Source organism: Ascaphus truei (genome assembly GCF_040206685.1).
Source record: "Ascaphus truei isolate aAscTru1 chromosome 13 unlocalized genomic scaffold, aAscTru1.hap1 SUPER_13_unloc_4, whole genome shotgun sequence".
Lineage (NCBI taxonomy): Eukaryota > Metazoa > Chordata > Amphibia > Anura > Ascaphidae > Ascaphus > Ascaphus truei.
The window spans coordinates 665,334-809,512 of NW_027453848.1; the positions used below are offsets into that span (position 1 = coordinate 665,334).

Sequence of the window (144,179 nt, forward strand, 5' to 3'; positions counted from 1 at the left end):
CTGCTGTGTTGTGTGTGTGTGTGTGTGTGTGTGTGTGTGTATAGAGCTGCTGTGTTGTGTGTGTGTGTGTGTGTATAGAGCTGCTGTGTTGTGTGTGTGTGTGTGTGTGTGTGTATGTGTGTATAGAGCTGCTGTGTTGTGTGTGTGTGTGTGTGTGTGTGTATAGAGCTGCTGTGTTGTGTGTGTGTGTGTGTGTGGCCCGTCACTCCGCCTCAGGCCAATGAGAGGTGTGCGGGGGCGGGGGGCGGCCCAAGTGACCAATGAGATTTCCCCTAGGGACACCGGACATCCAGGCAGGCATACAGTGCTTTCACTAATATAGTATATAAATATATATATATATATATACATATATACAGTGTTCGACAAACCTATACATTTGCACGCCCCGGGCGAGTGGATTTAACATCGTGGCGAGCTCCTATTGGCCCAAGCAACACACGTGTCGGTACTAGGTGGCGAGTAGATTTTTTTGTTCGGCGAGTAGATTTTTGGGTGATTGTCGACCACTATATATATATATAATCAAAAAATAAATAGATGATACGCTTCTGTGGCTAACGAAATGCTTTTATTTGTGCGACCTTTCAAGATAAACTGATCTCTTCTTCCGCGATGTTACAATGAATGAAGCAAGCAAAGGGTATGCTTCAAAACAGTGTCTCTTGGAATGTTATCTGTGCTTGTCCTCCCCCGGTGGGGATGTGATTCATGGCTAGAGGTGTTAAATGGTTCCTGAAAGTTAGTGATGTAAGAGTGTGTGTGTGTGTGTGTGTATCTGTGTGAATATAAATGAATGGAGAGCCCACAGTGTATACAGTGCTTTACAAAAGGTGTGTGTGGAGTGGGAGTTAATATAAATGGTGTGGGTAGGTGTGGAAATGTGAGAGATTGTAGCATAACTAGAAGTGTGTGTAGATACTATGCGGTCCCTATTGGTGTATAGGGATGGAAAAACAAGGAGTATTGGTATGTTTAAGAGACAGCTGTGTGTACATACATATAGCACAGTATGTGCAGACATGGCCTTTGCGCTCATGGGAAGAGAGTTCACTTGTGTCAGTAATGACTCATATAATTTCGATCTCTGTTTAGGCCACCGTTAAGTATCCAGAACAGTTGCATAAATTTGTATTCATGCAACCGTCTACCTTTCGGTGTTTTAAGATTACCTTTGAGTATGGCAACCCTCAGATCGTTCATCTTATGGCCAGAGTCAGAGAAATGTTCGCCGACAGGACCGTCTCTTGTTCCGCGTGTGATGCTGTGGCGATGCAGGTTCATTCTCTTGTTAGCCCCTGCCCTGTCTCCCCTATGTAGTAGCAGCCCCCTGGGCATTTCATGCACATGATGAGGTACACGACATTGCTGGAGGAACAGGTGAACCTTCCTCTGATTTTGTATTCCCGATTCCTGTGTGGTATTTGTATTGTGTCCGCTGTGTAGAGCATTGCGCAGGTTTTGCATCTTGCGTCCTGGCATGGTTTTGTCCCGCATTCAGTGGTACTGCTGAATACTTTACTCCTCACCAAAATATTCTTGAGATTATGGGGTTGTCTGTATGATAATAAGGGTGCTTCAGGGAAGACCTGTTGCAGTCTTGTATCTTCCTGTAGGATGGGTTGTAGTTCCCTGGCGATCTTGCGTAGGGCTCCTAGGTGTGGGTTATATGTGACCACCAAAGGTACCCTGTCGCTTGTCTCCTTATGTTTGTATTAAAGGAGATCACTTCTTGGTATTTTGGTCACAGACCCCCAAACAATTTAAATCTGCACACACAAACCCATGTAAACTCAACCCCAGACCCACCTCACCATATATATTTGTCTTAAGGAGTGCTACTGGGTATGTGACATTGTACAGTATAAACACAAGGAAGAGAAGCCCAATGCAACATGATCCTCCGCCGACTTAAATTTAACATGTCAAAAACAGAACTCCTTATATTTCATGCCAAACCTGGCCCTACTACCACCTTCCCCATTACTGTTGGAAGTACTACTATACATCCAATAGCCCAAGCACGCTGCCCTGGGGGTCACAGACTCCTCTCTCACATTCAAAAGGTAGCTAAACCTGTCGTTTTTTCCTCCGCAATATTACAAAGATACGCCCTTCCACTGTTGCTCGACAGCTAAAACTCTGACACAGACCCTCATTCTCTACCATCTCAAATACTGGAACCTTCTGCTGTCCGGTATTACTGCCTCTCACCTGTCTCCCCTACAATCTATCCTAAACGCTGCCAGAATCACTCTACTCTTTCCTAAATCTGTCTCAGCATCTCCCCTGCTGAAATCCCTCTCCTGGCTTCCTATCAAATCCCGTATCTCACACTCAATTCTCCTCCTCACTTTTAAAGCTTTACACTCTTCTGCCCCTCCTTACAGCTCAGCTCTAATTTCTCGCTATGCACCATCCCGACTCTTGCGATCCGCCCAATGATGTCTTCTATCTACCCCTTTTGTATCTAAAGCCCTCTCTCGCCTTAAACCTTTCTCACTGACTGCCCCTCACCTCTGGAATGCCCTTCCCCTCAATACCCGACTAGCACCTTCTCTATCCACCTTTAAGACCCACATTCTAACACATCTGCTTAAAGAAGCATGTGAGTAGCTCCGAGGCTGATACTATAGACCGCATACAAAAAGCTTGGCCCATTGCAGACGCACTTACCAGAACGCCGTCCTACTGTCTCTGTATGTTCTACCTACCAATTAGATTGTAAGCTCTTCAGAGCAGGGACTCCTTTTCCTAAATGTTACTTTTATGTCTGAAGCACTTATTCCCATGATCTGTTATTTGTATTATTTATATGATTGTCACGTGTATTACTGCGGTGAAGCGCTTTCTACATAAATGGCGCTATATAAATAAAGACATACAGTACATACATACATACAACATACAACATGACAAAGCATATAGTTAAATATTTATCTGTTTCTCTCTCATAAGTGGGGTCCGACTTACTTATCTTTCTCTCTCTCTCTCTCTCTCTCTCTCTCTCTCTCTCTCTCTCTCTCTCTCTCTCTCTCTCTCTCTCTCTCTCTCTCTTATCATCAAGAGGGTAATCTAAAGTTAATTTGCAGAATTTCAATAACCCTTGGCATTTGTAAATAGTTTCTTTAGTAAATAAAGAGTTCAATTGAAAATAGATACATTTTATTGAAGAGTTTTAAATATATTCTTAGTAAAATATGTTACAAACTGACTTATAAATATAAATCTTATTTACAGATAGTCACAGAGCTTGGCATCAGTTACAGATTAGTCAGGGTTTTTTTTTTTTTTTTTGGGGCCTAAGTAGCTCATGGGAGAATGAAGTCTGGATGGTGGGTATCCGTAACGTTTAGAGATGTTATGATCCTTCTGCCTCTGAACAAAGCACTGTAGCCTCCCCTTGGAGGTATGTTGACAGGCTTACTCCCTCTCCAGTTGTGATTTCCTTTTCATAGCCTCTCTCTCCTCTCTCTGTTCTGGTGGAATAGGTATGGAAACCTCAAGCTCTTGGAGAGGCTGTTGACAGAAGGATGGAGTGAAGTTGTCCACTCTGCTGGGTACATTGATAGGAAGCTGCAGGTTAGAAAGCTGGTGCTTCTGGTTGAAAGGAGCTTGAATGGGGATAGTGGTTTGGCTGACCTTTTTAATGCATGTCACTGCAGCTTTCCGTTCTATGGATATCACTGGGAAGTGTTTGGGATTCTCTATAACTGAAGCTTTGTTTTCCCCACGTTGTTTGATTTCACTGGTTTTAATGCCAGGAGCTGGAATGGGGATAGTGGTTTGGCTCACCTTTTCAATGCATCTTACTGCAGCTTCCTGTTCTATGGATATCACTGGGAAGTGTTTGGGATTCTCTATAACTGAAGCTTTGTTTTCCCCATGTTGTTTGATTTCACTGGTTTTAATGTCAGGTCTTGTGTACTCATGTATTTTAAATAGCCTAGGCCTGGCATTAATACCGACTCCTTTAATTCCAGAAATACTGTCCTGTTTTTTGGCCATGAACCTTTTAATCGCATCAGTAAGAGACCACTGAACATGAGAAGCAGAAGTCTGGCTTTGGCGTCCTTGCATTGGTCCAAGCTTATTTCCAAGTGTAATGGATTCTGCGGGTGCCCCTGGACCTGTGGGACCTGCTTTTTTACCCAATGGGTGAAATACTTGAACAGAGTTAATCATTTGGAGGCTGAGGTTCCTGTGATGGGCTTTCACCTTTCCTTGTTCAGAAGGTTCCAATGACTTCTTGCCCTTCCCAAGGACTTCTGATTTCACTCCAGGCTGATTAGCACTTTTTCTTTTGAGAGCTTTGGGGTTATTATCAGTACCACAAGCCAGCGCTTGCTCAAAACTGAAAACGCTGGTCTGGTTCTTTGTTTTCTTCACTAGCTGCTTGATATTGCTGTTCTGTTTACGTTTGATCCCCATCTCTTGAGGTGTCTTCCGCTCAGGACTATGAGTAACTGCAGGAGACTTTGCATCTTTACATTTGATCCCCATTTCCTGAGGTGTCTTCCGCTCAGGACTATGAGTAACTGCAGGTGTTTTTGCATATTTACGTTTGATCCCGATCTCCTGAGGTGTCTTCCGCTCAGGACAATGAGTAACTGCAGGAGTCTTTTCATTTTTAAGTTTGATCCCCATCTCCTGAGGTGTCTTCCGCTCAGGACTATGAGTAACTGCAGGAGTTTTTGCATATTTACGTTTGATCCCCATCTCCTGAGGTGTCTTCCGCTCAGGACTATGAGTAACTGCAGGAGTCTTTGCATCTTTACGTTTGATCCCTATCTCCTGAGTTTTCTTCAGTTTAGGATTAATATGAGTAACAGCAGGTGTCTTTGCATCCATTGTACCTTCACGGCTTTGCTGCATCTTTTCAGATACCTTATTGGAAATGTGGGCACCTGTGAGACAAACACGTTTCATCTTTTTTAACAGAACAGCCTCGTCACCAGATTGTGGGCCATGGGGTGACTTCCCTGGTATAGGAGCAGAAGAATGATTTACTGGCTTTGACATTGGTTTTACCTTCTTTTGCAGTGCAGTTTGAGGGACTTGATCCTTTGCAGCTGAAGAAAGGATCTTTTTCTTCTTTGTTTCCACTGTGGAGCACTTTGGTACCCCCTCAGACTTTGACGGACACTCAGTCTTCACTGAACTCAGCACGTTATTACGAACCTTCTGAGCCATATGTGAGGGGGGCCTTCACCTCTGAAGATCTCTTCGCCATATCTTTTAACCCACCCCTTTTCCACACTGGCACACATAACTCTTTGTTGCTTTGCACTTCAGTATGTAACTTTGGAAGGTGGCTCAGCTTCCGAGCTGGTTGAGTTGGGTACATTAGAGGTGGTTCACTTTTTTCATTAGCAGCAAGCTGAACTGCTCCTTGTGTAATTAAACTGGCCTGGGAAATATGTTGGGCTCCAAGCGAGGTCTGACACACTGTAACAAAATCAAAAAGGAGAAATAATCAATTATCATAAATACCAACACATTGTACATAATAACACAAAGGAAGAAAAGCAAACACATGCTTAATCCCTTCAGTATTGGCGAGGACTACATACTGTAGAGTTCTATATATTTGTAACACTACAGTGGCGAATGACCGTAATTAAAGATCTTTATAACAGGTAATGGTATCGGTCAAGGAGAAGATTTTGAACAATGATTAGTAAAGATTCTCCATATCTCACCTTGTAAGGTCTGCATTCCTCTAAGGGGTATGAATGGTGGCTGCTGAAGTTGTGCATACTGGGTGGCCATTATACAAGGCCCTATTGTAGCACGTTTTTCCAAATGTGTGTTGGGACGGAAAGTAACAGGCTGCGTTGTGGCTTCTCCCCTAACCTGTCCTGCAAATCCTGTGTATCCTCCTGTAGCAGTGTGGTAGAATCCTCCGTTCATGTCCGATACACGAGGGTAAGCGCGTGTTGCCTGTGGGATCTGCTGTAGATACATTGGTGTTCCTGCAGACCCTTGTTGCAAAATCATGCCTTGGGCCCCATGTCTGTAGACTTCTGTATTCCTCCCTACTGGGTGGAAGCTGTTGCTCCATGAAGGGTAAGCAGTGGTGACTGCAGGAGCACTGCAGGTCGGTGGAGGGTTCACAGCAGAGGAATTTAAAAACTGATCTGTAAGGAAGAAAGGTAAAAGTGAAGGGCCAGAAAAGCACAATCAAGGCACATTTCTTTAACACACGGGGACTCAACTCCAGTCATCAAACCCCCCACAATAGGTCAACTTTTCAGGATATTCCAGCTTTAGCACAGGTGGCCCAATCACTCAATCAGCCTCTGATTGAGTCACCTGTGCTGAAGCAGGGACTGATTGAGCGAGCTGTGCTGAAGCAGGGACGGATTGAGCCACCTCCGCTGAAGCTGGGATATCCTGAAAGCCTGACATTGGGGGGTTAGGACTGCTTTAACAGACCTGCTAAAAGATATTCTTGATATCAAATACATATGAAATACATAGAGATGCTCACTTGGCTTGGTATTTTTATTTTGCCTTTAAAATATTTGGGGTTTTGGTTCTGGTTTTGAATAAAGTTTTTGGTGGTCTTTGTTTTGTTATGAATAGCAAGCACTAACAGGGATAATGGCTTGCTGGGAAAACACATTTATTTGATTATCAATGTTACATACCACTACTCTGATCAATAGTGGTCAGAAGTTTCAATATTTAAATACATTTTTAAGCAAGCTCCATGATTGCCTTCTATAGCATTGCTATGTATTGAAACACCAGAGCACCCGTACATTTTAGCTCAATATATGGGGTTTAATCTATAAATATATATATAGATATATATTTATACATATACATATACATATATGATGTGTTGGGATGTAACACAGACAGAAAACTATTTCTAGGTAGTTTTCAACACAAAGTGGCAACTGGCATATAAAACTTGTGCAGTCCATCACCTGCTTTCATGTCCACCTATGAACACAATGACAAATATAGATGTACCATAGCTTTCGGAACTGGATCTTTAAAAATAAAAATAAAAACATAAAAATTGCCTGTTCCTACTGTAGTATTTTGTGGTAATATTATGGTGTGGTATTCTGAGACGTCTGGTATATTGAGGTATCTGGAGGAGCACTCAGGTCAGCTATATCTGTAAATCAAGTGGCAGATTCTGCCCTCGTTTTGTGGCTTTGTCTTTTTTGGGGCCTTTGTATTACTGTAGAGTAGTGGTTTCCAACCTTTTTTTGGTTAAGGAACCATATGTGAAATTCTGAGGGACCCCAACCCTCTCTAACAACGAGTCTAAGATGAGATGCATTGTAATATACCCCAACCCTATCTAATAGTGCGTCTGAGATCAGATGAAGTGTGAGGAACCCCAATCCTCTCTAATAGCGCTTCTGAGATCAGATGCATTGTAAGGAGCCCCAACCCTCTCCAATAGCGCGTTTGAGATAAGATGCATTGTACTGTAAATTCTTCTGTATTAAGTACAATTTTAAAATGACCTAAAAATTACAGCGAACCCTTTAGGGATGCCCGGGGAATCCTAGGGTTCCTAGGATCCGTGGTTGAAAAACACTGCTGTAGACAATAATTTAAGGATATGGCTGAAAGTAGTCGAACATTACACCCCACGGTGTAGAATTGGTCCAATAGTTATTGACCTAAACTTAGGGCAAGGAAAAAGCATGCCTTATACATAACTAATCCTACTGTATACACTAAGGTTCCTGTGTCTTTTTTTACTATCCCATAGATCCCATAGACGTTTGCGGCTTTGACATTTATGTATACAGTACATGTGTTCTTTTCTATACATTACTGTTCAAATCATTTAAGATTTTGAATTACAAGCCAGATATAAAAGTAAATACAATAAAACAAATATGTGTGTATGTATCTATAATAAATCAGTTTTGACATTTATAAAAAAAAATATTATCCAATTAAGGCCAGGTACCTAACCCCCCTGGGAGTTGTCTACCTCCGTCCCTCCCCCCCCGCCCCCCACCCCATCCGTCTTCTTTCTCCCATCCATTGATAGGAGTCATGTTATCTGTTCTGTACCCCATAAAACATTGTGAAAGTAAACAGTTTAGAAATATAGATATTATCCATTTCTTTTTGGGTATGTAAAGGTCACGTTGCTTCCTACCTGCCATGATACAGAGTTAAGGTGGAGATAATTAGTCTCTCCGTACAGCGCCACTCTTTTCCTATCTCTGAGATGTCCACAAAACTAACGGTTTCCTTCGGGAACTAATTCAAGTCACGCACAAACAAGTTTACATTTGTGTATTTATCTCAGTCTCTAAGGCGATTCCATGATGTCATTACAGAACACTGCTGCTGGCATCTCCTAGGAGGCTCAATGATACTGTCTCGTGATGTCATAATAGAGAAATCAGCTACTGTTGACATTTAATTTCAAGTGGTTGAGAAGTGGTTAACTTGAGTAGCAGTCATAAAAATCACAGCTACTGTGATACATTGTATTACATACATTGGGTGACACAAGTACACATATGGACAGTGCCACTGACAGCAGTGGGATCAACATACTGTATCACTGGGTTCAAATGCATTGACTTCATGGCAAGATAAAGTATCACAGATTATAATGAGATGTATCACAGTCTGCGTCTCTGCCCCAGCATGCACCTTGGGGAGAGTCAGTAGGAGGAGTTGGGGAGGAGTTACATGGCACACAAATTATAATGAGATGTATCACAGTCTGCGTCTCTGCCCCAGCTTGCACCTTGGGGAGAGTCAGTAGAAGGAGTTGGGGGGAGTTACATGGTGCACAGATTATAATCAGATGTATCACATTCTGCGTCTCTGCCCCAATTTGCACCTTGGGGAGAGTGAGTAGGATGAGTTGGGGGCAGTTACATGGTGCACAGATTAAAATGAGATGCGTCACAAGTTGCATTTCTCTGATACTTTATTTTAACCTTTTATTTGCCCAAAACAATCCTCCATATCTGAAGTGCCATAAGTCTAACATACCGCGTCAGAAGTAAGAAACTGTTCTTACAGTATATATGCTGCGGCTCTGCTCCAAAAAATAGAGCCATGCGTCTAAACACAACTACTCTATGTTGCTGCATAGACCTTTTTATGTCTAATTCCAGCACTGGGGAAGTGTTCAACTCCATTCAAGGGCAGTCTAAACTAAACTACTACTTTGGTACAGCACTGCACTTTGCTTTAATGCTTCAGACATACACATTATGGGCTTTGAATGGGTCCCCCTGCTTATTTGTGGGGAGATAGAGATGAGTCTTTTACAATGAGAGTGCTACTGGATCTATGTTCTATATACAGTGACACCTCGCAGCCTTAATTACAATTTATTTTGGGATGTTTTTTGTCAGTACACTAAAACCTCCTCTTGGATAGACACAGGGGGATATTCTAGTAGCTGGGAGTTGTGCAAAAGCGTGCAGAAAGAGCCTTATCCGATTGGATTTCTAGAACAGCGGTGCGCAAACTGGGGGGCGCGACCCCCACGGGGGGCGCAAGACTGCCGTCTGGGGGGCGTGGGGTTTACAGAGGCCCCGCGCGCTTCCCGAAGGCACTTAAATTAAGTGCCGGGGGAGCTGCAGGGCCTCTGTAAACCTTCACTTACCTAGGCTCCGGCGGCTTCCTTCCTGCGTCGCCATGGCAACGCGGCATCAAAATGACGCTGTGAGGTCATGTGACGTCACGTTACTAGGGCAACGTGACGTCATGACGCCGGAGCGCAGGTGAATGGGGGTTCTGCTTTAGATATTGTGAAGCGGGGGCATCCAGACACTGATTAAGGGGTGCAGGAAACTAGTCATTCACACCTGGCTTTTATTTCTAGATCGACATTTACACAGACACACACACACACACGTAACAAGGGCTAATTGTAGTATAATGTAATACAATAAATATATTTGTCATTTAAATGGATTTTATTCATATGTTTTATTTTAAAGCGGGGTTGGGGGCGGGGTTGGGGGCGGGGTTGGGGGCGGGACTAGGTGGCGAGTAGAATTTTTGGTTGGACGAGTAGATTTTTGGGTGATTTGTCGAACACTGTATATATTTATATAGATATTAGTATGTACCATTGACTTTTATACACCAAGTGCAATCCATTTCTGTGCGCTAAACAGCATTTTGGGGCTGGGCGCAGATGGAGAAATTTGAACTTAGTACACGAGTGCAATTGCAGTTTGACATGCGCCGAAACCCTCCACCCCTCCCCCCGCTCAGTTTGCGATGCTTAGTATATTGGCCTCAGTAGGTCTCTCCCTTCCACTTCAAAGTAACGTATTGACAACCAAAGGGGACCTGCTACAGTAGTTTTTTGGTGATTTCATCAGTACCACTTGGCAAATAGTATATTGGAGATTCAAAAAAAGAGAAAGCGCTCGTTAAAGTAACACATTCTTTGATATTTTTAATCGAAAACAATGATATTCTTCCAGTGTATTAGTCAAGCACCTTACAGTTCACAAATACACACTAGAGAGGGTTGGGGTTCCTTACAATGCATTGATCAAATACATTGTAAGGAGCCCCAACCCTCTCTAACAGCGCGTCTGAAATCTGCATTGTAAGGAATCCCAACTTTCTCTAATAGCGCGTCTGAGATCAGATGCATTCAAAGGAGCCCCAACCCTCTCTAATAGCGCGTCTGAGATCAGATGCATTGTAAGGAACCCCAACCCTCTCTAATTGTGACCCTTGCACTCACCACAAACAAGGCGGACCCCCGGTACTGAGGTGGGAAAGTAGAAACTGCGCACCCACAGCAGTGGAGGCACGCCTGGATTGTCAGCGTAGCCGGGTCGGGGTTGGAGAGAGAGGGTAGTCCAGATACTTGCCGCGGTCATGGGGAGGAGCCAGTAACGGTAGATGTCCGTTGTGCCGAGGTCGAGGGTTGGAGCTGGTGGGTTAAAAGAATGTCCTATATCCGTGGTCAGGGATGGAGAGATGCAGGTAGTCGAGGGCAAGCTGGGGTCGTTATACAGAGAGCGTCGAAGAGTCTAGCCGTGTCGGTACACATGAGGTCAAACTGAAAGCAAGAGAGGCAAGGCACAAGGCAAGGCAAAGCAGGAATGTAGGAACACAAGGCTACTATGGTCTATGCTCAGCAATGTGTAACTGAGCAAGCAGAGATTAAATAGGAGGACTGGAGCAATGAAAGTGAGAGGCGGAACGGAGGTGTGGCCCCCGCGGGAGCTGTGATTGGACGCAGAGCGCAGGAGACAGGTGGGCATTGTTACGGGTGTTGTGTCGCAGCTGGGGAGTGGTGCACGATCGTCCCGTGAGCGCGCCGCGCGTGAGTGACACGTGACACGAACGGGGGGTGGGACCAAGCTCCATAGAGATGTTTGAAAACCTCTGTGTGCGCGCGCTTTTGTTGCCGGTCATTTGATTAGATGAGTTATTAAAAGCAAATTGTGTAGTTACTGTACCCTCTCTCCAGTTCATTTATTTTTTCGTTCCGGTTGTGCATCGCACATTTTTCACTTTGTACTATCTACCTAGCGAACAACACACCAAAAGGTGCCCTGCAGCAACCCACAGGAGCAGGATTGAACTGATGCACCCTTTGATAACCGTGAGTCTCCACTTTGTTATTATTGAGGATAGAGTCTATGATATTGGCCGACTAGCAAGTCTACAGTTATTGATTTAAAAAGTTAAGTAGGTGCCATTCCATGTGAACATTTACAGCTGATTTGTGATAGCTCAATAACAGAGCAGAACCAGCTAGGCGCCATCTTTTCTACATGTATATACTGTAAACCCCTAGACTGATCATTTACACCATTTATAAGTGGAGTTGGTAAGGATACCTTTCTATTTATGAGACAAAGGCTTGGACATTACTGTAGTGTTTTTGATTTAAACAAACAGGGCCCAAAATCTACTGTTGGGATTGTTTTTTGGAGCCCCAGATTTGGTCTTTGGACTTGTTTTTGTCATAGTTTATAGACTGCTTGCTCACTGGATTGATTGTACTTAATATGTCATACCAAAATATTACACAACATATGAATTTATAGTCACAAATACATTTTGCGAGAGTGTACGCAACAGCTCTACTCTGGGGGCCATGATGTTCAGTTTTAAATGTCACATCTTCTTTAATATACACTAATGCAACATAGAGCGCTCCCAGATGGTATCGAATTGGTCTAACTGCATCAATACGAGGCTCCCAACGTGTTTCACAAACTCTCTTTAGTGTTAAATTGGGTAAGGATTTTAAAAGAATGATTTATCTGTTGGTGGACCTGGGGAAGAAATTATACAACGGTTGAATTAAGCCCAAAAATTAAATGGCACCTATATTGGGTTTGGCAGTGTTGTTAACCACTAGGTTCAAATAATGAGAACTACATGGTACATAAAACGCACGTGGGTTCATGTTCAACATGTCTTTGAACTCCATTATGCTTTCCCCGCATATTTGCAGCATTGTCATAGCTTTGGCCCTGCATATTTTCTACATTTATATTGAGATCCAATAGTTCCTTTATTATCCAATCACTTAAGATGATGTCATTTCTGCCAAAAAATAAAATGGAAGCCATCACATGGTACATCCACCAATTAGATTGGTGGATATATCATTTGTCAGTCAAATGTGATGTCACAGGCCTTATATAAGGTCTGTCATGTCTTATTTGACCCTAAGAAGCCGTCCGATCAATATCTCCCGGACCTGTGTAGAATAAAAAACTACTCACCCGGGCCTACTCTTCAAGCAACTGAGGATCATGGACCCACCCTCCCCACGGCTTTCTTTCACTCCCCCCATGTCTTTCCTTCACCCCCCCTCCCCATGTCTCTTTCATCCCCCCATGTCTCTCTATCGCCTCCCTCCTCATGTCTCTCTATCGCCTCCCTCCTCATGTCTCTTTCACCCCTCTGCCCATGTCTCTTTTTCACCCCCCACCCCATGGCTCTCTTTCACCCCCCTCTCTATGTCTCTTGCACCCCCTCCCCGTGTTTCTCTATCATCCCCCCCCTCCAAATGTCTCTCTATCACCCCCCCTCTAAATGTCTCTCGATCACCTCCCCATGTCTCTTTCACCCTCCCCTCCCAATGTCTCTTCACCCCTGCTCCCATGTCTCTTCACCCCTGCTCCCCATGTCTCTTTACCCCTGTTCCCATGTCTCTTCACCGCCGCTCCCCATGACTCTTTCACCCACTCCCCATGTCTCTTTCACCCACTCCCCATGTCTCTTTCACCCCTCCCCATGTCTCTCTTTTAAACCCATTCCCATGTCTCTATATCACCCCCCTACCTATGTCTCTCTTTCACCCTCCTCCCCTCGCCATGTCTCTTTAACCCCCCTCCCCTCACCATGTCTCTCCTTCACCCCCCTCCCCTCGCCATGACTCTCACCCCTCCACCTTCCTTCCACATGTCATAAACTCACACACACACTCACACTTAACAATTCTTGGTATATCTATAGAGGGTATTACTGTGCATCTGTATTATTTTTTAGTATAATGCTACTAGTAGTAGTACTTTTTTTTTAAACAACTCTGAATTAAAATTTTAATGTATCATAATGTAACAATCATTTTTTGTTTCTATAGCAACCATTTACAAAGTCACATCCCCTTCCTCTTTTGAAACAGGCTCTGGCAACCCCTCCCCCTTTTTTGAACACTGCCCTCTCCCTAGCTGTGCAAAACTCAATTGTATCCAGTGACTGCCTGGTCACATGATCACCCCAGAGAACTTTGCATTTTTGGTCCTCTTCTGCTGCACTGGCAACCATTTAGTCAACCCCCGAGCCGAATCTTCACCGATCAATCGCAACTTAGCTAATTACTTATCAATGTGTGGATTGTATTGATGCACATATCAAAAGGGATTTTTTTTTTTTAAACGACAGCTTGGACTGCTGCTTTAAAGGTGGGCAGAGTAAGTTTGGAAACGGGGAGGAGTCACAGACCTCCAAACAATTTAAATCTGCACACACAAACCCATGTAAACTCAACCCCAGACCCACCTCACCATATATATTTGTCTTAAGGAGTGCTACTGGGTATGTGACATTGTACAGTATAAACACAAGGAAGAGAAGCCCAATGCAACATGATCCTCCGCCGACTTAAATTTAACATGTCAAAAACAGAACTCCTTATATTTCATGCCAAACCTGGCCCTACTACCACCTTCCACATTACTGTTGGAAGAACTACTATACATGCAGTAGCCCAAGCACGCTGCCCTGGGGGTCACAGACTCCTCTCTCACATTCAAAAGGTAGCTAAACCTGTCGTTTTTTCTTCCGCAAGATACGCCCTTCCACTGTTGCTCGACAGCTAAAACTCTGACACAGACCCTCATTCTCTACCATCTCAAATACTGGAACCTTCTGCAGTCCGGTCTTACTGCCTCTCACCTGTCTCCCCTACAATCTATCCTAAACGCTGCTGCCAGAATCACTCTACTCTTTCCTAAATCTGTCTCAGCGTCTCCCCTGCTGAAATCCCTCTCCTGGCTTCCTATCAAATCCCGTATCTCACACTCAATTCTCCTCCTCACTTTTAAAGCTTTACACTCTTCTGCCCCTACTTACAGCTCAGCTCTAATTTCTCGCTATGCACCATCCCGACTCTTGCGATCCGCCCAATGATGTCTTCTATCTACCCCTTTTGTATCTAAAGCCCTCTCTCGCCTTAAACCTTTCTCACTGACTGCCCCTCACCTCTGGAATGCCTTCCCCTCAATACCCGACTAGCACCCTCTCTATCCACCTTTAAGACCCACATTCTAACACATCTGCTTTGAGAAGCATGTGAGTAGCTCCGTGACTGATACTATAGACCGCATACAAAAAGCTTGGCCCATTGCAGACGCACTTACCAGAACGCCCTTCTACTGTCTCTGTATGTTCTACCTACCAATTAGATTGTAAGCACTTCGGAGCAGGGACTCCTTTTCCTAAATGTTACTTTTATGCCTGAAGCACTTATTCCCATGATCTGTTATTTGTATTATTTATATGATTGTCACGTGTATTACTGCGGTGAAGCGCTTTCTACATAAATGGCGCTATATAAATAAAGACATACAGTACATACATACATACAACATCCAACATGACAAAGCATATAGTTAAATATTTATCTGTTTCTCTCTCATATGTGGGGTCTGACTTACTTATCTCTCTCTCTCTCTCTCTCTCTCTCTCTCTCTCTCTCTCTCTCTCTCTCTCTCTCTCTCTCTCTCTCTCTCTCCCTCTCCCTCTCCCTCTCTCTCCCTCTCTCTCTCTCTCTCTCTCTCTCTCGTATCATCAAGAGGGTAATCTAAAGTTAATTTGCAGAATTTCAATAACCCTTGGCATTTGTAAATAATTTCTTTAGTAAATAAAGAGTTCAATTAAAAATAGATACATTTTATTGAAGAGTTTTAAATATATTCTTAGTAAAATATGTTACAAACTGACTTATAAATATAAATCTTATTTACAGATAGTCACAGAGCTTGGCATCAGTTACAGATTAGTCAGGGGTTTTTTTTTTTTTTTTTTTTTTGTGTTTTAGGGCCTAAGTAGCTCATGGGGGAAATAAGTCTGGATGGTGGGTATCCGTAACATTTAGAGATGTTATGATCCTCCTGCCTCTGAACAAAGCACTGTAGCCTCCCCTTGGAGGTATGTTGACAGGCTTACTCCCTCTCCAGTTGTGATTTCCTTTTCATAGCCTCTCTCTCCTCTCTCTGTTCTGGTGGAATAGGTATGGAAACCTCAAGCTCTTGGAGAGGCTGTTGACAGAAGGATGGAGTGAAGTTGTCCACTCTACTGGGTACATTGATAGGAAGCTGCAGGTTAGAAAGCTGGTGCTTCTGGTTGAAAGGAGCTTGAATGGGGATAGTGGTTTGGCTGACCTTTTTAATGCATGTCACTGCAGATTTCCGTTCTATGGATATCACTGGGAAGTGTTTGGGATTCTCTATAACTGAAGCTTTGTTTTCCCCACGTTGTTTGATTTCACTGGTTTTAATGCCAGGAGCTGGAATGGGGATAGTGGTTTGGCTGACCTTTTCAATGCATCTTACTGCAGCTTCCTGTTCTATGGATATCACTGGGAAGTGTTTGGGATTCTCTATAACTGAAGCTTTGTTTTCCCCATGTTGTTTGATTTCACTGGTTTTAATGTCAGGTCTTGTGTACTCATGTATTTTAAATAGCCTAGGCCTGGCATTAATACCGACTCCTTTAATTCCAGAAATACTGTCCTGTTTTTTCGCCATGAACCTTTTAATCGCATCAGTAAGAGACCACTGAACATGAGAAGCAGAAGTCTGGCTTTGGCTTCCTTGCATTGGTCCAAGCTTATTTCCAAGTGTAATGGATCCTGCGGGTGCCCCTGACCTGTGGGACCTGCTTTTTTACCCAATGGGTGAAATACTTGAACAGAGTTAATCATTTGGAGGCTGAGGTTGCGGTGATGGGCTTTCACCTTTCCTTGTTCAGAAGGTTCCAATGACTTCTTGCCCTTCCCAAGGACTTCTGAATTCACTCCAGGCTGATTAGCACTTTTTCTTTTGAGAGCTTTGGGGTTATTATCAGTACCACAAGCCAGCGCTTGCTCAAAACTGAAAACGCTGGTCTGGTTCTTTGTTTTCTTCACTAGCTGCTTGATATTGCTGTTCTGTTTACGTTTGATCCCCATCTCTTGAGGTGTCTTTCGCTCAGGACTATGAGTAACTGCAGGAGACTTTGCATCTTTACATTTGATCCCCATCTCCTGAGGTGTCTTCCGCTCAGGACTATGAGTAACTGCAGGTGTTTTTGCATATTTACGTTTGATCCCGATCTCCTGAGGTGTCTTCCGCTCAGGACAATGAGTAACTGCAGGAGTCTTTGCATTTTTAAGTTTGATCCCCATCTCCTGAGGTGTCTTCCGCTCAGGACTATGAGTAACTGCAGGAGACTTTGCATCTTTACATTTGATCCCCATCTCCTGAGGTGTCTTCCGCTCAGGACAATGAGTAACTGCAGGAGTCTTTGCATTTTTAAGTTTGATCCCCATCTCCTGAGGTGTCTTCCGCTCAGGACTATGAGTAACTGCAGGAGACTTTGCATCTTTACATTTGATCCCCATCTCCTGAGGTGTCTTCCGCTCAGGACTATGAATAACTTCAGGAGTTTTTGCATATTTACGTTTGATCCCGATCTCCTGAGGTGTCTTGCCGCTCAGGACTATGAGTAACTGCAGGAGTCTTTGCATCTTTACGTTTGATCCCTATCTCCTTAGTTTTCTTCAGTTTAGGATTAATATGAGTAACAGCAGGTGTCTTTGCATCCATTGTACCTTCGCGGCTTTGCTGCATCTTTTCAGATACCTTATTGTAAATGTGGGCACCTGAGAGACAAACACATTTCATCTTTTTTAACAGAACAGCCTCGTCACCAGATAGTGGACCATGGGGTGACTTCCCTGGTATAGGAGCAGAAGAATGATTTACTGGCTTTGACATTGGTTTTACCTTCTTTTGCAGTGCAGTTTGAGGGACTTGATCCTTTGCAGCTGAAGAAAGGATCTTTTTCTTCTTTGTTTCCACTGTGGAGCACTTTGGTACTCCCTCAGACTTTGACGGACACTCAGTCTTCACTGAACTCAGCACGTTATTACGAACCTTCTGAGCAATATGTGAGGGGGCCTTCACCTCTGAAGATCTCTTCTTCATATCTTTTAACCCACCCCTTTTCCACACTGGCACACATAACTCTTTGTTGCTTTGCACATCAATATGTAACTTTGAGAGGTGGCTCAGCTTCCGAGCTGGTTGAGTTGGGTACATTAGAAGCGGTTCACTTTTTTCATTAGCAGCAAGCTGAACTGCTCCTTGTGTAATTAAACTGGCCTGGGAAATATGTTGGGCTCCAAGCGAAGTCTGACCCACTGTAACAAAATCAAAAAGGAGAAATAATCAATTATCATAAATACCAACACATTGTACATAATAACACAAAGGAAGAAAAGCAAACACATGCTTAATCCCTTCAGTATTGGCGAGGACTACATACTGTAGAGTTCTATATATTTGTAACACTACAGTGGCGAATGACCGTAATTAAAGATCTTTATAACAGGTAATGGTATCGGTCAAGGAGAAGATTTTGAACAATGATTAGTAAAGATTCTCCATATCTCACCTTGTAAGGTCTGCAACACAATGCAGTGGGGAAAGGGAATTAAGCTAATTACACATGGAACTCAGTGCAAAGAACTACTGTACACAATGCAAAATTATGAGAGATATCCATGTTTTATCACAATAATGATGGTGGAGTGATGAAGACGAAGAGAAGTAGGTTTAATTGGTGGGGATATCATTAGTGATAAAGAGGGCAGATTATGATAAAAGGCCAACAAGAGTTTCACAAGTCCCTGTGTGTTATTTGTCAATGGGAAAACCAATACACTACAGTAGATACTCAGTTTTGCATATTATCAATTTATGTAACAAAGCAGCATTCAACTTAAGGAACATCCACAAACGTTTAGCTGCAATAGCAACAACTGGGGGAAATGCTATGATTTGGGCATCTAGATCTCTCCTTTTTTGCCCCTTGTGCTCCCCCAACTGAACCTGGTTTGCCTTACCCACCTGACACTCCTCCTACTTTTACGTTTTCGGCTATCCTGGTTGCTTGGGGATCAGGGGCTGCCGAATAATGAGCCAGTGGATAGGACGGTCTTGGGCTTTTCCCCCTGGGGGAGGTTATTGGCTGCCCAGTGGGTGTCTGTAAGAAGGAGCCAATCTGTGCTGTGTTGCCACCAGTTGGAGCATATTGGCCAGGAACTGGGTGGTATGTCCTATCCTGAACGTGCATTCCTCTAAGGGGTATGAATGGTGGCTGCTGAAGTTGTGCATACTGGGTGGCCATTATACAAGGCCCTATTGTAGCACGTCTTTCCAAATGTGTGTTGGGACGGAAAGTAACAGGCTGCGTTGTGGCTTCTCCCCTAACCTGTCCTACAAATCCTGTGTATCCTCCTGTAGCAGTGTGGTAGAATCCTCTGTTCATGTCCGATACACGAGGGTAAGCGCGTGTTGCCTGTGGGATCTGCTGTAGATACATTGGTGTTCCTGCAGACCCTTGTTGCAAAATCATGCCTTGGGCCCCATGTCTGTAGAATTCTGTATTCCTCCCTACTGGGTGGAAGCTGTTGCTCCATGAAGGGAAAGCAGTGGTGACTGCAGGAGCACTGCAGGTCGGTGGAGGGTTCACAGCAGAGGAATTTAAAAACTGATCTGTAAGGAAGAAAGGTAAATGTGAAGGGCCTGAAAAGCACATTCAAGGCACATTTCTTTAACACATGGGGACTCAACTCCAGTCATCAAGCCCCCCCCCCCCCCCCCCCAACAGATTAACTTTTCAGGATATTCCAGCATTAGCACAGGTGGCACAATCACTCAATCAGCCTCTGATTGAGTCACCTGTGCTGAAGCAGGGACTGATTGATCGCTGTCTCAAGGACTATAAGCGCGGCCTAATGCAGCCAATCAGAAGGAGGTGTCAGGAGCCTGGGGGTTGGACCAAAGAGAGGAGGAAACGGCATGGAGCGGTAAGAGGGTGTGTGTGTCTCAAGCGCATCGCACCTTTCACCATTGTGTCCAGTATTTTTGGAGAAGCCACCTGGCAACCCTACATGGGGGCCACAAGGCACTCAGGATTTGAGGTTAGCATTATACTAAGCCCCTTTAGCTTAGAAAATACAAGTCTTTATATGTATAGACAGTTATCCTCCGACCACAAGAAGCCAAAACCTGCAGAATTATTGTGTAAAGCATAAGGCTGCGCTTATAGTGCGGGTGACGGCGACAGCGCGTCAAAACAAATGCATTGCAGCCATCGCGTGCGCTTATAGTAAGCGCGACGGCGGCAGTATAAGCGCGGCCTAACAAGTTACATCAGGTAAAGGGGGGAGGTGCTTTTAGTAACAGAGCTGCAGGATCCTCTTACACAGGAGTTGGAAAAAGAAAACCTCAGAGCACATTGGTTTGCCGTTGAATACTAATAACAGTAACACAGTGAGGGGATGTGGGCCTAGCTTTCCCATAGACCTATGTGTTTCCTGCCCCCAGCTGCTCTGTGTGCTCCTCAGCAGGAACAATACACTGGCACAGCTCTAAGCCCGCCCCATCCCATACCCGCTCTTCCAATTGGACGGTGCCTGCTGTGTTCTTGATTGACAGCTGCTTTATCACATGTACAATCAGGACCCCCTCCCCAAAGCATCATGGGAAGTGTAGTTCAACCCCCTCGGTGTCGTGGCGTCAACAACTTGAGCTCAGGATGTGGGCCTATCCCAGTCAGTGGGAAGAGCAGCAGCTACATGTAAATATCCTGGCTACACATGCAGGGTGTCAGCAGGAGTTACACACAGGCCTCCAGCTGCACCTATTTGGTAGGCTCTGTTTGTCTGTTTTATGTCCTGTATCTACTGATAAACTGGTTATAGGGAATTATTATCCCTCCTATTGTGTGTGTGCAAATATTATTAATAATATGATCTTTGCATATAGCAAATTACATGTTATTCACAGCCTCCAACTGCACCTGTTTTTTTATGTCCTGTACCTATTACATTAATTTTTACCCATTTAGCAGGTACTGTACCTGTTGTGTCCTGGTCCTATTAAATACTTATTTACCTATTTTATCTATCTAGCAGGTACTGTACCTGTCATGTCCTGGTCCTATTAAATACTTATTTACCTATTTTATCTATCTAGCAGGTACTGTACCTGTCATGTTACATGTTATTAAATTCATCTTTACCCATTTAGTGGTGGATTTAATAACACTTCTATTGTGTGTATTTAAGAATATACAAATAAATACATAGATATGTATATTTTATTGCTTGTATGATCTTTGCATGTAAGTAAATGGTTCATGTTATTGAGCTTCCTTCGGTGGGGTCACTTTCCTGCCAGCTCCTCTCCCCCACAGCGAGATACTGCAGCAAATAAAGTTACCTCTTCTGTATGCGCCAAATGTTGGCGGGTCTGTAATCATGTCTGTCAGAGTCCGAGGCCGTGAGTTTGGTAATGCCAATACATTGCATTTTTAAAGGGAAAGTTTCCACTTGAAAGAGGGAAACTCCACTGAAGTATAAGTAAAGTCAATGAGTGGGACTCATATGTTTATTGTTATTATTATTGTTATATTGTGTGTGTGCGCGTGTGTGTGTGTGTGTGTGTGTGTGTATGCGCGCGCATATATATATATATATACTGTAAATGCAAAGTAAATAAAGAATAACTCAGTGTACCTTAACAGGTTTTCATTTTATAAAAATTAACTCTGCAAAGTACAACCTGCCTTAACTGTAACAAATGCATTGCTGTGTCTCTGTTGGGGACTTTCTTATATTTTACAAATATAAGAAATGCAAGTTATCATTACTGTTATTTGATTTCTAGAATGGGCCTTGGATCTAGTCAAAACTGATAGAAATTAATCAATATAAATGAAAGCCATGATATAACCTCCCTTGTCAACTGATCTTCTGTGGGTTTCACTTATTTGGAGTTGGTCTTATAGACGTCAGTAGAGTCTCACTGACACATCATCACTTTTCTATTAAAATGCCATTTTTGTGGGAACCAGAATACACACATCTCACTGATTTCAGTGCTTGGAGGTTGACAACTCAGAGTGATTCTGTGCTGCTAACCTGAGCTCATGACATGACATTTCAATCCTGGCCTTATAATCAACTCAAATCTAAATGCAGGTTGGCTATCACTGAGCTACACCATCTGGGCAAAATGGTCATTCAGAAAAAGGAATCTCTTTCGTTACGCAGAGATAACATGGAAATAACAGTGATTTCCCTCAAAGGACAAACCTATTGCACGGCATAATTAGTACAAAGGTATATATAGGCTCTCCTTTGGTGAAATTTAGATTTCCCAGAAAAATGATAATTGTCACAATCGCCAAAACATTAAGTGAGCTATCGGTGCCTGACTTGCCCTCGGTGATATATTATATTCGCAGGAGGCTGTGAGGGGGGACTCTTTGAAGGAATAAAATTGCCATAATTCTACCTTTCCCAGGTTTCAACTGGAAAAGATAAGATACTCATCACCCCTTTGCTATCTGCTGACTGAGTCTTTGATGCCATAAGGGAAGGTAAGTTCTACGTTGTGTACCTCACTGTTTTTAAAAAATAATAATATCCTGCAATATAATTTAGTATCGAAAAGAAGAAATTAGAAAAATGTGAAACCTTCACGGTGCTGTATCGTATAAAAATAGAAAAAGTATATACAGTTGTAAGGGATTGTACTTACAAACACTGTACAAAGATGCACCTATCTACAACAACGTGAGTCTCCACCTAGGGGTAGTCTTATGGAGACTGAATGGTATCCTGTTGAGTGGAGCACCCTCGGGCTGCAGGTGGAGGTCTTGGAAACCAGCAGCATGAAGGACAGTTGGCCAGATAGCTGATGGAAGTCCACACTGTGGAACGCAGCGTAGGCACTTAATATATGATGTTGAAGGGGGGAGGGGAAGTGACACCAGTGACATCTCACCTGGTCTACTGTATTGGGCGAGTGTCCTAAGAGAGTACTCTGTGCCTCTGCCTCTTAATTGGAAGAAGGTTCCTTCGGTCTATAGTAGCGCTACAGTATCTCCATGTTCCCCCCTTGTCTACCCTCTGAGATGAACCAGGGTTCTTATATCCGAGTGTATTTATGACATTTCTTTCTTAAGAAGGCTGTGAGTTTTTCCATTAAGGAAACATGCCAGATCCTGCGTATCACAATATCTACTGAACGCTTTGCTTTTTCCAGAAAGCAGCTATGCAGCATCTATGGCTGAGAGAATATGGGTAAAAAAAATCTGGCGTAGGCCCTTGGGACATCTGGAACTGGTCTACCCAGCTGGGACATCCAGAGACTACTTTTTCTATTTTTATCAAATACTGCACCACGGAGGTTAAACTTTTCAAACTTTTTTCTTTTAGATGTTTCTTCGTTATTGAGGTACAACCAAGCCTTAAATGCACGAAGCAGCACCTATGGACATTATTGGGGCTTTTCTATGTGAAAATATTGGGTTATTCTTATAGATCACTTATTGGATACAATAATCTAATTCTGACTCATACACATTTCTTATACTCATTCACATTTGAGATTTGAATATATATATATATATATAGATATATATAGTTTTTGTGATAATTAGTGTTGATCACATATATTGATCACGTTTATTCACAATTTTGTTGTGCATTCACATTTAAGGCTAGTTTATTTTATATTATCTATGTAATTTTGAGTGTAATATAATTTAGTAGCAAAGGGCTTAATGGTTCAATCGGCCTCTGATACTGTACACCACTTATGCTGTGAAAATATCACTATGGTATAGTGGGTTGCATTTTATCGGCTGTGAACTAATAATATTGCATTTTATTGACTAAATGTTTATTACATGACTTCTAAGAAAAGGAAAGAAAAACAAAATTCTTACTATTTATTGATGCTTAAAATGTCAGAGTATTTTGTAGTGAATACGCATCTAACCCCATTACATCCTGATTGTTCCATGATGTGGTGTCAAACGCATTCTCTTACTGTTAACACAATCACGCACTCTCTTCTTCCTCCTCTCTAAACCAGCCCCTCTTTTTTCTCTCTCTCATCTTCCATCCCCCTTTTAAAACTTGGACTACATATGCTCATGTGTTAAAGCCAAGGAGCGCTGCGTGTCTCCCATTGGTTGAAGCTCCCCCCATGGCTTTCTTTCATCCCCCCCCTCCCCATGTCTCTCTTTCATCCCCCCCCTCCCCATGTCTCTCTTTCATCCCCCCCATGTCTCTCTATCGCCTCCCTCCCCATGTCTCTCTTTCACCCCTCTCCCCATGTCTCTCTTTCACCCCACTCCCTTTTGTGTTAAATTGGGTAAGGATTTTAAAAGAATGATCTACCTGTTAGTGGACCTGGGGAAGAAATTATACAACGGTTGAATTAAGCCAAAAAATTAAATGGCACCTATATTGGGTTTGGCCACGTTGTTAACCACCGGGTTCAAATAATGAGAACTACATGGTACATAAAACGCACATGGATTCATGTTCAACATGTCTTTGAACTCCATTATGCTTTCCCCGCATATTTGCAGCATTGTCATAGCTTTGGCCCTGCATATTTTCTACATTTATATTGAGATCCAATAGTTCTTTTATTATCCGATCACTTAAGATGATGTCATTTCAGCCAAAAAAAAAAAATGGAAGCCATCACATGGTACATCCACCAATCAGATTGGTGGATGTATCATTTGCCGGTCAAATGTGACGTCACAGGCCTTGTATAAAGTCTGTCACGTCGTATTTGACCCTAAGAAGCCGTCCGATCAACATCTCCCAGACCTGTGAAGAAGAAAAAAAGAACTACCCACCCTCCCCGTTACTTTCTTTCACTCCCCCCATGGCTTTCTTTCATCCCCCCTCCTCATGTCTCTCTTTCACCCCTCTACCCATGTCTCTCACCCCGCTCCCAATGGCTCTCTTTCATCCCCCTCTCTATGTCTCTTGCACCCCCTCCCGTGTTTCTCTATCACCCCCCCTCCACATGTCTCTTTATCACCTCCCCTCTCCATGTCTCTCCGCCCCCCCCATGTCGCTTATTTACCCCCCATGCCTCTTTCACCCCATTCCCTCCCCATGTCTCTCACCCCCTCCCCATGTCTCTCTTTCACCTCCCTTTCCCTCCCCATGTCTCTCTTTCACCCCCCCATTTTCCATGCCTCTTTCACCCTCCCCATGTCTGTTTCAACCCCCCTCCCCATGTCTCTTCACCCCCGGCTCCCCATATCTCTTCACCCCCCCTCCCCATGTCTCTTTCACTCCCTCCCCATGTCTCTTTCACTCCCTACCCATGTCTCTTTCACCCCCCATCCTTAAGACTCTCTTTCACCCCCTCGCCATGTCTCTTTTTCACCCCCTCCACATGTCTCTTTCACCCCCATCCCCTCGCCATGTCTCTTCTTCAACCCACCTCCCCTCGCCATTTCTCTCACCCCTCCACCTTCCCTCCACATGTCATACACACACACACACACACACACACACACACACACACACACACACACACACACACACACACACACACACACACACACACACACACTACACCCAGTCAGAGAATGAGCTGTGCAGCATAACGCCACCTAATGGCTGGAGGAGAAATTGCAGTGGCAGACCCTACTTTTCTCTCTGCTCCTGGTAAAATCGGGACATACTGTAGCAGAAAATAGTCATCGGTCACCCTATGTCAGTGCCACATTGGTCTGCAGCTATTTCCTCTCTGTCATTGACCAGGTGATTCTGTCTGGGTAACGACAGAGACTGTTGATGCTTCCTGTGCCGAAGTCCATCTGTTGTTTCAACACCGTGCAAGCAGGAAATGCAGTAGCTCCGCAGCATAGCCACAGCTCTGACATTCTGTCATATTGCTAAGGCATCAGAAGCTGTATTGGCCTCTTCTTTAATACTCTGCATTCACAGAGTAGCACGTCTACCGGGCGTCTTGCTGCTGAGCCAGAAGGGCTAATATATCGCTTACAATGTCCTTGCAACTGTAGATACAGCCACAACTTAAAAAGCAAAAATGAGATTTACAGTAGTGAAGGTGACCGTCGTAGCTTCTCCCGGCATTGCTGCGGTTAGTTCATGACTTCCGAATGGGACCACGTACAGCGACGTATAAGTCTGGCTACATCTGTATGTAGGAATGACAACGAGAGCCTTAAAAAAGATACTCTTTGAACATGAGACTGTAGGAGGAATGTCCTCCAAACCAAGTGCATCAAAGTGTGAGATCTGATAGTCATAAGTGAATAAGCAAGCTTAAGCGGACCCTGGGATAGGTAAGTAAGCACAAACAACTAGGAGTGTCTTGATTGCAGAGCTCATTAACAGGTTAACTGCTGCCAATGGTGTAACCAAAACCTAATCTGAACTAACCGGTGTATATGAACATCAGTGTGAACAGCAGGTCTCTATCAGGCAGCAACCTTAGAGCAAGATATGAATATCCAGTGATATAATGATGTAGTTCTTACTCACATGGGTGTTGTTTGAATGCCGTCCCAGAGGCGTGCATCCAGCTGGTATACAATGCAGACAGGAATCCTCGTGGAAAAAGTGAAGCACAGCCGGTCCAAGAAGAAAACAATCCGGGGCTAAGTGAATGAATTAAAAATATTCTTTATTGGGGGTGCACAGCATGGTGGCGCAGGGGATATGCCTCTGTATCCAGATACTCTTTGAGGAAGCGCTATCTCAGCGCGAAACATGTCAGAGGCATATCCCCTGCGCCACCATGCTGTGCACCCCCAATAAAGAATATTTTTAATTCATTCGCTTAGCCCCGGATTGTTTTCTTCTTGGACCGGCTGTGCTTCACTTTTTCCACAAGGATTTCTGTCTACTCTTTGAACATGTGGGAAACATACAGAATGCTAGTCAGGACCAGATCCAATGGGTATTGAATGTTATGGGAAGTAAAAGATCAAAATGGTTATTGAAATGGCTAGCGGGGGGCAGCTTGGAAAACTCCTTACTAAGAATAGAATGTCGGAGCTGGATATCTTCTTGCCGCCTGTTCTAATAAAGTCTTACACCAGAAATTATAGCATGATAAACTGTTTTATTTGCAGATTGCAAGCACACAATGTTTCGGGGATCTCCCATCGTCAGATGCAACACAGTTTATCATGCTATAATGTCTGGTGTAAGACTTTCTTAGAATAGGGAAGCAAGAAGATATCCAGCACCAGTTTAACTGTGTCAGAAGTGGGATCCCAGACACTCTTGCCTGCACCTTACAAATAAAAAGGAAATCCACCACAATGATCTAATAGGAGTGCAGTAAGATCATAAACCTTTATCCTGACTGTGAAGAATAGGATGTCAGTTAATTTTATTGATGGACATGGTCACCGCTAATAAATATAACAATTCTTGGTATATCTATAGAGGGTATTACTGTGCATCTATTTTTTTTTTTTTTAGTATAATGCTACTAGTAATAGTACTTTTTTTTTAAACAACTCTGTATTAAAATTTTAATGTATCATAATGTAACAATCATTTTTTGTTTCTATAGCAACCATTTACAAAGTCACATCCCCTTCCTATTCTGAAACAGGCTCTGGCACCCCCCCCCCTTTTTTTTTGAGCCCTGCCCTCTCCCTAGCTGTGCAAAACTCAATTGTATCCAATGACTGCCTGGTCACATGATCTTCCCCAGAGAACTTTGCATCTTTGGTCCTCTTCTGCTGCACTGGCAACCATTTAGTGAACCCCCGAGCCGAATCTTCACCGATCGATCGCAAGCTTAGCTAATTACATATCAATGTGTGGTTTGTATTGATGCACATATTAAAGGGATGTTTTTTTTTTTTTTTTAAAACGACAGCTTGGACTGCTGCTTTAAAGGTGGGCAGAGTAAGTTTGGAAACACACAAACCCCCTGTAAACTCAAATCCAAACCCACCTCACCATATATATTTGTCTTAAGGAGTGCTACTGGGTATGTGACATTGTACAGTATAAACAAAAGAAAGAGAAGCCCAATGCAACATGATCCTCCGCCGACTTAAATTTAACATGTCAAAAACAGAACTCCTTATATTTCATGCCAAACCTGGCGCTACTACCTCCTTCCACATTACTGTTGGAAGTACTACTATACATCCAGTAGCCCAAGCACGCTGCCTAGGGGTCACAGACTCCTCTCTCACATTCTCCTCTCACATTCAAAAGGTAGCTAAACCTGTCGTTTTTTCCTCCGCAATATTACAAAGATACGACCTTCCACTGTTGCTCAACAGCTAAAACTCTGACACAGACCCTCATTCTCTAACATCTCGATTACTGGAACCTTCTGCTGTCCGGTCTTACTGCCTCTCACCTGTCTCCCCTACAATCTATCCTAAACGCTGCTGCCAGAATCACTCTACTCTTTCCTAAATCTGTCTCAGCGTCTCCCCTGCTGAAATCACTCTCCTGGCTTCCTATCAAATCCTGTATCTCACACACAATTCTCCTCCTCACTTTTAAAGCTTTACACTCTTCTGCCCCTCCTTACAGCTCAGCTCTAATTTCTCGCTATGCACCATCCCGACTCTTGCGATCCGCCAAGGATGTCTTCTATTTACCCCTTTTGTATCTAAAACCCTCTCTCGCCTGAAAACTTTCTCACTGACTGCCCCTCACCTCTGGAATGCCCTTCCCCTCAATACCCGACTAGCACCCTATCTATCCACCTTTAAGACCCACATTATAACACATCTGCTTAAAGAAGCATGTGAGTAGCTCCGTGACTGATACTATAGACCGCATACATAAAGCTTGGCCCCTTGCAGACGCACTTACCAGAACGCCCTCCTACTGTCTCTGTATGTTCCACCTACCAATTAAATTGTAAGCTCTTCGGAGCAGGGACTCCTTTTCCTAAATGTTACTTTTATGTCTGAAGCACTTATTCCCATGATCTGTTATTTGTATTATTTATATGATTGTCACGTGTATTACTGCAGTGAAGCGCTATCTACATAAATGGCGCTATATAAATAAAGACATACTGTACGTACATCCAACATGACAAAGTATATAGTTAAATATTTATTTGTTTCTCTCTCATAATTGGGGTCCGACTTACCTTACCTTACCTCTCTCTCGCTCTCTCTCTCTCGCTCTCGCTCTCGCTCTCTCTCGCTCTCTCTCTCATCATCAAGAGGGTAATCTAAAGTTAATTTGCAGAATTTCAATAACCCTCGGAGTTCAAATAAAAATAGATACATTTTATTGAAGAGTTTAAAATATATTCTTAGTAAAATATGTTACAAACTGACTTATAAATATAAATCTTATTTACAGATATTCATAGAGCTTGGCATCAGTTACAGATTTGTCAGTGTTTTTTTTTTTAGGGCTTAGGTATCTCATGGGGGAATGAAGCCTGGATGGTGGGTATCCGTAACGTTTAGAGATGTTATGATCCTTCTGCCTCTGAACAAAGCACTGTAGCCTCCCCTTGGAGGTATGTTGACAGGCTTACTCCCTCTCCAGTTGTCCTTTCCTTTTCATAGCCTCTCTCTCCTCTCTCTGTCCTGGTAGAATAGGTATGGAGACCTCAAGCTCTTGGAGAGGCTGTTGACAGAAGGATGGAGTGGAGTTGTCCACTCTACTGGGTACATTGATAGGAAGCTGCAGGTTAGAAAGCTGGTGCTGCTGGTTAGAAAGCTGGTGCTGCTGGTTGAAAGGAGCTGGAATGGGGATAGTGGTTTGGCTGACCTTTTTAATGCATGTCACTGCAGCTTTCCGTTTTATGGATATCACTGGGAAGTGTTTGGGATTCTCTATAACTGAAGCTTTGTCTTCCCCACTTTGTTTGATTTCACTGGTTTTAATGCCAGGAGCTGGAATAGGGATAGTGGTTTGGCTGAACTTTTCAATGCATCTTACTGCAGCTTCCTGTTCCATGGATATCACTGGGAAGTGTTTGGGATTCTCTATAATTGAAGCTTTGTTTTCCCCACGTTGTTTGATTTCACTGGTTTTAATGCCAGGAGCTGGAATGGGGATAGTGGTTTGGCTGACCTTTTCAATGCATCTTACTGCAGCTTTGGATATCACTGGGAAGTGTTTGAGATTCTCTATAACTGAAGCTTTGTTTTTCCCACGTTGTTTGATTTCACTGGTTTTAATGTCAGGTCTTGTGTACTCATGTATTTTAAATAGCCTAGGCCTGGCATTAATACCGACTCCTTCAATTCCAGAAATACAGCTCTGTTTTTTGACCATCCACATTTTAATCCCATCAGTAGGAGGCCACTGAACATGAGAAGCAGAAGTCTGGCTTTGGCTTCCTTGCATTGGTCCAAGCTTATTTCCAAGTGTAATGGATCCTGCGGGTGCCCCTGGACCTGTGGGACCTGCTTTTTTACCCAATGGGTGAAATAATTGAACAGATTTAATCATTAGGAGGCTTAGGTTGCTGGGATGGGCTTTCAACTTTCCTTGTTCAGAAGGTTCCAATGACTTCTTGCCCTTCCCAAGGACTTCTGAATTCACTCCAGGCTGATTAGCACTTTTACTTTTGAGAGCTTTGGGGTTATTATCAGTACCACAAGCCAGCGCTTGCTTAAAACTAAAAAAGCTGGTCTTCACTACCTGCTTGCTATTGCTGTTCTGTTTACGTTTGATCCCCATCTCCTGAGGTGTCTTCCGCTCAGGACTATGAGTAACTGCAGGAGTCTTTGCATTTTTACGTTTAATCCCGATCTCCTGAGTTTTCTTCAGTTTAGGATTAATATGAGTAACAGCAGGTGTCTTTGCATCCATTGAACCTTCATGGCTTTGCAGCATCTTTTCAGATACCTTATTGGAAATGTGGGCACCTGAGAGACACACATGTTTCATCTATTTTTTTTTTTTTTTAACTTGTATTTTTTATTTTTGTGAAAATACAGCATATATACATTTTATTTCCAGTACTGTGACATGCATTATTCATATCTCTTATGTATAACAGCTGAGCGCAAACATTGTCATCAAAACATAGTTATAAGTATTGACATAATCTTAAATAATAAATAATCATAAAGTAAAGTTAGGTGGGGGGGGGGGAGGGGAAGAGGGTGGGAGGGGGAGGGAGGACGGGATGCCGCGACTCTGCTCATCGCCTCCGAGACCGATGTCTAGTTTAATTTGTTGCTGCTGGGTGGGCTACTCCATCACCGGAGAACGCATCTAGCTACTATTAAAGCAAAACGGTGGAACTCTCCACCCCAGGGATGTCTGTCTGGGCCAGCCAAGGCGTCCAGACTTTTAGGAAATTTTCGCCAGTGTCATTGACTAAACTTGTCAATTTTTCCATCTGGCATATGAACCAAATTTTGTTCCGAATTTTGGGGATAACAGGAATTTCACTTTGTTTCCATAATGCTGCGATCTCGCACCGCACGGCTGTAGCAAAATGAGCTATTAGTTTAAGAGTTGCCTTTGAGAAGCCCTGTCGTGCTCTTCCCAAAAGGAAGAGCCCGGGGTCAAATGGGATGTCGAGGCCTAAAAGCCTCTGAAGCCAATTGATGATTTTTTTCCATAGTGGACTCAGCCGGGGGCAGGACCACAGCATATGTAACAGATCAGCGGGTTCTCCACACTGTCTAGGACAGAGCGGAGAACTACCGTGTACAAATTTGGATATTCTAAGCGGGGTGAGGTACCACCTCATTAGGACCTTATATGCGTTCTCCTTTAATGTTGTGCAAATCGAGCTCTTAGCAGCTGTTGTTGCTATTTGTGTCCACTCGTCTAAATCTAGGGTCTCCCCTAAGTCTGTTTCCCATTTTAGCATGTAGCCTAGTTTATGGGTGACTTTAATTCCAGAACCGATCACTTCTCTATACATCTGCGATGTGAGTCCCTTCGTATTAGTCTCATTCAGACAGAGCTTTTCGAAAGTTGTCAATGGTGGATATGGGGTTGAGTTGTTGTAAAAGGCTCTGATCTGGAGGTATCTATAGAATTCTGATTGTGGGATATTTTTCTCTTCTCTAATTTGTGCAAATGATATGAGTTTGTTGTCCACCACCAGATCTTGTAATCTCATAATATTATGCTGTTTCCAAATTTGAAAGTTAGCGCTAGGCATACCCGGAGCAAAGTGTGGGTTACCCCATAGGGTTGTCATCAGGGATTTTTTGGACGTAAGTCCGCATCGAAATTTGGTAACATCCCAGATTGCTAATGAGTTGGTCATTGAGGATAGCGGCTGAAGTATAGCGGATTTTCTTGCTATTTTTGGAGTCCATAATAGGTTGCTTAGTTCCAATGGGGAACAGGCTTTGCTTTCCAATGCGACCCATCGCTTCAAATCAGGGTTTGTTTGCCATTGGGAGAGTTGACATAATTGGGCCGCTCGATAGTATGATATTAAGCAAGGTACTGCTAAGCCCCCTTCTGTTGGGTGTTTCATTAGGGTCTGACTATTTATTCTAGGCTTTTTGCCTCCCCAAATAAATGTAAAAATGGCGGATTGTAGATCTCTAATTTCCTTCAAATTTAACGGTACTGGGAGGGTTTGGAATAAGTATAAGATGCGTGGGAGAACATTCATTTTTATGCTATATATTTTTCCTATCCAAGAGATATTGAATTTCGCCCACCTTCTTATATCCTCCTTCAGTGCTTTAATTAATTTGGGATAGTTTGCTTTATAAATTGATTTATATTCACTTGTAATAAATACCCCTAAGTATTTAATTGCCTTAGGTTGCCAGCGAAAGTTGAAGTTTAAAGAGATCAGTTTTTCTTCTGGTTTTGGAATGGTAACGTTCAGGGCTTCTGACTTTGACTGGTTTATTTTAAATCCTGAAATTTTGTTGAACTTATCTAATAGGCTGAAGAGGTTAGGGAGGGAGGTGAGTGGTTTAGACAAGACCATTAGCACATCGTCAGCATAGAGGGCTATTTTGTGGGATTGATTATCTAATTTGAGACCGGAAATATCCGGATTCTCTCTCACATGTGCCGCTAACGGTTCCATGCACATGGCAAAGAGTAAGGGCGAGAGGGGGCAACCCTGTCTCGTGCCACTCTTGATCTTAAATATGTCCGAGGGGTAGCCTTGGTGCATCACTTTGGCTGTCGGACCAGAGTACAGCGCCATAATAGCTGATATTAATTTATTCTCGAAACCAAATGCTCCAAGTGTAGCTTTTAAGTATGCCCAGTCGATCCTATCAAAGGCCTTTTCTGCATCTAGACTTAACACCATAATTTTTACTTTTTGCGATTTGGCTACTTCTAGCAGATCAACGATTCGACGGATATTATCTCCCGCTTGTCTATCTTTAATGAATCCGACTTGATCTGGGTGTATTAGTCTAGGTAGGATCTGACTTAATCTATTGGCAATCAATTTAGCATAGATTTTAATGTCCGTGTTGATAAGCGAGATAGGTCTATAACTTTTACAATCTAATGGGTCTTTGCCAGATTTATGAATTACGGAGATTGACGCTTGGAGCATGTTTTCGGGGAAGGGTTGTCCTGCCAAAACCGCGTTGAACATTTTGAGCAGGTATGGGGCCAAAATTTTGCTGAATTTTTTATAATAGAGGCCCGAGAAGCCATCTGGACCCGGGGCCTTCGAGGTCTTAAGGTTGTCTATAACTAGATCTAGCTCTTCTATGGTAAAGTCGAGACTCAGTCGCCCTCTCTCCTCAACCGTCAGCTTTGGTAGTTTTGAACTCGAGAGAAATGACTCACGAGATCGTTCGGTATTTTGGTTATGTACTATTTTATCCCCATTATATAGTTTCTCATAGAATGACTTGAATTCTTCAACAATTACAGATGGATTGCCAGAGATAGAGCCCGAGGATCTTTTAATGGCTTGTATACTATAATTAGGGGGTCTGTCTCTCAGTTTGTTGGCGAGCATAGTATCTGGCTTATTTGCTTTATCGAAAAATTTCCTCTTTGACCAATTCAGGGACATATCAGCCTGGGATGTTAATAGAAGATTTATTTCTATTTTGGCATCTCTTATTGGTTTGAGTAGGTTGGGGTTATTGGATTGTTTATGTTTGTCTTCTAGGGTTTTCAATTTAGGTTGTAGTAAATTTAACTTGTATTCACGTTCTCTCTTTTTTCTAGACGCTATACTAATAAGTGTGCCCCTGAGCGTGGCTTTATGAGCCTCCCATAGGGATAGATAGGAGTCTACTGAACCATCGTTCAGTTGGAAAAATTGCTCTATTTCGTTGGCCACTAATTGAGCGGTGAAAGGGTTCTTTAATAGGGCTTCATTAAGTTTCCAGTTTGCTCTAGGTCTGTCCAGAATTAGCTGGGTGCACCGTAGCTCTATAGGCGCATGATCTGACCATGAAATATCATGGATCCCTGTATGGGAGATCTGCGGGACCAGTCTGCTAGAGATAAAGAAGTAATCGATTCTGCTATAAGTTGAATGCGGGTGGGAGAAGAAGGTATAATCCCTGTCGTGGGGGTGTTGTTCCCGCCATATGTCTAGCAGTTGGTTTTTTGCTAGACCCCTACGTAGGGCCTTTGGGATAGCCTTTGGGTAACGCTGAGTTTGATGTGACCTATCGAGCTTGGGATTTAGAGCTAGGTTAAAGTCTCCTGCTACAATTATGGGACCCTTGGCAGTTGTATGTAGTTTGTTGAAAAAGGTCGTGAAGAATTGTGGCTCTTGGATATTGGGGGCATACAGTGTTGCCAATGTTAGTGGTTGATTATTTAGGGTGCCTATTAGGATTAGGTATCTGCCTTCCTTATCTTTGAGGGTTTTCTCTAGATGGAAAGGGCATTTATTGTGAAAGATGATGGCTACTCCTCGTTTTTTTGTAGTAGACGAGGAGGTATAGAATTGTCGGAAGTGTTTGTCCAGGTATTTTGGAGTGTTCTTAGAGCTAAAGTGTGTTTCCTGGATTAGGATAATGTCCGCCTGCTTTCTTTGATAGTCAGTACAAGCTACCTTTCTCTTGCTTGGGCTATTGAGGCCTTTTACATTGTGAGATAATATAGTCAGCCCCATGGTAAGATGTATTGGAGGGCTAGTGTAAGTGGGATCTGTGTGTTATACAGAGTGGTGGGGTGTGGTACCTGTACATCCAGTGTCTTTGGAGCGAGTGTGTTGCAGAGGCGGTCATTGATTTCGGACAGATGTCGCGGCATTCCGGTGGGGAGGGGAGGGGGAGGAAAGGAGACAAAAAACATTAGTAACATAAACAACAGTGGAGAACCAATAAGGGTCAAAGACTCTTGTGGATCTCTTGCCTTTGGGAGGGCAAATTGCCAGCAATTATCTGCACAGCCTGTGCAGTTGCCCCTGGAGTTTGGGGCATGCTCCTCCCAGAGGACTTTGTGGCTTGTCCTATAATAAGCTAGGACATGCCATGTCGGCTTCATGACGATAGCCAGGGAAGGGAGAAGACTCCCCCTCGACTTTTGTGGATGAAAATACAACTAGCGTGAACTTTGCATAACAACAATTTTTTTTTTTTTTTTTTTTTCCCCATTATTTTTATTTTATTTTTTATATGGGGATAAGGTAACCCAGAGACCAGCCAGGCGGACGCTATGGTGGATGTCTGCATTAAGGGGACAGCTACCTGTCAGGAGAGTAGTTCCTCATAGGGAGGGATTTATACTAGGGGGGTCTCAGCTGTGGGATCAGTGCTCTTACGATGCTAAGAAGGGCATTGATAATGTGGAGATCACTAGTTAGCACCTCTAGCTCACAGTCCCTCCCTTGCTTGTCTTCCCCAGGTATCGCACAATATATATATAATACAGGCGGCAGGGGGGGGGAGGGGGCGAACCATGACTCTCTTTCTATATAGTGGCGGTCATGCCCCGTGTCCCGTCGCCCCCACCCCACCCAACCCCCTCCGATAAACACTGACCCACCCCCCCCATCACATTGGGTGTTCTGTGCCACTATGCCCATGGGTGTGCACATTCCCCCCAGGACTAACGGGAAGTCCTTTGTGATGACGCCTCCATGACGCCGCAGGATCAGCTGTCCACACCGAGGGGTGAGTTGGGCGTGGATATGGGGGGAGAAGCGGCCGCCAGATGCGTCAACCGCATATATCGGGACTCTTTAGTGTGCCCCCTGTAGGGAGTGGGGGGCGCCCCCGTCATCTGTGTCTCCCTCTTCTGCAGTGCTGCATGGACCCTTCAAGATGGCTGCTGGCCGCCTCCGAGTGCAGAGCGCTTCCGCGGGGGTAGCAAGATGGCCGCCGTCTCAAACCAAACTTTTGAAGGTCCCAACTTTATGGACAACGTGGATGGACAAACGAGCAGTCCAGTGGTCGTGCCGCTTTAAGGCTCAACTGGTTGTTGCCGGACCTCAGTTAAGGGCCATATCCCGTGACTTGCTGCGTTGGCGAGTCACTCGGTTCCAGCCCGGCTCCGGGGAGGCTGTTTCTGCGACTTGCAGGTGCGTAATTTGTTCCTTGAGGCCCAGCTTCACTAGAAAGCGGTCTTGGTCTTCAGGGGAGCGTAGTATGTGTGCGGCTCCATTCTTTAGGACCTGGAGACCGAAGGGGAATACCCACCGGTACCTGATCCCCTTGTCTCGGAGGAGTCTGGTGACCGGGCCAATGGCTTTGCGCTTAAGCAGGGTAGTCGGTGAGAGGTCCTGGAAAATCAGGAGTTTGATCCCCTCAAACTCCACGGATCCCTTTGCGCGTGCGATTTGGCAGACTGCTTCTTTAATTCTAAAAAAGTGTAGCCTTGCGATGATGTCTCTCGGGGGATCGTTTGGCTGGGGCTTGGACCTGAGGGCCCTGTGACATCTGTCAAGATGGAGATCCGCTTCAGGCCTGTCGGGGAACAGGCTTGTCAGCCATTTTGTGAGGAACTCCTCCGGATCAGCGATCTCCTCAGGGACTCCTCTCACCCTGATGTTGTTGCGCCGATCGCGGTTTTCGGCATCTTCTTGTTTAAGCGCAAGTTCATTTATTTGTGCCTGCAAGTTTGTGGTCACTTTTTCAGTTTTGCGGACCGCTTTGATCGTTGAATCTAGCCGCGTCTCTACTTCGTCGGTTCTGGCGCCAATTCCGGCAATGTCTCTGCGAAGATCAGAGAGTTCAGAGTGTAAGTGAGATTTTAGTTCATCACAGAACTCTCTCATGATCCTGCGTGTCATAGCTTCCGTGGACCGGAGTTCTGATTGTTCCATAGGCGGATCATCCTCAGAATCAGAAGTGACATGCGGTGGTGAGGGTCCCATTCTGTGGGTGCGGGCCGGATCAGTTTTATTAAAGTAGGTAGTGAGAACTGCCTTGGTTTTGCCCGATTTTGTTTTGGCTTGCATCTCTGTATGCTCCTATCGTGATTTAATCCCGTTTTGTGGTGTTCACGCTAGTTTTAGTGCACTTTAAATGCTTCTAGTCTGGCGAGGGGGAAGGAGCTCTTCACTCACGCATCCATTCCCTTAGCCTTCGCGCATGCGCCTTCATTTCTTTATTTTTTAATCGTAGGTAGCCAAGCATTGGGGAGCTCCAACGTCAGGGGAGGTTTTTCTGCACAGTGGCTGTATATATATATATTTTTTCCTTTTTTTTTTATTGTGAAGATTAGGGCTGGGGAGAGAGTGTGTTGGAATACAACTCAGAGCCCTGTTTTTCAGCTTTTCTGTGGTGCATATGCTTGTGTGTTACTCAGGCTGGTTAGTTTTTGTGTTTTGGTGTTTTTTATTTATTTATGTGCCTGGGGGGAGATATACCTTTAAATCCAACCTGCGGCGGCCATCTTGGATTTCGCCGACACGCAGGCTGGAACGCAGAGATCCAGGCAGCTCCGATCCTGCTGTAGCAGCTGTAGCAGCTGTTCTCAGCCCCCCTCCGCACCACAACAGTGCAGGCAGATCGATGGCAGCACAGGGAGGCCGGGGGGAATAGCAGGAAGGCGCGCTGGTCAGATTTTCTGCCGGCCGGGAGAGGTAAGGGCTGCGTGCAGCTACAGAGCCATGGCGGCCATGTTAATTAGCCTCCAGTCGCACCCGAGCCCTCCGCCACCCCCGCAGACCCCACAGGTAGTCTCAGACCCCAGTAGGGACGGCAGGAGGCGGGGGGGGGGGAGCGCAGGACCACGGAGCAGGAAGGCGCGTTCTGACGGACCGCTGGCCGGGGGAAGGTATGACCGGTACTCAGCTCTCTCTCCCTCACAGAGCAATGGCAGCCATTTTGGGTGCCATGTCCCGCTACTCCCTCACTTCTTCCTCCAGAGCGCGCAGGGGGAGATATGCTCAGGCGGGGGACAGGCTGCAGCACTCGTGAGGAAGGGCGATCAGGCCCCGGGGGACTGAGGCTCAGGTGTGGGTACAGCTCGCAGCACCCGTGAGCCCCCTAGGTGGAATGGCGCCGAGTGACAGGGGTGTGTAGCGCTCGGGAATAGGGAGACAGGCTTGGCAGTTGACAGCTCTGCTACAGCCGAGACCCGTGGGAGGAGGGGTGTCCAGGAAGAGAGATTTTCCTAATTTGGGTTGGCAGGAGTGGGAGGCAGACCAGGTTCCAATTTAATTGTTTAAAGGGGGGTTGGGGGGACAGATCTGCGAGTCAGCTCGCCTGTGTATTCTCCAGGGTCTCAAGAGGAGAGGGCAGAATCCAACTCACGTTTTTTCAGCTCTGTTCTTATACTTTTCTGTTCTGTGATAAAGTCAAATATGTTGTATTTTGCATCTGTGTGTGAGTGCCTGATTTTATGGTTTTATTGAGTGCCTGTTTATCCGTTTGATACTGCAGGGCCTCGTGTCTCTTCGGCCTACAGTAGGTTTACATGCAGCCACACCATCTAGGCCCCATAAGTGGGTAATTTCCCCAAATATAGTCCGATTTGATCAAGTCTCAGTTTGTGGTGATCCCCAGCTCTACTACACTCTAAATCTGTGTCTTTTTTGGTAATTAGAGCGACGATGCCCTGTGATGGATAAAGCTTGTGGTTTTGCTATCCAGGAGCTTAAGCACTACACGTCCATCTTGCCTGAGCTCCAAGCCACGCCCCCATGTTTCATCTATTTTAACAGAACAGCCTCGTCACCAGATTGTGGGCCATGGGGTGACTTCCCTGGTATAGGAGCAGAAGAATGATTTACTGGCTTTGACATTGGTTTTACCTTCTTTTGCAGTGCAGTTTGAGGGACTTGATCCTTTGCAGCTGAAGAAAGGATCTTTTTCTTCTTTGTTTCCACTGTGGAGCACTTTGGTACCCCCTCAGACTTTGACGGACACTTAGTCTTCACTGAACTCAGCACGTTATTACGAATCTTCTGAGCCATATGTGAGGAGGCCTTCACCTCTGAAGATCTCTTCTCCATATCTTTTAACCCACCCCTTTTCCACACTGGCACACATAACTCTTTGTTGCTTTGCACTTCAGTATGTAACTTTGGGAGGTGGCTCAGCTTCCGAGCTGGTTGAGTTGGGTACATTAGAGGTGGTTCACTTTTTTCATTAGCAGCAAGCTGAACTGCTCCTTGTGTAATTAAACTGGCCTGGGAAATATGTTGGGCTCCAAGTGAGGTCTGACACACTGTAACAAAATCAAAAAGGAGAAATAATCAATTATCATAAATACCAACACATTGTACATAATAACACAAAGAAAGAAAAGCAAACACATGCTTAATCCCTTCAGTATTGGCGAGGACTACATACTGTAGAATTCTATATCTTTGTAACACTACAGTGGCGAATGACCGTAATTAAAGATCTTTATAACAGGTAATGGTATCAGTGAAGGAGAAGATTTTGAACAATGATTAGTAAAGATTCTCCATATCTCACCTTGTAAGGTCTGCATTCCTCTAAGGGGTATGAATGGTGGCTGCTGAAGTTGTGCATACTGGGTGGTCATTATACAAGGCCCTATTGTAGCACGTCTTTCCAACTGTTTGTTGGGACGGAAAGTAACAGGCTGCGTTGTGGCTTCTCCCCTAACCTGTCCTGCAAATCCTGCGTATCCTCCTGTAGCAGTGTGGTAGAATCCTCCGTTCATGTCCGATACACGAGGGTAAGCGCGTGTTGCCTGTGGGATCTGCTGTAAATATATTGGTGTTCCTGCAGACCCTTGTTGCAAAGTGATGCCTTGGGCCCCATGACTGTAGACTTCAGTATTCCTCCCTACTGGGTGGGAGCTGTTGCTCCATGAAGGGTAAGCATTGGTAACTGCAGGAGCACTGCAGGTCGGTGGAGGGTTCACAGCAGAGGCATTTAAAAACTGATCTGTAAGGAAGAAAGGTAAAAGTAAAGGGCGTGAAAAGCACAATCAAGGCACATTTCTTTAACACACGGGTACTCAACCTGTTGGGGGGGCTTGAAAACTGGAGTTAACTTTTCAGGATATTCCAGCTTTAGCACAGGTGGCACAATCACTCAATCAGCCTCTGATTGAGTCACCTGTGCTGAAGCAGGGACTGATTGAGCCAGCTGTGCTGAAGCAGGGACTGATTGAGCCACCTGCGCTGAAGCTGACTTTGGGGGGTTAGGACTGTTTTAACAGACCTGTGAAAAGATATTCTTGATATCAAATACATATGAAATACATAGAGATGCTCACTTGGCTTGGTATTTTTATTTTGCCTTTAAAATATTTGGGGTTTTGGTTCTGGTTTTGAATAAAGTTTTTGGGGGTCTTTGTTTTGTTATGAATAGCCAGCACTAACAGGGAAAATGGCTTGCTGGGAAACACATTTATTTGATTATCAATGTTACAGACCGCTACTCTGATCAATAGTGGTCAGAAGCTTCAATATTTTAAATACATTTTTAAGCAAGCTCCATCCACAGTAAAGCATAAAGCAGCTGTAAATATTCCTGTATATTCATTTGCATGTCTTAGACAGGTCTGCAACCCTGTCTTTCACCCTTATCACCCAGCACACAGCACTTCCACTGCAGCAAGGGATTCTGGGAAATGACATGCAAATGAGCACACAGTGCCACCTTTTATCTCAAGCTCACATTACATGAGCAACCCATAGCCAATGCATGCTGCTTTAGACACAGCTTTTAAGCAAGGGCTTGGGAGATGCAAAGCCAGTAAACCCACTCACAGCATATATATATATATATATATACACATTAATGATGTGCTGGGATGTAACACAGACAGAAAACTATTTCTAGGTAGCTTTCGACACCAAGTGGCAACTGCCATATATAACTTGTGCAGTCCATCACCTGCTTTCATGTCCACCTCTGAACACAATGACAATTGTAGATTTACCATAGCTTTCGGAACTGGATCTTTAAAAATAAAAAAATAAAAATTGCCTGTTCCTACTGTGGTAGTTTGTGGTAATATTATGGTGTGGTATTCTGAGACATGTCTGGTATATTGAGGTATCTGGAGGAGCACTCAGGTCAGCTATATCTGTAAATCAAATGGAAGATTCTGCCCTCGTTTTGTGGCTTTGTTTTTTTGGGGGCCTTTGTATAACTGTAGAGTAGTGGTTTCCAACCTTTTTTTGGTTAAGGAACCCAATGTGAAATTCTGTGGGACCCCAACCCTCTCTAACAGCGAGTCTAAGATGAGATGCATTGTAATATATCCCAACCCTATCTAATAGCGTGTCTGAGATCAGATGAAGTGTGAGGAACCCCAACCCTCTCTAATAGCGCTTCTAAGATCTGATGCATTGTACTGTAAATTCTTCTGTATTAAGTACAATTTTAAAATGACCTGAAATTACAGCGAACTCTTTAGGGATGCCCGGGGAATCCTAGGGTTCCTAGGAACCTTGGTTGAAAAACACTGCTGTAGACAATAATTTAAGGATATGGCTGAAAGTAGTCGAACATTACACCCCACGGTGTAGAATTGGTCCAATAGTTATTGACCTAAACTTAGGGCAAGGAAAAAGCATGCCTTATACATAACTAATCCTACTGTATACACTAAGGTTCCTGTGTCTTTTTTTACTATCCCATAGATCCCATAGACGTTTGCCGCTTTGACATTTATGTACTGTATACAGTACATGTGTTCTTTTCTATACATTACTGTTCAAATCATTTAAGATTTTGAATTACAAGCCAGATATAAAAATAAATACAATAAAACAAATGTGTGTATGTATCTATAAGAAATCAGTTTTGACATTTATAAAAAAAATATTATCCAATAAAGGCCACGTACCTAACCCCCCCCCTGTGTGTTGTCTACCGCCCCCCCCCCCCCCCACCCGTCTTCTTTCTCCCATCCATTGATAGGAGTCATATTATCTGTTCTGTACCCCATAAAACATTGTGCAAGTAAACAATTCAAAAATATAGATATTATCCATTTCTTTTTTGGTACAGTATTTAAAGGTCATGTTGCTTCCTACCTGCCATGATACAGAGTTAAGGTGGAGATAATTAGTCTCTCCGTACAGCACCACACTTTTCCTATCTCTGAGATGTCCACGAAACTACCGGTTTCCTTTGGGAACTAATTCAAGTCACGCACAAACAAGTTTACATTTGTGTATTTATCTCAGTCTCTAAGGCGATTCCATGATGTCATTACAGAACACGGCTGCTGGCATCTCCTAGGAGGCTCAATGATGCTGTCTCGTGATGTCATAATAGAGAAATCAGTTACTTTGACATTTAATTTCAAGGGGTTGAGAAGTGGTTAACTAGAGTAGCAGTCATAAAAATCACAGCTACTGTGATACATTGTATTACGTACATTGGGTGACACAAGTACACATATGGACAGTGCCACTGACAGCAGTGGGATCAACATACAGGTACTGTATCACTGGGTTCAAATGCATTGACTTCATGGCAAGATAAAGTATCATCCCCTTATGTATGTCACATGTAAAATGCTGAGAAGTTACTGTGTATGTCCTACTAAGGCCAGGCTCAGTATTTCTCCTTTTTAAACACATTTGAAGCTCTCTCTCTCTGGGGTCTATGTATCAAGGCAATTTTGGAGCAAAACCCTGCACTTACTGTATTTACTGTATCTAAGCCTTTTGTTCCAAATTGTGCCCCATCTTCCTCAGCTTGTACATTGGGGAGAGTCAGTAGGAGGAGTTGGGGAGAAGTTACATGGTGCACAGATTATAATGAGATGTATCACAGTCTGCGTCTGTCCCAGCATGCACCTTGGGGAGAGTGAGTAGGAGGAGTTGGGGGGGAGTTACATGGTGCACAGATTATAATGAGATGTATCACATTCTGCGTCTGTCCCAGCATGCACCTTGGGGAGAGTCAGTAGGAGGAGTTGGGGGGGAGTTACATGGTGCACAGATTATAATGAGATGTATCACAGTCTGCGTCTCTGCCCCAGCATGCACCTTGGGGAGAGTCAGTAGGAGGAGTTGGGGGGGAGTAACATGGTGCACAGATTATAAGGAGATGTATCACATTCTGCATCTGTCCCAGCTTGCACCTTGGGGAGAGTCAGTAGGAGGAGTTGGGGGGGAGTTACATGGTGCACAGATTATAATGAGATGTATCACAGTCTGCGTCTCTGTCCCAGCATGCACCTTGGGGAGAGTCAGTAGGAGGAGTCGGGGGGGGAGTTACATGGTGCACAGATTATAATGAGATGTATCACAGTCTGCGTCTCTGTCCCAGCATGCACCTTGGGGAGAGTCAGTCGGAGGAGTTGGGGAGGAGTTACATGGTGCACAGATTATAAGGAGATGTATCACATTGTGCGTCTGTCCCAGCATGCACCTTGGGGAGAGACAGTAGGAGGAGTTGGGGGAGTTACATGGTGCACAGATTCTTTTGAGATGTATCACAACTTGCATTTCTCTGATACTTTTTTTTTTTTTACTTTTTATTTGCCCCCAAAAAATCCTCCATATCTGAAGTACCATAAGTCTAACATACCGCGTCAGAAGTAAGAAACTGTTCTTACAGTATATATGCTGCGGCTCTGCTCCAAAAAATAGAGCCATGCGTCTAAACACAATTACTCTATGTTGCTGCATAGACCCTTTATGTCCTAATTCCAGCACTGGGGAAGTGTTCAACTCCATTCAAGGGCAGTCTAAACTAAACTACTACTTTGGTACAGCACTGCACTTTGCTTTAATGCTTCAGACATACGCATTATGGGTATTGAATGGGTCCCCCTGCTTATTTGTGGGGGGGTAGAGATAAGAGTCTTTTACAATGAGAGTGCTACTGGATGTATATTCTATATACAGTGACACCTCGCGGCCTTAATTACAATTTATTTTTGGGATGTTTTTTGTCAGTACACTAAAACCTCCTCTTGGATAGACACAGGGATTTTCTAGTAGCTGTGAGTTGTGCAAAAGCGTGCAGAAAGAGCCTTATCCGATTGGATTTCTAGGTTTTGCTCTTCTGTAAGTCCTTCTCGCATGTCCAAACCAAGTGGGCCGAGAGAGACCCATATCTCAACAAAACCCATATGAGTTTTATGAAGTATATATTTTTTGTTATATCCCCATTCTCTCTCTCCCACCCCTCCCCCATTCCCTCTCCCACCCCTCCCCATTCTTTCTCTCTCCTATCCCCCTCCTCATCTGCTTTCCTCCCCTCCTTATCCTCTCTCCTACCACATCATCTCTCCCCATCCTATCTCCCCCTCATCTTCCCCCTTCTTATCCTCTCACTCCCCACTCCTCATCCTCTCTCCCCCTCCTCATCCTCTCCCCTTCCTCCTCATACTCTCCCCTTCATTATCCTTTCTCTCCCTTTTCATTCTCTCATTCCCCCCTGTTTATCCTACCTCCACCCTCCTCATCCTCTTCCCCTCCTAATCCTCTCCCTCTCCTCATCGTCTCCCCCCCTCTTCCCCCCTCCTCTCCCCCACCTCTCTCCCTCCTCATCCTCTCTGCTTCCTGCCCAGCCTCTCAACCCCTTCTCCGCCACTGCTCCTCCTCCCCATCTCACCCATCCTCACATCTTTCCATGCCTCCTCATCATCTCACTCCCCCCTCCTCATCCTCTCACTACACTGCTCCTCATGCTCTCACTCCCACCACTCCTCATCCTTATCCTCTCACTACACCCTCCCTCATCCTCACTACACCCCTCCTCATCCTTTCACTCCCCCACCTCATCCTCAAACTCACCCCCACCTCATCCTCTCAATCCCTCTCCTCATCCTCTTACTCCTTCTCCGTCTCCTCTCACTCCTCCATCCTCATCATCTTGCTTCTCCCCCTCCTCATCCTCTCACTCCCCCCTCCTCCTGCTCTCACTCCCCCTCCTCATCATCTCGCTTCTCCCCATCCTCATCCTCCTCTCACTCCCTCCTCATTCTCTCACCCACCCCTCCTCATCCTCTCCCACCCTCCTCATCCTCTCACCCCCTCCTCATCCTCTCACTCCCTCCTCATCCTCTCATTCCCCCTGCTCTCACTCCCCCCTCTCCCCTTCACACTCCCCCTCCTTATCCTCTCACTCCCCCCTCCTCATCCTCTCACTCCCCCCTCCTCATCCTTTCACTCCGTCCCTGCCGGCAATTAATGTATGTACTTACAGCACAAAAACCAGGAGAATAACAGTGAAAACCAGAAATTCAGACGCCGGGGCCCCCAAGGATGCCAAGGAGAACGATATCTCGAAAGAGAACCCCGATGGTAACAGTTTGTTTCCCGAAAGGTGAGCTGACACGAGTGAGTGTAGGGGAGGAAAGCAAGCAAATGGCGGGCTCCGACTCAGAGTGAAAGATTCACAAGCAGACCCGCGAGTAGAGCGGAGGCTTCGGACCAAGACTGGGTCACAAGAAAGGACATGAAAGTGTTCTGCTCGGAGATGAAGACCTTTTTTCAGAAAGAGTTCTGGGAACTCAGGAAAGATATTGACAGTTTAGGTGACAGAACCAACACACTGGAAAATAAAGTGGATGCAAATACTGTACTAGAGCCATCCAGAAAAATGAGAAATCCACGGCCCAACTCTATAAAAGGATTGCGGACATAAATGACAGGCAGGAAGACTCAGAAAACCGCGACCAGCGAAATAATATCCACCTGCGGGGTGTCCCGGAGTCGGTGTCAGATCCAGAGGAATTTACCTCCAACTGGCTGTTGCATATGCTACCAGACAAGACTGAAATAGAGCTACAATTTGACAGATGTCACCAAGCGTTGCGATCCAAACCGCAACATGGAGACTCGCCGAGGGACATAATCATAAGGCTACACTACTTTAAAATAAAGGAAAACATATGTCAAATCGCCAGAGCGGCTAAGTCCCTGGAATTCGAGGGAGTGAAACTCCAGGTGTTTCAGGACCTTGCCCCGGCAACCCTGTCAAAGAGGAGAGCCCTGTCATCAATTACCAAAGCCCTATGCGATAATGGGATCCGGTATAGATAGCTGTTCCCATTTGGATTAATGGTGTTAAAAAATGTTCACTCTGAAACATGTGGAGGGGAGAGCTGAGTTTCTGAAAAAAACAGGCCTACCTGTCTCTTCCTCGGGTCCTGAACAGCAGCTCCCAGCCGAGGATCCAGCTCCGGAGGCGTCATGGAAGCGTATGGAGCTGCAGAGGAGCAAACACAGTGCTTAAGTGTTTCTCCGGTGTCAATCATCCCCAAGTTAGGACTTAAAGGAGCCATCCCCGGCTCTGAGTTTCATACGATTTGTGCGGTGTGTAGTTGGTCCCTCTGGTGGAAGGGGAAGGTGAATCACGACCATCTTGATTCTTCCTGGAGGAGTGAGATAAAGAAGAAGTCCCCTGGTGGCGGGAAGATGCATCACGGCCATCTTGGTATCAGCAGAAGGAGAGATGAGTGACGAGGACCCCTGGTGGCGTGAAGGTGCATGTCGGCCATGTAAGCTCAGGATGAGGGTACGGCTGGGAGAGACCCCAGGTGGTAGAAGAGGGCACTGAGTCCGGCTGGACTCCATTATCTCGCCGACGGGGGCTCAGACGGGAGCAGGAGGCCCACGGGTGGAGAACAGTGGAGAACCGTAGGATCCGACTGGGACATGGCTGCCCTAAAATTTAATAATTATCCAACTCATAAGGGGGGGGGGAGAGGGGGGCCTTGCCGCTAGAGAATAAATGAAGAGAGGGAAGGAGGAGCGGGGAGACTGGGGTCGAAGATCAGGCCAGAGATCAGGGGAAAGGGAGCAGGGGTTTAGAAGACTGGGGGATGTGGATGGTCACATGGAAGCTAATCTACTCGCTGGAGAAAGGGTGGGGGAGAAAGGCTGGGGGTAGACTAGGACGGTGAAGGGATAGAAGCATCCTCTCGGTAGGGTAGGAGAGGGAGGAGTTCAGCCAAGCAGGGCCAAGCAAAAGCGCTGAAACTCCAGCCCTGCTGAGGAGCTAAGGGGTGACGAGGGAAGAAGGAGTAGTCTAGAGAAGGGACAGGGAAGTAGAGAAAAAAGGGATAGTCTTATAAGTGCAGGCGGGTTAGGGACTTAGATATGAGGGCAAGAATTAGGGTGGACCTCCATGTTTTCTATGGTCCAGATGATTAATCTCTCTCTCCACGTACCTGCAGTAGATGTCCATGGGGGGCCGACGGGGAGATGCTCGGCTGCAATGTATAGGGGGGAGTATAACGAGAGTGCGGTCGCTATGTACCTTCGCTGAACTGGGTATGTGGACACCTCTAAAGCTGAAAAGGTCCTGCGAAGAAGAAAAGCCCCATACCGGAGATAAGGATGATGGTGGAGGTTGGGTGGGGGGAAAGGGGAGGGGGGAGGGTGTCAGGGTGGGCGGCCATAATAAACAAGGGACTCATGCGGAGGGGAGAGGTTATTAAGGGACTGTGGCCTAGAAGGAAATAGGTTTGAAGTTCAGCCAAAGCAAAATATAACTTGTTTAAGAGGGAGGGAGCCTTCAGGGGATTGGGCATCAGAGCGGGGGGAGGGTTGACCGCACTGGACTCTGCCGCAGAGCTGAAGATCACACAGAGCACGAGGGGTTCGGGTGACTAGAAGTCCGGGATGGTTGCTAGGATTCGTTCGTGTTCACTGTAAATAGGTTATGACTTGTACCCACACTGGTTTATTCATGTATATAGTTTGTATGAAGAAGGTCAATAAAATTATTAGATGGAAGGTGCCGGTATAGGGACCACCTTGGTCGATTGCCTGCGTCTCGGGTTGTGAGAGGAGTGTGTCACCTTCTTGCACAGACAAGTCCCTCGGGAACCCAACTAGAAAAAAGAAGATTTGGGTACCTGATCCGGATCTTCATGGCAGATGGCATCGGATGCTGTTGGAGGGCTTCAAGGTGCGTGAGCTTCCTGTTACCCCGGGAGTCGGAGGGCCACCGCTTCTATTGGTAAGTAATATATTCAATGTTTGTAAATGTCTCTTTTTACAGGTTTATTCATTGGATGTGTGTTTTGATTTTTTGGGGAGGCACATTGACTGATAATATATTAATCTGTACCTCTTTAGGGTACAGGTTAATACATTATTATGCCAATATTTGGGGGGCATTTCTCACTTGGTATTGCTGTGGGTTTTTTTTCATTTCATTGTATTATGTGGATGTGATTGTTTGTTTGTTCATGCTTAATGCTACTAAGAGGTTTGTGATTTGTGTTCATTTGTAGTTAATGTTATATTATGTTAGTTAATGCGTTTTATGGTTAGTTAAGATATTGTTAGAATTTCTTTCTTTGTATTTTACTGTTTAAATTCATTAATGTTGTAGTAATTAATTGTTTGGATTGGTTAGTGTTACTATTCATGTTGAGTTGATTTAGGAATTAATTGGTTTGATTGGTTAATGGTTTAATGAATTCATTGTTGATGTTGTTATTGCTTGTATTGATTGGATTAGCTGGCTACTGTTTATATTTAGTGAAGTGTGTTTTTTTGGAGTTTAGTTAGGTTTTATTATTGTGTGTCTAGTGTATTAATGTATTGTAATTAGGGTGCCCATTGAGTGCTATAGAGGCTTATCATGCCCATATTATTATTATATGGGTATGATGTACCACTATACTACTCAATGGCTATAGGGTGGGTATAGTCAGTCAGGGGTGGGTGCTTAGGCTTCATGGATGGGTGAAGGGGGTATTAGCCTTAAGGATGGGTGTCTAGACCTTGCGGGTGGGTAGCGGTTGGGTTAACCCCTTTATTGCTTAGCGATAGTAACAGCTAAGGTAGTGAAGGGGTTAATTCCCCCCGCAACCCCCCTGCAACTCCCCCGCAAGGCCTAAACAGCCACTAAGGGCCAAATTCCCCCTTCACCCACCCTCGCTAGCCACAGTATTGTATTGTAATGTATGTCTTTACAGAAAGCCTGGCACGGTTGTTTAACCCCTTCATTACCTTAGCGGTTAGCCGCTAAGGTAATGAAGTTGTTGTACATGCATTTTTCCTGCCTCGGATGCATGCCGGGGGGGTCCGGAGCTGCTATTAATGGCTATCAGCTTCGGAGACCCCCGGCATCAATCCGAGGCAGGAAAAGGGCCTGATTTTTTGTAAGTCCCGACACATCGCAGCTCATCAAGCCCATCTCCCCACCAATTTACCTAAAGTTTGAGGTGAATTGGATTTGGGGAGAAGAACGCCTTTTAGGGCTGCGATGGGCTGCGATAGGCCGCGACAGCCGACTCGCGGGTATCTGAATCGCGCGAGTTTATGATCCTTCAGAATATGGTCGATAAGCGGCTGATCGCCGCTCAATTGGCGAATTTCTGTTGGTGATAAAATTTTGCATCGATACAGGCCGTTATCGAGCAGTTATCGAGGCTTTCTGAATACGAGTAGCCATTTTGGTCGATAAGTGCTCGATAAGTGCCTTATCGAGGCTTTCTGAATGAGGCTCTAAATGTTTATTACATGACTTCTAAGAAAAAGAAAGGAAAACAGAATTCTTACTATTTATTGATGCTTAAAATGTCAGAGTATTTTGTAGTGAATACGCATCTAACCCCATTGCATCCTGATTGTTCCATGATGTGGTGTCAAACGCATTCTCTTACTGTTAACACAATCACGCACTCCTCTCTACCCCTTTCTCTCTCCCCCAGCCCCTCTTTTTTTCTCTCTCTCATCTTCCATCCCCCTTTTAAAACTTGGACTGCATATGCTCATGTGTTAAAGCCAAGGAGCGCTGCGTGTCTTCCATTGGTTGAAGCTCGGCACTTTCGGCTAATTACCACAGTCTGAAGATCAATTACTTATTTGATAGATGATGAGCATGTTATAGAAAATGTATCACTAATTGTACTTTACGTGGATATTAATCTCTGAACACCGTGTTTTAATGGTAAGATGATCTGTGCAAATATTAAATTGAACATCTTTATGGGTCCTTGAAATGAGGTGCTCACTTGCTTGTAAGCTTCTGTAGACTGTTTCCACAAGGAGATACACGAGAGATACAAAGAGAGAAACAAGTGTACCTATTGGCTAGTTCCGTCCATTCCGTAGCACTTTTCAGCTGCAAGTAAATTCATGTACAGTAGCGGCAGCTTTTATTCTTACATTTGCCGGCGGATCTACTCCAGCTGGCGTGTTTCTCCGCGCACCCCCCTCCACCCCCGCGCATTTCTAACCCCCTTCCCGACCCCGAACCCGGCTCCTGCTCTGCCCCTCTGCTTCCCCGCACCCCGCTTACCTCACTTTACACTCCAGGGGTGTCGGGGAAGCCGGGGAAGACGGGCGTGTCACGTGACAGTGACGTCACAGTGATGCCGCGACAAGCAGCGTCACCACGTTTCCCGCACGCATCCTGCCGTGCGGGAAATGTGAGAATAAAAGCTGCCGCTGCTGTATATCAGCATTAATACCGGTTTGTGACAGTCAATTGAGGAGAAATTATATAGTCCAAAGATGGGAAAACGGTGCACAGCGTGTTGAGGAAAAAATGCAGTACAGAACATCAAGGAATTTAATTAAAGACCTATTTATTAGGGAATGAAATGGGGAACATCAAGGTGAGTGGGTATAGAATCTACTCTGATGCGTTTCGAGCGTTCCTGCCCTTTGTCAAAGAGTAGGAACACCCGAAACGCGTCTGTTTTTCCATCTTTGGACTATATCACTACTGTTTCTGCTGCTGGATGAACGCCCTAGAGCCTAGAAGTTCAACTATCCAGTGAGTGTGTGAAAGCGTACAAATAATATCAATAAGTCTAAGGGTTCAGAATATCATAGTGAGTTTATTTAGAACCAAGTTACATAGAAGAGAGAGAGAATTCAAAATTAACTTTCTCCTCCCCTCACACTGTAGTGAATAATACAAAAAACCTTCCTCGAGCTCAAATACATGCGTCGCAAGCTAACTAACCTTTACCCTACATATTTCCCCGGAATTTGGGGCCTTGTAGCCTCCTGACTTAAGGAGTGAACCTTTCTCAGCCATGTGTGTGGCTCAATTAGAGGCTCAGTCAATGACCTGACCTGCCGCCGGTGGCCCTTGAGGACTGGAGTTGGCCACTCCTGAACTGGACTAATCTAGGATAAAGTAGCAATAATTTGAAAGCTGAGCTTTAAAATGGATCCTAGCAATATTCATAAGTGACTGAACTTTGTAAGAGGAAAGCAGGGGGTGACCCTTCTGTTGAATCCTTTCAGGACTTTAGCAATCCTTTTCATATAAAATTGGTGGCTTTAAAAAAAAACGTTAGTAGGCTTGTAGCAGAGACATAGTATTTATAATTATCAGTAGATATATTATTTATAAAAATGTTTTACCAGGAAGTAATACATTGAGAGTTACCTCTCGTTTTCAAGTATGTCCTGGACACAGAGTAATAACAATACATGGTTACATTCAATGAACAGAGTTATACAGTCAATTCACAGACATTTCATGGACAGATAGAGTTGGAAAAAGGGATAAAACAAAGGGCTGGTGAGTTTCAGATTGAAATAGAGAAGTTTTAACATCAGCAAATAGCTCACACCCTTTGCCTGCCCTTCGCCTGCCCCAAAGGCTGTCCGGCTTTGGTGCGACGTAGATGTACACTGTAAATGTAATATATGCCAGTTGTTGTAATATTGTCACATAATATTATAATATATTATGGACAAGGATCACTGCAGTCCAAATAATCTTCCTGTGCCTCAGGCACCTAAAATCAGATTGTAAGCTCTATGGAGCAGGGACACGGGATTCAATGTAATGCATGTCCTGTATAATATATTACAATGGGCAGAACATAGCACAATGTCCAATAGTTTTACATTTATACATTTAATTTTAGTTGGATGATGGATTTTCTAATACATAGATAATTTATTAATGTATATGTAATTAAATGAAGAAATTTTCAGTATTATTACAGACTGGGAAGACCCTGAGGGAGAATAGAACTCGTCACAGAATTGACCCTCCTGAATTTTCCCAACTTTCAGAATTTTCACCTGGTCCCTTCCATCTTGTTCTCCTTATTCTACACAGTGACCCTGATGGGCAATATCACTATCCTCACCCATTATCAGCCTGGACTGATACCTTCACGAGCCCATGTACAGTATTTGCTCCTGTGAAACTCCACCTTTATGGAAATGTGATACACCTCGTCAGTGTTCCCAAGATGCTCTGGAACCTCATGACCAAGCCAACGGCAATCTCTTTCTTCAGCTACATGGCTCAAATGTACTTCTCCTTTTCGTTGGATTCCACTGAGCGTTTCCTCCTGGCTGGCATGGCTTACGATCATTCCCTTGCCATTTGTAAGCCATTACTTTACACAGCTACGTATAATGACCAACAGGACGTGTCACATGCTGGCCATGCTCTGCTGGGTTTCTATGGTGTATACTCACCACTTATTCTACATCTCAGTTGACGTTTTGTGGTCCTAACTCTATTGACCACAAACTCTGCAATGTGGCTGCAGTGTTAAAACTGTCTTGGTCCTCTACCCATGTAGTTGATGCCATATATTACATGTCCACGTCTGTCATCTTACCAGCAACCTTTCTTCTCACTATGGTGTCCTATGTTTGCAACATTGTAACCATTTTGTGGATCTCCTCGCTCACAGACTGTCGGAAAGCCTTCTCCACATGTGTGTGTAACCTCACAGTGGTCGGCATATTCTATCTAGGGGACGGTTATATTTATATATGTCTGGCCACAGTCTAAGTACTCATTTGACATTGACAAAGTTGTGTCTATATTCTACTGTGTGGTGACCCCCTTGTTGAATCCCATTATATACAGTCTGAGAAATAAGGAGGGAAAAGATCTAATTGATAATGCAATTTTTGCATAGTGGTCTTACCGCTCTGTCAATTAGGATGATTGTAACAACTGCTAAAAAATATTATAGTGGTGATGCAGAATTGCATATTTGCCATTGGCCAGGTAATTACTGTATACCTCTCCTGCAGCTCTTTGTCAGTGAGTAGATGGCAGTGGAAAATAGTGCCAAAGAGCATTATTACAGAAGAAAATGGAATTAAGGCACTGACTGTATATCCCCAAAATAATGGAAATCGTGTGAATTCATTCAATTTATGGTCCTCGGTCTTTTATGAAATCCACTGTGCATAACATACGGTAACAAGTTCACAGATTTGAACATTTAGGCATAAAACTGACATTGTAAAAGTAATTTAGAAAACTTCTAAAGACTAAACCAAGTGGGAGCAGAAAGGAAGGAGCAGATAAGATAATAGTACAGGCTGAAAAAAAACTTAAATGCATGCTTGCTAATGCAAGAAGCCTGACAGATAAAATGTGGGAGCTTGAATTAATAGCTACAAGGGAGCAGTATGATAATCCCTGTCTGTCCATGTCTTCCTCGCTCTGCATACAGTAGTTCCTGTTTCCCTGTGTGCTGACCTATGCTGTGCTCCCTCTGTGTCCCTGCTGTATCCTGCTCCTGTGTTTCTCCTTTGGATTTCCCTGGCTTTGACCCTGCTTACTCTGGACTATTCTGCTCTGTGTATCCCTTTGAACCTTGCTACGCTCTCGACCACGCTGCTCTCTGGAACCCTTGGACCTGGCTTTGTACGCCGACGACTCTACCCTCTGGAACCCTTGGACATTGGCACATGGACACGACTGTCCCTACGCATACTACTAAAGACGTTGCAAATATCACTAACTACTCTTTCAACAGGCCCAGCAACGCTATACCACACTCCGGGCTTGCTCCCACTGCTGAGGGTGTGTGGTGTAATACCTTTCCCACCTCAGTACTGGGGTCTTGCCAGGTCTTCGGGCATACAGGCGTGACACCGTCACAGGACGTGACGTAGGCAGATGCGGAAGCTTTCCAGTGACTGAATACACTGGCGTCCTCTACGAGTCACCAGCAGTTCTCTCCAACTAATTGTCTCTAATGCCAAAATGTGAGTGCATTACCTATATGCTATTTTTGTGCAATATATACCCTTATCATACCACACTATTGTGCGCTCTCTCCTTTCTTTCTCCACATTCCTTGGGAGGTATACTGAGTACTTTACGATTCCATCACACGTCAAGCTTACCAGACCAACAGTTATAAGGCTTCTATAACCAGAGGGCTTCCAATAAAGGGCTCCCATCAGAGAGAGATGGATCTCTGATACGTGTGATATATCTGAATCAATTTGTGAGTGACACTAACACAGAGACTATTTTATATTTCACTTATTAATACCATCTGAACTATTATACTATTTTTTCTATTTTTCACAAATTATCTCGAGAACCACAGCGCTCCTCCTACCTGTAAGACAACGCAAGACTACATTGGACCTGGACAGTCCTTTAAAGTGTGTAGAGCTGCTGTATTCATTTGTATTGTATTTCACATTTAATATTTTACTGATCACGTTTTTTGGTGAAGGTTATTTATTCACTATATTTATATATATACTTATTTGGTTTTTAGGTTCACTGTTATTGGTTATTTTTTACCACTAATTCACTTCAGTTATTTCATAGTTAGAAGCGCCCGGTTCTATCTTTTTGTTCTCTCATTACATAATAATCTATTACTATTGCATCTTGTTGCTAAGGGAAAGCATGTCTACAATATTGATCTCCCCATAATTCTATTCATATCAGTGTGTTTGAAAACAGTCCAGAGGAAGCCCGCATATTACGTAAACCTATACACATTTATTGGCAGAGAATAAATGCTCACTACACTTGAATATCTGTACTAATTACACAAAAATGAGACACACCAAACAAAGCGGGTTCTGTAAATCACAACACAGGTGGTATAGGTGGTATTGACCAGTGGTTTTAAGCCTTCTTTTGGTTAAGGAACCTTATAATTATATTGTGAAATTCTGAGGAACCCTAACCCTCTCTAATAGTACGTCTGAGATCAGATGCATTGTAAGGAACCCCAACCCTCTCTAATACTGTAGCGCGTCTGAGATTAGATGCTTTGTAAGGAACCCCAACCCTCTCTAATAGTGCATCTGAGATCAGCTGCATTGTAAGGAACCCCAACCCTCTCTAATTGTAATGCTTGCGCTCACCACGAACAAGGCGGACCCCCGGTACTGAGGTGGGAAAGTAGAAAATGCGCACCTGCAGCAGTGGAGGCATACCTGGATTGTCAGTGTAGCCGGGTCGGGGTTGGAGAGAGAGGGTAGTCCAGATACTTGCCGCGGTTGTGGGGAGGAGCCAGTAGAATGGTAGATGACCGTTGTGCCGAGGTCGAGTGTTGGAGCCGGTGCGTTAGTAGAATGTCCTATCGCCGTGTTCAGGGATGGAGAGATGCAGGTAGTCGAGGGGAAGCCGGGGTCGTTATACAGAGAAGGTCCAAGAGTCTAGCCGGGTCGGTACACGTGAGGTCAAACTGAAAGCAAGAGAGGCAAGGCACAAGGCAAGGCAAAGCAGGAGTGTAGGAACACAAGGCTACTATGGTCTATGCTCAGCATTGTGTGACTGAGCAAGCAGAGATTAAATAGGAGGACTGAAGCAATGAGAGTGAGAGGCGGAACGAAGGTGCGGCCCCCGCGGGAGCTGTGATTGGACGCAGAGCGCAGGAGACAGGTGGGCATTGTTACGGGTGTTGTCTCGCAGCTGGGGAGCGGTGCACGATTGTCGCGTAAGCGCGCCGCGCGTGAGTGACGCGTGATGCGAACAAGGGTTGGGACCAAGCTCCATAGAGGTGTTTGAAAACCTCCGTGTGCGCGAACGTTTTGTTGCCGGTCATTTGATTAGATGAGTTATTAAAAGCAAATTGTGTAGTTGCTGTACCCTCTCTCCAGTTCATTTATTTTTTCGTTCCGGTTGTGCATCGCACATTTTTCACTTTGTACTATCTACCTAGCGAACAGCACACCAAAAGGTGTCCTGCAGCAACCCACAGGAGCAGGATTGAACTGATGAACCCTTTCATAACCGTGAGTCTCCACTTTGTTATTATTGAGGATTCCGTCTATGATATAGGGGACTAGCAAGTCTACAGTTATTGATTTAAGAAGTTAACTAGGTGCCATTCCATGTAAACATTTACAGCTGATTTGTGATAGCTCAATAACAGAGCAGAACCAGCCAGATGCCATCTTTTCTGCATGTATATACTGTAAACCCCAAGACTGATCATTTACACCATTTATAAGTGGAGTTGGTAAGGATACCTTTCTATTTATGAGACAAAGGATTGGACATTTCTGTAGTGTTTTTGATTTAAACAAACAGGGCCCAAAATCTATTGTTGGGATTGTTTTTTGGAGCCACAGATTTGGTCTTTGGACTTTGTCATAGTTTGTAGCTCTACTCTGGGGGCCATGATGTTCACTTTTAAATGTCACATCTTCTTTAATATACACTAATGCAACATAGAGTGCTCCCAGATGGTATCGAATTGGTCTAACTGCATCAATACGAGGCTCCCAACATGTTTCACAGACTCTCTTTAGTGTTAAATTGGGTAAGGATTTTAAAAGAACGATCTACCTGTTGCAGGACCAGGGGAAGAAATTATACAACGGTTGAATTAAGCCAAAAAATTATTAAATGGCACTTATATTGGGTTTGGCCACGTTGTTAACCACCGGGTTCAAATAATGAGAACTACATGGTACATAAAACGCACATGGATTCATGTTCAATATGTCTTTGAACTCCATTATGCTTTCCCCGTATATTTGCAGCATTGTCATAGGTTTGGCCCTGCATATTTTCTACATTTATATTGAGATCCAATAGTTCTTTTATTATCCGATCACTTAAGATGATGTCATTTCAGCCAAAAAAAAAATGGAAGCCAACACATGGTACATACACCAATCAGATTGGTGGATGTATCATTTGCCGGTCAAATGTGACGTCACAGGCCTTATATAAAGTCTGTCACGTCGTATTTGACCCTAAGAAGCCATCTGATCAACATCTCCCAGACATGTGAAGAAGAAAAAAAGAACTACCCACCCTCCCCGTGACTTTCTTTCACTCCCCCATAGCTTTTTTTCATCCCCCCTCCCCGTGTCTCTCTTTCACCCCGCTCCCAATGGCTCTCTTTCATCCCCCTCTCTATGTCTCTTGCACCCCCTGCCCGTGTTTCTCTATCACCTCCCCTCTCCATGTCTCTCTTTCACCCCCCCATGTCGCTTATTCACCCCGCCCATGCCTCTTTCACCCCATTCCCTCCCCATGTCTCTCACCCCCTCCCCATGTCTCTCTTTCACCTCCCCTTCCCTCCCCATGTCGCTCTTTCACCCCCCCCATTTTCCATGCCTCTTTCACCATCCCCATGTCTGTTTCAACCCCCCTCCCCATGTCTCTTCAAACCCGGCTCCCCATATCTCTTCACCCCCCCTCCCCATGTCTCTTTCACTCCCTCCCCATGTCTCTTTCACCCCCCTCCCTAAGACTCTCTTTCACCCCCTCACCATGTCTCTTTTTCACCCCCTCCACATGTCTCTTTCACCCCCATCCCCTCCCCATGTCTCTCACCCCCTCCCCATGTCTCTCTTTCACCTCCCCTTCCCTCCCCATGTCGCTCTTTCACCCCCCCCCCCATTTTCCATGCCTCTTTCACCATCCCCATGTCTGTTTCAACCCCCCTCCCCATGTCTCTTCACCCCCGGCTCCCCATATCTCTTCACCCCCCCTCCCCATGTCTCTTTCACTCCCTCCCCATGTCTCTTTCACTCCCTACCCATGTCTCTTTCACCCCCCATCCCTAAGACTCTCTTTCACCCCCTCGCCATGTCTCTTTTTCACCCCCTCCACATGTCTCTTTCACCCCCATCCCCTCGCCATGTCTCTCCTTCAACCCCCCTCCCCTCGCCATTTCTCTCACCCCTCCACCTTCCCTCCACATGTCATACACTCACACACACACACACACACACACACACACACACTCACACTGCACCCAGTCAGAGAATGAGCTGCGCAGCATAACGCCACCTAATGGCTGGAGGATAAATTGCAGTGGCAGACCCTACTTTTCTCTCTGCTCCTGGTAAAATCGGGACATACTGTAGCAGAAGATAGTGGGGGCAGGAGACATTAGATAAAAAAATCTGGACTGTCCCGGGACATCGGTCACCCTATGTCAGTGCCACATTGGTCTGCAGCTATTTCCTCTCTGTCATTGACCAGGTGATTCTGTCTGTGTAACGACAGAGACTGTTGAGGCTTCCTGTGCCGAAGTCCATCTGTTGTTTCAACACCGTGCAAGCAGGAAATGCAGTAGCACCGCAGCATAGCCACCGCTCTGACATTCTGTCATATTGCTAAGGCATCAGAAGCTGTATTGGCCTCTTCTTCAATACTCTGCATACACAGAGTAGCACGTCTACCGGGCGTCTTGCTGCTGAGCCAGAAGGGCTAATATATTGCTTACAATGTCCTTGCAACTGTAGATACAGCCACAACTTAAAAAGCAAAAATGAGATTTGCAGTAGTGAAGGTGACCGTCGTAGCTTCTCCCGGCATTGCTGCGGTTAGTTCATGACTTCCGAATGGGACCACGTACAGCGACGTATAAGTGTGGCTACATCTGTATGTAGGAATGACAACGAGAGCCTTAAAAAAAGATACTCTTTGAACATGAGACTGTAGGAGGAATGTCCTCCAAACCAAGTGCATCAAAGTGTGAGATCTGATAGTCATAAGTGAATAAGCAAGTTTAAGCGGACCCTGGGATAGGTAAGTAAGCACAAACAACTAGGGGTGTCTTGATTGCAGAGCTCATTAACAGGTTAACTGCTGCCAATGGTGTAACAAAAACCTAATTTGAACTAACCGGTGGATACTGTATGAACATCAGTGTGAACAGCAGGTTTCTATCTGGCAGCAACCTTAGAGCAAGATATGAATATCCAGTGATATAATGATGTAGTTCTTACTCACATGGGTGTTGTTTGAATGCCGTCCCAGAGGCGTGCATCCAGCTGGTATACAATGCAGACAGGAATCCTCGTGGAAAAAGTGAAGCACAGCCGGTCCAAGAAGAAAACAATCCGGGGCTAATGAATGAATTAAAAATATTCTTTATTGGGGGTGCACAGCATGGTGGCGCAGGGGATATGCCTCTGTATCCAGATACTCTTTGAGGAAGCGCTATCTCAGCGCGAAACATGTCAGAGGCATATCCCCTGCGCCACCATGCTGTGCACCCCCAATAAAGAATATTTGTAATTCATTCGCTTAGCCCCGGATTGTTTTCTTCTTGGACCGGCTGTGCTTCACTTTTTCCACGAGGATTTCTGTCTACTCTTTGAAGATGTCGGTAACATACAGAATGCTAGTCAGGACCAGATCCAATGGGTATTGAATGTTATGGGAAGTAAAAGATCAAAATGGGTATTAAAATGGCTAGCGGGGGGCAGCTTGGAAAACTCCTTACTAAGAATAGAATGTCGGAGCTGGATATCTTCTTGCCTCCCTATTCTAATAAAGTCTTACACCAGAAATTATAGCAGATAAACTGTTTTATTTGCAGATTGCAAACGCACAATGTTTCGGGGATCTCCCATCGTCAGGTGCAACACAGTTTATCATGCTATAATGTCTGGTGTTAGACTTTCTTAGAATAGGGAAGCAAGAAGATATCCAGCGCCAAGTTTAACTGTGTCAAAAGTGGGATCCCAGACACTCTTGCCTGCACCTTACAAATAAAAAGGACACCCACCACAATGATCTAATAGGAGTGCGGTAAGATCAAAAACCTTTATCCTGACTGTGAAGAATAGGATGTCAGTTCATTTTATTGATGGACATGGTCACCACTAATAAATATAACAATTCTTGGTATATCTATAGAGGGTATTACTGTGCATCTGTATTATTTTTTTTAGTATAATGCTACTAGTAATGGTACTTTTTTTTAAACAACTCTGTATTAAAATTTTAATGTATCATAATGTAACAATCATTTTTTGTTTCTACAGCAACCATTTACAAAGTCACACCCCCTTCCTAATCTGAAACAGGCTCTGGCACTTCCCCCCCCTTTTTTTTAGCCCTGCACTCTCCCTCGCTGTGCAAAACTCAATTGTATCCAGTGACTGCCTGGTCACATGATCTTCCCCAGAGAACTTTGCATCTTTGGTCCTCTTCTGCTGCACTGGCAACCATTTAGTGAACCCCCAAGTCGAATCTTCACCGATGGATCGCAACTTAGCTAATTACTTATCAATGTGTGGATTGTATTGATGCACATATTAAAGAGATTTTTTTTTTTTTAAACGATAGCTTGGACTGCTGCTTTAAAGGTGGGCAGAGTAAGTTTGGAAACGGGGAGGAGTCACAGACCTCCAAACAATTTAAATCTGCGCACACAAACCCATGTAAACTCAAACCCAAACCAACCTCACCATATATATTTGTCTTAAGGAGTGCTACTGGGTATGTGACATTGTACAGTATAAACACAAGGAAGAGAAGCCCAATGCAACATGATCCTCCGCCGACTTAAATTTAACATGTCAAAACCAGAACTCCTTATATTTCATGCCAAACCTGGCCCTACTACCTCCTTCCACATTACTGTTGGAAGTACTACTATACATCCAGTAGCCCAAGCACGCTGCCTAGGGGTCACAGACTCCTCTCTCACATTCTCCTCTCACATTCAAAAGGTAGCTAAATCTGTCGTTTTTTCCTCCGCAATATTACAAAGATACGCCCTTCCACTGTTGCTCAACAGCTAAAACTCTGACACAGACCCTCATTCTCTACCATCTCGATTACTGGAACCTTCTGCTGTCCGGCCTTATTCCCTCTTACTGCCTCTCACCTGTCTCCCCTACAATCTATCCTAAACGCTGCTGCCAGAATCACTCTACTCTTTCCTAAATCAGTCTCAGCGTCTCCCCTGCTGAAATCACTCTCCTGGCTTCCTATCAAATCCCGTATCTCACACTCAATTCTCCTCCTCACTTTTAAAGCTTTACACTCTTCTGCCCCTCCTTACAGCTCAGCTCTAATTTCTCGCTATGCACCATCCCGACTCTTGCGATCCGCCCAAGGATGTCTTCTATTTACCCCTTTTGTATCTAAAACCCTCTCTCGCCTGAAAACTTTCTCACTGACTGCCCCTCACCTCTGGAATACCCTTCCCCTCAATACCCAACTAGCACCCTATCTATCCATCTTTAAGACCCACATATAGAAGCATGTGAGTAGCTCCGTGGCTGATACTACAGACCGCATACATAAAGCTTGGCCCCTTGCAGACGCACTTACCAGAACGCCCTCCTACTGTCTCTGTATGTTCCACCTACCAATTAGATTGTAAGCTCTTCAGAGCAGGGACTCCTTTTCCTAAATGTTACTTTTATGTCTGAAGCACTTATTCCCATGATCTGTTATTTGTATTATTTATATGATTGTCACGTTTATTACTGCAGTGAAGCGCTATCTACATAAATGGCGCTATATAAATAAAGACATACAGTACATACATCCAACATGACAAAGTATATAGTTAAATATTTATTTGTTTCTCTCTCATAATTGGGGTCCGACTTTCTCTCTCTCTCTCTCTCTATCTCTCTATCTCTCTATCTCTATCTCTATTTCTATCTCTATCTCTATCTCTATCCATCCATCCATCCATCATCAAGAGGGTAATCTAAAGTTAATTTACAGAATTTCAATAACCCTTGGCATTTGTAAATAATTTAATTAGTAAATAAAGAGTTCAAATAAAAATAGATACATTTTATTGAAGTGTTTTAAATATAATCTTAGTAAAATATGTTACAAACTAACTTATAAATATAAATCTTATTTACAGATATTCACAGAGCTTGGCACCAGTTACAGATTAAGTAGCTCATGGGGGAATGAAGTCTATATGGTGGGTATCCGTAACGTTTAGAGATGTTATGATCCTTCTGCCTCTGAACAAAGCACTGTAGCCTCCCCTTGGAGGTATGTTGACAGGCTTACTCCCTCTCCAGTTGTGCTTTCCTTTTAATAGCCTCCTTCTCCTCTCTCTGTCCAGGTGGAATAGGTATGGAGACCTCAAGCTCTTGGAGAGGCTGTTGACAGAAGGATTGAGTGGAGTTGTCCACTCTACTGGGTACATTGATAGGAAGCTGCAGGTTAGAAAGCTGGTGCTGCTGGTTAGAAAGCTGGTGCTGCTGCTTGAAAGGAGCTGGAATGGGGATACTGGTTTGGCTGACCTTTTTAATGCATGTCATTGCAGCTTTCCGTTTTATGGATATCACTGGGAAGTGTTTGGGATTCTCTATAACTGAAGCTTTGTTTTCCCCACTTTGTTTGATTTCACTGCTTTTAATGCCAGGGGCTGGAATGGGGATAGTGGTTTGGCTGAACTTTTCAATGCATCTTACTGCAGCTTCCTGTTCCATGGATATCACTGGGAAGTGTTTGGGATTCTCTATAACTGAAGCTTTGTTTCCCCCACGTTGTTTGATTACACTGGTTTTAATGCCAGGAGCTGGAATGGGGATAGTGGTTTGGCTGACCTTTTCAATGCATCTTACTGCAGCTTCCTGTTCCATGGATATCACTGGGAAGTGTTTGAGATTCTCTATAACTGAAGCTTTGTTTTTCCCACGTTGTTTGATTTCACTGGTTTTAATGTCAGGTCTTGTGTACTCATGTATTTTAAATAGCCTAGGCCTGGCATTAATACCGATTCCTTCAATTCCAGAAATACTGCTCTGTTTCTTGACCATCCACATTTTAATCCCATCAGTAGGAGGCCACTGAACATGAGAAGCAGAAGTCTGGTTTTGGCTTCCTTGCATTGGTCCAAGCTTATTTCCAAGTGTAATGGATCCTGCGGGTGCCCCTGGACCTGTGGGACCTGCTTTTTAAACCCAATGGGTGAAATAATTGAACAGCGTTAATCATTAGGAGGCTTAGGTTGCTGGGATGGGCTTTCAACTTTCCTTGTTTAGAAGGTTCCAATGACTTCTTGCCCTTCCCAAGGACTTCTGAATTCATCCCAGGCTGATTAGCACTTTTTCTTTTGAGAGCTTTGGGGTTATTATCAGTACCACAAGCCAGCGCTTGCTTAAAACTGAAAAAGCTGGTCTTCACTACCTGCTTGCTATTGCTGTTCTGTTTACGTTTGATCCCCATCTCCTGAGGTGTCTTGCGCTCAGGACTATGAGTAACTGCAGGAGTCTTTGCATTTTTACGTTTGATCCCGATCTCCTGAGTTTTCTTCAGTTTATGATTAATATGAGTAACAGCAGGTGTCTTTGCATCCATTGAACCTTCACGGCTTTGCAGCATCTTTTCAGATACCTTATTGGAAATGTGGGCACCTGAGAGACACACATGTTTCATCTTTTTTAACAGAACAGCCTCGTCACCAGATTGTGGGCCATGGGGTGACTTCCCTGGTATAGGAGCAGAAGAATGATTTACTGGCTTTGACATTGGTTTTACCTTCTTTTGCAGTGCAGTTTGAGGGACTTGATCCTTTGCAGCTGAAGAAAGGATCTTTTTCTTCTTTGTTTCCACTGTGGAGCACTTTGGTACCCCCTCAGACTTTGACGGACACTTAGTCTTCACTGAACTCAGCACGTTATTACGAATCTTCTGAGCCATATGTGAGGGGGCCTTCACCTCTGAAGATCTCTTCTCCATATCTTTTAACCCACCCCTTTTCCACACTGGCACACATAACTCTTTGTTGCTTTGCACATCAATATGTAACTTTGGGAGGTGGCTCAGCTTCCGAGCTGGTTGAGTTGGGTACATTAGAGGTGGTTCACTTTTTTCATTAGCAGCAAGCTGAACTGCTCCTTGTGTAATTAAACTGGCCTGGGAAATATGTTGGGCTCCAAGCGAGGTCTGACACACTGTAACAAAATCAAAAAGGAGAAATAATCAATTATCATAAATACCAACACATTGTACATAATAACACAAAGAAAGAAAAGCAAACACATGCTTAATCCCTTCAGTATTGGCGAGGACTACATACTGTAGAGTTCTATATCTTTGTAACACTACAGTGGCGAATGACCGTAATTAAAGATCTTTATAACAGGTAATGGTATCAGTCAAGGAGAAGATTTTGAACAATGATTAGTAAAGATTCTCCATATCTCACCTTGTAAGGTCTGCATTCCTCTAAGGGGTATGAATGGTGGCTGCTGAAGTTGTGCATACTGGGTGGTCATTATACAAGGCCCTATTGTAGCACGTCTTTCCAACTGTTTGTTGGGACGGAAAGTAACAGGCTGCGTTGTGGCTTCTCCCCTAACCTGTCCTGCAAATCCTGCGTATCCTCCTGTAGCTGTGTGGTAGAATCCTCCGTTCATGTCCGATACACGAGGGTAAGCGCGTGTTGCCTGTGGGATCTGCTGTAGATATATTGGTGTTCCTGCAGACCCTTGTTGCAAAATGATGCCTTGGGCCCCATGACTGTAGACTTCAGTATTCCTCCCTACTGGGTGGGAGCTGTTGCTCCATGAAGGGTAAGCATTGGTAACTGCAGGAGCACTGCAGGTCGGTGGAGGGTTCACAGCAGAGGCATTTAAAAACTGATCTGTAAGGAAGAAAGGTAAAAGTGAAGGGCGTGAAAAGCACAATCAAGGCACATTTCTTTAACACACGGGGACTCAACCTGTTGGGGGGCTTGAAAACTGGTGTTAACTTTTCAGGATATTCCAGCTTTAGCACAGGTGGCACAATCACTCAATCAGCCTCTGATTGAGTCACCTGTGCTGAAGCAGGGACTGATTGAGCCAGCTGTGCTGAAGCAGGGACTGATTGAGCCACCAGCGCTGAAGCTGGGATATCCTATAAGCCTGACTTTGGGAGGTTAGGACTGTTTTAACAGACCTGTGAAAAGATATTCTTGATATCAAATACATATGAAATACATAGAGATGCTCACTTGGCTTGGTATTTTTATTTTGCCTTTAAAATATTTGGGGTTTTGGTTCTGGTTTTGAATAAAGTTTTTGGGGGTCTTTGTTTTGTTATGAATAGCCAGCACTAACAGGGAAAATGGCTTGCTGGGAAACACATTTATTTGATTATCAATGTTACAGACCGCTACTCTGATCAATAGTGGTCAGAAGCCTCAATATTTTAAATACATTTTTAAGCAAGCTCCATCCACAGTAAAGCATAAAGCAGCTGTAAATATTCCTGTATATTCATTTGCATGTCTTAGACAGGTCTGCAACCCTGTCTTTCACCCTTATCACCCAGCACACAGCACTTCCACTGCAGCAAGGGATTCTGGGAAATGACATGCAAATGAGCACACAGTGCCACCTTTTATCTCAAGCTCACATTACATAGCAACCCATAGCCAATGCATGCTGCTTTAGACACAGCTTTTAAGCAAGGGCTTGGGAGATGCAAAGCCAGTAAACCCACTCACAGCATATATATATATATTGTGACAAACGGCTTACTCCGGGGCTCCGTCGTTTGTCCGGGACTGTTTAGAACACGGTCTTTTAGGGTAGGTTAAATGATGAGGCGTCACGTACTGTTCCTTTAAACAGGCCATGCCTGGTTTATTCAGTCCCAGGCACTGAGACTGCCACAGTGCATACAACAGAAAACAGATCAAAACAAAAGCTGCTCACCTGAGCGATAACTTAACTTAGATATCCCTGACTCAGGGTTGGAAGTGGCTTTTCCACTTCCAACATCAAAACATGGTACTTTTGCAGTCTTACACAAATGAACAGAAAGATTGAACCTGTTTGGGGAAGAGGCTTCTCCCCTCTGTAGTTCAGCAGCCTTCCAGCCTCCTGGCTCTTGTGGGGAGACCAGAGCAAACAGGAAATCAGTCTTTCATACCTGATTCCTAATTAGCATGACAGGTGACAGAAATCAGGCAGCAGACAAACTCTGGTCTGGATCTCTCATCCCTCAGTTCCAGCGCTTGCCAAACTGTGGGATGGAGTGTCTGTATTATAAGGCTGCACTCCCAGGCCAAACAGGATATAAACTGTCTAGTATCCTGGGAGCCCTATATACGGAATTTATTACCATCCCCTGGTTTCTGTCACATATCCTCCCCCCCAGCTCAGACCTCGAGGGATGAGCGACCATGGATATTAGGGAGTGCATCCTTGACAACCCGTCAGCATTGCCATGTTTGTGCCCTGACCTGTGTTCCACAGAAAATTTAAAGGGTTGTAGGCTTAGGAACCACCTGGTCACTCTAGCATTCTTTTCCCTGTTTTGACACATCCAGGTAAGGGGTGCATGATCTGTGACCAACCGGAATTTTCTCCCCAACAGGTAGTATTTGAGCGTCTCTACAGCCCACTTTATTGCGAGACACTCTTTCTCTACTATGGAGTAATTTTTCTCCTGGGGATTTAGTTTCCTACTTAAATAAAGGATGGGGTGCTCCTCACCTTGAGACTCCTGGGAGAGTACCGCCCCCAGCCCTACCTCAGATGCGTCGGTTTGGACTACGAACTCTTTGGAGAAGTCAGGTGTGACCAACACTGGTTGGGCACAGAGAGCTTCTTTCAGGCTTCTAAAGGCCTGTTCGGTTTCGGGGGACCACTTTACCATTAGCGGTCCTCTTGCTTTTGTGAGGTCAGTTAGTGGGGTTGCCTTAGTTGCAAAATTGGGAATAAACCTTCTATAGTACCCAATTAAGCCCAAAAAGGTCCTTACTTGTTTTTTTGTAACTGGCCTTGGCCAATTTTGTATCGCCTCCACTTTGAGTGTTTGGGGTTTGAGTAAACCTCTGCCAATAGAATATCCCAGATACTTGGCCTCCTCCAGACCAATAGTGCATTTAGCGGGGTTAGCAGTTAGTCCAGCAGACCGGACTGCGTCAAGCACAGCTTGGACCTTTGGAAGGTGGGATTGCCAATCTTCACTATGGATTACCACATCATCCAGGTAGGCGGCAGCATACCGAGCATGTGGTTTTAAAATTTTATCCATCATTCTTTGGAATGTGGCGGGAGCTCCATGTAAGCCAAAAGGCAGCACCCTATACTGAAAGAGGCCGTCTGGGGTTGAGAAGGCTGTCTTTTCTTTTGCCCTTTCTGTGAGGGGAACCTGCCAGTACCCTTTTGTTAGGTCTAGGGTTGTGAGATATCGGGCTTTGCCCAGTCTCTCTACAAGTTCATCTACCCTGGGCATAGGATAAGTATCAAATTTTGACACCGCGTTTAGTTTCCGGTAGTCATTACAAAACCTTGTTGTACCATCTGGCTTTGGGACTAAGACTATAGGGCTGTTCCACCCACTTTGGGATTCCTCAATTACACCTAGTTTTAGCATTTTTTTAACCTCTAAACTTATAGCCTTTCTTTTGGCCTCTGGGATTCGGTACGGTTTAAGGTTAACTCGGACCCCCGGTTCAGAGACTAAGTCATGTTCAATTACGCTAGTTCTACCTGGCCGTATAGAGAAGATTTCTTTGTTTCTTTTCACTAAATTCTGAACCTCTCGTTTCTGATGAACAGACAGTGTTTCAGCTATGCTAACCTCTGGGTCAGTTTCTTGATTCTCTGACGGACCTGGGGGTACTAGGGTTAACAAGACTTCTCTATCTTTCCAGGGCTTGAGTAGGTTTATATGGTAAATTTGCTCAGGTTTCCTCCTACCTGGCTGTCTTACCTTATAATTTACTTCTCCCACTCTTTCCAAGACCTCATATGGCCCATGCCATTTAGCAAGGAATTTACTCTCCACGGTGGGAACCAGAACTAGTACCCTATCACCTGGAGAAAAAATTCTGACCCTAGCACCCTTATTATATGTATTCCTCTGTGCTTCTTGAGCTTTCTCCATGTGTTCCCTCACTATGGGTAGGACTGCAGCAATGCGGTCCTGCATCTGGGCAACATGCTCTATTACACTTCTGTAAGGGGTAACCTCGTGTTCCCAAGTCTCTTTGGCTATATCCAGTAAGCCCCTTGGGTGTCGGCCATACAATAGTTCAAACGGGGAGAAGCCTGTGGATGATTGGGGAACTTCCCTAATGGCAAATAACAGGTACGGTAACAAACAATCCCAGTTTTTCCCATCTTTATCAACCGCCCGCCGTAACATACTCTTTAAGGTTTTATTGAACCTTTCCACTAAACCATCTGTTTGTGGATGATAGACTGAGGTTCTGAGATGCTTGATTTTTAGGAGTTTACATAGCTCTTTCGTTACTTGGGACATAAATGGTGTTCCCTGGTCAGATAGAATCTCTTTAGGAATCCCGACCCGGGAAAACAGAACTACTAACTCTTTTGCTATGTTTTTAGCTGAGGTGCTACGTAGGGGAACTGCCTCCGGATATCGGGTGGCATAATCTAATATTACCAATATATGCTGATGTCCCCTAGCAGACTTTATTAGGGGTCCTACTAGATCCATAGCAATCCGGTCAAATGGTACCTCTATTATGGGAAGGGGTACCAATGGGCTGCGGTACGCCTTGAACGGGGCGGTGATCTGACATTCTGGGCATGAGGAACAATAATTCGTAATTTCTGCCAGAACCCCAGGCCAATAGAAGCTTCGGAGAACCTTTTCTTTTGTCTTTTCCACCCCTAGGTGTCCCCCCAATGGATGACTATGTGCGAGGTGTAATACTACGTTACGGAATGTCCGTGGTACCAACAATTGTTTAGTTGTAACTGATTTCCTTTTATCAACCCGATATACTAGGTCGTTCTCTACCTCGAAGTAGGGGTAAGCAAGTGACCTATCTGGTTGGCCAGGAGTACTATTCTGGTCCCGTATATTTCCCCTTGCTACCGCTAATGTGGGGTCCTCCCACTGGGCCTTCTTAAAACTCCCAGGACTGACCTCTAGGTCAGCGAGGGTCTTATCCGGTTCTGGGGTGGTAAGTGTCTGCTCAACATCTTGATTTGGGGTATTCCCTACCAAAGTAGTGATGGGGAAGGGAATTTTACAGCACTCCTCCTTTTCCCCCTTCTTATTTGGGCCCTCGTCAACCTCCATTTCTGAAAAAGGGAAAGGATTTGTTTCTTCTAATACTTCGTTATGGTCCGCTATTGAACTCTGGGCGCTATTCTGAGCGGGGGACCACATTTTTAGAAAATGGGGAAAGTCGGTCCCTATTAACACATCATGTGCCAGTTTGGGTACAATACCCACCTTGAAATCTAAAGAACCAAACTCTGTTTCAAAAAAAACATCAACAGTGGAATATTCATGATTATCCCCATGTATACAACAAATTGCCACTCTTTGTGAACTGTTTCCCTGTTTCTTCTTAATGGGCAAGAGGTATTCGGACACTAGTGTGACCATGCTCCCAGAGTCAAGAAGTGCCCGAACCCTCTTACCATTAACCTTTACAAATGCCCACAGATGGTTATTCAAGGGGTCCTCTGGGCTAGGGCCCATACATTGGGACAACAGCGAATAAGGTTGCACGCTGTTGCATTGCATGGGCTCATAATTTAGTGGGCAGATTTTTGCTGTGTGGCCCCTCTCATGACAATTTACACATTTAGGTACATAGTCTGTGTCCCACTTAGAGCCTTTTCCCGGCTCCCCATGTTGGCTATTGCCCTTAGTGTGCGAACCACTGTTGCTGGTGCTGCGTGAAGGTGGTCGCCGCTCTTCAGCGCCCCTTAACCCCGGTACCCTTTTACCGTCTCTGGAAGAGTCCTGGAACCTCGGGTAGTGGGGTTGCTCCACGACTGTGGGTTGCGGGTGCTCTTCTGCTGCATTGTACCTTTCTACGAGGGCCACAAGCTCATCCGCATTGTGGGGGTCACTCCGACTGACCCAACGGCGTAAGGCAGAGGGAAGTTTCCTCAAGAACTGGTCCATGACCAACCGTTCCACGATGTGGCTGGCTGAGTTGATCTCGGGTTGTAGCCACTTCCGGGCGAGGTGGATGAGGTCATACATCTGGCTTCGGGTGGCTTTATCCATCGTGAAGGACCATGCGTGAAACCTTTGGGCGCGAACAGCCGTGGTTACGCCGAGGCGGGCGAGGATCTCGAACTTCAATTTTGCATAGACGTTAGCTTCGGCTGGCTCTAGATCAAAGTAAGCCTTCTGGGGTTCGCCGCTTAGGAAGGGTGCGATTAGACCAGCCCACTCAGCTTCTGGCCATCCCTCTCTCTGTGCCGTGCGTTCAAACGTGAGAAGATAGGCTTCCACATCATCCGAGGGTCCCATCTTCTGAAGGTAGTGGCTTGCCCTGGTCATTTTCGGAACTGGGGCTGCCGCTGCCAGTGGAAGGTTACTGATAGTCCCCCTCAGGATCTCGAGTTCCTGCTGTAAGCCCTGAGCGAACCGCTGTTGCTCCTCTCTCAGCAAGCGGTTTGTCTCTTGCTGGTTTGCATTCGCGTTTTGCAGGGCTTCATTCGTCTGTTGCTGGTTTGCATTCGCCTGTTGCTGGTTGGCATTCGCCTGTTGCTGGTTGGCATTAATCTCTTGCTGGGCTATTAGCAGCTGTTGATGGGCTGCATTCGTCTGCTGCTGGTTTGCATTAGTTTCTTGCTGGGCTATTAACAGCTGTTGCTGGGTTTCATTCGCGTCTTTCTGGGCAGCGACATTGCGTACCAGCGCACCCACCACGTCTTCCATCTTGTTTGCAGAGGATGAAAAAAACTTTTTTTTTTTTTTTTCAAAGTTCTTCAACCCGCAGACCCCCTAGTGCTCTGCCCGCATTCTCCACCATATGTGACAAACGGCTTACTCCGGGGCTCCGTCGTTTGTCCGGGACTGTTTAGAACACGGTCTTTTAGGGTAGGTTAAATGATGAGGCGTCACGTACTGTTCCTTTAAACAGGCCATGCCTGGTTTATTCAGTCCCAGGCACTGAGACTGCCACAGTGCATACAACAGAAAACAGATCAAAACAAAAGCTGCTCACCTGAGCGATAACTTAACTTAGATATCCCTGACTCAGGGTTGGAAGTGGCTTTTCCACTTCCAACTTCAAAACATGGTACTTTTGCAGTCTTACACAAATGAACAGAAAGATTGAACCTGTTTGGGGAAGAGGCTTCTCCCCTCTGTAGTTCAGCAGCCTTCCAGCCTCCTGGCTCTTGTGGGGAGACCAGAGCAAACAGGAAATCAGTCTTTCATACCTGATTCCTAATTAGCATGACAGGTGACAGAAATCAGGCAGCAGACAAACTCTGGTCTGGATCTCTCATCCCTCAGTTCCAGCGCTTGCCAAACTGTGGGATGGAGTGTATGTATTATAAGGCTGCACTCCCAGGCCAAACAGGATAGAAACTGTCTAGTATCCTGGGAGCCCTATATACGGAATTTATTACCATCCCCTGGTTTCTGTCACAATATATATACTCATTAATGATGTGCTGGGATGTAACACAGACAGAAAACTATTTCTAGGTAGCTTTCGACACCAAGTGGCAACTGCCATATATAACTTGTGCAGTCCATCACCTGCTTTCATGTCCACCTCTGAACACAATGACAATTGTAGATTTACCATAGCTTTCGGAACTGGATCTTTAAAAATAAAAAAATAAAAATTGCCTGTTCCTACTGTGGTAGTTTGTGGTAATATTATGGTGTGGTATTCTGAGACATGTCTGGTATATTGAGGTATCTGGAGGAGCACTCAGGTCAGCTATATCTGTAAATCAAATGGAAGATTCTGCCCTCGTTTTGTGGCTTTGTTTTTTTGGGGGCCTTTGTATAACTGTAGAGTAGTGGTTTCCAACCTTTTTTTGGTTAAGGAACCCAATGTGAAATTCTGTGGGACCCCAACCCTCTCTAACAGCGAGTCTAAGATGAGATGCATTATAATATATCCCAACCCTATCTAATAGCGTGTCTGAGATCAGATGAAGTGTGAGGAACCCCAACCCTCTCTAATAGCGCTTCTAAGATCTGATGCATTGTACTGTAAATTCTTCTGTATTAAGTACAATTTTAAAATGACCTGAAATTACAGCGAACTCTTTAGGGATGCCCGGGAAATCCTAGGGTTCTTAGGAACCTTGGTTGAAAAACACTGCTGTAGACAATAATTTAAGGATATGGCTGAAAGTAGTCAAACATTACACCCCAGGGTGTAGAATTGGTCCAATAATTATTGACCTAAACTTAGGGCAAGGAAAAAGCATGCCTTATACATAACTAATCCTACTGTATACACTAAGGTCCCTGTGTCTTTTTTTACTATCCCATAGATCCCATAGACGTTTGCCGCTTTGACATTTATGTACTGTATACAGTACATGTGTTCTTTTCTATACATTACTGTTCAAATCATTTAAGATTTTGAATTACAAGCCAGATATAAAAATAAATACAATAAAACAAATGTGTGTATGTATCTATAAGAAATCAGTTTTAACATTTATAAAAAAAATATTATCCAATAAAGGCCACGTACCTAACCCCCCCCTGTGTGTTGTCTACCGCCACCCCCCCCCCCCCCCACCCGTCTTCTTTCTCCCATCCATTGATAGGAGTCATATTATCTGTTCTGTACCCCATAAAACATTGTGCAAGTAAACAATTCAAAAATATAGATATTATCCATTTCTTTTTTGGTACAGTATTTAAAGGTCATGTTGCTTCCTACCTGCCATGATACAGAGTTAAGGTGGAGATAATTAGTCTCTCTGTACAGCGCCACACTTTTCCTATCTCTGAGATGTCCACGAAACTACCGGTTTCCTTTGGGAACTAATTCAAGTCACGCACAAACAAGTTTACATTTGTGTATTTATCTCAGTCTCTAAGGCGATTCCATGATGTCATTACAGAACACGGCTGCTGGCATCTCCTAGGAGGCTCAATGATGCTGTCTCGTGATGTCATAATAGAGAAATCAGTTACTTTGACATTTAATTTCAAGGGGTTGAGAAGTGGTTAACTAGAGTAGCAGTCATAAAAATCACAGCTGCTGTGATACATTGTATTACGTACATTGGGTGACACAAGTACACATATGGACAGTGCCACTGACAGCAGTGGGATCAACATACTGTATCACTGGGTTCAAAGGCATTGACTTCATGGCAAGATAAAGTATCATCCCCTTATGTATGTCACATTTAAAATGCTGAGAAGTTACTGTGTATGTCCTACTAAGGCCAGGCTCAGTATTTCTCCTTTTTAAACACATTTGAAGCTCTCTCTCTCTGGGGTCTATGTATCAAGGCAATTTTGGAACAAAACCCTGCACTTACTATATTTACTGTATCTAAGCCTTTTGTTCCAAATTGTGCCCCATCTTCCTCAGCTTGTACATTGGGGAGAGTCAGTAGGAGGAGTTGGGGAGAAGTTACATGGTGCACAGATTATAATGAGATGTATCACATTCTGCGTCTGTCCCAGCATGCACCTTGGGGAGAGTGAGTAGGAGGAGTTGGGGGGGGAGTTACATGGTGCACAGATTATAATGAGATGTATCACATTCTGCGTCTCTGTCCCAGCATGCACCTTGGGGAGAGTCAGTAGGAGGAGTTGGGGGGGAGTTACATGGTGCACAGATTATAATGAGATGTATCACAGTCTGCGTCTCTGTCCCAGCATGCATCTTGGGGAGAGTCAGTAGGAGGAGTTGGGGGGGAGTTACATGGTGCACAGATTATAATGAGATGTATCACAGTCTGCGTCTGTCCCAGCATGCACCTTGGGGAGAGTGAGTAGGAGGAGTTGGGGGGGGAGTTACATGGTGCACAGATTATAATGAGATGTATCACATTCTGCGTCTGTCCCAGCTTGTACATTGGGGAGAGTCAGTAGGAGGAGTTGGGGAGAAGTTACATGGTGCACAGATTATAATGAGATGTATCACATTCTGCGTCTGTCCCAGCTTGCACCTTGGGGAGAGTCAGTAGGAGGAGTTGGGGGGGAGTTACATGGTGCACAGATTATAATGAGATGTATCACAGTCTGCGTCTCTGTCCCAGCATGCACCTTGGGGAGAGTCAGTAGGAGGAGTCGGGGGGGAGTTACATGGTGCACAGATTATAATGAGATGTATCACAGTCTGCGTCTCTGTCCCAGCATGCATCTTGGGGAGAGTCAGTAGGAGGAGTTGGGGGGGAGTTACATGGTGCACAGATTATAATGAGATGTATCACAGTCTGCGTCTCTGCCCCAGCATGCACCTTGGGGAGAGTCAGTAGGAGGAGTTGGGGGGGAGTAACATGGTGCACAGATTATAAGGAGATGTATCACATTCTACATCTGTCCCAGCTTGCACCTTGGGGAGAGTCAGTAGGAGGAGTTGGGGGGGAGTTACATGGTGCACAGATTATAATGAGATGTATCACAGTCTGCGTCTCTGTCCCAGCATGCACCTTGGGGAGAGTCAGTAGGAGGAGTCGGGGGGAGTTACATGATGCACAGATTATAATGAGATGTATCACAGTCTGCGTCTCTGTCCCAGCATGCACCTTGGGGAGAGTCAGTAGGAGGAGTTGGGGGGGAGTTACATGGTGCACAGATTATAATGAGATGTATCACAGTCTGCGTCTCTGCCCCAGCATGCACCTTGGGGAGAGTCATTCGGAGGAGTTGGGGAGGAGTTACATGGTGCACAGATTATAAGGAGATGTATCACATTGTGCGTCTGTCCCAGCATGCACCTTGGGGAGAGACAGTAGGAGGAGTTGGGGGAGTTACATGGTGCACAGATTCTTTTGAGATGTATCACAACTTGCATTTCTCTGATACTTTTTTTTTTTTTTACTTTTTATTTGCCCCCAAAAAATCCTCCATATCTGAAGTGCCATAAGTCTAACATACCGCGTCAGAAGTAAGAAACTGTTCTTACAGTATATATGCTGCGGCTCTGCTCCAAAAAATAGAGCCATGCGTCTAAACACAATTACTCTATGTTGCTGCATAGACCCTTTATGTCCTAATTCCAGCACTGGGGAAGTGTTCAACTCCATTCAAGGGCAGTCTAAACTAAACTACTACTTTGGTACAGCACTGCACTTTGCTTTAATGCTTCAGACATACACATTATGGGTATTGAATGGGTCCCCCTGCTTATTTGTGGGGGGATAGAGATAAGAGTCTTTTACAATGAGAGTGCTACTGGATGTATATTCTATATACAGTGACACCTCGCGGCCTTAATTACAATTTATTTTTGGGATGTTTTTTGTCAGTACACTAAAACCTCCTCTTGGATAGACACAGGGATTTTCTAGTAGCTGTGAGTTGTGCAAAAGCGTGCAGAAAGAGCCTTATCCGATTGGATTTCTAGGTTTTGCTCTTCTGTAAGTCCTTCTCGCATGTCCAAACCAAGTGGGCCGAGAGAGACCCATATCTCAACAAAACCCATATGAGTTTTATGAAGTATATATTTTTTGTTATATCCCCATTCTCTCTCTCCCACCCCTCCCCCATTCCCTCTCCCACCCCTCCCCATTCTTTCTCTCTCCTATCCCCCTCCTCATCTGCTTTCCTCCCCTCCTTATCCTCTCTCCTACCACATCATCTCTCCCCATCCTATCTCCCCCTCATCTTCCCCTTTCTTATCCTCTCACTCCCCACTCCTCATCCTCTCTCCCCCTCCTCATCCTCTCCCCTTCCTCCTCATACTCTCCCCTTCATTATCCTTTCTCTTCCTTTTCATTCTCTCATTCCCCCCTGTTTATCCTACCTCCACCCTCCTCATCCTCTTCCCCTCCTAATCCTCTCCCTCTCCTCATCGTCTCCCCCCCTCTTCCCCCCTCCTCTCCCCCACCTCTCTCCCTCCTCATCCTCTCTGCTTCCTGCCCAGCCTCTCAACCCCTTCTCCGCCACTGCCCCTCCTCCCCATCTCACCCATCCTCACCATCTTTCCATGCCTCCTCATCATCTCACTCCCCCCTCCTCATCCTCTCACTACACTGCTCCTCATGCTCTCACTCCCACCACTCCTCATCCTTATCCTCTCACTACACCCTCCCTCATCCTCACTACACCCCTCCTCATCCTTTCACTCCCCCACCTCATCCTCAAACTCACCCCCACCTCATCCTCTCAATCCCTCTCCTCATCCTCTTACTCCTTCTCCGTCTCCTCTCACTCCTCCATCCTCATCATCTTGCTTCTCCCCCTCCTCATCCTCTCACTCCCCCTCCTCATCATCTCGCTTCTCCCCATCCTCATCCTCCTCTCACTCCCTCCTCATTCTCTCACCCACCCCTCCTCATCCTCTCCCACCCTCCTCATCCTCTCACCCCCTCCTCATCCTCTCACTCCCTCCTCATCCTCTCACTCCCCCTCCTCATCCTCTCACTCCCCCCTCTCCCCTTCACACTCCCCCTCCTTATCATCTCACTCCCCCCTCCTCATCCTCTCACTCCCCCCTCCTCATCCTTTCACTCCGTCCCTGCCGGCAATTAATGTATGTACTTACAGCACAAAAACCAGGAGAATAACAGTGAAAACCAGAAATTCAGACACCGGGGCCCCCAAGGATGCCAAGGAGAACGATATCTCGAAAGAGAACCCCGATGGTAACAGTTTATTTCCCGAAAGGTGTGCTGACACGAGTGAGTGTAGGGGAGGAAAGCAGGCAAATGGCGGGCTCCGACTCAGAGTGAAAGATTCACAAGCAGACCCGCGAGTAGAGCGGAGGCTTCGGACCAAGACTGGGTCACAAGAAAGGACATGAAAGTGTTCTGCTCGGAGATGAAGACCTTTTTTCAGAAAGAGTTCTGGGAACTCAGGAAAGATATTGACAGTTTAGGTGACAGAACCAACACACTGGAAAATAAAGTGGATGCAAATACTGTACTAGAGCCTTCCAGAAAAATGAGAAATCCACGGCCCAACTCTATAAAAGGATTGCGAACATAAATGACAGGCAGGAAGACTCAGAAAACCGCGACCAGCGAAATAATATCCACCTGCGGGGTGTCCCGGAGTCGGTGTCAGATCCAGAGGAATTTACCTCCAACTGGCTGTTGCATATGCTACCAGACAAGACTGAAATAGAGCTACAATTTGACAGATGTCACCAAGCGTTGCGATCCAAACCGCAACATGGAGACTCGCCGAGGGACATAATCATAAGGCTACACTACTTTAAAATAAAGGAAAACATATGTCAAATCGCCAGAGCGGCTAAGTCCCTGGAATTCGAGGGAGTGAAACTCCAGGTGTTTCAGGACCTTGCCCCGGCAACCCTGTCAAAGAGGTGACGAAGTTGAGACATTAGGGTGTCTGGCATAACAACATAACAGCATTTAGGATGAAGCCATTTTGTGTGAATATTTCAATCCGCCATCTTGTCTTGTCTTTGTGAGTCTAATTTCTGTGTTTCATTTCTGTATAAACAAATGTGTGAAGCAGAGGAATGGAATTTTTTCGCTCCTAGCTAAATTTATTGACTCTTTCTCATCCAATCAGCTTCAAATTGAAAGTGTACACAGGCTAAAAGTTATGAGAACCCATGAGATAAGTTTAGATTCTTGCAGTAGAATTTATTCTCATAACATATTGCTAGGCGACAGAATAGGCACATCCCATTTAACCCCAGAATGGTTTCTAGCTGACAGGTAGTTATACAATATTGTTATGTATTACAAAATGACATCAACTTTAATATTGTTATGTATTACAAAATGAGGTAATGTTTAGTGACGTGCAAGCCCCCCCATAAAGGGGTGGAGCTTTAGGATTTAGGGTATAAATATATGGCATATCGTGTTATTATTGAGAGAGCTTTTGTTTTGAAGCTGTCTCCGTTGTGCACTTGACTTGAATAAATTCACGTGTTATTCTGTTTCAAAATAACCTCAGACTGTGTTTTTTATTTACGCTTTCCACAGATGGCGCAATCCGAAATAGGGACTCAATATCATCGGAATCGAGCACCCGGATGAATCACTCCTCCATCACTCAAACCTGAGCTCACATATGAATCAAGGTAAGGCTACCTGCATTTTTTAGACAAACAGCCTGATTAAATAGTTTTGAGTGGTGCGGGGAGCTGATTTTTGAACGGTGTCTTATCTGATGTGACGAGTAAGAATCCCTAGCAGTTTCACGTGAATTTATTATTCTCTGTTCCTGTATTCATTTTAAAGTGTAAGAGATGTTAAGAGTTGTTAGGGGCTAAGGTAAGAGTCCCGTTAAAGGTTTTGGTGTTTTGGTGATGAAAGTGAGTGTTTTTGTGCTTAAAGGGATTGTTTTCAGACCGTCCTGGGTTGTGATAAATATTTTTGTTGTCGGAGCAGGACGGGTCCCTGATTGTACATTTGCTCTGTTTTGTCATTTACATACCAAGTGAGTTAATGGATATCTGGTTAGAAGGTCTTATCTGTATCCATGTTATAAAAGTATAAGGTTTATCAGGACTGGGTTGGACCCGCTGAAGTGATTCAAGTTTTTCTTTGGTATAGTTATAATGAGAAAATGTGATTGGGGAACAGTCTCGTGACAGGTCCTTATCTGCATATTTACACTATTCAGAACAATAACATGCCAAAAGAGTTGTACGTAATCAGCTTGCGTTGATTATTGTAACGCTAAATTGTACAGGTCAATTAACAGTTGATTGCTGTAGCCGAAGTATTGTACAGGTCAATTAAATTTGATTTCTGTAACCGAAGAAGTATTGTACAGGTCAATTAAATTTGATTTCTGTAACAGGGGAATAATGGGATACCAAAAATTCTCAAAGGATTGTGTGTCTGCAGACGAAAATAATAAAGAATGAATACAGAGAAAAGAAAAAGAGACAATATAAATATTTTGTTGGCCAGTGAATGGCACTGTTTTTGTTTGTACTATTATCAACTAATTGCGCAGATGTTTAAATGAAAGAGGGGTCTTTTTCTGTGGGATTGATAAGCTCAGGGAGCGCCGTCTCGTGTGTTTTTGAATCCCACAGGGAAACATACCTTACGTTAATATGGGTCAAAAGAATTCTGTTGAGGGACAGAAGGGTCCTGCTGTATTAATTTTTACTATTGCCAGGACAGAAGTTAATATAATAACAAGTGAAAAAGAAAGTGAATAGGAAAGAAATAGCAAGTGAATTTGCCGATAGATAATTAAGGCATATGTGGTGTTGAGGAAGTAGAGGGTTATTTTTATGAAAGGTTTATATGCAAAAATTGGGATAAAATTAGAGACTGTGTGTATATTGTTTGGAAGGGACATAAAGTGTTATAAGTGTAAAAAGGTAGGACATGTTGCCAGTAATTGCAGAGTAGCCCTAAGAGAGAAAGTAGAAGAAAAAGAATGGAATTGAAAAGATTTGTTCGTACTGGCCACACGAATAGGTCTTTTGAACCAGAAAATATTCTTTTTCCTTCTGTTCTAATGGCAACTAGAAAGAGAATAAAAGCAGGTTATTTATATGAGAAGCTGATTCGCTGTGTAGGAGAGAAGTTTGTGTCTATGTTCTTTGGGTGTCTGTATTGTGTGTGTTCTGTATTGTATGTAACCAGTAAAAACACATGGAATATTTTGTGTTTAAAAATATGGGTAAAAGCTCATAAGCATTGTTTGAAGTATATATTGTATTGTATGTTTTCATGTATAGAACGCCATTAATAGGCTCAGCGCTTCACAGGAGTGGTGCATGTCGTAATCATATAGTTATCAAATGGTAAATGTAAGAGGTCATAGAATAAGTGATCCAGACATAAAAGTAATAGTTGAGCAACAGAGGAACAGGTGTATCTTTGTGATATTGTGGAAGAAAAAGCGACAGTTATAGAAATGTTTTGAATGAAAGAGGAGAATATGAGAGAGAAGTTGGGAGTGATCCCTAAGCAGCGTGCTTGAGCTACTGCATGGAAGATTCAAGAGTAATGTGGAAGGAGATAATAGGGTCAGGTTTGGGAGGAAGTATGAGGAACTCTGTTTTTGCCATGTTAAATTTAAGGCGAAAGAGGGTCTTCCAGGATGAGATAACAGAGAGACATTCAGAAACGTAGGTTTGTATGGCAGGTGTAAGGTCAAGGGTTGAAAAGTAAATGAGGGTGTTGTCAGCATAGTGGTGATATTTAAACCTAAGAGATGTTATTAGGTCACCTAGAGAGAGTGTGTACAGAGAAAAGAGAAGAGTGTAGTCCACAGAGGCAAATGCTTCAGAGAGGTGGAGTAATAGGAGCAGAGTGTGATGACCTCTGTCTTGGGCAGCATGTAGTTCATGAGTTATTTTAGTGAGAATTGTCTCCGTGGAGGGAGCAGTGCAGAAGTCAGATTGTAGAGGGTTAAGGAGAGAATGTGTGTGAGAAAATGGAGCAAGCAGGAGAATGCAAGACAAGTTCAGTAGTTAGAAAGAGAGGTAGGGTTAAGCTTGCTATTTTTGAGTCATGGTATAACTATTACATGTTTGAAGGAGAACGGAAATGTAGCAGATTAGAGGGAGAAGAGGAGATTTACAGTGATGGTGACACTCTTTTGAGACAGTGGAAAAAGAGTCAAGGAAAGCAGGTAGAGAGTTGGAAGCAAAGTAGGATAGGAGGAAAACGAGGGAATGTTCTGGTGTATGGATTCAACCTCTTTCTTAAAAATAGTCAGCAAAAGTCCTGAGGTGAGATGAAGGAAGAATTTGTGTGGGGTAGACTTATGAGTGTTGATTAATGGAAAGAAATAGGTTTGTGTAGCTTGAGAAAGGACAGAATTGCAACAGGATAGCATACATTTGTAGTGAATTAAATCAGTGAAACTATGAAAGTTCATACAGAAGGCATTAAAGAGAACTGAGTGGAGGGAGATAGCATGAGCGTGTGGCGTTATTTGTGTGTTAAGAAATTATATGAACCTCAGCTATATAAAAGCCCGTTGGTTAATTTTTGAAAGGTCATAAAAAAATGTAGTTCTTAGGGCTCTGGATAAAGCTCCATGTATTTAAACTTTAAGCAAAAGTTCCAATCCAATAATAATTATTTTTCAGGAAGAAGCCGTGGTGTGTCATTATCTTATCTTTTCAGGGTCAATTGGCGAAACGCCCAGAAACAAAATGGCTCTTTGCCCGGAAACAAGTCTTAGAGAAAATATTTTTTCTTTAGTCAGATGAATATGCAGAGTGTCTTTAAAATGATAAAGCTGACCGTGTGCTCAGCACTGTGCAAAGAGATTATATAAAGCAAGACATTAGTGTGAAGTCTTATACAAAATCATTTGTCTATTAACTGAATATGTGATATATTTTATAACTTTTAACCATTTATTTTTCCATAGGTGTACAATTTTATTATAAGCAGTAGTTATTGTTAAAATATTTGTAGAATGTTTTGCCAAAGTGGTGCATTGGGAGTCACCTCTCATTTTTGGATATGTTCTAGGTATAGAGTTAAAGGACAGGTGATATATAGTGGCAAATACAGTTACATAAGTGAGCAGGGTATATATTATATGCAAGGCATTTCACATTTTAGCAGAATAGTTACAATGGAGTGTTTGGGTTCCTAGGTATAAATTATCTCCCTATGAGGCACTTATGGGATGACTTATGACTATCAGTAGTTCAAAGGAACAAATTAAGGACCATCTATTGGTAATAAAACAATTAATAAGTATTGTATGCCACTAATATATTTTTTGAGTCTCTCTAGGCATAAGGTATGATAAAAGTGCACCTACACGAGACGGAGTTAAAGGTCAAGTAGTTCCTAAACAAGCATGCTCTTCATCCCAGATGAAAGGGCCCGTACTAACCACCAATACAGCAATTAAAGTGGCAGAGTTCTTTCCCTGGACCCAAAGTACAGTAAAGCTCATTCCAGCTCCACCAAAGACCAAAGTCATCTAAAGCACAGCCGCATCAAGTTAACGTTTTGACGAGACATAAACTTTAACCGTTAACCAACGAGGAAAATAAGATACCAGGCAGAGGCCTGGTCTTATCAGGAACATTTCATTTTTTCAAAGACTCAAAACATTCTATTTTTTAGAGACTCAATATTACTGATTTCTATCAGAACATTTCATTTTTCAGAGACTCAATATTTTTATTCTTTAGAGTGTGTTTAAGTTAGAAATTTAAGGTGTATGTAGAATTGAGCCTTGATGGGAGGATTGGTTTCCTGGAAGCGTGGCTTGTGAAAGCTCTTGTATGTGTTTTGGCAGTACTCATCACTCTCTATGTATGTGTCATATGCAGCAAAACTTTGATCCAGAAGTGTGTTGCACCTCCAACGAGAGGAGGGGGTCACCCAGGGGGTGTGTCAGCCACAAGGAAAGGATCATAAGTCAGCCATGTTGACCATCGCAGACATTGTCTGTTCTGATATTCTGAGTGAATGATGTATACAATGCATGCAGGGGTGAGGATCATGCATTTCGCTTCCACAGATACCAAACCCCTTCAATTCTCAGTAATAGCTGAAAGTATATGATGATAGAGATAGATGCAATTTCCTTTATCTAGCAACTGCATACCCAAAGAAAGGTTGCTTGCATAAAATAAGGTTTTTAGTATTATGTGTATAATTTCTGTATTTTCCCATTTTTAAGGGAACCTCTTTAAAGGGTGTATCACACACTAGGAACAAGAATCAATTTATGGGTCAAGTGTCTCCACCAACCAATGAAACCTGTGTAAAAATGTATGTTCAGTCAGATAACAATTTACAGGAAGGATGTGGCCTTAATTTTGCAGTTTTTAATTTCATCATTAAACCAAGAACAGGTTTAGATCAGGCTTATGGCCTTACAAAATAGAATGGTTTTAGATTATATTTTAGCATCAAAAGGAGGTGTATATGCCCTAATTAAAGAACAATGTTGTGTTTTCATCCAAGATCAGAGTGGCAAGGTACAACATGAGTTAGATAAGATAGGAGAAATTCAAGAAAGACTTAGGAAGGAAGGTGACACAGACTGGGACCTTTTGGGTCTGACTGGATTGGTAGGATCACTAGGAGCGAAATTTTTGAATGCGGTAATGTGTGTGATTGTGATACTCGTTGTCTTCTATGTTTGTGTTACGTTTGTCAAAGGCATGATCCACAAATATGCAACCCCCTCTGCAGACATGATGCCATTGTTTGCTGAACCAATCTACAGCAGTCCCTTGAAGAAAGAAGATGCCAAGTACAATGTTCTAACTCCGGAAAAGAATTTGGCTATAACGCCATACTACGAGACTATGACTACATTTGGCAGGCACCCTCGTGCACTGTCCTACACCCTCAAGCAACATTATGAAATGATGGAGCTCCTTTGTGCCTCCCAACGTGTTTCTGGACTAAAATCATACCAATAATTCTCAAAAAACAATGTTTTAAAGAATCAGAGGAGGGACTGACGAAGTTGAGACATTAGGGGGTCTGGCATAACAACATAACAGCATTTAGGATGAAGCCATTTTGTGCGAATATTTCAATCCGCCATCTTGTCTTGTCTTTGTGAGTCTAATTTCTGTGTTTCATTTCTGTATAAACAAATGTGTGAAGCAGAGGAATGGAATTTTTTCGCTCCTAGCTAAATTTATTGACTCTTCCTCATCCAATCAGCTTCAAATTGAAAGTGTACACAGGCTAAAAGTTATGAGAACCCATGAGATAAGTTTAGATTCTTGCAGTAGAATTTATTCTCATAACATATTGCTAGGCGACAGAATAGGCACATCCCATTTAACCCCAGAATGGTTTCTAGCTGACAGGTAGTTATACAATATTGTTATGTATTACAAAATGACATCAACTTTAATATTGTTATGTATTACAAAATGAGGTAATGTTTAGTGACGTGCAAGCCCCCCCATAAAGGGGTGGAGCTTTAGGATTTAGGGTATAAATATATGGCATATCGTGTTATTATTGAGAGAGCTTTTGTTTTGAAGCTGTCTCCGTTGTGCACTTGACTTGAATAAATTCACGTGTTATTCTGTTTCAAAATAACCTCAGACTGTGTTTTTTATTTACGCTTTCCACAGAGGAGAGCCCTGTCATCAATTACCAAAGCCCTATGCGATAATGGAATCCGGTATAGATAGCTGTTCCCATTTGGATTAATGGTGTTAAAAAATGTTCACTCTGAAACATGTGGAGGGGAGAGCTGAGTTTCTGAAAAAAACAGGCCTACCTGTCTCTTCCTCGGGTCCTGAACAGCAGCTCCCAGCCGAGGATCCAGCTCCGGAGGCGTCATGGAAGCGTGTGGAGCTGCAGAGGAGCAAACACAGTGCTTAAGTGTTTCTCCGGTGTCAATCATCCCCAAGTTAGGACTTAAAGGAGCCATCCCCGGCTCTGAGTTTCATACGATTTGTGCGGTGTGTAGTTGGTCCCTCTGGTGGAAGGGGAAGGTGAATCACGACCATCTTGATTCTTCCTGGAGGAGTGAGATAAAGAAGAAGTCCCCTGGTGGCGGGAAGATGCATCACGGCCATCTTGGTAGCAGCAGAAGGAGAGATGAGTGACGAGGACCCCTGGTGGCGTGAAGGTGCATGTCGGCCATGTAAGCTCAGGATGAGGGTACGGCTGGGAGAGACCCCAGGTGGTAGAAGAGGGCACTGAGTCCGGCTGGACTCCATTATCTCGCCGACAGGGGCTCAGACGGGAGCAGGAGGCCCACCGGTGGAGAACAGTGGAGAACCGTAGGATCCGACTGGGACATGGCTGCCCTAAAATTTAATAATTATCCAACTCATAAGGGGGGGGGAGAGGGGGGCCTTGCCGCTAGAGAATAAATGAAGAGAGGGAAGGAGGAGCGGGGAGACTGGGGTCGAAGATCAGGCCAGAGATCAGGGGAAAGGGAGCAGGTGTTTAGAAGACTGGGGGATGTGGATGGTCACATGGAAGCTAATCTACTCGCTGGAGAAAGGGTGGGGGAGAAAGGCTGGGGGTAGACTAGGAGGGTGAAGGGATAGAAGCATCCTCTCGGTAGAGTAGGAGAGGGAGGAGTACAGCCAAGCAGGGCCAAGCAAAAGCGCTGAAACTCCAGCCCTGCTGAGGAGCTAAGGGGTGACGAGGGAAGAAGGAGTAGTCTAGAGAAGGGACAGGGAAGTAGAGAAAAAAGGGATAGTCTTATAAGTGCAGGCGGGTTAGGGACTTAGATATGAGGGCAAGAATTAGGGTGGACCTCCATGTTTTCTATGGTCCAGATGATTAATCTCTCTCTCCACGTACCTGCAGTAGATGTCCATGGGGGGCCGACGGGGAGATGCTCGGCTGCAATGTATAGGGGGGAGTATAACGAGAGTGCGGTCGCTATGTACCTTCGCTGAACTGGGTATGTGGACACCTCTAAAGCTGAAAAGGTCCTGCGAAGAAGAAAAGCCCCCATACCGGAGATAAGGATGATGGTGGAGGTTGGGTGGGGGGAAAGGGGAGGGGGGAGGGTGTCAGGGTGGGCGGCCATAATAAACAAGGGACTCATGCGGAGGGGAGAGGTTATTAAGGGACTGTGGCCTAGAAGGAAATAGGTTTGAAGTTCAGCCAAAGCAAAATATAACTTGTTTAAGAGGGAGGGAGCCTTCAGGGGATTGGGCATCAGAGCGGGGGGAGGGTTGACCGCACTGGACTCTGCCGCAGAGCTGAAGATCACACAGAGCACGAGGGGTTCGGGTGACTAGAAGTCCGGGATGGTTGCTAGGATTCGTTCGTGTTCACTGTAAATAGGTTATGACTTGTACCCACACTGGTTTATTCATGTATATAGTTTGTATGAAGAAGGTCAATAAAATTATTAGATGGAAGGTGCCGGTATAGGGACCACCTTGGTCGATTGCCTGCGTCTCGGGTTGTGAGAGGAGTGTGTCACCTTCTTGCACAGACAAGTCCCTCGGGAACCCAACTAGAAAAAAGAAGATTTGGGTACCTGATCCGGATCTTCATGGCGGATGGCATCGGATGCTGTTGGAGGGCTTCAAGGTGCGTGAGCTTCCTGTTACCCCAGGAGTCGGAGGGCCACCGCTTCTATTGGTAAGTAATATATTCAATGTTTGTAAATGTCTCTTTTTACAGGTTTATTCATTGGATGTGTGTTTTGATTTTTTGGGGAGGCACATTGACTGATAATATATTAATCTGTACCTCTTTAGGGTACAGATTAATACATTATTATGCCAATATTTGGGGGGAATTTCTCACTTGGTATTGCTGTGGGTTTTTTTCCATTTCATTGTATTATGTGGATGTGATTGTTTGTTTGTTCATGCTTAATGCTACTAAAAGGTTTGCGATTTGTGTTCATTTGTAGTTAATGTTATATTATGTTAGCTAATGCGTTTTATGGTTAGTTCAGATATTGTTAGAATTTCTTTCTTTGTATTTTACTGTTTAAATTCATTAATGTTGTAGTAATTAATTGTTTGGATTGGTTAGTGTTACTATTCATGTTGAGTTGATTTAGGAATTAATTGGTTTGATTGGTTAATGGTTTAATTAATTCATTGTTGATGTTGTTATTGCTTGTATTGATTGGATTAGCTGGCTACTGTTTATATTTAGTGAAGTGTGTTTTTTTGGAGTTTAGTTAGGTTTTATTATTGTGTGTCTAGTGTATTAATGTATTGTAATTAGGGTGCCCATTGAGTGCTATAGAGGCTTATCATGCCCATATTATTATTATATGGGTATGATGTACCACTATACTACTCAATGGCTATAGGGTGGGTATAGTCAGTCAGGGGTGGGTGCTTAGGCTTCATGGATGGGTGAAGGGGGTATTAGCCTTAAGGATGGGTGTCTAGACCTTGCGGGTGGGTAGCGGTTGGGTTAACCCCTTTATTGCTTAGCGATAGTAACCGCTAAGGTAGTGAAGGGGTTAATTCCCCCCGCAACCCCCCCGCAACTCCCCCGCAAGGCCTAAACAGCCACTAAGGGCCAAATTCCCCCTTCACCCACCCTCGCTAGCCACAGTATTGTATTGTAATGTATGTCTTTACAGAAAGCCTGGCACGGTTGTTTAACCCCTTCATTACCTTAGCGGTTAGCCGCTAAGGTAATGAAGTTGTTGTACATGCATTTTTCCTGCCTCGGATGCATGCCGGGGGGGTCCGGAGCTGCTATTAATGGCTATCAGCTTCGGAGACCCCCGGCATCAATCCGAGGCAGGAAAAGGGCCTGATTTTTTGTAAGTCCCGACACATCGCAGCTCATCAAGGCCATCTCCCCACCAATTTACCTAAAGTTTGAGGTGAATTGGATTTGGGGAGAAGAACGCCTTTTAGGGCTGCGATGGGCTGCAATAGGCCGCGACAGCCTACTCGCGGGTATCTGAATCGCGCGAGTTTATGATCCTTCAGAATATGGTCGATAAGCGGCTGATCGCCGCTCAATTGGCGAATTTCTGTTGGTGATAAAATTTTGCATCGATACAGGCCGTTATCGAGCAGTTATCGAGGCTTTCTGAATACGAGTAGCCATTTTGGTCGATAAGTGCTCGATAAGGGCCTTATCGAGGCTTTCTGAATGAGGATCTAAATGTTTATTACATGACTTCTAAGAAAAAGAAAGAAAAACAGAATTCTTACTATTTATTGATGCTTAAAATGTCAGAGTATTTTGTAGTGAATACGCATCTAACCCCATTGCATCCTGATTGTTCCATGATGTGGTGTCAAACGCATTCTCTTACTGTTAACACAATCACGCACTCCTCTCTACCCCTTTCTCTCTCCCACAGCCCCTCTTTTTTTCTCTCTCTCATCTTCCATCCCCCTTTTAAAACTTGGACTGCATATGCTCATGTGTTAAAGCCAAGGAGCGCTGCGTGTCTTCCATTGGTTGAAGCTCGGCACTTTCGGCTAATTACCACAGTCTGAAGATCAATTACTTATTTGATAGATGATGAGCATGTTATAGAAAATGTATCACTAATTGTACTTTACGTGGATATTAATCTCTGAACACCGTGTTTTAATGGTAAGATGATCTGTGCAAATATTAAATTGAACATCTTTATGGGTCCTTGAAATGAGGTGCTCACTTGCTTGTAAGCTTCTGTAGACTGTTTTCCACAAGGAGATACACGAGAGATACAAAGAGAGAAACAAGTGTACCTATTGGCTAGTTCCGTCCATTCCGTAGCACTTTTCAGCTGCAAGTAAATTCATGTACAGTAGCGGCAGCTTTTATTCTTACATTTGTCGGCGGATCTACTCCAGCTGGCGTGTTTCTCCGCGCACCCCCCTCCACCCCCGCGCATTTCTAACCCCCTTCCCGACCCCGAACCCGGCTCCTGCTCTGCCCCTCTGCTTCCCCGCACCCCCGCTTACCTCACTTTACACTCCAGGGGTGTCGGGGAAGCCGGGGAAGACGGGCGTGTCACGTGACAGTGACGTCACAGTGATGCCGCGACAAGCAGCGTCACCACGTTTCCCGCACGCATCCTGCCGTGCGGGAAATGTGAGAATAAAAGCTGCCGCTGCTGTATATCAGCATTAATACCGGTTTGTGACAGTCAATTGAGGAGAAATTATATAGTCCAAAGATGGGAAAACGGTGCACAGCGTGTTGAGGAAAAAATGCAGTACAGAACATCAAGGAATTTAATTAAAGACCTATTTATTAGGGAATGAAATGGGGAACATCAAGGTGAGTGGGTATAGAATCTACTCTGATGCGTTTCGAGCGTTCCTGCCCTTTGTCAAAGAGTAGGAACACCCGAAACGCGTCTGTTTTTCCATCTTTGGACTATATCACTACTGTTTCTGCTGCTGGATGAACGCCCTAGAGCCTAGAAGTTCAACTATCCAGTGAGTGTGTGAAAGCGTACAAATAATATCAATAAGTCTAAGGGTTCAGAATATCATAGTGAGTTTATTTAGAACCAAGTTACATAGAAGAGAGAGAGAGAATTCAAAATTAACTTTCTCCTCCCCTCGCACTGTAGTGAATAATACAAAAAACCTACCTCGAGCTCAAATACATGCTTCGCAAGCTAACTAACCTTTACCCTACATATTTCCCCGGAATTTGGGGCCTTGTAGCCTCCTGACTTAAGGAGTGAACCTTTCTCAGCCATGTGTGTGTCTCAATTAGAGGCTCAGTCAATGACCTGACCTGCCGCCGGTGGCCCTTGAGGACTGGAGTTGGCCACTCCTGAACTGGACTCATCTAGGATAAAGTAGCAATAATTTGAAAGCTGAGCTTTAAAATGGATCCTAGCAATATTCATAAGTGACTGAACTTTGTAAGAGGAAAGCAGGGGGTGACCCTTCTGTTGAATCCTTTCAGGACTTTAGCAATCCTTTTCATATAAAATTGGTGGCTTTAAAAAAAAACGTTAGTAGGCTTGTAGCAGAGACATAGTATTTATAATTATCAGTAGATATATTATTTATAAAAATGTTTTTCCAGGAAGTAATACATTGAGAGTTACCTCTCGTTTTCAAGTATGTCCTGGACACAGAGTAATAACAATACATGGTTACATTCAATGAACAGAGTTATACAGTCAATTCACAGACATTTCATGGACAGATAGAGTTGGAAAAAGGGATAAAACAAAGGGCTGGTGAGTTTCAGATTGAAATAGAGAAGTTTTAACATCAGCAAATAGCTCACACCCTTTGCCTGCCCTTCGCCTGCCCCAAAGGCTGTCCGCCTTTGGTGCGACGTAGATGTACACTGTAAATGTAATATATGCCAGTTGTTGTAATATTGTCACATAATATTATAATATATTATGGACAAGGATCACTGCAGTCCAAATAATCTTCCTATGCCTCAGGCACCTAAAATCAGATTGTAAGCTCTATGGAGCAGGGACACGGGATTCAATGTAATGCATGTCCTGTATAATATATTACAATGGGCAGAACATAGCACAATGTCCAATAGTTTTACATTTATACATTTAATTTTAGTTGGATGATGGATTTTCTAATACATAGATAATTTATTAATGTATATGTAATTAAATGAAGACATTTTCAGTATTATTACAGACTAGGAAGACCCTGAGGGAGAATAGAACTCGTCACAGAATTGACCCTCCTGAATTTTCCCAACTTTCAGAATTTTCACCTGGTCCCTTCCATCTTGTTCTCCTTATTCTACACAGTGACCCTGATGGGCAATATCACTATCCTCACCCATTATCAGCCTGGACTGATACCTTCACGAGCCCATGTACAGTATTTGCTCCTGTGAAACTCCACCTTTATGGAAATGTGATACACCTCGGTCAGTGTTCCCAAGATGCTCTGGAACCTCATGACCAAGCCAACGGCAATCTCTTTCTTCAGCTACATGGCTCAAATGTACTTCTCCTTTTCGTTGGATTCCACTGAGCGTTTCCTCCTGGCTGGCATGGCTTACGATCATTCCCTTGCCATTTGTAAGCCATTACTTTACACAGCTACGTATAATGACCAACAGGACGTGTCACATGCTGGCCATGCTCTGCTGGGTTTCTATGGTGTATACTCACCACTTATTCTACATCTCAGTTGACGTTTTGTGGTCCTAACTCTATTGACCACAAACTCTGCAATGTGGCTGCAGTGTTAAAACTGTCTTGGTCCTCTACCCATGTAGTTGATGCCATATATTACATGTCCACGTCTGTCATCTTACCAGCAACCTTTCTTCTCACTATGGTGTCCTATGTTTGCAACATTGTAACCATTTTGTGGATCTCCTCGCTCACAGACTGTCGGAAAGCCTTCTCCACATGTGTGTGTAACCTCACAGTGGTCGGCATATTCTATCTAGGGGACGGTTATATTTATATATGTCTGGCCACAGTCTAAGTACTCATTTGACATTGACAAAGTTGTGTCTATATTCTACTGTGTGGTGACCCCCTTGTTGAATCCCATTATATACAGTCTGAGAAATAAGGAGGGAAAAGATCTAATTGATAATGCAATTTTTGCATAGTGGTCTTACCGCTCTGTCAATTAGGATGATTGTAACAACTGCTAAAAAATATTATAGTGGTGATGCAGAATTGCATATTTGCCATTGGCCAAGTAATTACTGTATACCTCTCCTGCAGCTCTTTGTCAGTGAGTAGATGGCAGTGGAAAATAGTGCCAAAGAGCATTATTACAGAAGAAAATGGAATTAAGGCACTGACTGTATATCCCCAAAATAATGGAAATCGTGTGAATTCATTCAATTTATGGTCCTCGGTCTTTTATGAAATCCACTGTGCATAACATACGGTAACAAGTTCACAGATTTGAACATTTAGGCATAAAACTGACATTGTAAAAGTAATTTAGAAAACTTCTAAAGACTAAACCAAGTGGGAGCAGAAAGGAAGGAGCAGATAAGATAATAGTACAGGCTGAAAAAAAACTTAAATGCATGCTTGCTAATGCAAGAAGCCTGACAGATAAAATGTGGGAGCTTGAATTAATAGCTACAAGGGAGCAGTATGATAATCCCTGTCTGTCCATGTCTTCCTCGCTCTGCATACAGTAGTTCCTGTTTCCCTGTGTGCTGACCTATGCTGTGCTCCCTCTGTGTCCCTGCTGTATCCTGCTCCTGTGTTTCTCCTTTGGATTTCCCTGGCTTTGACCCTGCTTACTCTGGACTATTCTGCTCTGTGTATCCCTTTGAACCTTGCTACGCTCTCGACCACGCTGCTCTCTGGAACCCTTGGACCTGGCTTTGTACGCCGACGACTCTACCCTCTGGAACCCTTGGACATTGGCACATGGACACGACTGTCCCTACGCATACTACTAAAGACGTTGCAAATATCACTAACTACTCTTTCAACAGGCCCAGCAACGCTATACCACACTCCGGGCTTGCTCCCACTGCTGAGGGTGTGTGGTGTAATACCTTTCCCACCTCAGTACTGGGGTCTTGCCAGGTCTTCGGGCATACAGGCGTGACACCGTCACAGGACGTGACGTAGGCAGATGCGGAAGCTTTCCAGTGACTGAATACACTGGCGTCCTCCACGAGTCACCAGCAGTTCTCTCCAACTAATTGTCTCTAATGCCAAAATGTGAGTGCATTACCTATATGCTATTTTTGTGCAATATATACCCTTATCATACCACACTATTGTGCGCTCTCTCCTTTCTTTCTCCACATTCCTTGGGAGGTATACTGAGTACTTTACGATTCCATCACACGTCAAGCTTACCAGACCAACAGTTATAAGGCTTCCATCACCAGAGGGCTTCCAATAAAGGGCTCCCATCAGAGAGAGATGGATCTCTGATACGTGTGATATATCTGAATCAATTTGTGAGTGACACTAACACAGAGACTATTTTATATTTCACTTATTAATACCATCTGAACTATTATACTATTTTTTCTATTTTTCACAAATTATCTCGAGAACCACAGCGCTCCTCCTACCTGTAAGACAACGCAAGACTACATTGGACCTGGACAGTCCTTTAAAGTGTGTAGAGCTGCTGTATTCATTTGTATTGTATTTCACATTTAATATTTTACTGATCACGTTTTTTGGTGAAGGTTATTTATTCACTATATTTATATATATATATATATATATATACTTATTTGGTTTTTAGGTTCACTGTTATTGGTTATTTTTTACCACTAATTCACTTCAGTTATTTCATAGTTAGAAGCGCCCGGTTCCATCTTTTTGTTCTCTCATTACATAATAATCTATTACTTAATAATCTTGTTGCTAAGGGAAAGCATGTCTACAATATTGAACTCCTGACGAAGCCGAGAAACAGTTTGGTAGCTGAGGCGAAACGCGTAGAGTTTACCAGTGGACCAATTTTGGTCTTGGAGACGATCCGTAGAACCAGCTCTGAATGCAGTGACGTCACATTTTGCAGACGGGCGCGCAGAGGGAAGCTCCGGTCCAGGACGCAGAGCGGTGGAAGCCAGCAGACTGACCTGTAGGAGGCGGTGAGCTGTTTCGGGAGATCCTCCATTCACACATTGTGATACATGCTTTTAAATTTTGTGAAATTTGTAAGTGCGCATTTTTTATTATGTTTTTTCCATATAAAATATCATATTGATCGCACTATGTAGTCTTCTCCCTCTCTCTATACATACACTGCCGACGGAGAATCGCTAGGGGGGTACAGCCCATAGACATCTTCAAGGGTGGCAACCCAATTTGCCAACTGCTCAGATTATCACCTTGCTCCTGTGAGTAGATTAACCATAAGAGCCAAGACATTGCATCTATATCCACACATCACTTGACGTCTGCACTTATATGTATATATTGTTCTCCTATCTTCCCACATGCTCCCCCTGGATGTTTTGAGCAATACAATATTGATCTCCCCATAATGCTATTCATATCAGTGTGTTTGAAAAACAGAACAGTCCAGAGGAAGCCCGCATATTACGTAAACCTATACACATTTATTGGCAGAGAATAAATGCTCACTTCACTTGCATATCTGTACTAATTGTACAAAAATGAGACACACCAAACAAAGCGGGTTCTGTAAATCACAACACAGGTGGTATAGGTGGTATTGACCAGTGGTTTTAAGCCTTCTTTTGGTTAAGGAACCTTATAATTATATTGTGAAATTCTGAGGAACCCTAACCCTCTCTAATAGTACGTCTGAGATCAGATGCATTGTAAGGAACCCCAACCCTCTCTAATACTGTAGCGCGTCTGAGATTAGATGCTTTGTAAGGAACCCCAACCCTCTCTAATAGTGCATCTGAGATCAGCTGCATTGTAAGGAACCCCAACCCTCTCTAATTGTAATGCTTGCACTCACCACGAACAAGGCGGACCCCCGGTACTGAGGTGGGAAAGTAGAAAATGCGCACCTGCAGCAGTGGAGGCATACCTGGATTGTCAGTGTAGCCGGGTCGGGGTTGGAGAGAGAGGGTAGTCCAGGTACTTGCCGCGGTTGTGGGGAGGAGCCAGTAGAATGGTAGATGACCGTTGTGCCGAGGTCGAGTGTTGGAGCCGGTGCGTTAGTAGAATGTCCTATAGCCGTGTTCAGGGATGGAGAGATGCAGGTAGTCGAGGGGAAGCCGGGGTCGTTATACAGAGAAGGTCCAAGAGTCTAGCCGGGTCGGTACACGTGAGGTCAAACTGAAAGCAAGAGAGGCAAGGCACAAGGCAAGGCAAAGCAGGAGTGTAGGAACACAAGGCTACTATGGTCTATGCTCAGCATTGTGTGACTGAGCAAGCAGAGATTAAATAGGAGGACTGAAGCAATGAGAGTGAGAGGCGGAACGAAGGTGCGGCCCCCGCGGGAGCTGTGATTGGACGCAGAGCGCAGGAGACAGGTGGGCATTGTTACGGGTGTTGTCTCGCAGCTGGGGAGCGGTGCACGATTGTCGCGTAAGCGCGCCGCGCGTGAGTGACGCGTGACGCGAACAAGGGTTGGGACCAAGCTCCATAGAGGTGTTTGAAAACCTCCGTGTGCGCGAACGTTTTGTTGCCGGTCATTTGATTAGATGAGTTATTAAAAGCAAATTGTGTAGTTGCTGTACCCTCTCTCCAGTTCATTAATTTTTTCGTTCCGGTTGTGCATCGCACATTTTTCACTTTGTACTATCTACCTAGCGAACAGAACACCAAAAGGTGTCCTGCAGCAACCCACAGGAGCAGGATTGAACTGATGAACCCTTTCATAACCGTGAGTCTCCACTTTGTTATTATTGAGGATTCCGTCTATGATATAGGGGACTAGCAAGTCTACAGTTATTGATTTAAGAAGTTAACTAGGTGCCATTCCATGTAAACATTTACAGCTGATTTGTGATAGCTCAATAACAGAGCAGAACCAGCCAGACGCCATCTTTTCTGCATGTATATATTGTAAACCCCAAGACTGATCATTTACACCATTTATAAGTGGAGTTGGTAAGGATGCCTTTCTATTTATGAGACAAAGGATTGGACATTTCTGTAGTGTTTTTGATTTAAACAAACAGGGCCCAAAATCTACTGTTGGGATTGTTTTTTGGAGCCACAGATTTGGTCTTTGGACTTTGTCATAGTTTGTAGCTCTACTCTGGGGGCCATGATGTTCACTTTTAAATGTCACATCTTCTTTAATATACACTAATGCAACATAGAGTGCTCCCAGATGGTATCGAATTGGTCTAACTGCATCAATACGAGGCTCCCAACATGTTTCACAGACTCTCTTTACTGTTAAATTGGGTAAGGATTTTAAAAGAACGATCTACCTGTTGGAGGACCTGGGGAAGAAATTATACAACGGTTGAATTAAGCCAAAAAATTATTAAATGGCACTTATATTGGGTTTGGCCACGTTGTTAACCACCGGGTTCAAATAATGAGAACTACATGGTACATAAAACGCACATGGATTCATGTTCAATATGTCTTTGAACTCCATTATGCTTTCCCCGTATATTTGCAGCATTGTCATAGGTTTGGCCCTGCATATTTTCTACATTTATATTGAGATCCAATAGTTCTTTTACTATCCGATCACTTAAGATGATGTCATTTCAGCCAAAAAAAAAAAAATGGAAGCCAACACATGGTACATCCACCAATCAGATTGGTGGATGTATCATTTGCCGGTCAAATGTGACGTCACAGGCCTTATATAAAGTCTGTCACGTCGTATTTGACCCTAAGAAGCCATCTGATCAACATCTCCCAGACATGTGAAGAAGAAAAAAAGAACTACCCACCCTCCCCGTGACTTTCTTTCACTCCCCCATAGCTTTCTTTCATCCCCCCTCCCCGTGTCTCTCTTTCACCCCGCTCCCAATGGCTCTCTTTCATCCCCCTCTCTATGTCTCTTGCACCCCCTCCCCGTGTTTCTCTATCACCTCCCCTCTCCATGTCTCTCTTTCACCCCCCCATGTCGCTTATTCACCCCGCCCATGCCTCTTTCACCCCATTCCCTCCCCATGTCTCTCACCCCCTCCCCATGTCTCTCTTTCACCTCCCCTTCCCTCCCCATGTCGCTCTTTCACCCCCCCCATTTTCCATGCCTCTTTCACCATCCCCATGTCTGTTTCAACCCCCCTTCCCAGGTCTCTTCACCCCCGGCTCCCCATATCTCTTCACCCCCCCTCCCCATGTCTCTTTCACTCCCTCCCCATGTCTCTTTCACTCCCTACCCATGTCTCTTTCACCCCCCATCCCTAAGACTCTCTTTCACCCCCTCGCCATGTCTCTTTTTCACCCCCTCCACATGTCTCTTTCACCCCCATCCCCTCGCCATGTCTCTCCTTCAACCCCCCTCCCCTCGCCATTTCTCTCACCCCTCCACCTTCCCTCCACATGTCATACACTCACACACACACACACACACACACTCACACTGCACCCAGTCAGAGAATGAGCTGCGCAGCATAACGCCACCTAATGGCTGGAGGATAAATTGCAGTGGCAGACCCTACTTTTCTCTCTGCTCCTGGTAAAATCGGGACATACTGTAGCAGAAGATAGTGGGGGCAGGAGACATTAGATAAAAAAATCTGGACTGTCCCGGGACATCGGTCACCCTATGTCAGTGCCACATTGGTCTGCAGCTATTTCCTCTCTGTCATTGACCAGGTGATTCTGTCTGTGTAACGACAGAGACTGTTGAGGCTTCCTGTGCCGAAGTCCATCTGTTGTTTCAACACCGTGCAAGCAGGAAATGCAGTAGCACCGCAGCATAGCCACCGCTCTGACATTCTGTCATATTGCTAAGGCATCAGAAGCTGTATTGGCCTCTTCTTCAATACTCTGCATACACAGAGTAGCACGTCTACCGGGCATCTTGCTGCTGAGCCAGAAGGGCTAATATATTGCTTACAATGTCCTTGCAACTGTAGATACAGCCACAACTTAAAAAGCAAAAATGAGATTTACAGTAGTGAAGGTGACCGTCGTAGCTTCTCCCGGCATTGCTGCGGTTAGTTCATGACTTCCGAATGGGACCACGTACAGCGACGTATAAGTGTGGCTACATCTGTATGTAGGCATGACAACGAGAGCCTTAAAAAAAGATACTCTTTGAACATGAGACTGTAGGAGGAATGTCCTCCAAACCAAGTGCATCAAAGTGTGAGATCTGATAGTCATAAGTGAATAAGCAAGCTTAAGCGGACCCTGGGATAGGTAAGTAAGCACAAACAACTAGGGGTGTCTTGATTGCAGAGCTCATTAACAGGTTAACTGCTGCCAATGGTGTAACAAAAACCTAATCTGAACTAACCGGTGGATACTGTATGAACATCAGTGTGAACAGCAGGTTTCTATCTGGCAGCAACCTTAGAGCAAGATATGAATATCCAGTGATATAATGATGTAGTTCTTACTCACATGGGTGTTGTTTGTATGCCGTCCCAGAGGCGTGCATCCAGCTGGTATACAATGCAGACAGGAATCCTCGTGGAAAAAGTGAAGCACAGCCGGTCCAAGAAGAAAACAATCCGGGGCTAAGTGAATGAATTAAATATATTCTTTATTGGGGGTGCACAGCATGGTGGCGCAGGGGATATGCCTCTGTATCCAGATACTCTTTGAGGAAGCGCTATCTCAGCGCGAAACATGTCAGAGGCATATCCCCTGCGCCACCATGCTGTGCACCCCCAATAAAGAATATTTTTAATTCATTCGCTTAGCCCCGGATTGTTTTCTTCTTGGTCCGGCTGTGCTTCACTTTCTCCACGAGGATTTCTGTCTACTCTTTGAACATGTGGGAAACATACAGAATGCTAGTCAGGACCAGATCCAATGGGTATTGAATGTTATGGGAAGTAAAAGATCAAAATGGGTATTAAAATGGCTAGCGGGGGGCAGCTTGGAAAATTCCTTACTAAGAATAGAAAGTCGGAGCTGGATATCTTCTTGCCGCCCTATTCTAATAAAGTCTTACACCAGAAATTATAGCAGATAAACTGTTTTATTTGCAGATTGCAATCGCACAATGTTTCGGGGATCTCCCATCGTCAGGTGCAACACAGTTTATCATGCTATAATGTCTGGTGTTAGACTTTCTTAGAATAGGGAAGCAAGAAGATATCCAGCGCCAAGTTTAACTGTGTCAAAAGTGGGATCCCAGACACTCTTGCCTGCACCTTACAAATAAAAAGGACACCCACCACAATGATCTAATAGGAGTGTGGTAAGATCAAAAACCTTTATCCTGACTGTGAAGAATAGGATGTCAGTTCATTTTATTGATGGACATGGTCACCACTAATAAATATAACAATTCTTGGTATATCTATAGAGGGTATTACTGTGCATCTGTATTATTTTTTTTAGTATAATGCTACTAGTAATAGTACTTTTTTTTTAAACAACTCTGTATTAAAATTTGAATGTATCATAATGTAACAATCATTTTTTGTTTCTACAGCAACCATTTACAAAGTCACACCCCCTTCCTAATCTGAAACAGGCTCTGGCACCTCCCCCCCCTTTTTTTTTTTAGCCCTGCCCTCTCCCTCGCTGTGCAAAACTCAATTGTATCCAGTGACTGCCTGGTCACATGATCTTCCCCAGAGAACTTTGCATCTTTGGTCCTCTTCTGCTGCACTGGCAACCATATAGTGAACCCCCAAGTCGAATCTTCACCGATGGATCGCAACTTAGCTAATTACATATTGTGACAAACGGCTTACTCCGGGGCTCCGTCGTTTGTCCGGGACTGTTTAGAACACGGTCTTTTAGGGTAGGTTAAATGATGAGGCGTCACGTACTGTTCCTTTAAACAGGCTATGCCTGGTTTATTCAGTCCCAGGCACTGAGACTGCCACAGTGCATACAACAGAAAACAGATCAAAACAAAAGCTGCTCACCTGAGCGATAACTTAACTTAGATATCCCTGACTCAGGGTTGGAAATGGCTTTTCCACTTCCAAAATCAAAACACGGTACTTTTGCAGTCTTACACAAATGAACAGAAAGATTGAATCTGTTTGGGGAACAGGCTTCTCCCCTCTGTAGTTCAGCAGCCTTCCAGCCTCCTGGCTCTTGTGGGGAGACCAGAGCAAACAGGAAATCAGTCTTTCATACCTGATTCCTAATTAGCATGACAGGTGACAGAAATCAGGCAGCAGACAAACTCTGGTCTGGATCTCTCATCCCTCAGTTCCAGCGCTTGCCAAACTGTGGGATGGAGTGTATGTATTATAAGGCTGCACTCCCAGGCCAAACAGGATAGAAACTGTCTAGTATCCTGGGAGCCCTATATACGGAATTTATTACCATCCCCTGGTTTCTGTCACATATCCTCCCCCCCAGCTCAGACCTCGAGGGATGAGCGACCATGGATATTAGGGAGTGCATCCTTGACAACCCGTCAGCATTGCCATGTTTGTGCCCTGACCTGTGTTCCACAGAAAATTTTAAGTGTTGTAGGCTTAGGAACCACCTGGTCACTCTAGCATTCTTTTCCCTGTTTTGACACATCCAGGTAAGGGGTGCATGATCTGTGACCAACCGGAATTTTCTCCCCAACAGGTAGTATTTGAGCGTCTCTACAGCCCACTTTATTGCGAGACACTCTTTCTCTACTATGGAGTAATTTTTCTCCTGGGGATTTAGTTTCCTACTTAAATAAAGGATGGGGTGCTCCTCACCTTGAGACTCCTGGGAGAGTACCGCCCCCAGCCCTACCTCAGATGCGTCGGTTTGGACTACGAACTCTTTGGAGAAGTCAGGTGTGACCAACACTGGTTGAGCACAGAGAGCTTCTTTCAGGCTTCTAAAGGCCTGTTCGGTTTCGGGGGACCACTTTACCATTAGCGGTCCTCTTGCTTTTGTGAGGTCAGTTAGTGGGGTTGCCTTAGTTGCAAAATTGGGAATAAACCATCTATAGTACCCAATTAACCCCAAAAAGGTCCTTACTTGTTTTTTTGTAACTGGCCTTGGCCAATTTTGTATCGCCTCCACTTTGAGTGTTTGGGGTTTGAGTAAACCTCTGCCAATAGAATATCCCAGATACTTGGCCTCCTCCAGACCAATAGTGCATTTAGCGGGGTTAGCAGTTAGTCCAGCAGACCGGACTGCGTCAAGCACAGCTTGGACCTTTGGAAGGTGGGATTGCCAATCTTCACTATGGATTACCACATCATCCAGGTAGGCGGCAGCATACCGAGCATGTGGTTTTAAAATTTTATCCATCATTCTTTGGAATGTGGCGGGAGCTCCATGTAAGCCAAAAGGCAACACCTTATACTGAAAGAGGCCGTCTGGGGTTGAGAAGGCTGTCTTTTCTTTTGCCCTTTCTGTGAGGGGAACCTGCCAGTACCCTTTTGTTAGGTCTAGGGTTGTGAGATATCGGGCTTTGCCCAGTCTCTCTACAAGTTCATCTACCCTGGGCATAGGATAAGTATCAAATTTTGACACCGCGTTTAGTTTCCGGTAGTCATTACAAAACCTTGTTGTACCATCTGGCTTTGGGACTAAGACTATAGGGCTGTTCCACCCACTTTGGGATTCCTCAATTACACCTAGTTTTAGCATTTTTTTAACCTCTAAACTTATAGCCTTTCTTTTGGCCTCTGGGATTCGGTACGGTTTAAGGTTAACTCGGACCCCCGGTTCAGAGACTAGGTCATGTTCAATTACGCTAGTTCTACCTGGCCGTATAGAGAAGATTTCTTTGTTTCTTTTCACTAAATTCTGAACCTCTCGTTTCTGATGAACAGACAGGGTTTCAGCTATGCTAACCTCTGGGTCAGTTTCTTGATTCTCTGACGGACCTGGGGGTACTAGGGTTAACAAGACTTCTCTATCTTTCCAGGGCTTGAGTAGGTTTATATGGTAAATTTGCTCAGGTTTCCTCCTACCTGGCTGTCTTACCTTATAATTTACTTCTCCCACTCTTTCCAAGACCTCATATGGCCCATGCCATTTAGCAAGGAATTTACTCTCCACGGTGGGAACCAGAACTAGTACCCTATCACCTGGAGAAAAAATTCTGACCCTAGCACCCTTATTATATGTATTCCTCTGTGCTTCTTGAGCTTTCTCCATGTGTTCCCTCACTATGGGTAGGACTGCCGCAATGCGGTCCTGCATCTGGGCAACATGCTCTATTACACTTCTGTAAGGGGTAACCTCTTGTTTCCAAGTCTCTTTGGCTATATCCAGTAAGCCCCTTGGGTGTCGGCCATACAATAGTTCAAACGGGGAGAAGCCTGTGGATGATTGGGGAACTTCCCTAATGGCAAATAACAGGTACGGTAACAAACAATCCCAGTTTTTCCCATCTTTATCAACCGCCCGCCGTAACATGCTCTTTAAGGTTTTATTGAACCTTTCCACTAAACCATCTGTTTGTGGATGATAGACTGAGGTTCTGAGATGCTTGATTTTTAGGAGTTTACATAGCTCTTTCGTTACTTGGGACATAAATGGTGTTCCCTGGTCAGATAGAATCTCTTTAGGAATCCCGACCCGGGAAAACAGAACTACTAACTCTTTTGCTATGTTTTTAGCTGAGGTGCTACGTAGGGGAACTGCCTCCGGATATCGGGTGGCATAATCTAATATTACCAATATATGCTGATGTCCCCTAGCAGACTTTATTAGGGGTCCTACTAGATCCATAGCAATCCGGTCAAATGGTACCTCTATTATGGGAAGGGGTACCAATGGGCTGCGGTACGCCTTGAACGGGGCGGTGATCTGACATTCTGGGCATGAGGAACAATAATTTGTAATTTCTGCCAGAACCCCAGGCTAATAGAAGCTTCGGAGAACCTTTTCTTTTGTCTTTTCCACCCCTAGGTGTCCCCCCAATGGATGACTATGTGCGAGGTGTAATACTACGTTACGGAATGTCCGTGGTACCAACAATTGTTTAGTTGTAACTGATTTCCTTTTATCAACCCGATATACTAGGTCGTTCTCTACCTCGAAGTAGGGGTAAGCAAGTGACCTATCTGGTTGGCCAGGAGTACTATTCTGGTCCCGTATATTTCCCCTTGCTACCGCTAATGTGGGGTCCTCCCACTGGGCCTTCTTAAAACTCCCAGGACTGACCTCTAGGTCAGCGAGGGTCTTATCCGGTTCTGGGGTGGTAAGTGTCTGCTCAACATCTTGATTTGGGGTATTCCCTACCAAAGTAGTGATGGGGAAGGGAATTTTACAGCACTCCTCCTTTTCCCCCTTCTTATTTGGGCCCTCGTCAACCTCCATTTCTGAAAAAGGGAAAGGATTTGTTTCTTCTAATACTTCGTTATGGTCCGCTATTGAACTCTGGGCGCTATTCTGAGCGGGGGACCACATTTTTAGAAAATGGGGAAAGTCGGTCCCTATTAACACATCATGTGCCAGTTTGGGTACAATACCCACCTTGAAATCTAAAGAACCAAACTCTGTTTCAAAAAAAACATCAACAGTGGAATATTCATGATTATCCCCATGTATACAACAAATTGCCACTCTTTGTGAACTGTTTCCCTGTTTCTTCTTAATGGGCAAGAGGTATTCGGACACTAGTGTGACCATGCTCCCAGAGTCAAGAAGTGCCCGAACCCTCTTACCATTAACCTTTACAAATGCCCACAGATGGTTATTCAAGGGGTCCTCTGGGCTAGGGCCCATACAGTACATTGGGACAACAGCGAATAAGGTTCCACGCTGTTGCATTGCATGGGCTCATCATTTAGTGGGCAGATTTTTGCTGTGTGGCTCCTCTCATGACAATTTACACATTTAGGTACATAGTCTGTGTCCCACTTAGAGCCTTTTCCCGGCTCCCCATGTTGGCTATTGCCCTTAGTGTGCAGCACCACTGTTGCTGGTGCTGCGTGAAGGTGGTCGCCGCTCTTCAGCGCCCCTTAACCCCGGTACCCTTTTACCGTCTCTGGAAGAGTCCTGGAACCTCGGGTAGTGGGGTTGCTCCACGACTGTGGGTTGCGGGTGCTCTTCTGCTGCATTGTACCTTTCTACGAGGGCCACAAGCTCATCCGCATTGTGGGGGTCACTCCGACTGACCCAACGGCGTAAGGCAGAGGGAAGTTTCCTCAAGAACTGGTCCATGACCAACCGTTCCACGATGTGGCTGGCTGAGTTGATCTCGGGTTGTAGCCACTTCCGGGCGAGGTGGATGAGGTCATACATCTGGCTTCGGGTGGCTTTATCCATCGTGAAGGACCATGCGTGAAACCTTTGGGCGCGAACAGCCGTGGTTACGCCGAGGCGGGCGAGGATCTCGAACTTCAATTTTGCATAGACGTTAGCTTCGGCTGGCTCTAGATCAAAGTAAGCCTTCTGGGGTTCGCCGCTTAGGAAGGGTGCGATTAGACCAGCCCACTCAGCTTCTGGCCATCCCTCTCTCTGTGCCGTGCGTTCAAACGTGAGAAGATAGGCTTCCACATCATCCGAGGGTCCCATCTTCTGAAGGTAGTGGCTTGCCCTGGTCATTTTCGGAACTGGGGCTGCCGCTGCCAGTGGAAGGTTACTGATAGTCCCCCTCAGGATCTCGAGTTCCTGCTGTAAGCCCTGAGCGAACCGCTGTTGCTCCTCTCTCAGCAAGCGGTTTGTCTCTTGCTGGTTTGCATTCGTGTTTTGCAGGGCTTCATTCGCCTGTTGCTGGTTGGCATTCGCCTGTTGCTGGTTGGCATTAATCTCTTGCTGGGCTATTAGCAGCTGTTGCTGGGCTGCATTCGTCTGCTGCTGGTTTGCATTAGTTTCTTGCTGGGCTATTAACAGCTGTTGCTGGGTTTCATTCGCGTCTTTCTGGGCAGCGACATTGCGTACCAGCGCACCCACCACGTCTTCCATCTTGTTTGCAGAGGATGAAAAAAACTTTTTTTTTTTTTTTGTTGTTTTTCAAAGTTCTTCAACCCGCAGACCCCCTAGTGCTCTGCCCGCATTCTCCACCATATGTGACAAACAGCTTACTCCGGGGCTCCGTCGTTTGTCCGGGACTGTTTAGAACACAGTCTTTTAGGGTAGGTTAAATGATGAGGCGTCACGTACTGTTCCTTTAAACAGGCTATGCCTGGTTTATTCAGTCCCAGGCACTGAGACTGCCACAGTGCATACAACAGAAAACAGATCAAAACAAAAGCTGCTCACCTGAGCGATAACTTAACTTAGATATCCCTGACTCAGGGTTGGAAGTGGCTTTTCCACTTCCAACATCAAAACACGGTACTTTTGCAGTCTTACACAAATGAACAGAAAGATTGAACCTGTTTGGGGAAGAGGCTTCTCCCCTCTGTAGTTCAGCAGCCTTCCAGCCTCCTGGCTCTTGTGGGGAGACCAGAGCAAACAGGAAATCAGTCTTTCATACCTGATTCCTAATTAGCATGACAGGTGACAGAAATCAGGCAGCAGACAAACTCTGGTCTGGATCTCTCATCCCTCAGTTCCAGCGCTTGCCAAACTGTGGGATGGAGTGTATGTATTATAAGGCTGCACTCCCAGGTCAAACAGGATAGAAACTGTCTAGTATCCTGGGAGCCCTATAAACGGAATTTATTACCATCCCCTGGTTTCTGTCACAATATCAATGTGTGGATTGTATTGATGCACATATTAAAGAGATTTTTTTTTTTTTAAACGACAGCTTGGACTGCTGCTTTAAAGGTGGGCAGAGTAAGTTTGGAAACGGGGAGGAGTCACAGACCTCCAAACAATTTAAATCTGCGCACACAAACCCATGTAAACTCAAACCCAAACCAACCTCACCATATATATTTGTCTTAAGGAGTGCTACTGGGTATGTGACATTGTACAGTATAAACACAAGGAAGAGAAGCCCAATGCAACATGATCCTCCGCCGACTTAAATTTAACATGTCAAAACCAGAACTCCTTATATTTCATGCCAAACCTGGCCCTACTACCTCCTTCCACATTACTGTTGGAAGTACTACTATACATCCAGTAGTCCAAGCACGCTGCCTAGGGGTCACAGACTCCTCTCTCACATTCTCCTCTCACATTCAAAAGGTAGCTAAATCTGTCGTTTTTTCCTCCGCAATATTACAAAGATACGCCCTTCCACTGTTGCTCAACAGCTAAAACTCTGACACAGACCCTCATTCTCTACCATCTCGATTACTGGAACCTTCTGCTGTCCGGCCTTACTGCCTCTTACTGCCTCTCACCTGTCTCCCCTACAATCTATCCTAAACGCTGCTGCCAGAATCACTCTACTCTTTCCTAAATCAGTCTCAGCGTCTCCCCTGCTGAAATCACTCTCCTGGCTTCCTATCAAATCCCGTATCTCACACTCAATTCTCCTCCTCACTTTTAAAGCTTTACACTCTTCTGCCCCTCCTTACAGCTCAGCTCTAATTTCTCGCTATGCACCATCTCGACTCTTGCGATCCGCCCAAGGATGTCTTCTATTTACCCCTTTTGTATCTAAAACCCTCTCTCGCCTGAAAACTTTCTCACTGACTGCCCCTCACCTCTGGAATACCCTTCCCCTCAATACCCGACTAGCACCCTATCTATCCATCTTTAAGACCCACATATAGAAGCATGTGAGTAGCTCCGTGGCTGATACTATAGACCGCATACATAAAGCTTGGCCCCTTGCAGACGCACTTACCAGAACGCCCTCCTACTGTCTCTGTATGTTCCACCTACCAATTAGATTGTAAGCTCTTCAGAGCAGGGACTCCTTTTCCTAAATGTTACTTTTATGTATGAAGCACTTATTCCCATGATCTGTTATTTGTATTATTTATATGATTGTCACGTTTATTACTGCAGTGAAGCGCTATCTACATAAATGGCGCTATATAAATAAAGACATACAGTACATACATCCAACATGACAAAGTATATAGTTAAATATTTATTTTTTTCTCTCTCATAATTGGGGTCCGACTTTCTCTCTCTCTCTCTCTCTCTCTCTCTCTATCTCTCTATCTCTCTATCTCTATCTCTATCCATCCATCCATCCATCCATCATCAAGAGGGTAATCTAAAGTTAATTTACAGAATCTCTCTCTGTCTCTCTCTCTCTCTCTCTGTCTCTGTCTCTCTCTCTCTGTCTCTGTCTCTGTCTCTCTCTCTCTCTCGCTCTCTCTCTCTCCCTCTCATCATCAAGAGGGTAATCTAAAGTTAATTTACAGAATTTCAATAACCCTTGGCATTTGTAAATAATTTAATTAGTAAATAAAGAGTTCAAATAAAAATAGATACATTTTATTGAAGTGTTTTAAATATAATCTTAGTAAAATATGTTACAAACTAACTTATAAATATAAATCTTATTTACAGATATTCACAGAGCTTGGCACCAGTTACAGATTAGTCAGGGTTTTTTTTTTTAAGGCTTAAGTAGCTCATGGGGGAATGAAGTCTATATGGTGGGTATCCGTAACGTTTAGAGATGTTATGATCCTTCTGCCTCTGAACAAAGCACTGTAGCCTCCCCTTGGAGGTATGTTGACAGGCTTACTCCCTCTCCAGTTGTGCTTTCCTTTTAATAGCCTACTTCTCCTCTCTCTGTCCAGGTGGAATAGGTATGGAGACCTCAAGCTCTTGGAGAGGCTGTTGACAGAAGGATTGAGTGGAGTTGTCCACTCTACTGGGTACATTGATAGGAAGCTGCAGGTTAGAAAGCTGGTGCTGCTGGTTAGAAAGCTGGTGCTGCTGCTTGAAAGGAGCTTGAATGGGGATAGTGGTTTGGCTGATCTTTTTAATGCATGTCATTGCAGCTTTCCGTTTTATGGATATCACTGGGAAGTGTTTGGGATTCTCTATAACTGAAGCTTTGTTTTCCCCACTTTGTTTGATTTCACTGCTTTTAATGCCAGGGGCTGGAATGGGGATAGTGGTTTGGCTGAACTTTTCAATGCATCTAACTGCAGCTTCCTGTTCCATGGATATCACTGGGAAGTGTTTGGGATTCTCTATAACTGAAGCTTTGTTTCCCCCACGTTGTTTGATTACACTGGTTTTAATGCCAGGAGCTGGAATGGGGATAGTGGTTTGGCTGACCTTTTCAATGCATCTTACTGCAGCTTCCTGTTCCATGGATATCACTGGGAAGTGTTTGGGATTCTCTATAATTGAAGCTTTGTTTCCCCCACGTTGTTTGATTTCACTGGTTTTAATGTCAGGTCTTGTGTACTCATGTATTTTAAATAGCCTAGGCCTGGCATTAATACCGATTCCTTCAATTCCAGAAATACTGCTCTGTTTTTTGACCATCCACATTTTAATCCCATCAGTAGGAGGCCACTGAACATGAGAAGCAGAAGTCTGGCTTTGGCTTCCTTGCATTGGTCCAAGCTTATTTCCAAGTGTAATGGATCCTGCGGGTGCCCCTGGACCTGTGGGACCTGCTTTTTTACCCAATGGGTGAAATAATTGAACAGCGTTAATCATTAGGAGGCTTAGGTTGCAGGGATGGGCTTTCAACTTTCCTTGTTTAGAAGGTTCCAATGACTTCTTGCCCTTCCCAAGGACTTCTGAATTCATCCCAGGCTGATTAGCACTTTTTCTTTTGAGAGCTTTGGGGTTATTATCAGTACCACAAGCCAGCGCTTGCTTAAAACTGAAAAAGCTGGTCTTCACTAGCTGCTTGCTATTGCTGTTCTGTTTACGTTTGATCCCCATCTCCTGAGGTGTCTTGCGCTCAGGACTATGAGTAACTGCAGGAGTCTTTGCATTTTTACGTTTGATCCCGATCTCCTGAGTTTTCTTCAGTTTAGGATTAATATGAGTAACAGCAGGTGTCTTTGCATCCATTGTACCTTCACGGCTTTGCAGCATCTTTTCAGATACCTTATTGGAAATGTGGGCACCTGAGAGACACACATGTTTCATCTTTTTTAACAGAACAGCCTCGTCACCAGATTGTGGGCCATGGGGTGACTTCCCTGGTATAGGAGCACAAGAATGATTTACTGGCTTTGACATTGGTTTTACCTTCTTTTGCAGTGCAGTTTGAGGGACTTGATCCTTTGCAGCTGAAGAAAGGATCTTTTTCTTCTTTGTTTCCACTGTGGAGCACTTTGGTACCCCCTCAGACTTTGACGGACACTTAGTCTTCACTGAACTCAGCACGTTATTACGAATCTTCTGAGCCATATGTGAGGGGGCCTTCACCTCTGAAGATCTCTTCTCCATATCTTTTAACCCACCCCTTTTCCACACTGGCACATATAACTCTTTGTTGCTTTGCACATCAATATGTAACTTTGAGAGGTGGCTCAGCTTCCGAGCTGGTTGAGTTGGGTACATTAGAGGTGGTTCACATTTTTCATTAGCAGCAAGCTGAACTGCTCCTTGTGTAATTAAACTGGCCTGGGAAATATGTTGGGCTCCAAGCGAGGTCTGACACACTGTAACAAAATCAAAAAGGAGAAATAATCAATTATCATAAATACAAACACATTGTACATAATAACACAAAGAAAGAAAAGCAAACACATGCTTAATCCCTTCAGTATTGGCGAGGACTACATACTGTAGAGTTCTATATCTTTGTAACACTACAGTGGCGAATGACCGTAATTAAAGATCTTTATAACAGGTAATGGTATCAGTCAAGGAGAAGATTTTGAACAATGATTAGTAAAGATTCTCCATATCTCACCTTGTAAGGTCTGCATTCCTCTAAGGGGTATGAATGGTGGCTGCTGAAGTTGTGCATACTGGGTGGTCATTATACAAGGCCCTATTGTAGCACGTCTTTCCAACTGTTTGTTGGGACGGAAAGTAACAGGCTGCGTTGTGGCTTCTCCCCTAACCTGTCCTGCAAATCCTGCGTATCCTCCTGTAGCAGTGTGGTAGAATCCTCCGTTCATGTCCGATACACGAGGGTAAGCGCGTGTTGCCTGTGGGATCTGCTGTAGATATATTGGTGTTCCTGCAGACCCTTGTTGCAAAGTGATGCCTTGGGCCCCATGACTGTAGACTTCAGTATTCCTCCCTAATGGGTGGGAGCTGTTGCTCCATGAAGGGTAAGCATTGGTAACTGCAGGAGCACTGCAGGTCGGTGGAGGGTTCACAGCAGAGGCATTTAAAAATTGATCTGTAAGGAAGAAAGGTAAAAGTGAAGGGCGTGAAAAGCACAATCAAGGCACCTTTCTTTAACACACGGGGACTCAACCTGTTGGGGGGGCTTGAAAACTGGAGTTAACTTTTCAGGATATTCCAGCTTTAGCACAGGTGGCACAATCACTCAATCAGCCTCTGATTGAGTCACCTGTGCTGAAGCAGGGACTGATTGAGCCAGCTGTGCTGAAGCAGGGACTGATTGAGCCACCTGCGCTGAAGCTGGGATATCCTATAAGCCTGACTTTGGGGGGTTAGGACTGTTTTAACAGACCTGTGAAAAGATATTCTTGATATCAAATACATATGAAATACATAGAGATGCTCACTTGGCTTGGTATTTTTATTTTGCCTTTAAAATATTTGGGGTTTTGGTTCTGGTTTTGAATAAAGTTTTTGGGGGTCTTTGTTTTGTTATGAATAGCAAGCACTAACAGGGAAAATGGCTTGCTGGGAAACACATTTATTTGATTATCAATGTTACAGACCGCTACTCTGATCAATAGTGGTCAGAAGCTTCAATATTTTAAATACATTTTTAAGCAAGCTCCATCCACAGTAAAGCATAAAGCAGCTGTAAATATTCCTGTATATTCATTTGCATGTCTTAGACAGGTCTGCAACCCTGTCTTTCACCCTTATCACCCAGCACACAGCACTTCCACTGTAGCAAGGGATTCTGGGAAATGACATGCAAATGAGCACACAGTGCCACCTTTTATCTCAAGCTCACATTACATGAGCAACCCATAGCCAATGCATGCTGCTTTAGACACAGCTTTTAAGCAAGGGCTTGGGAGATGCAAAGCCAGTAAACCCACTCACAGCATATATATATATATATATACACATTAATGATGTGCTGGGATGTAACACAGACAGAAAACTATTTCTAGGTAGCTTTCGACACCAAGTGGCAACTGCCATATATAACTTGTGCAGTCCATCACCTGCTTTCATGTCCACCTCTGAACACAATGACAATTGTAGATTTACCATAGCTTTCGGAACTGGATCTTTAAAAATAAAAAAATAAAAATTGCCTGTTCCTACTGTGGTAGTTTGTGGTAATATTATGGTGTGGTATTCTGAGACATGTCTGGTATATTGAGGTATCTGGAGGAGCACTCAGGTCAGCTATATCTGTAAATCAAATGGAAGATTCTGCCCTCGTTTTGTGGCTTTGTTTTTTTGGGGGCCTTTGTATAACTGTAGAGTAGTGGTTTCCAACCTTTTTTTGGTTAAGGAACCCAATGTGAAATTCTGTGGGACCCCAACCCTCTCAAACAGCGAGTCTAAGATGAGATGCATTGTAATATATCCCAACCCTATCTAATAGCGTGTCTGAGATCAGATGAAGTGTGAGGAACCCCAACCCTCTCTAATAGCGCTTCTAAGATCTGATGCATTGTACTGTAAATTCTTCTGTATTAAGTACAATTTTAAAATGACCTGAAATTACAGCGAACCCTTTAGGGATGCCCGGGGAATCCTAGGGTTCTTAGGAACCTTGGTTGAAAAACACTGCTGTAGACAATAATTTAAGGATATGGCTGAAAGTAGTCAAACATTACACCCCAGGGTGTAGAATTGGTCCAATAATTATTGACCTAAACTTAGGGCAAGGAAAAAGCATGCCTTATACTGTACATAACTAATCCTACTGTATACACTAAGGTCCCTGTGTCTTTTTTTACTATCCCATAGATCCCATAGACGTTTGCCGCTTTGACATTTATGTATACAGTACATGTGTTCTTTTCTATACATTACTGTTCAAATCATTTAAGATTTTGAATTACAAGCCAGATATAAAAATAAATACAATAAAACAAATGTGTGTATGTATCTATAATAAATCAGTTTTGACATTTATAAAAAAAATATTATCCAATAAAGGCCACGTACCTAACCCCCCCCCTGTGTGTTGTCTACCGCCCCCCCCCCACACCCGTCTTCTTTCTCCCATCCATTGATAGGAGTCATATTATCTGTTCTGTACCCCATAAAACATTGTGCAAGTAAACAATTCAAAAATATAGATATTATCCATTTCTTTTTTGGTACAGTATTTAAAGGTCATGTTGCTTCCTACCTGCCATGATACAGAGTTAAGGTGGAGATAATTAGTCTCTCTGTACAGCGCCACACTTTTCCTATCTCTGAGATGTCCACGAAATTACCGGTTTCCTTTGGGAACTAATTCAAGTCACGCACAAACAAGTTTACATTTGTGTATTTATCTCAGTCTCTAAGGCGATTCCATGATGTCATTACAGAACACGGCTGCTGGCATCTCCTAGGAGGCTCAATGATGCTGTCTCGTGATGTCATAATAGAGAAATCAGTTACTTTGACATTTAATTTCAAGGGGTTGAGAAGTGGTTAACTAGAGTAGCAGTCATAAAAATCACAGCTGCTGTGATACATTGTATTACGTACATTGGGTGACACAAGTACACATATGGACAGTGCCACTGACAGCAGTGGGATCAACATACTGTATCACTGGGTTCAAATGCATTGACTTCATGGCAAGATAAAGTATCATCCCCTTATGTATGTCACATGTAAAATGCTGAGAAGTTACTGTGTATGTCCTACTAAGGCCAGGCTCAGTATTTCTCCTTTTTAAACACATTTGAAGCTCTCTCTGGGGTCTATGTATCAAGGCAATTTTGGAGCAAAACCCTGCACTTACTGTATTTACTGTATCTAAGCCTTTTGTTCCAAATTGTGCCCCATCTTCCTCAGCTTGTACATTGGGGAGAGTCAGTAGGAGGAGTTGGGGGGGAGTTACATGGTGCACAGATTATAATGAGATGTATCACAGTCTGCGTCTGTCCCAGCATGCACCTTGGGGAGAGTGAGTAGGAGGAGTTGGGGGGGGAGTTACATGGTGCACAGATTATAATGAGATGTATCACATTCTGCGTCTGTCCCAGCATGCACCTTGGGGAGAGTCAGTAGGAGGAGTTGGGGGGGAGTTACATGGTGCACAGATTATAATGAGATGTATCACAGTCTGCGTCTCTGTCCCAGCATGCACCTTGGGGAGAGTCAGTAGGAGGAGTCGGGGGGGAGTTACATGGTGCACAGATTATAATGAGATGTATCACAGTCTGCGTCTCTGTCCCAGCATGCACCTTGGGGAGAGTCAGTAGGAGGAGTTGGGGGGGAGTTACATGGTGCACAGATTATAATGAGATGTATCACAGTCTGCGTCTCTGCCCCAGCATGCACCTTGGGGAGAGTCAGTCGGAGGAGTTGGGGGGGAGTAACATGGTGCACAGATTATAAGGAGATGTATCACATTCTGCATCTGTCCCAGCTTGCACCTTGGGGAGAGTCAGTAGGAGGAGTTGGGGGGGAGTTACATGGTGCACAGATTATAATGAGATGTATCACAGTCTGCGTCTCTGTCCCAGCATGCACCTTGGGGAGAGTCAGTAGGAGAAGTCGGGGGGGAGTTACATGGTGCACAGATTATAATGAGATGTATCACAGTCTGCGTCTCTGTCCCAGCATGCACCTTGGGGAGAGTCAGTCGGAGGAGTTGGGGAGGAGTTACATGGTGCACAGATTATAAGGAGATGTATCACATTGTGCGTCTGTCCCAGCATGCACCTTGGGGAGAGACAGTAGGAGGAGTTGGGGGAGTTACATGGTGCACAGATTCTTTTGAGATGTATCACAACTTGCATTTCTCTGATACTTTTTTTTTTTTTACTTTTTATTTGCCCCCAAAAAATCCTCCATATCTGAAGTGCCATAAGTCTAACATACCGCGTCAGAAGTAAGAAACTGTTCTTACAGTATATATGCTGCGGCTCTGCTCCAAAAAATAGAGCCATGCGTCTAAACACAATTACTCTATGTTGCTGCATAGACCCTTTATGTCCTAATTCCAGCACTGGGGAAGTGTTCAACTCCATTCAAGGGCAGTCTAAACTAAACTACTACTTTGGTACAGAACTGCACTTTGCTTTAATGCTTCAGACATACACATTATGGGTATTGAATGGATCCCCCTGCTTATTTGTGGGGGGATAGAGATAAGAGTCTTTTACACTGGCGACACACTTTATTCGAGCTCGGCTAGTCCCACGAATTCGGGTATACCCGGGTGTATTGAGGTTTGTGACTGTTTTCTGCCCGAGTGCATTGGGTTATTTTCCAGGCAGGGATTGAAGAATTTTATTCCCGCTGGCTGCAATACTGCACAGTATATATATATATATATACTGCATTACAATTCATGAATTTATGCCATCTGGTAGACACGCGAAGCATTGCAGCCTATTAAATCCTAATCATTATCATTTAACAGATCAGCCGCCCGTCAGCCAGGCATGAACCCAGGCTGGGAAGGCAAACGCAACGGGGCTTGTCAGAGGTGAGGAGTGGCGCATTCCAGGTATCTGCCAGGTACATACTGGGTATTTGCTCGAATAAAGTGTGTCGGTGCCGTACAATGAGAGTGCTACTGGATGTATATTCTATATACAGTGACACCTCGCGGCCTTAATTACAATTTATTTTTGGGATGTTTTTTGTCAGTACACTAAAACCTCCTCTTGGATAGACACAGGGATTTTCTAGTAGCTGTGAGTTGTGCAAAAGCGTGCAGAAAGAGCCTTATCCGATTGGATTTCTAGGTTTTGCTCTTCTGTAAGTCCTTCTCGCATGTCCAAACCAAGTGGGCCGAGAGAGACCCATATCTCAACAAAACCCATATGCGTTTTATGAAGTATATATTTTTTGTTATATCCCCATTCTCTCTCTCCCACCCCTCCCCCACTCCCTCTCCCCCACCCCTCCCCCACTCCCTCTCCCACCCCTCCCCATTCTTTCTCTCTCCTATCCCCCTCCTCATCTGCTTTCCTCCCCTCCTTATCCTCTCTCCTACCACATCATCTCTCCCCATCCTATCTCCCCCTCATCTTCCCCCTTCTTATCCTCTCACTCCCCACTCCTCATCCTCTCTCCCCCTCCTCATCCTCTCCCCTTCCTCCTCATACTCTCCCCTTCATTATCCTTTCTCTCCCTTTTCATTCTCTCATTCCCCCCTGTTTATCCTACCTCCACCCTCCTCATCCTCTTCCCCTCCTAATCCTCTCCCTCTCCTCATCGTCTCCCCCCCTCTTCCCCCCTCCTCTCCCCCACCTCTCTCCCTCCTCATCCTCTCTGCTTCCTGCCCAGCCTCTCAACCCCTTCTCCGCCACTGCCCCTCCTCCCCATCTCACCCATCCTCACCATCTTTCCATGCCTCCTCATCATCTCACTCCCCCCTCCTCATCATCTCACTCCCCCCTCCTCATCCTCTCACTACACTGCTCCTCATGCTCTCACTCCCACCACTCCTCATCCTCTCACTACACCCTCCCTCATCCTCACTACACCCCTCCTCATCCTTTCACTCCCCCACCTCATCCTCAAACTCACCCCCACCTCATCCTCTCAATCCCTCTCCTCATCCTCTTACTCCTTCTCCGTCTCCTCTCACTCCTCCATCCTCATCATCTTGCTTCTCCCCCTCCTCATCCTCTCACTCCCCCCTCCTCCTGCTCTCACTCCCCCTCCTCATCATCTCGCTTCTCCCCATCCTCATCCTCCTCTCACTCCCTCCTCATTCTCTCACCCACCCCTCCTCATCCTCTCCCACCCTCCTCATCCTCTCACCCCCTCCTCATCCTCTCACTCCCTCCTCATCCTCTCACTCCCCCTCCTCATCCTCTCACTCCCCCCTCTCCCCTTCACACTCCCCCTCCTTATCCTCTCACTCCCCCCTCCTCATCCTCTCACTCCCCCCTCCTCATCCTTTCACTCTGTCCCTGCCGGCAATTAATGTATGTACTTACAGCACAAAAACCAGGAGAATAACAGTGAAAACCAGAAATTCAGACGCCGGGGCCCCCAAGGATGCCAAGGAGAACGATATCTCGAAAGAGAACCCCGATGGTAACAGTTTATTTCCCGAAAGGTGAGCTGACACGAGTGAGTGTAGGGGAGGAAAGCAGGCAACTGGCGGGCTCCGACTCAGAGTGAAAGATTCACAAGCAGACCCGCGAGTAGAGCGGAGGCTTCGGACCAAGACTGGGTCACAAGAAAGGACATGAAAGTGTTCTGCTCGGAGATGAAGGCCTTTTTTCAGAAAGAGCTCTGGGAACTCAGGAAAGATATTGACAGTTTAGGTGACAGAACCAACACACTGGAAAATAAAGTGGATGCAAATACTGTACTAGAGCCTTCCAGAAAAATGAGAAATCCACGGCCCAACTTTATAAAAGGATTGCGGACATAAATGACAGGCAGGAAGACTCAGAAAACCGCGACCAGCGAAATAATATCCACCTGCGGGGTGTCCCGGAGTCGGTGTCAGATCCAGAGGAATTTACCTCCAACTGGCTGTTGCATATGCTACCAGACAAGACTGAAATAGAGCTACAATTTGACAGATGTCACCAAGCGTTGCGATCCAAACCGCAACATGGAGACTCGCCGAGGGACATAATCATAAGGCTACACTACTTTAAAATAAAGGAAAACATATGTCAAATCGCCAGAGCGGCTAAGTCCCTGGTATTCGAGGGAGTGAAACTCCAGGTGTTTCAGGACCTTGCCCCGGCAACCCTGTCAAAGAGGAGAGCCCTGTCATCAATTACCAAAGCCCTATGCGATAATGGGATCCGGTATAGATAGCTGTTCCCATTTGGATTAATGGTGTTAAAAAATGTTCACTCTGAAACATGTGGAGGGGAGAGCTGAGTTTCTGAAAAAAATAGGCCTACCTGTCTCTTCCTCGGGTCCTGAACAGCAGCTCCCAGCCGAGGATCCAGCTCCGGAGGCGTCATGGAAGCGTGTGGAGCTGCAGAGGAGCAAACACAGTACTTAAGTGTTTCTCCGGTGTCAATCATCCCCAAGTTAGGACTTAAAGGAGCCATCCCCGGCTCTGAGTTTCATACGATTTGCGCGGTGTGTAGTTGGTCCCTCTGGTGAAAGGGGAAGGTGAATCACGGCCATCTTGATTCTTCCTGGAGGAGTGAGATAAAGAAGAAGTCCCCTGGTGGCGGGAAGATGCATCACGGCCATCTTGGTAGCAGCAGAAGGAGAGATGAGTGACGAGGACCCATGGTGGCGCGAAGGTGCATGTCGACCATGTAAGCTCATGATGAGGGTACGGCTGGGAGAGACCCCAGGTGGTAGAAGAGGGCACTGAGTCCGGCTGGACTCCATTATCTCGCCGACAGGGGCTCAGACGGGAGCAGGAGGCCCACCGGCTGAGTACAGTGGAGAACTGTAGGATCCGACTGGGACATGGCTGCCCTAAAATTTAATAATTATCCAACTCATAAGGGGGGGGGGGAGAGGGGGGCCTTGCCGCTAGAGAATAGATGAAGAGAGAGAAGGAGGAGCGGGGAGACTGGGGTCGAAGATCAGGCCAGAGATCAGGGGAAAGGGAGCAGGGGTTAAGAAGACTGGGGGATGTGGATGGTCACATGGAAGCTAATCTACTCGCTGGAGAAAGGGTGGGGGAGAAAGGCTGGGGGTAGACTAGGAGGGAGAAGGGATAGAAGCATCCCCTCGGTAGGGTAGGAGAGGGAAGAGTTCATCCAAGCAGGGCCAAGCAAAAGCGCTGAAACTCCAGCCCCGCTGAGGAGCTAAGGGGTGACGAGGGAAGAAGGAGTAGTCTAGAGAAGGGACAGAGAAGTAGAGAAAAAAGGGATAGTCTTAGAAGTGCAGGGGGGTTAGGGACTTAGATATGAGGGCAAGAATTAGGGTGGACCTCCATGTTTTCTATGGTCCAGATGATTAATCTCTCTCTCTCCACTTACCTGCAGTAGATGTCCATGGGGGGCTGACGGGGAGATGCTCGGCCGCAATGTACAGGGGGGAGTATAACGAGAGTGCGGTCGCTATGTACCTTTGCTGAACTGGGTATGTGGACACCTCTAAAGCTGAAAAGGTCCTGCGAAGAAGAAAAGCCCCCATACCGGAGATAAGGATGATGGTGGAGGTTGGGTGGGGGGAAAGGGGAGGGGGGAGGGAGTCAGGGTGGGCGGCCATAATAAACAAGGGACTCATGCGGAGGGGAGAGGTTATTAAGGGACTGTGGCCTAGAAGGAAATAGGTTTGAAGTTCAGCCAAAGCAAAATATAACTTGTTTAAGAGGGAGGGAGCCTTGAGGGGATTGGGCATCGGAGCGGGGGGAGGGTTGACCGCACTGGACTCTGCCGCAGAGCTGAAGATCCCACAGAGCACGAGGGGTTGGGGTGACTAGAAGTCCGGGATGGTTGCTAGGATTCGTTCGTGTTCACTGTAAATAGGTTATGACTTGTACCCCCACTGGTTTATTCATGTATATAGTTTTTATGAAGAAGGTCAATAAAATTATTAGATGGAAGGTGCCGGTATAAGGACCACATTGGTCGATTGCCTGCGTCTCGGGTTGTGAGAGGGGTGTGTCACCTTCTTGCACAGACAAGTCCCTCGGGAACCCAACTAGAAAAAAGAAGATATGGGTACCTGATCCGGATCTTCGTGGCGGATGGCATCGGATGCTGTTGGAGGGCTTCAAGGTGCGTGAGCTTCCTGTTACCCCGGGAGTCGGAGGGCCACCGCTTCTATTGGTAAGTAATATATTCAATGTTTGTAAATGTCTCTTTTTACAGGTTTATTCATTGGATGTGTGTTTTGATTTTTTGGGGAGGCACATTGACTGATAATATATTAATCTGTACCTCTTTAGGGTACAGATTAATACATTATTATGCCAATATTTGGGGGGCATTTCTCGCTTGGTATTGCTGTGGTTTTTTTTTCTTCATTTCATTGTATTATGTGGATGTGATTGTTTGTTTGTTCATGCTTAATGCTACTAAAAGGTTTGTGATTTGTGTTCATTTGTCGTTAATGTTATATTATGTTAGCTAATGCGTTTTATGGTTAGTTCAGATATTGTTAGAATTTCTTTCTTTGTATTTTACTGTTTAAATTAATTAATGTTGTAGTAATTAATTGTTTGGATTGGTTAGTGTTACTATTCATGTTGAGTTGATTTAGGAATTAATTGGTTTGATTGGTTAATGGTTTAATTAATTCATTGTTGATGTTGTTATTGCTTGTATTGATTGGATTAGCTGGCTACTGTTTATATTTAGGGAAGTGTGTTTTTTTGGCATTTAGTTAGATTTTATTATTGTGTGTCTAGTGTTTTAATGTATTGTAATTAGGGTGCCCATTGAGTGCTATAGAGGCTTATCATGCCCATATTATTATTATATGGGTATGATGTACCAATATACTACTCAATGGCTATAGGGTGGGTATAGTCAGTCAGGGGTGGGTGCTTAGGCTTCATGGATGGGTGAAGGGGGTATTAGCCTTAAGGATGGGTGTCTAGACCTTGTGGGTGGGTAGCGGTTGGGTTAACCCCTTTATTGCTTAGCGATATTAACCGCTAAGGTAGTGAAGGGGTTAATTCCCCTCGCAACCCCCCCGCAACCCTCCCGCAAGGCCTAAACAGCCACTAAGGACCAAATTCCCCCTTCACCCACCCTCGCTAGCCACAGTATTGTATTGTAATGTATGTCTTTACAGAAAGCCTGGCACGGTTGTTTAACCCCTTCATTACCTTAGCGGTTAGCCGCTAAGGTAATGAAGTTGTTGTACATGCATTTTTCCTGCCTCGGATGCATGCCGGGGGGGTCCGGAGCTGCTATTAATGGCTATCAGCTTCGGAGACCCCCGGCATCAATCCGAGGCAGGAAAAGAGCCTGATTTTTTGTAAGTCCCGACACATCGCAGCTCATCAAGGCCATCTCCCCACCAATTTACCTAAAGTTTGAGGTGAATTGGATTTGGGGAGAAGAACGCCTTTTAGGGCTGCGATGGGCTGCGATAGGCCGCGACAGCCGACTCGCGGGCATCTGAATCGTGCGAGTTTATGATCCTTCAGAAAATGGTCGATAAGCGGCTGATCGCCACTCAATTGGCCAATTTCTGTTGGTGATAAAATTTTGCATCGATACAGGCCGTTATCGAGCACTTATCGAGACTTTCTGAATACGAGTAGCCATTTTGGTCGATAAGTGCTCGATAAGGGCCTTATCGAGGCTTTCTGAATGAGGCTCTAAATGTTTATTACATGACTTCTAAGAAAAAGAAAGGAAAACAGAATTCTTACTATTTATTGATGCTTAAAATGTCAGAGTATTTTGTAGTGAATACGCATCTAACCCCATTGCATCCTGATTGTTCCATGATGTGGTGTCAAACGCATTCTCTTACTGTTACACAATCACGCACTCCTCTCTACCCCTTTCTCTCTCCCCCAATCCCTCTTTTTTTCTCTCTCTTATCTCTCTCTCTCATCTTCCATCCCCCTTTTAAAACTTGGACTGCATATGCTCATGTGTTAAAGCCAAGGAGCGCTGCGTGTCTCCCATTGGTTGAAGCTCGGTACCTTCGGCTAATTACAACAGTCTGAAGATCAATTACAGTACTTATTTGATAGATGATGAGCATGTTATAGAAAATGTATCACTAATTGTACTTTACGTGGATATTAATATATACAAATAAATCTCTGAACACCGTGTTTTAATGGTAAGATGATCTGTGCAAATATTAAATTGAACTTCTTTATGGGTCCTTGAAATGTGGTGCTCACTTGCTTGTAAGCTTCTGTAGACTGTTTTCCACAAGGAGATACACGAGAGATACAAAGAGAGAAACAAGTGTACCTATTGGCTAGTTCCGTCCATTCCGTAGCACTTTTCGGCTGCAAGTAAATTCATGTACAGTGGCGGCAGCTTTTATTCTTACATTTGCCGGCGGCAGGCCGGGATCTACTCCAGCTGGCGCGCGGTCTAGACCACGCACCGCCGCGTGTTCCTTCGCGCACCCCCCTCTACCCCCGCGCATTTCTAACCCCCTTCCCGACCCCGAACCCGGCTCCTGCTCTGCCCCTCTGCTTCCCTGCACCCCCGCTTACCTCAATTTACACTCCAGGGGTGTCGGGGAAGCCGGGCGCGTCACGTGACAGTGACGTCACAGTGACGCCGCGACAAGCAGCGTCACCACGTTTCCCGCACGCATCCTGCCGTGCGGGAAATGTGAGAATAAAAGCTGCCGCTGCTGTATATCAGCATTAATACCGGTTTGTGACAGTCAATTGAGGAGAAATTATATAGTCCAAAGATGGAAAAACGGTGCACAGCGTGTTGAGGAAAAAATGCAGTACAGAACATCAAGGAATTTAATTAAAGACCTATTTATTAGGGAAGGAATGGGGAACATCAAGGTGAGTGGGTATAGAATCTACTCTGATGCGTTTCGAGCGTTCCTGCCCTTTGTCAAAGAGTAGGAACACCCGAAACGCGTCTGTTTTTCCATCTTTGGACTATATCACTACTGTTTCTGCTGCTGGATGAACGCCCTAGAGCCTAGAAGTTCAACTATCCAGTGAGTGTGTGAAAGCGTACAAATAATATCAATAAGTCTAAGGGTTCAGAATATCATAGTGAGTTTATTTAGTACCAAGTTACATAGAAGAGAGAGAGAGAATTCAAAATTAACTTTCTCCTCCCCTCGCACTGTAGTGAATAATACAAAAAACCTTCCTCGAGCTCAAATACATGCTTCGCAAGCTAACTAACCTTTACCCTACATATTTCCCCGGAATTTGGGGCCTTGTAGCCTCCTGACTTAAGGAGTGAACCTTTCTCAGCCATGTGTGTGGCTCAATTAGAGGCTCAGTCAATGACCTGACCTGCCGCCAGTGGCCCTTGAGTACTGGAGTTGGCCACTCCTGAACTGGACTAATCTGAGATAAAGTAGCAATAATTTGAAAGCTGAGCTTTAAAATGGATCCTAGCAATATTCATAAGTGACTGAACTTTGTAAGAGGAAAGCAGGGGGTGACCCTTCTGTTGGTCTAACTGCATCAATACGAGGCTCCCAACATGTTTCACAGACTCTCTTTAGTGTTAAATTGGGTAAGGATTTTAAAAGAACGATCTACCTGTTGGTGGACCTGGGGAAGAAATTATACAACGGTTGAATTAAGCCAAAAAATTATTAAATGGCACTTATATTGGGTTTGGCCACGTTGTTAACCACCGGGTTCAAATAATGAGAACTACATGGTACATAAAACGCACATGGATTCATGTTCAATATGTCTTTGAACTCCATTATGCTTTCCCCGTATATTTGCAGCATTGTCATAGGTTTGGCCCTGCATATTTTCTACATTTATATTGAGATCCAATAGTTATTTTATTATCTGATCACTTAAGATGATGTCATTTCAGCCAAAAAAAAATGGAAGCAATCACATGGTACATCCACCAATCAGATTGGTGGATGTATCATTTGCCGGTCAAATGTGACGTCACAGGCCTTATATAAAGTCTGTCACGTCGTATTTGACCCTAAGAAGCCATCTGATCAACATCTCCCAGACATGTGAAGAAGAAAAAAAGAACTACCCACCCTCCCCGTGACTTTCTTTCACTCCCCCATAGCTTTCTTTCATCCCCCCTCCCCATGTCTCTCTTTCATCCCCCCCTTGTCTCTCTATCGCCTCCCTCCCCATGTCTCTCTTTCACCCATCTCCCCATGTCTCTCTTTCACCCCGCTCCCAATGGCTCTCTTTCATCCCCTCTCTATGTCTCTTGCACCCCCTCCCCGTGTTTCTCTATAACCTCCCCTCTCCATGTCTCTCTTTCACCCCCCCATGTCGCTTATTCACCCCGCCCATGCCTCTTTCACACCATTCCCTCCCCATGTCTCTCACCCCCTCCCCATGTCGCTCTTTCACCCCCCCATTTTCCATGCCTCTTTCACCATCCCCATGTCTGTTTCAACCCACCTCCCCATGTCTCTTCACCCCCGGCTCCCCATATCTCTTCACCCCCCCTCCCCATGTCTCTTTCACTCCCTCCCCATGTCTCTTTCACCCCCCCTCCCTAAGACTCTCTTTCACCCCATCGCCATGTCTCTTTTTCACCCCCTCCACATGTCTCTTTCACCCCCATCCCCTCGCCATGTCTCTCCTTCAACCCCCCTCCCCTCGCCATTTCTCTCACCCCTCCACCTTCCCTCCACATGTCATACACTCACACTCTCACACACACACACACACACTCACACTGCACCCAGTCAGAGAATGAGCTGCGCAGCATAACGCCACCTAATGGCTGGAGGAGAAATTGCAGTGGCAGACCCTACTTTTCTCTCTGCTCCTGGTAAAATCGGGACATACTGTAGCAGAAGATAGTGGGGGCAGGAGACATTAGATAAAAAAATCTGGACTGTCCCGGGACATCGGTCACCCTATGTCAGTGCCACATTGGTCTGCAGCTATTTCCTCTCTGTCATTGACCAGGTGATTCTGTCTGGGTAACGACAGAGACTGTTGATGCTTCCTGTGCCGAAGTCCATCTGTTGTTTCAACACCGTGCAAGCAGGAAATGCAGTAGCACCGCAGCATAGCCACCGCTCTGACATTCTGTCATATTGCTAAGGCATCAGAAGCTGTATTGGCCTCTTCTTCAATACTCTGCATACACAGAGTAGCACGTCTACCGGGCGTCTTGCTGCTGAGCCAGAAGGGCTAATATATTGCTTACAATGTCCTTGCAACTGTAGATACAGCCACAACTTAAAAAGCAAAAATGAGATTTACAGTAGTGAAGGTGACCGTCGTAGCTTCTCCCGGCATTGCTGCGGTTAGTTCATGACTTCCGAATGGGACCACGTACAGCGACGTATAAGTGTGGCTACATCTGTATGTAGGAATGACAACGAGAGCCTTAAAAAAAGATACTCTTTGAACATGAGACTGTAGGAGGAATGTCCTCCAAACCAAGTGCATCAAAGTGTGAGATCTGATAGTCATAAGTGAATAAGCAAGCTTAAGCGGACCCTGGGATAGGTAAGTAAGCACAAACAACTAGGAGTGTCTTGATTGCAGAGCTCATTAACAGGTTAACTGCTGCCAATGGTGTAACAAAAACCTAATTTGAACTAACCGGTGGATACTGTATGAACATCAGTGTGAACAGCAGGTTTCTATCTGGCAGCAACCTTAGAGCAAGATATGAATATCCAGTGATATAATGATGTAGTTCTTACTCACATGGGTGTTGTTTGTATGCCGTCCCAGAGGCGTGCATCCAGCTGGTATACAATGCAGACAGGAATCCTCGTGGAAAAAGTGAAGCACAGCCGGTCCAAGAAGAAAACAATCCGGGGCTAAGTGAATGAATTAAATATATTCTTTATTGGGGGTGCACAGCATGGTGGCGCAGGGGATATGCCTCTGTATCCAGATACTCTTTGAGGAAGCGCTATCTCAGCGCAAAACATGTCAGAGGCATATCCCCTGCGCCACCATGCTGTGCACCCCCAATAAAGAATATTTTTAATTCATTCGCTTAGCCCCGGATTGTTTTCTTCTTGGTCCGGCTGTGCTTCACTTTTTCCACGAGGATTCCTGTCTACTCTTTGAACATGTGGGAAACATACAGAATGCCAGTCAGGACCAGATCCAATGGGTATTGAATGTTATGGGAAGTAAAAGATCAAAATGGGTATTAAAATGGCTAGCGGGGGGCAGCTTGGAAAACTCCTTACTAAGAATAGAAAGTCGGAGCTGGATATCTTCTTGCCTCCCTATTCTAATAAAGTCTTACACCAGAAATTATAGCAGATAAACTGTTTTATTTGCAGATTGCAAACGCACAATGTTTCGGGGATCTCCCATCGTCAGGTGCAACACAGCTTATCATGCTATAATGTCTGGTGTTAGACTTTCTTAGAATAGGGAAGCAAGAAGATATCCAGCACCAAGTTTAACTGTGTCAAAAGTGGGATCCCAGACACTCTTGCCTGCACCTTACAAATAAAAAGGACACCCACCACAATGATCTAATAGGAGTGCGGTAAGATCAAAAACCTTTATCCTGACTGTGAAGAATAGGATGTCAGTTCATTTTATTGATGGACATGGTCACCACTAATAAATATAACAATTCTTGGTATATCTATAGAGGGTATTACTGTGCATCTGTATTATTTTTTTTAGTATAATGCTACTAGTAATAGTACTTTTTTTTTAAACAACTCTGTATTAAAATTTGAATGTATCATAATGTAACAATCATTTTTTGTTTCTACAGCAACCATTTACAAAGTCACACCCCCTTCCTAATCTGAAACAGGCTCTGGCACCTCCCCCCCCCCTTTTTTTTTTTAGCCCTGCCCTCTCCCTCGCTGTGCAAAACTCAATTGTATCCAGTGACTGCCTGGTCACATGATCTTCCCCAGAGAACTTTGCATCTTTGGTCCTCTTCTGCTGCACTGGCAACCATTTAGTGAACCCCCAAGTCGAATCTTCACCGATGGATCGCAACTTAGCTAATTACATATCAATGTGTGGATTGTATTGATGCACATATTAAAGAGATTTTTTTTTTTTTTAAACGACAGCTTGGACTGCTGCTTTAAAGGTGGGCAGAGTAAGTTTGGAAACGGGGAGGAGTCACAGACCTCCAAACAATTTAAATCTGCGCACACAAACCCATGTAAACTCAAACCCAAACCAACCTCACCATATATATTTGTCTTAAGGAGTGCTACTGGGTATGTGACATTGTACAGTATAAACACAAGGAAGAGAAGCCAAATGCAACATGATCCTCCGCCGACTTAAATTTAACATGTCAAAACCAGAACTCCTTATATTTCATGCCAAACCTGGCCCTACTACCTCCTTCCACATTACTGTTGGAAGTACTACTATACATCCAGTAGCCCAAGCACGCTGCCTAGGGGTCACAGACTCCTCTCTCACATTCTCCTCTCACATTCAAAAGGTAGCTAAATCTGTCGTTTTTTCCTCCGCAATATTACAAAGATACGCCCTTCCACTGTTGCTCAACAGCTAAAACTCTGACACAGACCCTCATTCTCTACCATCTCGATTACTGGAACCTTCTGCTGTCCGGTCTTACTGCCTCTCACCTGTCTCCCCTACAATCTATCCTAAACGCTGCTGCCAGAATCACTCTACTCTTTCCTAAATCAGTCTCAGCGTCTCCCCTGCTGAAATCACTCTCCTGGCTTCCTATCAAATCCCGTATCTCACACTCAATTCTCCTCCTCACTTTTAAAGCTTTACACTCTTCTGCCCCTCCTTACAGCTCAGCTCTAATTTCTCGCTATGCACCATCCCGACTCTTGCGATCCGCCCAAGGATGTCTTCTATTTACCCCTTTTGTATCTAAAACCCTCTCTCGCCTGAAAACTTTCTCACTGACTGCCCCTCACCTCTGGAATACCCTTCCCCTCAATACCCGACTAGCACCCTATCTATCCATCTTTAAGACCCACATATAGAAGCATGTGAGTAGCTCCATGGCTGATACTATAGACCGCATACATAAAGCTTGGCCCCTTGCAGACGCACTTACCAGAACGCCCTCCTACTGTCTCTGTATGTTCCACCTACCAATTAGATTGTAAGCTCTTCAGAGCAGGGACTCCTTTTCCTAAATGTTACTTTTATGTCTGAAGCACTTATACCCATGATCTGTTATTTGTATTATTTATATGATTGTCACGTTTATTACTGCAGTGAAGCGCTATCTACATAAATGGCGCTATATAAATAAAGACATACAGTACATACATCCAACATGACAAAGTATATAGTTAAATATTTATTTGTTTCTCTCTCATAATTGGGGTCCGACTTTCTCTCTCTCTATCTCTCTCTCTCTCTCTCTCTCTCTCTCTCTCTCTCTCTCTCTCTCTCTCTCTCTCTCTCTCTCTCTCTCTATCTCTATCTCTATCTCTATCTCTATCCATCCATCCATCCATCATCAAGAGGGTAATCTAAAGTTAATTTACAGAATTTCAATAACCCTTGGCATTTGTAAATAATTTAATTAGTAAATAAAGAGTTCAAATAAAAATAGATACATTTTATTGAAGTGTTTTAAATATAATCTTAGTAAAATATGTTACAAACTAACTTATAAATATAAATCTTATTTACAGATATTCACAGAGCTTGGCATCAGTTACAGATTAAGTAGCTCATGGGGGAATGAAGTCTATATGGTGGGTATCCGTAACGTTTAGAGATGTTATGATCCTTCTGCCTCTGAACAAAGCACTGTAGCCTCCCCTTGGAGGTATGTTGACAGGCTTACTCCCTCTCCAGTTGTGCTTTCCTTTTAATAGCCTCCTTCTCCTCTCTCTGTCCAGGTGGAATAGGTATGGAGACCTCAAGCTCTTGGAGAGGCTGTTGACAGAAGGATTGAGTGGAGTTGTCCACTCTACTGGGTACATTGATAGGAAGCTGCAGGTTAGAAAGCTGGTGCTGCTGGTTAGAAAGCTGGTGCTGCTGCTTGAAAGGAGCTGGAATGGGGATACTGGTTTGGCTGACCTTTTTAATGCATGTCATTGCAGCTTTCCGTTTTATGGATATCACTGGGAAGTGTTTGGGATTCTCTATAACTGAAGCTTTGTTTTCCCCACTTTGTTTGATTTCACTGCTTTTAATGCCAGGGGCTGGAATGGGGATAGTGGTTTGGCTGACCTTTTCAATGCATCTTACTGCAGCTTCCTGTTCTATGGATATCACTGGGAAGTGTTTGGGATTCTCTATAACTGAAGCTTTGTTTCCACCACGTTGTTTGATTACACTGGTTTTAATGCCAGGAGCTGGAATGGGGATAATGGTTTGGCTGACCTTTTCAATGCATCTTACTGCAGCTTCCTGTTCTATGGATATCACTGGGAAGTGTTTGGGATTCTCTATAACTGAAGCTTTGTTTCCCCCACGTTGTTTGATTTCACTGGTTTTAATGTCAGGTCTTGTGTACTCATGTATTTTAAATAGCCAAGGCCTGGCATTAATACCGATTCCTTCAATTCCAGAAATACTGCTCTGTTTTTTGACCATCCACATTTTAATCCCATCAGTAGGAGGCCACTGAACATGAGAAGCAGAAGTCTGGTTTTGGCTTCCTTGCATTGGTCCAAGCTTATTTCCAAGTGTAATGGATCCTGCGGGTGCCCCTGGACCTGTGGGACCTGCTTTTTTACCCAATGGGTGAAATAATTGAACAGCGTTAATCATTAGGAGGCTTAGGTTGCTGGGATGGGCTTTCAACTTTCCTTGTTTAGAAGGTTCCAATGACTTCTTGCCCTTCCCAAGGACTTCTGAATTCATCCCAGGCTGATTAGCACTTTTTCTTTTGAGAGCTTTGGGGTTATTATCAGTACCACAAGCCAGCGCTTGCTTAAAACTGAAAAAGCTGGTCTTCACTACCTGCTTGCTATTGCTGTTCTGTTTACGTTTGATCCCCATCTCCTGAGGTGTCTTGCGCTCAGGACTATGAGTAACTGCAGGAGTCTTTGCATTTTTATGTTTGATCCCGATCTCCTGAGTTTTCTTCAGTTTAGGATTAATATGAGTAACAGCAGGTGTCTTTGCATCCATTGAACCTTCACGGCTTTGCAGCATCTTTTCAGATACCTTATTGGAAATGTGGGCACCTGAGAGATACACATGTTTCATCTTTTTTAACAGAACAGCCTCGTCACCAGATTGTGGGCCATGGGGTGACTTCCCTGGTATAGGAGCAGAAGAATGATTTACTGGCTTTGACATTGGTTTTACCTTCTTTTGCAGTGCAGTTTGAGGGACTTGATCCTTTGCAGCTGAAGAAAGGATCTTTTTCTTCTTTGTTTCCACTGTGGAGCACTTTGGTACCCCCTCAGACTTTGACGGACACTTAGTCTTCACTGAACTCAGCACGTTATTACGAACCTTCTGAGCCATATGTGAGGGGGCCTTCACCTCTGAAGATCTCTTCTCCATATCTTTTAACCCACCCCTTTTCCACACTGGCACACATAACTCTTTGTTGCTTTGCACTTCAGTATGTAACTTTGGGAGGTGGCTCAGCTTCCGAGCTGGTTGAGTTGGGTACATTAGAGGTGGTTCACTTTTTTCATTAGCAGCAAGCTGAACTGCTCCTTGTGTAATTAAACTGGCCTGGGAAATATGTTGGGCTCCAAGCGAGGTCTGACACACTGTAACAAAATCAAAAAGGAGAAATAATCAATTATCATAAATACCAACACATTGTACATAATAACACAAAGAAAGAAAAGCAAACACATGCTTAATCCCTTCAGTATTGGCGAGGACTACATACTGTAGAGTTCTATATCTTTGTAACACTACAGTGGCGAATGACCGTAATTAAAGATCTTTATAACAGGTAATGGTATCAGTCAAGGAGAAGATTTTGAACAATGATTAGTAAAGATTCTCCATATCTCACCTTGTAAGGTCTGCATTCCTCTAAGGGGTATGAATGGTGGCTGCTGAAGTTGTGCATACTGGGTGGTCATTATACAAGGCCCTATTGTAGCACGTCTTTCCAACTGTTTGTTGGGACGGAAAGTAACAGGCTGCGTTGTGGCTTCTCCCCTAACCTGTCCTGCAAATCCTGCGTATCCTCCTGTAGCAGTGTGGTAGAATCCTCCGTTCATGTCCGATACACGAGGGTAAGCGCGTGTTGCCTGTGGGATCTGCTGTAGATATATTGGTGTTCCTGCAGACCCTTGTTGCAAAGTGATGCCTTGGGCCCCATGACTGTAGACTTCAGTATTCCTCCCTACTGGGTGGGAGCTGTTGCTCCATGAAGGGTAAGCATTGGTAACTGCAGGAGCACTGCAGGTCGGTGGAGGGTTCACAGCAGAAGCATTTAAAAACTGATCTGTAAGGAAGAAAGGTAAAAGTGAAGGGCGTGAAAAGCACAATCAAGGCACATTTCTTTAACACACGGGGACTCAACCTGTTGGGGGGGCTTGAAAACTGGAGTTAACTTTTCAGGATATTCCAGCTTTAGCACAGGTGGCACAATCACTCAATCAGCCTCTGATTGAGTCACCTGTGCTGAAGCAGGGACTGATTGAGCCAGCTGTGCTGAAGCAGGGACTGATTGAGCCACCTGCGCTGAAGCTGGGATATCCTATAAGCCTGACTTTGGGGGGTTAGGACTGTTTTAACAGACCTGTGAAAAGATATTCTTGATATCAAATACATATGAAATACATAGAGATGCTCACTTGGCTTGGTATTTTTATTTTGCCTTTAAAATATTTGGGGTTTTGGTTCTGGTTTTGAATAAAGTTTTTGGGGGTCTTTGTTTTGTTATGAATAGCCAGCACTAACAGGGAAAATGGCTTGCTGGGAAACACATTTATTTGATTATCAATGTTACAGACCGCTACTCTGATCAATAGTGGTCAGAAGCTTCAATATTTTAAATACATTTTTAAGCAAGCTCCATCCACAGTAAAGCATAAAGCAGCTGTAAATATTCCTGTATATTCATTTGCATGTCTTAGACAGGTCTGCAACCCTGTCTTTCACCCTTATCACCCAGCACACAGCACTTCCACTGCAGCAAGGGATTCTGGGAAATGACATGCAAATGAGCACACAGTGCCACCTTTTATCTCAAGCTCACATTACATGAGCAACCCATAGCCAATGCATGCTGCTTTAGACACAGCTTTTAAGCAAGGGCTTGGGAGATGCAAAGCCAGTAAACCCACTCACAGCATATATATATATATATATACACATTAATGATGTGCTGGGATGTAACACAGACAGAAAACTATTTCTAGGTAGCTTTCGACACCAAGTGGCAACTGCCATATATAACTTGTGCAGTCCATCACCTGCTTTCATGTCCACCTCTGAACACAATGACAATTGTAGATTTACCATAGCTTTCGGAACTGGATCTTTAAAAATAAAAAAATAAAAATTGCCTGTTCCTACTGTGGTAGTTTGTGGTAATATTATGGTGTGGTATTCTGAGACATGTCTGGTATATTGAGGTATCTGGAGGAGCACTCAGGTCAGCTATATCTGTAAATCAAATGGAAGATTCTGCCCTCGTTTTGTGGCTTTGTTTTTTGGGGGGCCTTTGTATAACTGTAGAGTAGTGGTTTCCAACCTTTTTTTGGTTAAGGAACCCAATGTGAAATTCTGTGGGACCCCAACCCTCTCAAACAGCGAGTCTAAGATGAGATGCATTGTAATATATCCCAACCCTATCTAATAGCGTGTCTGAGATCAGATGAAGTGTGAGGAACCCCAACCCTCTCTAATAGCGCTTCTAAGATCTGATGCATTGTACTGTAAATTCTTCTGTATTAAGTACAATTTTAAAATGACCTGAAATTACAGCGAACCCTTTAGGGATGCCCGGGGAAATCTTAGGGTTCTTAGGAACCTTGGTTGAAAAACACTGCTGTAGACAATAATTTAAGGATATGGCTGAAAGTAGTCAAACATTACACCCCAGGGTGTAGAATTGGTCCAATAATTATTGACCTAAACTTAGGGCAAGGAAAAAGCATGCCTTATACATAACCAATCCTACTGTATACACTAAGGTCCCTGTGTCTTTTTTTACTATCCCATAGATCCCATAGACGTTTGCCGCTTTTACATTTATGTACTGTATACAGTACATGTGTTCTTTTCTATACATTACTGTTCAAATCATTTAAGATTTTGAATTACAAGCCAGATATAAAAATAAATACAATAAAACAAATGTGTGTATGTATCTATAAGAAATCAGTTTTGACATTTATAAAAAAAATATTATCCAATAAAGGCCACGTACCTAACCCCCCCCCCCCCCCTGTGTGTTGTCTACCGCCTCCCCCCCCCCCCCACCCGTCTTCTTTCTCCCATCCATTGATAGGAGTCATATTATCTGTTCTGTACCCCATAAAACATTGTGCAAGTAAACAATTCAAAAATATAGATATTATCCATTTCTTTTTTGGTACAGTATTTAAAGGTCATGTTGCTTCCTACCTGCCATGATACAGAGTTAAGGTGGAGATAATTAGTCTCTCTGTACAGCGCCACACTTTTCCTATCTCTGAGATGTCCACGAAATTACCGGTTTCCTTTGGGAACTAATTCAAGTCACGCACAAACAAGTTTACATTTGTGTATTTATCTCAGTCTCTAAGGCGATTCCATGATGTCATTACAGAACACGGCTGCTGGCATCTCCTAGGAGGCTCAATGATACTGTCTCGTGATGTCATAATAGAGAAATCAGTTACTTTGACATTTAATTTCAAGGGGTTGAGAAGTGGTTAACTAGAGTAGCAGTCATAAAAATCACAGCTGCTGTGATACATTGTATTACGTACATTGGGTGACACAAGTACACATATGGACAGTGCCACTGACAGCAGTGGGATCAACATACTGTATCACTGGGTTCAAATGCATTGACTTCATGGCAAGATAAAGTATCATCCCCTTATGTATGTCACATGTAAAATGCTGAGAAGTTACTGTGTATGTCCTACTAAGGCCAGGCTCAGTATTTCTCCTTTTTAAACACATTTGAAGCTCTCTCTCTCTGGGGTCTATGTATCAAGGCAATTTTGGAGCAAAACCCTGCACTTACTGTATTTACTGTATCTAAGCCTTTTGTTCCAAATTGTGCCCCATCTTCCTCAGCTTGTACATTGGGGAGAGTCAGTAGGAGGAGTTGGGGAGAAGTTATATGGTGCACAGATTATAATGAGATGTATCACAGTCTGCGTCTCTGTCCCAGCATGCACCTTGGGGAGAGTCAGTAGGAGGAGTTGGGGGGGAGTTACATGGTGCACAGATTATAATGAGATGTATCACAGTCTGCGTCTGTCCCAGCATGCACCTTGGGGAGAGTGAGTAGGAGGAGTTGGGGGGGAGTTACATGGTGCACAGATTATAATGAGATGTATCACATTCTGCGTCTGTCCCAGCTTGTACATTGGGGAGAGTCAGTAGGAGGAGTTGGGGAGAAGTTACATGGTGCACAGATTATAATGAGATGTATCACATTCTGCGTCTGTCCCAGCTTGCACCTTGGGGAGAGTCAGTAGGAGGAGTCGGGGGGGAGTTACATGGTGCACAGATTATAATGAGATGTATCACAGTCTGCGTCTCTGTCCCAGCATGCACCTTGGGCAGAGTCAGTAGGAGGAGTCGGGGGGGAGTTACATGGTGCACAGATTATAATGAGATGTATCACAGTCTGCGTCTCTGTCCCAGCATGCACCTTGGGGAGAGTCAGTAGGAGGAGTTGGGGGGGAGTTACATGGTGCACAGATTATAATGAGATGTATCACAGTCTGCGTCTCTGCCCCAGCATGCACCTTGGGGAGAGTCAGTAGGAGGAGTTGGGGGGGAGTAACATGGTGCACAGATTATAAGGAGATGTATCACATTCTGCATCTGTCCCAGCTTGCACCTTGGGGAGAGTCAGTAGGAGGAGTTGGGGGGGAGTTACATGGTGCACAGATTATAATGAGATGTATCACAGTCTGCGTCTCTGTCCCAGCATGCACCTTGGGGAGAGTCAGTAGGAGGAGATGGGGGGGAGTTACATGGTGCACAGATTATAATGAGATGTATCACAGTCTGCGTCTCTGCCCCAGCATGCACCTAGGGGAGAGTCAGTCGGAGGAGTTGAGGAGGAGTTACATGGTGCACAGATTATAAGGAGATGTATCACATTGTGCGTCTGTCCCAGCATGCACCTTGGGGAGAGACAGTAGGAGGAGTTGGGGGAGTTACATGGTGCACAGATTCTTTTGAGATGTATCACCACTTGCATTTCTCTGATACTTTTTTTTTTTTTACTTTTTATTTGCCCCCAAAAAATCCTCCATATCTGAAGTGCCATAAGTCTAACATACCGCGTCAGAAGTAAGAAACTGTTCTTACAGTATATATGCTGCGGCTCTGCTCCAAAAAATAGAGCCATGCGTCTAAACACAATTACTCTATGTTGCTGCATAGACCCTTTATGTCCTAATTCCAGCACTGGGGAAGTGTTCAACTCCATTCAAGGGCAGTCTAAACTAAACTACTACTTTGGTACAGCACTGCACTTTGCTTTAATGCTTCAGACATACACATTATGGGTATTGAATGGGTCCCCCTGCTTATTTGTGGGGGGATAGAGATAAGAGTCTTTTACAATGAGAGTGCTACTGGATGTATATTCTATATACAGTGACACCTCGCGGCCTTAATTACAATTTATTTTTGGGATGTTTTTTGTCAGTACACTAAAACCTCCTCTTGGATAGACACAGGGATTTTCTAGTAGCTGTGAGTTGTGCAAAAGCGTGCAGAAAGAGCCTTATCCGATTGGATTTCTAGGTTTTGCTCTTCTGTAAGTCCTTCTCGCATGTCCAAACCAAGTGGGCCGAGAGAGACCCATATCTCAACAAAACCCATATGAGTTTTATGAAGTATATATTTTTTGTTATATCCCCATTCTCTCTATCCCACCCCTCCCCCATTCCCTCTCCCACCCCTCCCCATTCTTTCTCTCTCCTATCCCCCTCCTCATCTGCTTTCCTCCCCTCCTTATCCTCTCTCCTACCACATCATCTCTCCCCATCCTATCTCCCCCTCATCTTCCCCCTTCTTATCCTCTCACTCCCCACTCCTCATCCTCTCTCCCCCTCCTCATCCTCTCCCCTTCCTCCTCATACTCTCCCCTTCATTATCCTTTCTCTCCCTTTTCATTCTCTCATTCCCCCCTGTTTATCCTACCTCCACCCTCCTCATCCTCTTCCCCTCCTAATCCTCTCCCTCTCCTCATCGTCTCCCCCCCTCTTCCCCCCTCCTCTCCCCCACCTCTCTCCCTCCTCATCCTCTCTGCTTCCTGCCCAGCCTCTCAACCCCTTCTCTGCCACTGCCCCTCCTCCCCATCTCACCCATCCTCACCATCTTTCCATGCCTCCTCATCATCTTACTCCCCCCTCCTCATCCTCTCACTACACTGCTCCTCATGCTCTCACTCCCACCACTCCTCATCCTTATCCTCTCACTACACCCTCCCTCATCCTCACTACACCCCTCCTCATCCTTTCACTCCCCCACCTCATCCTCAAACTCACCCCCACCTCATCCTCTCAATCCCTCTCCTCATCCTCTTACTCCTTCTCCGTCTCCTCTCACTCCTCCATCCTCATCATCTTGCTTCTTCCCCTCCTCATCCTCTCACTCCCCCCTCCTCCTGCTCTCACTCCCCCTCCTCATCATCTCGCTTCTCCCCATCCTCATCCTCCTCTCACTCCCTCCTCATTCTCTCACCCACCCCTCCTCATCCTCTCCCACCCTCCTCATCCTCTCACCCCCTCCTCATCCTCTCACTCCCTCCTCATCCTCTCACTCCCCCTCCTCATCCTCTCACTCCCCCCTCTCCCCTTCACACTCCCCCTCCTTATCCTCTCACTCCCCCCTCCTCATCCTCTCACTCCCCCCTCCTCATCCTTTCACTCTGTCCCTGCCGGCAATTAATGTATGTACTTACAGCACAAAAACCAGGAGAATAACAGTGAAAACCAGAAATTCAGACGCCCGGGCCCCCAAGGATGCCAAGGAGAACGATATCTCGAAAGAGAACCCCGATGGTAACAGTTTATTTCCCGAAAGGTGAGCTGACACGAGTGAGTGTAGGGGAGGAAAGCAGGCAAATGGCGGGCTCCGACTCAGAGTGAAAGATTCACAAGCAGACCCGCGAGTAGAGCGGAGGCTTCGGACCAAGACTGGGTCACAAGAAAGGACATGAAAGTGTTCTGCTCGGAGATGAAGACCTTTTTTCAGAAAGAGTTCTGGGAACTCAGGAAAGATATTGACAGTTTAGGTGACAGAACCAACACACTGGAAAATAAAGTGGATGCAAATACTGTACTAGAGCCATCCAGAAAAATGAGAAATCCACGGCCCAACTCTATAAAAGGATTGCGGACATAAATGACAGGCAGGAAGACTCAGAAAACCGCGACCAGCGAAATAATATCCACCTGCGGGGTGTCCCGGAGTCGGTGTCCGATCCAGAGGAATTTACCTCCAACTGGCTGTTGCATATGCTACCAGACAAGACTGAAATAGAGCTACAATTTGACAGATGTCACCAAGCGTTGCGATCCAAACCGCAACATGGAGACTCGCCGAGGGACATAATCATAAGGCTACACTACTTTAAAATAAAGGAAAACATATGTCAAATCGCCAGAGCGGCTAAGTCCCTGGAATTCGAGGGAGTGAAACTCCAGGTGTTTCAGGACCTTGCCCCGGCAACCCTGTCAAAGAGGAGAGCCCTGTCATCAATTACCAAAGCCCTATGCGATAATGGGATCTGGTATAGATAGCTGTTCCCATTTGGATTAATGGTGTTAAAAAATGTTCACTCTGAAACATGTGGAGGGGAGAGCTGAGTTTCTGAAAAAAACAGGCCTACCTGTCTCTTCCTCGGGTCCTGAACAGCAGCTCCCAGCCGAGGATCCAGCTCCGGAGGCGTCATGGAAGCGTGTGGAGCTGCAGAGGAGCAAACACAGTGCTTAAGTGTTTCTCCGGTGTCAATCATCCCCAAGTTAGGACTTAAAGGAGCCATCCCCGGCTCTGAGTTTCATACGATTTGTGCGGTGTGTAGTTGGTCCCTCTGGTGGAAGGGGAAGGTGAATCACGATCATCTTGATTCTTCCTGGAGGAGTGAGATAAAGAAGAAGTCTCCTGGTGGCGGGAAGATGCATCACGGCCATCTTGGTAGCAGCAGAAGGAGAGATGAGTGACGAGGACCCCTGGTGGCGTGAAGGTGCATGTCGGCCATGTAAGCTCAGGATGAGGGTACGGCTGGGAGAGACCCCAGGTGGTAGAAGAGGGCACTGAGTCCGGCTGGACTCCATTATCTCGCCGACGGGGGCTCAGACGGGAGCAGGAGGCCCACCGGTGGAGAACAGTGGAGAACCGTAGGATCCGACTGGGACATGGCTGCCCTAAAATTTAATAATTATCCAACTCATAAGGGGGGGGAAGAGGGGGGCCTTGCCGCTAGAGAATAAATGAAGAGAGGGAAGGAGGAGCGGGGAGACTGGGGTCGAAGATCAGGCCAGAGATCAGGGGAAAGGGAGCAGGGGTTTAGAAGACTGGGGGATGTGGATGGTCACATGGAAGCTAATCTACTCGCTGGAGAAAGGGTGGGGGAGAAAGGCTGGGGTTAGACTAGGAGGGTGAAGGGATAGAAGCATCCTCTCGGTAGGTTAGGAGAGGGAGGAGTTCAGCCAAGCAGGGCCCAGCAAAAGCGCTGAAACTCCAGCCCTGCTGAGGAGCTAAGGGGTGACGAGGGAAGAAGGAGTAGTCTAGAGAAGGGACAGGGAAGTAGAGAAAAAAGGGATAGTTTTATAAGTGCAGGCGGGTTAGGGACTTAGATATGAGGGCAAGAATTAGGGTGGACCTCCATGTTTTCTATGGTCCAGATGATTAATCTCTCTCTCCACGTACCTGCAGTAGATGTCCATGGGGGGCCGACGGGGAGATGCTCGGCTGCAATGTATAGGGGGGAGTATAACGAGAGTGCGGTCGCTATGTACCTTCGCTGAACTGGGTATGTGGACACCTCTAAAGCTGAAAAGGTCCTGCGAAGAAGAAAAGCCCCCATACCGGAGATAAGGATGATGGTGGAGGTTGGGTGGGGGGAAAGGGGAGGGGGGAGGGTGTCAGGGTGGGCGGCCATAATAAACAAGGGACTCATGCGGAGGGGAGAGGTTATTAAGGGACTGTGGCCTAGAAGGAAATAGGTTTGAAGTTCAGCCAAAGCAAAATATAACTTGTTTAAGAGGGAGGGAGCCTTCAGGGGATTGGGCATCAGAGCGGGGGGAGGGTTGACCGCACTGGACTCTGCCGCAGAGCTGAAGATCACACAGAGCACGAGGGGTTCGGGTGACTAGAAGTCTGGGATGGCTGCTAGGATTCGTTCGTGTTCACTGTAAATAGGTTATGACTTGTACCCACACTGGTTTATTCATGTATATAGTTTGTATGAAGAAGGTCAATAAAATTATTAGATGGAAGGTGCCGGTATAGGGACCACCTTGGTCGATTGCCTGCGTCTCGGGTTGTGAGAGGAGTGTGTCACCTTCTTGCACAGACAAGTCCCTCGGGAATCCAACTAGAAAAAAGAAGATTTGGGTACCTGATCCGGATCTTCATGGCGGATGGCATCGGATGCTGTTGGAGGGCTTCAAGGTGCGTGAGCTTCCTGTTACCCCGGGAGTCGGAGGGCCAACGCTTCTATTGGTAAGTAATATATTCAATGTTTGTAAATGTCTCTTTTTACAGGTTTATTCATTGGATATGTGTTTTGATTTTTTGGGGAGGCACATTGACTGATAATATATTAATCTGTACCTCTTTAGGGTACAGGTTAATACATTATTATGCCAATATTTGGGGGGCATTTCTCACTTGGTATTGCTGTGGGTTTTTTTTTCATTTCATTGTATTATGTGGATGTGATTGTTTGTTTGTTCATGCTTAATGCTACTAAAATGTTTGTGATTTGTGTTCATTTGTAGTTAATGTTATATTATGTTAGCTAATGCGTTTTATGGTTAGTTCAGATATTGTTAGAATTTCTTTCTTTGTATTTTACTGTTTAAATTCATTAATGTTGTAGTAATTAATTGTTTGGATTGGTTAGTGTTACTATTCATGTTGAGTTGATTTAGGAATTAATTGGTTTGATTGGTTAATGGTTTAATTAATTCATTGTTGATGTTGTTATTGCTTGTATTGATTGGATTAGCTGGCTACTGTTTATATTTAGTGAAGTGTGTTTTTTTGGAGTTTAGTTAGGTTTTATTATTGTGTGTCTAGTGTATTAATGTATTGTAATTAGGGTGCCCATTGAGTGCTATAGAGGCTTATCATGCCCATATTATTATTATATGGGTATGATGTACCACTATACTACTCAATGGCTATAGGGTGGGTATAGTCAGTCAGGGGTGGGTGCTTAGGCTTCATGGATGGGTGAAGGGGGTATTAGCCTTAAGGATGGGTGTCTAGACCTTGCGGGTGGGTAGCGGTTGGGTTAACACCTTTATTGCTTAGCGATAGTAACCGCTAAGGTAGTGAAGGGGTTAATTCCCCCCGCAACCCCCCCGCAACTCCCCCGCAAGGCCTAAACAGCCACTAAGGGCCAAATTCCCCCTTCACCCACCCTCGCTAGCCACAGTATTGTATTGTAATGTATGTCTTTACAGAAAGCCTGGCACGGTTGTTTAACCCCTTCATTACCTTAGCGGTTAGCCGCTAAGGTAATGAAGTTGTTGTACATGCATTTTTCCTGCCTCGGATGCATGCCGGGGGGGTCCGGAGCTGCTATTAATGGCTATCAGCTTCGGAGACCCCCGGCATCAATCCGAGGCAGGAAAAGGGCCTGATTTTTTGTAAGTCCCGACACATCGCAGCTCATCAAGGCCATCTCCCCACCAATTTACCTAAAGTTTGAGGTGAATTGGATTTGGGGAGAAGAACGCCTTTTAGGGCTGCGATGGGCTGCGATAGGCCGCGACAGCCGACTCGCGGGTATCTGAATCGCGCGAGTTTATGATCCTTCAGAAAATGGTCGATAAGCGGCTGATCGCCGCTCAATTGGCGAATTTCTGTTGGTGATAAAATTTTGCATCGATACAGGCCGTTATCGAGCACTTATCGAGGCTTTCTGAATACGAGTAGCCATTTTGGTCGATAAGTGCTCGATAAGGGCCTTATCGAGGCTTTCTGAATGAGGCTCTAAATGTTTATTACATGACTTCTAAGAAAAAGAAAGAAAAACAGAATTCTTACTATTTATTGATGCTTAAAATGTCAGAGTATTTTGTAGTGAATACGCATCTAACCCCATTGCATCCTGATTGTTCCATGATGTGGTGTCAAACGCATTCTCTTACTGTTAACACAATCACGCACTCCTCTCTACCCCTTTCTCTCTCCCCCAGCCCCTCTTTTTTTCTCTCTCTCATCTTCCATCCCCCTTTTAAAACTTGGACTGCATATGCTCATGTGTTAAAGCCAAGGAGCGCTGCGTGTCTTCCATTGGTTGAAGCTCGGCACTTTCGGCTAATTACCACAGTCTGAAGATCAATTACTTATTTGATAGATGATGAGCATGTTATAGAAAATGTATCACTAATTGTACTTTACGTGGATATTAATATATACAAATAAATCTCTGAACACCGTGTTTTAATGGTAAGATGATCTGTGCAAATATTAAATTGAACATCTTTATGGGTCCTTGAAATGAGGTGCTCACTTGCTTGTAAGCTTCTGTAGACTGTTTCCACAAGGAGATACACGAGAGATACAAAGAGAGAAACAAGTGTACCTATTGGCTAGTTCCGTCCATTCCGTAGCACTTTTCAGCTGCAAGTAAATTCATGTACAGTAGCGGCAGCTTTTATTCTTACATTTGCCGGCGGATCTACTCCAGCTGGCGTGTTTCTCCGCGCACCCCCCTCCACCCCCGCGCATTTCTAACCCCCTTCCCGACCCCGAACCCGGCTCCTGCTCTGCCCCTCTGCTTCCCCGCACCCCCGCTTACCTCACTTTACACTCCAGGGGTGTCGGGGAAGCCGGGGAAGACGGGCGTGTCACGTGACAGTGACGTCACAGTGATGCCGCGACAAGCAGCGTCACCACGTTTCCCGCACGCATCCTGCCGTGCGGGAAATGTGAGAATAAAAGCTGCCGCTGCTGTATATCAGCATTAATACCAGTTTGTGACAGTCAATTGAGGAGAAATTATATAGTCCAAAGATGGGAAAACGGTGCACAGCGTGTTGAGGAAAAAATGCAGTACAGAACATCAAGGAATTTAATTAAAGACCTATTTATTAGGGAATGAAATGGGGAACATCAAGGTGAGTGGGTATAGAATCTACTCTGATGCGTTTCGAGCGTTTCTGCCCTTTGTCAAAGAGTAGGAACACCCGAAACGCGTCTGTTTTTCCATCTTTGGACTATATCACTACTGTTTCTGCTGCTGGATGAACGCCCTAGAGCCTAGAAGTTCAACTATCCAGTGAGTGTGTGAAAGCGTACAAATAATATCAATAAGTCTAAGGGTTCAGAATATCATAGTGAGTTTATTTAGAACCAAGTTACATAGAAGAGAGAGAGAGAATTCAAAATTAACTTTCTCCTCCCCTCACACTGTAGTGAATAATACAAAAAACCTTCCTCGAGCTCAAATACATGCGTCGCAAGCTAACTAACCTTTACCCTACATATTTCCCCGGAATTTGGGGCCTTGTAGCCTCCTGACTTAAGGAGTGAACCTTTCTCAGCCATGTGTGTGGCTCAATTAGAGGCTCAGTCAATGACCTGACCTGCCGCCGGTGGCCCTTGAGGACTGGAGTTGGCCACTCCTGAACTGGACTCATCTAGGATAAAGTAGCAATAATTTGAAAGCTGAGCTTTAAAATGGATCCTAGCAATATTCATAAGTGACTGAACTTTGTAAGAGGAAAGCAGGGGGTGACCCTTCTGTTGAATCCTTTCAGGACTTTAGCAATCCTTTTCATATAAAATTGATGGCTTTAAAAAAAAACGTTAGTAGGCTTGTAGCAGAGACATAGTATTTATAATTATCAGTAGATATATTATTTATAAAAATGTTTTTCCAGGAAGTAATACATTGAGAGTTACCTCTCGTTTTCAAGTATGTCCTGGACACAGAGTTATAACAATACATGGTTACATTCAATGAACAGAGTTACACAGTCAATTCACAGACATTTCATGGACAGATAGAGTTGGAAAAAGGGATAAAACAAAGGGCTGGTGAGTTTCAGATTGAAATAGAGAAGTTTTAACATCAGCAAATAGCTCACACCCTTTGCCTGCCCTTCGCCTGCCCCAAAGGCTGTCCGCCTTTGGTGCGACGTAGATGTACACTGTAAATGTAATATATGCCAGTTGTTGTAATATTGTCACATAATATTATAATATATTATGGACAAGGATCACTGCAGTCCAAATAATCTTCCTGTGCCTCAGGCACCTAAAATCAGATTGTAAGCTCTATGGAGCAGGGACACGGAATTCAATGTAATGCATGTCCTGTATAATATATTACAATGGGCAGAACATAGCACAATGTCCAATAGTTTTACATTTATACATTTAATTTTAGTTGGATGATGGATTTTCTAATACATAGATAATTTATTATTGTATATGTAATTAAATGAAGACATTCTCAGTATTATTACAGACTAGGAAGACCCTGATGGAGAATAGAACTCGTCACAGAATTGACCCTCCTGAATTTTCCCAACTTTCAGAATTTTCACCTGGTCCCTTCCATCTTGTTCTCCTTATTCTACACAGTGACCCTGATGGGCAATATCACTATCCTCACCCATTATCAGCCTGGACTGATACCTTCACGAGCCCATGTACAGTATTTGCTCCTGTGAAACTCCACCTTTATGGAAATGTGATACACCTCGGTCAGTGTTCCCAAGATGCTCTGGAACCTCATGACCAAGCCAACGGCAATCTCTTTCTTCAGCTACATGGCTCAAATGTACTTCTCCTTTTTGTTGTATTCCACTGAGCGTTTCCTCCTGGCTGGCATGGCTTACGATCATTCCCTTGCCATTTGTAAGCCATTACTTTACACAGCTACGTATAATGACCAACAGGACGTGTCACATGCTGGCCATGCTCTGCTGGGTTTCTATGGTGTATACTCACCACTTATTCTACATCTCAGTTGACGTTTTGTGGTCCTAACTCTATTGACCACAAACTCTGCAATGTGGCTGCAGTGTTAAAACTGTCTTGGTCCTCTACCCATGTAGTTGATGCCATATATTACATGTCCACGTCTGTCATCTTACCAGCAACCTTTCTTCTCACTATGGTGTCCTATGTTTGCAACATTGTAACCATTTTGTGGATCTCCTCGCTCACAGACTGTCGGAAAGCCTTCTCCACATGTGTGTGTAACCTCACAGTGGTCGGCATATTCTATCTAGGGGACGGTTATATTTATATATGTCTGGCCACAGTCTAAGTACTCATTTGACATTGACAAAGTTGTGTCTATATTCTACTGTGTGGTGACCCCCTTGTTGAATCCCATTATATACAGTCTGAGAAATAAGGAGGGAAAAGATCTAATTGATAATGCAATTTTTGCATAGTGGTCTTACCGCTCTGTCAATTAGGATGATTGTAACAACTGCTAAAAAATATTATAGTGGTGATGCAGAATTGCATATTTGCCATTGGCCAAGTAATTACTGTATACCTCTCCTGCAGCTCTTTGTCAGTGAGTAGATGGCAGTGGAAAATAGTGCCAAAGAGCATTATTACAGAAGAAAATGGCATTAAGGCACTGACTGTATATCCCCAAAATAATGGAAATCGTGTGAATTCATTCAATTTATGGTCCTCGGTCTTTTATGAAATCCACTGTGCATAACATACGGTAACAAGTTCACAGATTTGAACATTTAGGCATAAAACTGACATTGTAAAAGTAATTTAGAAAACTTCTAAAGACTAAACCAAGTGGGAGCAGAAAGGAAGGAGCAGATAAGATAATAGTACAGGCTGAAAAAAAACTTAAATGCATGCTTGCTAATGCAAGAAGCCTGACAGATAAAATGTGGGAGCTTGAATTAATAGCTACAAGGGAGCAGTATGATAATCCCTGTCTGTCCATGTCTTCCTCGCTCTGCATACAGTAGTTCCTGTTTCCCTGTGTGCTGACCTATGCTGTGCTCCCTCTGTGTCCCTGCTGTATCCTGCTCCTGTGTTTCTCCTTTGGATTTCCCTGGCTTTGACCCTGCTTACTCTGGACTATTCTGCTCTGTGTATCCCTTTGAACCTTGCTACGCTCTCGACCACGCTGCTCTCTGGAACCCTTGGACCTGGCTTTGTACGCCGACGACTCTACCCTCTGGAACCCTTGGACATTGGCACATGGACACGACTGTCCCTACGCATACTACTAAAGACGTTGCAAATATCACTAACTACTCTTTCAACAGGCCCAGCAACGCTATACCACACTCCGGGCTTGCTCCCACTGCTGAGGGTGTGTGGTGTAATACCTTTCCCACCTCAGTACTGGGGTCTTGCCAGGTCTTCGGGCATACAGGCGTGACACCGTCACAGGACGTGACGTAGGCAGATGCGGAAGCTTTCCAGTGACTGAATACACTGGCGTCCTCCACGAGTCACCAGCAGTTCTCTCCAACTAATTGTCTCTAATGCCAAAATGTGAGTGCATTACCTATATGCTATTTTTGTGCAATATATACCCTTATCATACCACACTATTGTGCGCTCTCTCCTTTCTTTCTCCACATTCCTTGGGAGGTATACTGAGTACTTTACGATTCCATCACACGTCAAGCTTACCAGACCAACAGTTATAAGGCTTCCATCACCAGAGGGCTTCCAATAAAGGGCTCCCATCAGAGAGAGATGGATCTCTGATACGTGTGATATATCTGAATCAATTTGTGAGTGACACTAACACAGAGACTATTTTATATTTCACTTATTAATACCATCTGAACTATTATACTATTTTTTCTATTTTTCACAAATTATCTCGAGAACCACAGCGCTCCTCCTACCTGTAAGACAACGCAAGACTACATTGGACCTGGACAGTCCTTTAAAGTGTGTAGAGCTGCTGTATTCATTTGTATTGTATTTCACATTTAATATTTTACTGATCACGTTTTTTGGTGAAGGTTATTTATTCACTATATTTATATATATATATATATATACTTATTTGGTTTTTAGGTTCACTGTTATTGGTTATTTTTTACCACTAATTCACTTCAGTTATTTCATAGTTAGAAGCGCCCGGTTCCATCTTTTTGTTCTCTCATTACATAATAATCTATTACTTAATAATCTTGTTGCTAAGGGAAAGCATGTCTACAATATTGAACTCCTGACGAAGCCGAGAAACAGTTTGGTAGCTGAGGCGAAACGCGTAGAGTTTACCAGTGGACCAATTTTGGTCTTGGAGACGATCCGTAGAACCAGCTCTGAATGCAGTGACGTCACATTTTGCAGACGGGCGCGCAGAGGGAAGCTCCGGTCCAGGACGCAGAGCGGTGGAAGCCAGCAGACTGACCTGTAGGAGGCGGTGAGCTGTTTCGGGAGATCCTCCATTCACACATTGTGATACATGCTTTTAAATTTTGTGAAATTTGTAAGTGCGCATTTTTTATTATGTTTTTTCCATATAAAATATCATATTGATCGCACTATGTAGTCTTCTCCCTCTCTCTATACATACACTGCCGACGGAGAATCGCTAGGGGGGTACAGCCCATAGACATCTTCAAGGGTGGCAACCCAATTTGCCAACTGCTCAGATTATCACCTTGCTCCTGTGAGTAGATTAACCATAAGAGCCAAGACATTGCATCTATATCCACACATCACTTGACGTCTGCACTTATATGTATATATTGTTCTCCTATCTTCCCACATGCTCCCCCTGGATGTTTTGAGCAATACAATATTGATCTCCCCATAATGCTATTCATATCAGTGTGTTTGAAAAACAGAACAGTCCAGAGGAAGCCCGCATATTACGTAAACCTATACACATTTATTGGCAGAGAATAAATGC

General features: G+C 44.5%; 1 long non-coding RNA gene across 1 annotated transcript; it reads left to right on the forward strand.

Annotated features, from left to right (window-relative positions):
* The first annotated feature begins 20,197 nt into the window (after window positions 1–20,197).
* Window positions 20,198–83,622, forward strand: LOC142474093 (uncharacterized). The gene is made up of 4 exons (XR_012790118.1): window positions 20,198–20,425; window positions 22,086–22,161; window positions 77,592–77,689; window positions 81,327–83,622. It is a non-coding gene; the product is annotated as an uncharacterized LOC142474093 (long non-coding RNA).
* Window positions 83,623–144,179: the final 60,557 nt, after the last annotated feature.